This window comes from Podarcis tiliguerta (assembly GCF_965153285.1).
Source record: "Podarcis tiliguerta genome assembly, chromosome: 7".
Lineage (NCBI taxonomy): Eukaryota > Metazoa > Chordata > Lepidosauria > Squamata > Lacertidae > Podarcis > Podarcis tiliguerta.
In genome coordinates, this window is record NC_139540.1 from 53,025,886 (window position 1) to 53,170,064 (window position 144,179).

Genomic DNA, 144,179 nt, shown 5'->3' on the forward strand with positions numbered 1-144,179 from the left:
TTTTGTGGTTGCAGTCAGATGAGGGGGCAATGCAACTGCTTTTTTTTTTTTGTAAAGAAAATACTGTGGGGACTCTCAAGCATGGAATTCAAACATGCCTTTAATATAGTTTAACCCATAACCACATTGAATGCAGTGGGGCTTCCAAGTAAACACACAATATCTATGGGTCCACAGTTTCATAAATGATCAGTATAAGAGAGCTGTGCTGGATCAAGTCACAGGCTTATACAGTGGTACCTCAGGTTACATACACTTCAGGTTACATACACTTCAGGTTACAGACTCCGCTAACCCAGATGTACAGCTTCCGGGTCATGTGGCCAGCATGACTAAGCAACTTCTGGAGAACCAGGGCAGCGCTAGAAACTAAACATGAAGACAATAGTTCCCTCCCACCATTGTTCCCCAACTGCTGGTATTGAGGCTGTGTACGCACGACAGTTTAAAATGGATATGAGGCATCACCTGCGTGCATGTTTTTCACATTTTCCACACAATGTCCTCATTCAACTGGCAGCCCACTCTTTGCCCTCATTTAATTCAGATTTTCCCCAAAATGTGGGCAACAAAGTGAGGGGAAAAAACTTTAAATTGCATGTTAACCACTTGTAGATGTACTGAAGTGCATTGTGTGAGCAGGATTTTCTTACAGAAGTACCAATGTTTTGCTGGGTACATTCTGTACTTCTATTAGCAAGGCAGTCCTCAGTGGGCTGCTGGAATAGACTTACTAGATTGTATCCAACACTAGTCATACTCAAAGCAGACCCACTGAAAGTTCATCATGTCCATTAATAAGGTCCATTTATTTCAATGGGTCTACTCTGTGTAGAGCTTAATTGGATACAACCTGTGGAGTCTATGCAACTGAAGCAACCATTTTATGTTACAAATACTCAACTGACAGCCAATAGCATACACGCAGAATGATAGAGATATGATATAGAATCTCATCTCCTGTGATTTCTTCTCCCTGTCTCCTTTCACACCTAACATCAAACCTCTTGGTCTATCTGAACGGTAAACTTTTCAGGGCTGAGGCCTGCAATAATATTGTCAGTGGCAAGCTTTCTCCTGGATTCAGTTGTATCATCATCAGGAGTTCATCTTCCTAAGTGTCAGGTTTGTTGAATAACCTATTTCAGATTTCCCCAACCTGGTGTACTTCGGATGTTTTAGTTACAACTCCTTCAACCCTAACCATTAGCCATGCCTGGGGCTGTTGGGAGTTGTAGTCCAAAATATCTGGAGAGCATCAAATTGGGGAAGGCTGACCTACAAAAAACAGATTTATACCAGGGAATTAGAGTAAAACTTTGTAACTCCAATGCAATTGTGAATCTGCTCCACTATAGATAATCAACCAGAAATTTAAAGTCATGCCACTTGAACAAACTGACCTTTCTCATTTAGCAATTCTGCACTAGTCTTTGTAAAAAGATATTTCCTGGAAGCTATAATTCATATCCAAATATGCAGGTTATTGGGTAGGGGAAGGCTAATGTAGGCTAATGGCAACATTTGACTTTTTTTCCTTTTTATTAAGCCTCAGAGCTGCTTGAGGACATGTGTTGTCCTTTCTGCCAGATGCACACCTTGTTTTGCCCTATCGATTAAACTTCATCTGATTGAATTTTGGGTTTATAGGACTAATGAGATAGTCAGCCTCCAAGGGGTTTTAAAATAAGAAAGAGGAGCAATAACTTCAGAGTCTACAGGTTTGTTTTAAAAAATGCAAGTCAGTGCATTGCAATAATGGGAAATGTGTGGCTCATTACATGTGGGCATCTCTCCAAGCTATGCCAAATGAAACACATTTGTCTCCATTAATCCTAGAGCTGCAGACCTAACAGTAGCATTATTTCAACACTCTATCTAAAAAAAGAAACATTCCAAAAGCATTGTTGATTTGGGGTATTCACTAACTGCACTCAAGATGATTAACCAATATATAATTACACCCCAATCTTTCCCTCTTGTCATTAGGAATGACATTAAACCTGGGGAGGGGTGTTATTTCCCATAAGTCTTTTTAACAAGGCAACATTTTCATTCCCTAATCCACAACACCTATGTGAAGATCCTCAACATGGCAACAAAGACTATCATCTACCATCTGTAACTAGGAAAGCTTGGGAAATGATTTTGCTGTTACCTTCTCCTATGTTTGGGTACCTCTATTAGAGAGCTGATTGTGCTGATCTTTTTAATATGCCATGATTACAGATCTTATCATGTCCTGGAAAACCTTACAGGTATAATTATAGGGTCTCTCTCTCTCTCTCTCTCTCTCTCTCTCTCTCTCGTTTGTGTGTGTTACACAGGGCTCTTCCAGTGATACTTGCTGCCCTAGCCCCATCTAATTTTTTTATTTCTCCTACGTCTTTGGACAGCCAACTGCCTGATGCAGGACTTGAACAAGCAAAGCATGTCCAGATTCCTTCTTATATCTAAGCTCTTAAAATTACAGTTTCTCTGGACTTGCAGGGTCATGAAATGGTGTACCCGTCCAATCTCCCTTGCTCTGTTGAAGTGTGGTATAATACACATAGACATTTAACTCATTGAATCAGCAGACAGGGTTATCATCTGAAGATGCTACCATGTATTTTTAAGGCATAGAAATGTTCACTGTGGTAACATAAGCTTAGCTTTAATCAAGGGACCAAAATTGTAATTTTGTAATTTTGAGAAAATGTTGATAACTTCAGGTGTAACAACTCCTAAGTTCCTCATGTCTTGAAAGAAGCTTTAGCAACTGAACAGGTCTGAGTACCTACTGTAGATACCATTACAATGTTCAGTACCTTCAGTCTCACACTGCTCAAGGAAATTCTAAAGTAAATCCTATTTCATTCTGAGTAACAGAAAGGCAAATTTGTTTGCACTGAAATGCAGTTTAACAAAGACATTTGCATATATTTATATAAATTCTGCAGACACATCCTACATATTAATTTACAAAGTGGTTTGATTATCTCCTATTACTTGTGAAGCCCAAAATTCAATGACTTCTGTGGAATTCTCATGAATATTCTGTTGGTGGGAAAGAGTCTGTCATGGAATATTGGAAAGCTATGCAGCTGCTGTCAGTGAAAAGGAATCTCAACAAGACTGTGGCAAAAATTCACACAAAAGATGGGAACAAGAGTGACTGTGCTGTTGTAAGGACACTGAAGGTCAAAACAGAAAAGCAAAAGGGGAGCAGAAAAGTGTGGGACTAAAATTTAATGCCCTGCTTTGTCTAAACTTAAATATAATCTAAACAAAAGAGTTAATGGTGACATGTTTCTCATCTCAAAATGACATTTTACAACAGGAGACACACCAGTCCAGGGTGTGTCCAGGGAAAACACAGTTGAAATATTGTCTAGCAAGTATAGTGGTATGCAAAAAAAAAAGATATGTACACTTTTGTGAAACAGACCTGTTCTGCTCTCAAGGTGACAGTGGCCTCTTTCCTCATGCTTAAACATTTTACCCCATAATGCTCCCCTTCCAAACTGTGTAAGGTTCTCCTTGCTGGTGCTTAATCATTCTAACAGAAATAAGTTGACATTAGGAATATACATCGTTAAGTTTTAAGACCAGCAACATTAAAACAAAACAAAACACACAGCTGACCTTTGGCCCATCCAACTAGATCATCCAAGGCAAAATTTTAACATCACAGTTCTATAAGGGAGTCTCTGAACACCCAGTGTCTTTTTAAGATGCACAATTGTTAACATACTAGAGTGCTCTGAATGTTGCCCAAGGGAAGGATGAAACAAAGCTCATCTCATTTAGAGCCATTGAGAATGCTTAATGCCACGTATTAGAGAAGTGGATTCTCAGCACAGTTTCCTTTTTAATAATATGTGTGTGTTGGGGGGGGGTGTCTCATCCTCTTTCCCCCTGCCACTTCAGAGTTGTTGGGGAAGGGGAAAGCACATTAGTCATTATTTGTTATTGCATACAGAAAGGATGAAATATTTATATAATAACTATGTATGAATTATTAATATTGTTTATTTTCTTAATTAAAAAAGGCTCGCCCATCTTGGTGGCTCAGTGAAAGTAAGTGTTGTGGTGCATTGCACAATATATGATGTATGAAGTTTGCAAGTGGTTTTGAACGGGCTGGAGGTTTGCCTTAAAAGCTAAGCATAGAGTCTGGGAGTCTTCTTCTGAATTCAGCATTATCTATGGACGTGTATGACTATCTGTTTCCCGTTTGGGTTGTGGCCCTGTCTGAGGAAAGCAGATCTTGCATCAACTATACACGTTGTTGTTATGTCTACATATGAGTGGAGCAGCATCCATTGCTACAGAATGCACCTGCTAGAATGCTTGTAGGAGGCATTGTTGCTAGTTGCACTGCTTACCTATTCATTTATGAGATCACTTTCAAGTGCTGATTATAACGTTTGAAGTTCTAAGGCTAAGCTATCAGTTGCTTAAAGACCTTCCTGCACTGATACAAACCCATCCTAGTCTTAAGCGTTCCTTTCTGCCTTTCTAATAAGGTTCATCCTTTATGAAACAAGTACCATAGACAGCGCCTTTTTGGTGGTAGCCTCACACTTATGGAATTCTTTCTCTAGAGAGTATGCATGGCCCAATATGCATTGGCCATATGCCTAAATAGATTCTTGTTTCACTCTTCCTTGGGTTAAAGCTGTGTTGTGCTGGTGTGTTAATGTATTTCATTATTTAGTTCTGTTTTAATTTTTTTAACTGCCTTGGGAGGGCTAAATGCTAAAAGGTGAAAGAGAAAGAAAAAGAAAGAGAGAGAGAGAATATTTTTACAGGATTCATCTAGACTTAATTTAGGTTTGGGAATGCAGGAATTCCTCCCATGTCTCCTCTTAAAGTCATTAGCAAAGGCCAATAGAGCTATACTAAAATTTTCCACAGTCTTAGGAATCCATTCCTGTTCATCTGTTTTGGGGCCTTTGCTGAGTTTGAGAGGATATGCTGCCAGAGATGTTCTTAGGTAATTTGAACTGGCTTGACATCTCAACAAAGTAGAGATTCTTATTAAGAGTCATTGTTATTTAGATTATCAATGGCCGAAGCTGCTTTCTTAGTGGAATTAAAACCAGGAACTTTTAACCTAACATGTTTCTAAACTGGGATATGGAACAGCCAGGCTACAACAGCTTATGTAAACACAAATATGGCCAGTTCTTATGTCCTTTTGGTTTCACAAACCATCACCTGTTTTATCTTCCTCTGCATCCTTTAGGAAACTTCTGTCAAGAGTATTTAATGCAACCAGCATTCCAAGAAAGGGAGTGAAATGAAGGTCATTCTGTGTTTTCACAGAACCTAAAGAGCTAATTTTATCATGCAAGATAGCCATGACAATGAGCAATTGCACTCTCAGAAAGAAGTGCAATTCTTTTATTAACATACAAATTGCTTCTTTCCAGCCCCTGGCTCTTTAAAATCTGGGTCTTTTATACATACCTAGCATTGCCATCTATCAACCTAGAGGTGGTGCTTGTCTTTCTAATACAGTGCCTGTGTTGAAACAAGAGAAGCTACAGGACCTTCTGTGCCACTTATCAGTTGTCACCCACTGGTCATCCTTTTGTTATTGTTACTACCCACCTTTCACCAGAAGGTCCCAGAGTGGGTTACAGCAATATAAAATACAGCATTAAAAGTAAAGGTAAAGGGACCCCTGACCATTAGGTCCAGTCATGACTGACTCTGGGGTTGCGGCGTTCATCTCGCTTTATTGACCGAGGGAGCCGGCGTACAGCTTCCAGGTCATGTGGCCAGCATGACTCAGCCGCTTCTGGCAAAACCAGAGCAGCGCACGGAAATGCCATTTACCTTCCCACTGGAGCGGTACCTATTTATCTACTTGTACTTTGACATGCTTTCGAACTGCTAGGTTGGCAGGAGCAGGGACCGAGCAACAGGAGCTCACCCTGTCTCGGGGATTCGAATCGCTGACATTCTGATCAGCAAGTCCTAGGCTCTGTGGTTTAACCCACAGCGCCACTGCGAAACAGTCTAAAGCAAATTACAGTAAATTATTTTAAATCTGCTTCTGAATCTGTGGCCCTGGCTCTTTCTACCCATTTCCTCTACTCCAATGGTTCCCAACTGGTGGTCCCTGGCCCCAGGAAGTTCGTGAAACCATTCACATAGCAAAAATAACCATAGAGATGTCAAAAGTAGGGGGTTTAGCAGTATTTAGCTAATGGGAACCACTGCTCTAGACCCACCACAGACACACTCACCCCCCAATTTTCTGGGGACAGACTCTACAGAAGCAATCATGGTTTCTGATTTGATCCTGGAATGTTTCACTTTTTCTTAGGACGTCCCTATTTTCATTGGAAAAATTTTGGAGGGTATGGAGCTATGTGACCCTGAACCAAGGAGATAAGTAACTATACCACCTTTAGAAGACATTTGAAGGCAGTCCTGTACATGGAAGTTTTTGATGTTTAATGTTTTGTTTCAATTGTTATAAGAATTTTAAGGTCATATATATATAAAATAAATGTTCATAACTGTATATATAAACCACATGTCTGAAATCCCATAGAAAAGTCCTGAACAAATTGACCTCAAATATTTCTCTGCAAGGTCAAAGTGGGAAACCTCCACATTGTCTCTTTCCTCGCAAATCCTGTCTGAACAAATTGACCTCAAATATTTCTCTGCAAGGTCAAAGTGGGAAACCTCCACATTGTCTCTTTCCTCGCAAATCCTGTCTTAAGGGCACATTCAAGATATGAACAGGATGTGAGCCTGCGACCTGTGACCTAGATTCAGGAATTAAGTAGTTATAATAACAAAAGAGTGGCCAAAACACAAATAATGCAATCAGGTAACTTGCCAGAGAGGAGATAAACAACGCACTCAGATTTCTGTTGTAGACCGCCTTTTCTGTGATGTAGGTATGATGAATCTGGGGGGTGGTCTTGGGCTACACCCCTTTCGTGATGTATGTATGATGTTTCTGGGGACAGACTCCAGGGCGGACAATTTAAAATGTCTATATAAAGGCAGGCACTCCTTTGTTTTGGGTCCTCCTCCTCTCTCCTGCGTGTAGGGGAGCACCCTGTTACAACAGTTAATAAAGATCAGGCTTACTAGCTGCTTTGCTTCTCAATATTCTCTGGCTGTTCTCCGTTATTTTCTCCTACCGATAGAAAACTTACAAAAGGACTCTATATAAGAAGAAGAAGAAGAAGAAGAGTTTGGATTTGATATCCCGCCTTTCACTCCCTTTAAGGAGTCTCAAAGCGGCTAACATTCTCCTTTCCCTTCCTCCCCCACAACAAACACTCTGTGAGGTGAGTGGGGCTGAGAGACTGTGACTGGCCCAAGGTCACCCAGCAGCTGCATGTGGAGGAGCGGAGATGCGAACCCGGTTACCCAGATTACGTGACTACCGCTCTTAACCACTACACCACACTGGGCTCTTGGGTACCCCATAAGGGAAAAGGAGCAGTTATTACTATTACATATATAGTAATATATGTTGGAAGCCGCCCAGAGTGGCTGTGGCCACCTGATCAGATGGGTGGCGTATTGTTATTATTATTAATGACTAGGATGTCCCTATTTTCATTGGAGAAATGTTGGAGCGTTTGCCATCACCTGCACCACACGTGGTCTGATCCTCATTACTGCGGGTAGTTGAAGAGAGGACCACATACCCAGGCTTCTCACTTCCATTGCCCTACACGCTTTTACCTCTGGCGCCACTCATCTCTGGAATACTGCCCCCCCCCCCCGGTTGTCTATGAGTGAATGTGGTTCTTCTCCGTCCTTGAATTAAAAGGATCTCAGTGTGCAAGCTGGGCAAGATTCCTTCCAGAAGCTCTGAAAAAAATGTTCATCCACATGTAGGTGGCCTGATTCAGGATGAAGTAAAGGTAGTAGATATGTCCTTTGTTCTCTCTATAAAGAAAGTAGGGTTGTCTGACCATGCATACATAATTTTTTGCATGTTTTTGCCAGGAAATTGTAATTAGGAGCCTCGCTTAAATTTTCCACACGTCATGATCGCATAGGTTTCTGAAGTGCTCTGGCGTCAAGAGGGAAATTGTATATCAAGTACAAATCGTTAAGATCTTGCAAAGTATTATTTTTTAATAATGTTTGGAGGACAGGGGAGCAATAAAAAGATACTTGGGGTTTGTTTTTTTTAAAAAAAGAAGATGTAGTATTTATGAACAATAAGTGCTTCAACTTTCCTGTACTGCTCAAGTAGTGTGTGTGTGGCACAAAAACCAGTTCTTCAGATGAAAAATGAGTCGAGGTTTGGAGTTAGTAATTAGTTCATTTAGTTATTGGGGTCTCTGTTGTAATAGCCAAAAGCAGTGTCAGTATTTAGAGAAAAAAGCTCTTGGCCAAGAGGAAAAAAGGGGCCGAGACACCAAATTATGGCTTAAAGGTTGGATGGCAATGAACTCTACTAGCATTAGCAAGCATTAACATTTCTCAATGGGAAATCTCATTCCATTTCCCGGGACTGATAAGCCTTCTTAAAGCAATGCAAGTATCATTTAATCTCTCAGTAGTCCATTTCGAAAAGCTAAAGGTGCTCCCACAATAAAAAGGGGCTAAACTCCTTCTAAATGCTATGATTTTTACTGATTAAGTAAAATAAAAATAAAATTGGCTTTGGTAGCAGGCTGCCTTTAAAAAAAACCTCTCTTAAATTGCTAGATTTTCCTTGTGTCTTTTAAAATGTTCATTGCATTGGAAGACCGCATTGCTGTGGCTTCTCCTAGCCAGCCTTTATACTTGAGTCCTAGTGCACTACATGGATCCCTCCTATAACCCCTCCCCCCCCCGAGTGGAGGCCACTATTTAAATTTTCCCATAATGCCCCAGTGTGTTCCAGGATGGGCTGCCATTAAAATGCACAGGAATAATACTATTCCAAGGCATTGTGGGAAGATTTAAATGGTTCATTGTTGCCAGCCATCTGTCAAGGTGCACAGGGTGGGGCAATTATCAACGCCAGTGGTCGCCGTCAGGGTCCTGGGTCCTGGCAGATGCCTAAGGATGCCAAGTAATGATGCTAGCATCTCTCCTGCTCTCCGGCCCAGTAGACCTGAAGGAGCATCTCCACCCCCATTGTTCAACCCGGACACTGAGGTCCAGCGCTGAGGGCCTTCTGGCGGTTCCCTCACTGTGAGAAGCCAAGTTACAGGGAACCAGGCAGAGGGCCTTCTTGGTAGTGGTGCCCGCCCTGCGGAACACCCTCCCATCAGATGTCAAAGGAATAAACAACTATCTGTCATCTGAAGGCAGCCCTGTTTAGGGAAGTTTTTAATGACTGATGTTTTAATGTATTTTAATGTAATTTAATGTATTTTTAATATTTTGTTGGAAGCCGCCCAGAGTGGCTGGGGAAACCCAACCAGATGGGTGGGGTATAAATAAATTATTATTATTATTATTATTATTATTATTATTACTACTACTACTACTACTACTACTACTACTACTCTTGCTGGGGGTGGGGGTGGGGAATTCTCAGAACTACGTGCCGTACTGTTATCCCTCCAGCCTGGGCTTCTACATTAACTTTAGTGGAGTGTTATGCTATGCTACCTCTTTATCAGGTCTAATATTCTGCCAGTGTAAGGGTGAGAACCAAGCACAAAACCTGCTCTTCGCTCCATTGCACTCCTGCAACACTCACAACCTCACCCAGATTTTCTCCTGGCATTTGTGGCGCAAAGTCAGTATATCTTTACTGTGCCACTGCGGCGTCATTCTGTTAACAAAGCAGAAGTTATTTGTGTGTTCCTACCCTGCCTAGTGACCATAAACACAGAGACAGGATTATGCTGCAGGTAATCTGATACCATAAATTGATTTTCTGGGTCCCTTCGTGGCCTAGACTGTCAAGAGATACATTTACTCAACAAATACCTTTTAATTCAGTAATGAGCAGTTCTTCCAAGATATACTGTATCTCTTTTAGAACACTTTTTTTTTAGTCCCAAGGGTTGCTGTTCAATCCTGAAATGCAAAGTTTAAAAACATGATACAGAAAGATAAATAAATAAATAAATAAATGAGGAATTGATTTCTTGCTAAGATTTTTACAGTATTGTATTCTGGCAAGTCAGTAAAGAAACTTGATACTTAAAAAAATAAATGAAGTCAGTATAAGCACTGGCCAAATGCATCATTCCTGAGTATTAGTTTAGAATCTGAACTTCTCAAATTATCAAGGTTGTCAGCCATTTAAAGGAAGAAGAAGAAGAGTTTGCATTTGATATCCCGCTTTATCACTACCCGAAGGAGTCTCAAAGTGGCTAACATTCTTCTTTCCCTTCCTCCCCAACAACAAACACTCTGTGAGGTGAGTGGGACTGAGAGACTTCAAAGAAGTGTGACTGGCCCAAGGTCACCCAGCAGCTGCATGTGGAGGAGCAGAGACGCGAACCCAGTTCACCAGATTATGAGTCCACTGCTCTTAACCACTACAACACACTGGCTTATTATGAGTGTAGTAATCTGTGTATGGAGATTGTGCTATTATTATTATTATTATTATTATTATGCCCTGCCCATCTGGCTGGGTTTCCCCAGCCACTCTGGGCAGCTTCCAGCACATATAGAAACATAATAAAAAGTCAAACATTAAAAACTTCCCGATACAGGGCTGCCTTCAGATGTCTTCTAAAAGTTGTGTAGTTCTTTATCTCCTTGACATCTGATGGGAGGGAGTTTCATAGGGAGGGCGCCACTGCCAAGAAGGCCCTCTGCCTGGTTCCCTGTAACTTCACTCCTTGTGGTGAGGGAACCGCCAGAAGGCCCTTGGAGGTGGACCTCAGCAGATGTTTTGACAGCAGGCCTTCCTGTGAGGTAGCAAGTCCAAAGTTCATGGACTCAGATATTAACAGACATAGGCAAGCAAACATTCAAAATACGCAGCAAGGTTCTTTGCACATAATAACATGGTTTTACTGAGAGAGTCAACACCCTCAGTTGAGGAACTAAGATACAAATTACAGTTGAAAGCACAGGATTCCCTTGCAGGAGTTGCAGTTAAAACAGCTGACTTTTCCCACATCCTGTCATTAGTCATAATAGAACAGGGACCACCAACCATTTGGGGCCAGTGGGACCAGTCACAAAATGGCTGTCATGTGCCGTGATACAAAATGGCAGCCACTTCTAAAAGAGCACAAAAAGCTGCAAGCATGCAGCACATCACACCCCTTCCTGAATCAATAGGAAAAGGCATCACCACTGTGTTCACTCATGGAGAAAAGTTGCTTGCACCTCTCATCTGTTCAGAACAGAAGACAAGGTGGATGTCTGATCCGGGCATCCTATGAATGTGGGCACATTTGAGGGCACATGTTCAATGTGGCAGAGCATGATTGTTTGCAGGAAGAGGAAATAGTCTTTCCTGTACAGTGGACAGTTACTGAGGCCTTTCTCAGATACCATAGTAGGTACTGGCAGACACACTTGCCTCCATGGACACCATGTTGGTGATTCCTGATGGTATAGGATAGTTTTTCTCAAAACTTTCTAAATTTGAGCATGGTGTTCAAGCAATAGCAGTCACTAAAAGCTTTGTGAATTTGTACTGCACTGCAATAAATTGATTTGTTTCCTTCTCATCCCCCTCTATCAATAACACTTGTCTGAATTTCCCCGCTCATAGCTTCAGACTCTTCCTGACTTCTCATAAGGAAGAGAAGCATAAGTATCAGGGGTTGCCAGGAGGGCAGGGGAAAGCCCTTCTTCTGGTGGTATGCATCCTGAAAAGATGGAAGAGAAATTTAGTTTCTGAAACAATATGTATACGTGAACCAAAACACAGCTATCCTTCAAAAGTCAAACTTCTTTGACTTTTACAATGCAGTTCTCCTACCCCCAGACATGTGTAAAAATGCATATGTTAGGAGAAAGAGTGCATACAAATTTAAGTATGAGTGAAAGTCACACACACACAAATGTAAAATAGCACGCAAAAATTTCTTAGTTTGTAGGGATTTCACCCTTCTTGTGTGTTGGTTATTTCTGTGCTGTTAAGCATATGAGTTTTTCTCCTCTTTACTGGAAAACACACATACACACACACACAATATTAGGGAAAATACTGATGAATTTTCATGAGGAGCTTTTAAAATGAATTTGCAAACTGATGTGGGAATGTGGGGAACTTAATTTAGGACTGGGAAAAATGAGAAACCCAAATTGACAGTTTTGTCTGGCTACTGATGAGGTTACCTGTAATTTGACAAAATACAGACCTGGGAAACAAGACAGGAAACCCTAGAAATAATCGGAAGCACATTTCTCCCCTTTTCTGCTGGCACATTTGCAGCAAGGAACCCCATATTGATTCTATTACCAGATACGGTACCGGGGAGACTGTGTGAGGGATTTGAGACTTATTAGAGGAAAACTTTAAAGGAAGCCAGTATGGGAGTTGTCAGAGCAGATTATTCAAAGGCATGGAAAGAAGCCAAGGAAAACACAATGAAGAGAAACCAGAGCAGGTTCCTTGAGATTTATTGCTTCAAAAAGTTCAGCACTCTTTTCATATTGGTGTTTAAATGTTGTCGTTGGGCTTTATGGCACAGTAATCACACAGCAGTGAAAATCACTGATATCACAATAAATAGCAGCCTTTGCAAACACGTAATAGCAGAATCCTCCCCCCACCCTTGCCTCTTAATAAAATGTAACACTCTTTGGCAAGAATTTTATGGAGAGAAACACCCCTGTAAAAATCAATGTCTGTTTTATATTAACATTTTGAGCATCGGCACAAGCCAACTCCATTGGTCAGGGGCTGCTTTTAGTTACCCGCTGTGTGTTGAGCTACATTAGTAAAGAAAAAGCATTTTAAATGCATTATAATACTGTGGCGCCAGGTGGCGCCGTTGGTGTCCTTCGTTTGCCAACATGATTTCCCACTATGAGGTTTACAACACGTTTTTCTGAAATGTCCCCCCCCCCCCCATGTATCTAGATCCAGCCTCTGCAGTGAGGGCATCAGTTCCACTGGGGATGGTGTGGAAATCTGCTTTTCAGCATGGGAAATCCATTCAAACAAATGCCTCGCTATGTCCTGGCAACCACAATTTATTGGCCATTTGTTTCTTTGAGGTTGCTATTTAGGGATGACCAGAGGAAGAAGTGTCACTTTTTCTTCTTCAGGAACTTCTTTGTCTCCAATTATTATGGAGTATAGAAAGCAACAACAAGCAGTCTCAAAGAACAAGTTTTTGCCATTTAATCACACAAGCTGTAGATGCAGGGGAAAACAAGGCCAGCTGGAGTAATCAAACTGATGTGTGTTGTACATGCAGGAGGGTAGCTTTTGATTAGAAGGAACATATTGAAGGAAAGAGCAGTCTCCTATTTGCTGGAGGTCTTCAAGCAAAGGATGTTAGAGATGGAGGAGAAATTTGATTTGGTTCACATTATTATTACTATTAGTATGTTTGTTTTTTGTTTGCTTTTTGTTTTTAATAATAATGCCTTTCATCATGAGATCTCAGGGCAGTTCACAGAATAAAATACAGGATAAAAACAAGTAAATAAGTAAAACAAAATAGAAAAACGATAACCTCCCTTATTCCCACAGACGCATTTAAAAGTAGGATATTAATCAGCCAAAGGCTTGGTTGAAGAGGAACTTTTTCACCTGGCACCTAAAATATATATAATGAAGGCGCTGGGTGAACATATACAAATCACACTTTCGGGGGGGGGGAGGAATAATATGGGAAGCAAAACATAGCCATCCTTCAAAATTTACACTTCTCCATATTTTATAATTCCATTCTTTAGCCCAAGTTGCACGTACAAAAATGCATACAAAAGTGCAAAGTGTATATATTTGTGGAAAAATAACATATAACTTTATTGTAGCAGGGGAAAGTGCATACAAAAATGTGTGTATCAGGAGAAATTCACACTACAACGCAGATGAATTTTCACGAGGACTTTTGCAAACTGACATGGACGTTGGCAGATTTGGCCACCCTTAGAGGCTGTGCAGAGCTCTATTGGGGGCTCTCTTGCGCTGGATTTGCTGCTTGGGCCAGCATATTGGACTAGGTGGTTGAGAATAATCCTTCAAAGCAATGATTCTAGAGTTCTACAGTTCTTAACTCAGCACCTCACAGGATCATTGGACAGGAGAAAAGGGCACCACCTGCCTTAGACAGACAAGATGGTGCTCCCCCTCCCCATTTTACATACAGAAGCTGGCCAGAGCTGGCAGCTGAATGTCACTTGAACACTGACAATGGGAAGTAGGCTAGTGGGTGTAGAGCAGGTATCAAAGTCGACAAGTTGGATCCAGTGCAGTAGGAAGGATGCCATTGCATTTTTGCGGGGGGGGGGGGGTGTTTTAATTGCTCTCATTTCTTTTGCAATTCATTGAAGAGTCAGGGTTGAACTCAACATTCAGAAATATAACAGAGAGAGGTGGGCGTGCACAAGGGTGCTGGTGTGCTAAATGGGCATGTTTAGGTACATTCATAGATGAAATACATCAAGAATCTGCACGTTTTTCTCACGGGCAGGTTATTACCTTCACAAATGTGGGGAGGTGAATTAACGTTCATTAATGCCTGGCATTCAGACGTTTTTGATGCTTAGGATTAACAGCACCAGTTTGTCCTTGTAACCCTAATAATGTATTGAAAGAAATCGTCTTGAAATTCTTGTGGCTTCCCACAAAAATAAATTCCATTGCATTTAAATCCCTGCTTAACCATAAAGCTTACTTGGGTGGCCTGAAACTCTCCGTTTACCCCAGCTCAGATGGTTGCTTGTGTGGATAAATGCTGCAAGTGCTATAAAAGTGCTTTCACCACCACAAAATGCTATATAAAAAAAAGATTAACAACATACTTTTCAAAAAAAAAAAATCAATTATTTTCTCATCTTGAGGAAAAACTGTTTTTCAAGGTCAGCAGCTTCTCCTCATTTCATGTGCAGTATTATTTTTAAATTTACTACCTCTTCCAGATCTTCTTTAGAGAAGTTGTTGTGAAAAGCCTTTTAAAAGCTGCTAACAATGAATTTTTGTATTAGCATTCGCTAAGGGTATAATCTACATCCTGCTGAATGGAATGGCTTCATTGTTTTAAAGGTTCTGGGTTTCAGCTAATCGTACCTCAGCGTCAAGAGCACACATCTGTGCAAATAATAATACAATTGACTTCAAATAGGATTAATGTAAATTGCACTGTGTATACACGTCTGCTCAAAACGAGGCCTTATTGAGTTAAATGGGACCTACTCCCAGGTGTAAGCATAGGATCGCGGCCTTCATGTGCCTGGCCAACGAAGGCAGAACCATGGTATGACAGCAGGTCTCCCATGTGTTGATTTGGGGAAAGCAAACCTGCATCAGCATGTGTAGCAGTCCCCAGTTCACATCTCAGCTCTGCAATGAACATAGCATGTGGTCTAAGGTAAGCCACACTCGCAGCCTCCCATTTGCAAATCCAAAGATAAGAATATTGACTTATGGGACTGTTACAGAAGATTATAACTCAAGAATACATTAGAAGTGCTTTGAACACTTGGAAGCGCTATATAAAACTTTATTATTAATCATGACCATCATCACCCTCGCCCTGCATATAGCAATGTTGCTCTAGGCCTTAACAAATGGGGATACACATTTCTTCTCAGGGTCACGTTGTGGATGAGAGATCAATCGAGCAGCACTCTTGGCCATTTGTGAAATTTCTTGATCCACAACCAAGATGAAGTAAACTTTAACCTGGTAGGAGACCTGATTCTTCTGCCATAGCATATACAAATGCTTAGGATGAGTCCTTTAAAAAAAGGGTACTATTTTGGGCTTTTTCGACAGACATATCTGAAAAGCATGTTTAGGATCAGGGTGTTTAGTCACTGCTTAAATCCTAGCATGCTGGATTTGGCCTTTGCAGCACAGACATTTTAAAACAGCTCAAACCAGATGGATATAGGTTAAGTATAAGGACACGTTAAAAGATCCTGACACAGGTATTGCAGATACTTGTCATGAACATATAAAGTTGCCTTCTACAGAGTCAGTTTTATTAAGTATCTGCTAGCTGGCACTCTGTTCATACTGGAGCTGTGCACGTTTTTTACAGTCAAGGGATTCAGCCCAGAAGCTGGAAACAGCCACAGTTCATTGGGTTAAGAGGGAATGAAACGAGTGAGATAAAAACTCAATGGTCTGAACATCAAAATGTGTTGCTATATTTAGGTTGCACTCTTGAATCACTTGGTATGTGATGTGATCTATCAGTTTCGTGGGGCCCCATCTGAGCAAGCGGTTTGAGAAGTCCCAGTAGCACCAAGGCCAGCAGAACAAATCTTGCATTTTCCTGTTTCTTTTTTAAAGGCCTTTCCGAGGATCAAACTACAGAAAGCAGCATTAAACATGCCTTTGCAGTTAACATGCATGTTTTGTTTTGTTTTATGCAAATTGAAGCTGGGGTGGGGGTGTTTGATAATTATCAATATCACAGAAAGCAAGGGGGATAATTTAACCCTTTCTTCCTATTGCTTTTCTAACCAAAAACCCTCCTTTGAAGCTGCTGTTTGCATTTGGGAAGAAATCCCCCTTTAGGGTCAGGAGATGCTATTCCAGGAAACATTTAAAACTGATAGACAAAAAATAAATGTGGGTCAGGCTTAGATGTCATATAAACTCCTAGGATGTGTGTCTCTGTGTGGGCATGGCTGTGCCCATTTTGGCCACACTCATCTCTTTTTGACCCTGATCACCATTGGCATATGACACCCAGGAAGGAATTCAACGTAGCACTATGGCAATTGTTCCATGAGCACAACCATTTCAGCTTGCCAGACAGAACGATCCCCTCTCTTCTCCCCAAGCTCTTTTGGGAATTCTCCCAAACCGTCCACAGCCAATTTGGGAAGCGCAAAAGGTGGCAGCGGGGGGAGGAAAGCCCATTTTGTTAGCAGAAGTCCTTGCACAGGCTTCTGCTTATGGAACTCTTAATTGAATCTGCCCCCCCCCCCCAGGGTCGGCCAAGGGAGAATGAAGCCCTTGGATTGACAAAGGTTACCCAACCCACTTTAGAGATTAACATGCAATTCAGTGGCAACAAAACCGTTTATGACCAATCCCTTGCAAGATTTCTTGGGGCATGTTTGCAGTTAACGCAGTCATAAACAGAGAATATGACATATCTTTTCCAGATGCCTGAGAAAAAAGTAACGAAGACAGCGATTGATCCTAACAGAAATAAACAGCGTTGCAGCCAACTTTGGAGAGTGTATTCAGTCTGGGCTCCTGTTTAAAAATATCATCCCCCTGAGCTTTTCTCCAGGGCAAGGCAGCTAGATAGACAGGCAGGCTAGCACAGTTTGAATGTTGTGTGTTTTGTCTACCTGTCTCACTCTGCAGATTTGTGTGTTGAAGCACTGTGATTTGTTTTTTTTAAGAGTTCAATTACCCAGCTGTGACAAAGTTCATTGCTATCAAAGATCAGTTCAGTTTCAGATGATTATTGTTTTTATAGACAGACAATAGGAACCTGAAAATCAAGATTGCGGTCTGGAACTTTGACATCACTGCAACTTAGACAGTAAAATGGATGGAATCTTGCAACAAGCCCAGGCTGCCTAACCCAGATATATGTACCTGAACGAGCAAAAGGAGAGATTGCTGTTGGCTGGGAAATACCTTTCTCAAATTTCATGTCATCTATAAATCCATTGGGTAAACATAGTTTATTCTTCCTTAGAGATTATTTCAATGTAACATTTAATGTACTCAATAACCTGTGATTGCATCAGTGGGAAAGTCTTATTGGAATAAGAGTCCATACAGGTTTACTTTTCTACAGAAGCCAGCGGAGGTTTCATTGCCCTTGGGAGAGGACACACATATTCTTGATGTAGATTTTTTCTCCTTCTCCTGTTTGTGGGAGAATTTAGTGGTTCGCCTCAGGTGTGAAAATGTCTTGGGCCAGCCCTGGAAAAAGTTGTGTGGGTCAATCTGAACAAACAAAGGCTTCAACAGTTTAGAATGAAAAGCACTCAGCACAATCCAACTGCCAAGCTTAGACTGGTTGTTTCTATTTCTCCAAGTAAATCAAATTTATCAGACACTTCTCACATTTTTTTCTCCCTGGAGTCCTGCCGCTACTTGAGTCTACCATAAACACAGCTCCGGTCAATTGCTGGCTGAAGCCCCAGATGTTCAAGGGCTCATGTGCTATGAGGGTGAAAATGGTCATCTGTCATGGATGCTTTAGCTGAGATTCCTGCATTGCAGGGGGTTGGACTAGATTACCCTTGGGTCCCTTCCAACTCTAAGATTCTATGAAACTCATCTCCTAAGGCCCATATTAAAATCAAGCACACCGTTGCATATTTTTTCCTCTGCAGATGGAAAAACAGCTGGGGTGTGTGGTTTTTGAGTAAGAAAATGGCCAGGGGAGATGGGTTAAGCAACCCCACCCACTTCCATTATTCGTCTGCTCAAACTCAAAGGTTACTGAGACTGATATTGGTTAAAACAAACATTCATCCCATGTCTTGTTTGGGCCTGCGTCTGGGTTCTATGAGGTTCTGGCAGCTATTAAGATGATCTTTACTCACGAATGTGCACAGTGCCAAAGAAGCTAATCAGTTTCAAGAAACAATCCCTCGTCTGGTGGAAAGTGTGACAAGTGCCCTCTCTTCAGCCAAGTCTTCCAGGCAGCTGCCTGGAGTTGCTCTATTATTTTCCACCAGAGTGCTTTCTGAGCCAAGAGCTCTACTATTATGAAGCTCACATTCTCAACAATTGGAACTTGCATAATTCCTTTTTAAAAAATCAGTGAATTCCAGTTTGGTATTGCAGGTACACACCAAAAAAATTAATTTGCTTTGCTAATGAAAAGTTTGTGAGGAATAGTTTAACAGGACTGTGCTCGTAGACTAAACAAATGGCAAAATGGAGTGGGCATAATACACCTAAAGAATTTGTGGTGCAGAGCCATAATCTACACCCATGAGGTGACCCATGAGCTTACAGCTTCAAGGCGCTGAATAAATTTGCCATATGTAGTTACATTTATTAAATCTTCTCAAGAACTGGCGATCTTATGAAAAACAGAAGATTTTATTCCAAAACTCAAGTGTCGTTTTTCTTTTTTGGTATAGTATTTTTAAGCTACAGTCCTAGGCACACTTACTTTTGAGTAAGCCCCATTTGACTCAGAGCGACTGCCATTGACTAAATGTGCTTAGGATGGTGCCGCTGGTGTTCCTTAGGATCAGAATTACCCCTATGCACATAGATTTCATTCTTCTCCCCAAATTCCACAGTTAAATTAGACACAATAGCATTTCCATCTATGCTTCATGTGAGATGTAGCATGCATAAAAACAGCACTCTGTATATCAGGCTTCCTCAACCTCGGCCCTCCAGATGTTTTTGGCCTACAACTCCCATGATCCCTAGCTAGCAGAACCAGTGGTTAGGGATGATGGGAATTGTAGTCTCAAAACATCTGGAGGGCCGAGGTTGAGGAAGCCTCCTGTATATTATAGGGATATGAAAGGATTGGGGCTCTTCCCCAGTAGCCTGCCCAAAAACGTAGTGCTTCTTTCCCTAGAAGGCAGTATCTGTACGTTTATTAATATTGTTATGTTGTGTCAGCAACATATTCCTTCATAGTCCAAGACATCCTCTCTCACCCTCATTTGTGTCACAGATTAATGCCATCAAGATGACAGTGCAATACACAACCAGTGCCTATCCTTGACAATTAAACATGGTGGGACACGGTTCTCAATCCTTCATCTCTACCAGATAACCCACACTGTCATGATGCATGCTTTCATTCATTTTTCTTTAAAACCCTGTGCCCAAACATTTGCTGAACCCCTCTCCGGTCTGCTGGAGGTCTGAGGCAATTCGGGAACAATATAATGATGCAAACTTCCCTTTGATGTTGTTTGGACAGAGGTTCACTGGTGGCAATTCTGTGAAGTTCAGGTGGTTTCTGATGAACTGCTGTCCCAGACAATTCTACCTAAGATGCAGGAGGCTGAAACTCATTTTGATGGTTTAACTCCAAATTAGAGAGGCATTTCTGCAGCCATGACTTCTCCTCTGCTCAAACCTAGGGTTGCCATTCGTCCAGAATTTCCCAGACATATCCTGAATACTGCAGTTGGCAGCAGTGTCAAATGTCCGGGAAAATCTGGGTACATGGTAGCCCAAGCCGGCAGTGCCGTTTTTGTCTATCTTCCATTTTTTAAAAAAGCTCAAAAATGGATTTTATTTTTCCCATAAGGCTCAACAACTTTGTCCAGATTTTCAACCCTACCAAACCTCTTGTTCACCTACTGTAATAAGCAGGACTTAATCCACAGCAGGAGGAATAGAGGTGGGTTTAGAAAGACTGAAAAGAAACAGGTGGAAGAAGCCACAACTGCTGAATGTCCCACCTTTTCAGGGATTTTAAGGTAGACCACCACTCTGGGTTATGACCTGACAAGCCAAGTGCAAGGTACTGTATTTCTTGGCTCTGGTCCCAGTCCTTGCGGAGAGCCAATTCCTTTGGTTCTATCAGTGCTGCAGTTGAAATAGTGAAGTAATGGCCCAGGCTGAACTTGGGATGAGGTACGAGGGGTAGCCAATTTTGTGCTTAATCTAACTACAACTCCCATCATCCTTGTCCATTGGCCATGCTAGCTGAGGCTGATGGGGGTTGTAGTCCAACAGAAGGCACAGGGTAGCTTACCCCTGCCTTGTGATCCCAACCTTTGTAGCCTTAATTCTGTTCTATTGTAATCAATGGGCAAAACAGTTTTATTGTAACCACTAACATTGTTAGTCTATTTTGACTTAAATAGCGATGGGTGGCAGGCAGTGAGAAAACTATCCTTCGTTCCAATATCTATTCCCTTTCTTGCTAACAAAGATCTTAGTCTACACAATCTCTATTGAATAAAACATTAATCAGGTGACCACTCCACCCCAGCTCTTTATTTTCAAACTTGAATTAATCTTACAAGCTGTTCTCCCCCCCCCCCATCTCCAAAGCACATGTGAAATTTAAATGTTGTTCCACCCTTGGGTCAGACATTAGTTTGGATGGGTGCTGCTGCTTTTTGGATAAACAATATAATGCAAAATAACAGCAGGGGTTCAGGAATGAAGCAAAAACAGAGTCCAATAAAAATGATTTTTGCATTTCAAAGAGTATTAATAATAAACACGCTACCTCTTCAAATCACAGTTTTGAAAAGCACAGTCAGAAGTCATTAAGTGGAAATTAATTCTATTGAATGGAAGAAGAAAAAAACGTAAAGTCCTTCTTCCCTGAATAATAATCATTGGTGAATTAGATGAGGGTAGCTACTGGATTTCTGAAGTTCCTTTTGACTAGCTCGAAGCAAATGGTATAACTCAGAAAGAGAATGTGAAGAATGGCTCTGATGATGGCCAATGTCTTTGGTGCTGGCTTCTGCACAATGCTGCACTGCCTTCTGTAACTGCAGCTGTAGGGGAAAGGAGACAGCAGATCCCATGAAGTTGAGAGAAAACCAGGGACGGAATATTTTTTCACAGATGACCTGTGGAAAGGGAGAGAGAGAAGCAGTAATTCACACACAAGATCTTTTAGTCCCATCCAACTTTAAGGCTCAGATCTTCACGCAAAATATATTTTGCTGATGTGACTAGACTATTGTTAAGTCATATAATTTATCTAAGTTCAGTAATAAGTTCTAATGTTTATGGCTCTTTGGAAGCAGGAAACCTGCACTCTCTGGTTGATTAAACCAAATGCAAACTATAGTGCACTCTGTCATCTTACTTGCAAAAGGAGTGTATATGCTCTCTCCTGGCATTTAAGGAATGCATGAAGACACAAGGTGTGTTGTGGACACACACACACACACACACACCATCCCTGCCTCCCGTGTTCCCATCCCCATCACCCTCTGATCTTTCCACACTGAGTGGGAAGGTCTCATGAGGAATATTCATTTCCTATTATTTCCTATGACCTATGATTGAGTGCCAACAAGAATAAAAGAAGACAGACAAAGGCTGTCCATCCCTAGTGGCAACAAAGGCTTCTAATTCATTCAGAATGATAGGTAGAAGAGCCCATTTGCTTCCACTCCAAAAAAGCATCCATAGCTGGAGTCACCAGTTCACACACAAGTCCATACATCACTTGATCTCACAGATGACAGCTGGGCTACATGGTACACCTACAAGGGGAATGCCACCCTAAGCAGCACTGGCATAATTGTTTAGAATCCTCTTCACTCCTGATCGTTCCCCTATTACTTTGCAAAGGAACACCAGGAAGCCCTCTACCATCTGCACAAACAATGTGGACATCTGGAGCCTCTGAATGTACAGTTGATATGTGCAAAGGCTTCCATGCAATCCAGAACCGCAGGCATGCTGGGTTCTAGGTAGCAATTATGCCTTCACACATGTAGGGTATGAAGGGTCCATCCCTACCATGTAGTGTTGTTCATGTGGGTGCCACTGCTCAGTGTGGGCCCCCTTCTGCGTAGAGCAACGCGGGACCTATGATGTAGGGCTGGGCGATGTATTGATGCATCGCCCAAAACCGCTTTGAAGTCCACCTCGTGATCATGGTTTCATAATATTTTACATGGCCACATATTGTGAATCACAATGTGGGTGCTTTGTAAAATATTGTGATGTGGGGGAAATCGTGAACCTGGTCATTGCTTCTCTCATGATTCCTGCTGCCCCTGTTGCTTTGTACTACAAAATACCAGTTCTAACAATATGTTAAAGGTAAGTAAAAATGTATCAGTTTTAGACCCCTAAGTAGTAGCATTATTCTGTTCACCTCTACATAGTTACAGTGGTACCTTGGAACTTGAACGGGTTGGCTCCCGAACAAATCAGTTCCTGAACGCCACAAACCTGGAAGTGTTTCGGTTTGCAAACATTTTTTGGAAGCCGAATGTCCGACACAGCTTCCGCTTGAGTGCAGGAAGCTCCCGCAGCCAATCGGAAGCCACGCCTTGGTTTTCGAATGGTTTCAGGGGTTAAACAGACTCCTGGAATGGATTAAGGTTGAGAACCAAGGTACTATTGTATGACCTTATTTCCAACATCGTGATATATTGTTATATCGTGATGCTTAGCAGACAATATATCACAATGCTGAAAACCAGATATTGCCCAGCTTTACTATGACGAGTGAAAGGGACTTAGAAGGACTTGACAAGTGATGCAATGCCATTACAATGTGAGATTTCCTACCCTCCGTGCAACACCTTTGGCTACTGTTGGAAGTTAGCTATCCTGACAAAGCAGTGACGCTGCATCAATGTGGTATCACTTGATGTTACGGCAGTAAACAAAATTTGCCATGGGGGTGCCATTTTTGGCAGCAACCCTGTACCAGCTATGGAACGCTGCCACTTTAGATGTCACTCATCTTCACTGAAACACACTCTGCTTGAGGTGATGATGCAGCAAGATGCGAAACTCTGCCTGCGTTGATTACATCTGTGAAAGCTTGTTCATCCATGGAAGCTACTGCTTGGAGCTGCAGTCATCGAGTGGTGTGCATGCATGTGTGAATAAGTCCTTAAGTGACAGTCGCTTGCAGCATCATTTATTTTAAACTTGCACTTTCATGGGTATTTTAAAGTCAAGACATGCATCCAGTAAGGGAGACAAATAAGCCCGTAGCCACTCACTTGGAGGTTGTTATTGGCTCTCTCTGCTCCACATTTTCTGCTCCTCAGGTCACACTTTGAAAAGCAATCAAAAAAATTACAGTCTTCATCGCCTGTGCAGTTCTGCTCAAGGATGTCTCTCATTTTCGGTTCAAAGAAAGCCATGTCTACGTCAATAGCCACCACCTGCAAACCAGAAAAATGCATTCAAGGGTGACAACAGTCCGTGCAAATTGCCACTTTTCTGCTCTCGTTGTTCCTGAGCCCTAAAGACTGCTGATTCAAGCATTCCGAGATGAATGCAAGAGAAAATTAGACATTACAAGTGGAAGAGCTTTCGCTGATTAGCTCTGCAACACCAAGGCTTGAAACAGAATTGCATGAGTAACAGACAACTTTGGCGTGAAAGGAGGGGAAGTTCTTCTCGGAGATCCCTGAGAAAATGGCAGCCTTGGAATAAGGTAGGTCAATTCTCCTTCACAAGGGGAGTGGTTTCTGTGATGACATAAATTCTGTTCCATTTGCTCTAGCAAGCTGACCCTTCCCATAGCCTAGTGGTAGTGCACATCCTTTGCATACAGAAGGTCTCAGGTTCAGTCTCTGATATTCCTATTTAAAAGGATCAGAAAGACCTCTCCCTAAGGCCTGGAGTCCTGCTGTCAGTCAGAGGAGACAAAATAAGAGGCTTAGCTCAATGGGCTAAGTATAATGACCTTGTATAAAAGAACTTCCTATGTTCAGGTGACCAAATGGCCCACCCATTGTGTGCAGTTAGATAATTTTAGATGCTGGACTTAGTGGACGTACAGCTACCCCCCTTGAGACAATAATACAGTATTTGCTTCCAATTGTGGTGATTTCTCTCTTTCTCTTCCCCTCTGGCTCCTACTCTTCCATGCTTTACATCTGCTACATTCCTAACACATTAGAGCAAAAACATTAAAATAAAGCTTGGCAATCCTGAAAAAATAAAAATAAAGTCAACATCTAACCAAGTGCAGAGTTTCATGTTATAAATTCATTCATTTACTGTGGCTGCAGCTATTGTTTGTTTGCCTGGGGTGTTTGTCTGTGAATCTATTTCCACTGTCCCCATGACAACTATGGGTGGGTTTTTAACTTTCTTTTTCTGGTGCATCTATAGCACAGACCTCATCCTTTTGGTCTTCTGGAGTCACCATGTCACCAGGTAAACTTAGTGTTTTGGTCATTTTCAACTTATCAAGATACAATATTTTCATTCCTTCTATGAAAAAATGAAATCGCTTCACGAACTGCTCCATTACATCTGTTTTTCAAGTATTTAACCTATTTCTGAGATGCTACATTCTCCATTGTCAGTAGCATCAACTGCTGAGGATTCCCCACGTCCGGATACTCTCCATCGCTGTGGGGCAACAACAAGAAAACCATTAGAAATCCAAATAAGTAAGCTATTTCCACCCTCTAGATCAGCAAAGGTTTGTGCAGAGATTTTATGTATAGTCCACCTTTCCTCCAAGGAGCTCAAAGCAGAATACCCTCTGACCCCATTTTTTTATTACCAACCTTGTGAGGGAGATTAGGAAGGAGAAACTGTGAGTGGCCCAGAAATATGCAGTGAGAGCTTCATGGCTGAGTGGGAACCTGAATTTAACATCCCCTAGAAAGCACATACCCACATCAATGCTGCTCTTCTGAACTGGGATAATTGTAAAGCAGGGATATAGGAGAACTCTGGTCCTCCAGATGCGCTTGGACTTGGAACTCCCATCAGTCCCAGCCAGCTTGGCCAATGGTCAGGGATGATGGGAGCTGTAGACTAACAACATCTAGAGGGCCAAGGGTTCCTCACCTGTTTTAATGCTTTAGAAATGTAGACAACTGCATCTTGCTGAGGTGGGGCTACTGCTGAACTGTGAGAGCCTCATCAACCCAAGTCTTTTGACAATGTGTGTGTGAGTGTGTGCTTGCAAACAATAGAAGGAATAAGGGCTCTGCTTTGGAGAGACTATGCCAGGTATCAAGGGCAGGGATAGCCATCCTTCACAAAATTGATATTAACATTTTGTTCTGCACACACCTTTCTTAGTTTTAAAGGGGGAGAAAAAGATTAAAATTTGCCCAGAATACACCACAAACTGCAAATAGATTGAGAAGCTGGGAAGCCTTTAATTCAGCTGGTTGGAGGGATAGTGGTGATGTTTGCTATGACTTTGTTCTGAGGGTTTCAGGGGCATACCTGGCACTCAGCCAGCACAGCAAGGTTTGCCGCAAAATCCTGTTGCCCCTCAGCCAGCAGATTTCCAGTATAGGATTACACCCTTAAAGCAAAAGGAGTTGATAATAGTGCTTCTAATGATATTTGCCTGCCAACTTCATGTTCATTCTGTGGATAATGGGAACTGTGAATTCTAGTCTCCAAGCTGTCAGTACAACACTTTCCACAGTGGACACTCTTTGCACTTGAAAAACAACATTTAAAGTAATGGGGAGTGAGAGAAGGAAAGGCAGCTTTCAAACCCACAGTTGTCTGAGTGACGGGGTGAAAGTACTGAACTTGAAATGGCCCTCTCATTTTCTGAGCAGACCTCAGCTCGAAGCGTTTTTGGAAGACTTATTGGAAAGCTTTAGAAGACTGACACACCCCGGGGCCTTTCGCAAGTTCGTGCAGGCAATATCAGAAACATATCTAGTTTGTAGCATTCTGCAGCTTGCTCTAACTTCATCGAGCTCCTAATTTTTAAAGTGGGTCCACTGATAAAAAAAAAAATCCAGCTACTGGGTTTTGTTTGGCGGATTGTTATTAGGCACATAACTGGGCCAGAACTTCTTAATGTGCGTGGCCTGCCTTTTATTTTCTGTATGTGAAGTAGCCTGGCTGAAATTCAGCTTTATACAGGCTGCCGAAGAAAAGAGATAGAATATACCAGCCATTCCATTAGTTTACACACAGAAGACTCATGCTGGCAGACTAGCCAAGCATGGGGCCGCCTCGGGGCCAATTTGTGTGCCAAAAAGCAGTCAACAAAAGACACACACAACAAAGATGCAACAAGGAAGTCATCAGTAGTTTGGTATTAGTCCCAAGAGGCATATCCAGAAATCAAGAGTGATCTCTACATGTTTGCCCTCCAACTGCAAATCCTGATGTATATTAGATTAATGCAAATGGCGAGGCATTGGCACTTGCTGGAATAAGTTATACGTTTTTCATGAGACTGGTTGCTTTCCCACACTATTCTTCAGGACTTTTTTGGCAGCGCTATCAAGCCTAACTTGACCACCACTCATTTCCCTATGAATAAGCTTGAGATGTGATGGCACCAAGGCTGACATTTGCCCTATGACTCAGGGACAGACTCAGACACAGACCTACAAAGCAATGAATCACAGTCTGGGTCCAATCAATAGGACTAAACCAGCAATGCAACTAGCACAGCATGGAGCAGGAGGCAGTCATTGGCTACCACCACTATCTGGCAGCCAGCGAATTAACAGTTCTGACTTGAAGAGGTACATGACAGGGTGGGCAGGCAGGGGGCAGGACTGTCAGCACCATGTAGGCATGGCGTTGGTGAATAGCTAGCAGTTCCCTATGGGTGAAGGATGCTGTTGTAATCTGATCAGGTAGAAGACATCCTCAAACGAATGAAGTGGTGCTATATAGTGACAGTGCTGAATCTGATTTAACATATGGTAAGCAGAGCTTTTAAAAAAACAAAATCTCTTTCACTTAATAATTCACACTTTTTTGCTGCTTCCCACCCATTCCCTAGCTTCTAATTACGCACCTGAACAAACACAAAAATAAACTGGAGAGTAAAAACACACATATGCCTTTAAATCACTACACGCTTAACCTTTGCACAGCACGTTCTAGTGCAAAGTTCTGTGTGCATACTTAATAAATACTGGCTCTGCTGGCAGCCGTGTTAATGAACATATTCTACTTTCACTCTAAAGGAGGAAATTAATTTGCTCTAAGTTAAACTGAGAGTATGATTTGAAGAGCCTTCTATAGAAGGCTCCATCTTCACAAAAAATATCAGCTGAGGCCCACTATTGAATTGGATTTCTATTCACCAAAGGCTCACAATGGATCAAATCAATAACAAAATTTCTCAAAGCATCCTCTGTCCACGACCTCTATGTTGTATGTCAGCTATAAGCCAGCAGACTTCTAGAAGATGCTCAAGGCAAGTACTTGACTCTCCAAGTTATGGAAATTCTAGCCATTTTGTAGCTAAAACAGCACCAGCTAGATGGAGATATCAGCTTGGGAACCTGGAAATTAGCAGAAGTACACATACACACACAAATCTTCAGGGGGGAAAACACTAAAGAACAGGGAGGGAAACAAATCAAGTGTGCTCAGTGACCATAGGACACTAAGTCTCTGTTGGGAAAAATAGGGTGGGGGAAGAGAATATCCCAGGAAAGGCTAGAACAGGAGTACTTCACACTGCAACATTTTGTTGCAAGTCCCACTTGTTCTATATGTTATTTGATTTTTGGTACATAGCTCATATGGTCAAAAAACATCTTGTTGTGTTGTTCAGAACATATTGTTGCAAGAGAGGCAGTTTTTCAAGTGCAGGACCCACTTGCAGAAGGCAAGTGATTTCCGACAACAAGATAGGTGATAGATTCATCAAGTCAGTCATTGGCTCACATCCACACCATTCATTTAAAGTACATGGTTTCCCTTCAAGAATCCTGGGCACTGTAGTTTATTCCTCCCAGAGCTGCAATTCCCAGCACCCTTAAACTACAATTCCTATAATATTTTTTTTGTGGGGGGGGGGACCCATATGCTTTAAATGAATGGTATGAATGTTTCCGAGCAGACAAATTTCCAAGGCCAGTCAACATTTGGGAACACTTGTGTGACACAGGGCTCTGCATATGGGATATCAGTGGAGAAGACCTCCTTTGGTTATGAGTTGCATGCTACATGTGCCCAAACCACAGTTATGACATTGAGGTCCTCACTTACCGTCAGATCACTTCGGATGGCGAAGTTTTCCGGCTTGATGTCACAGAGATGAAGCCGGTGAGAAAAGTCATTGTCAAAATGTTTTACCATATCCAGGAAGCTGATGGCAATTTCAGTGATGGCCTTAGCCTTGCTTTGAATTCCAGAAAAGGAAACGCCAACCGCATCTTCCACAGAAAAGAGAGTTTTCTGCCAGGTATGCCCAGCGGTCAGGTACTCCACAGCATAGAAGTGGCCACAGGAGCCAATGACCCTTAGGACATGTTTACTGAAGTCTTGCAGCACACTGAAGTAAATATATTCTTCTTGTTGGAGTAGGGACCACATGCTAGCCAGCTGCGCTTTCCAGTGTGGGCCCCTCCCCTTCGTCCACAAAGGCACCACAGTGTTATTAGGAAGTTCTAGACCCAGAACATTCTTGATCTCCAAAGCGACCATCAGGAGGAGCTCTGCCTCTGGAATACCCTGCGGTTCCATTTCCTCCAGAAAGCCAAGGTGGTGGTAGCTAGAGAAGATTTCATTTTTGGATTTCAGGATCACTGGGCGACCTCTCCAGTCAGCTTGGATGACCTTCTTACCTCTGTCGTAATAAAGGCAGCGCTTGTATATCAACTTCTGTGCCACACACAAGTCTTCGCAAAGGTCTCCTGTCAAGGCTCCTTTTCTATAGTCAAGGCACTGGAGAGATGTGGAAAGAAAGAATCAATTGACAGCAGAAAGCCACCATTTCCAGTCACATCAAGAGTAGAGGAAGAGGACAAATCCCTGCAGGAGCTTTACATACTCAAGTTCTCCATGACACAGACAAAAGTAAAACACAGCAAAGGTGTCAGGAAAGTTTGAGGGAGATGTTTGCCCATGTTTGCTATTCCATCTTTCCTGCAGACCTGACAGGTCATAAACTCCCAGGAAACTCTTGCTAGCTGTTGTTTCGAGGGTAGCAAGCTCATAAACAGACAGCCCACAAAGGTCAGTCAATTGTATCTCATGTTGTTTAAGCTCTGTACTTTTGCTCTAAGGGTTCCCTCTAGATGGCCTATTTATTGAGCTTTCATCCTGATATGCTTACACAAAGTCTGTGTATTGGTTAATTTATATCCAAATTTCATTGAGCATTCATTCCGATTATTCTATGGGCTGACATCTGCCCATTAGCCATTCATTCAACCCAATTTTTTCCAATGCATTTCCCTGTCACTTTCCTACATGCAGAAAGTCCATTTCTAAAGTTCTAGTATGCACTTGAATCCCTCCCACAAAATACTGTCAGGAGACACCCTAAGTTCAGGTTCCTTTGGATGCTATGCCAAGGGTGAGTTTGGTCTGTACTTTTGGAAACATTTTTTCCTTTTCTCTGCCACATGTGTAAAGACACATAAAAATGTGCCTCGTTGGTTTGGGCCTGTCGCCTTTGCTGTACACCCACATGGTGGTTGAGGGTTCAGATAATCATAGAGAGCAATATGAAGCCTATTGCTTCAAAACACAGACACATCCACTTTTTTTTGCCACACATAAAACTGGCTGCCGGAAAGCCTAAAATTTTACACAATGATTAAAAGCAGTGATAAAGATAAACAGCTGTAAGGCATTATGATACGGGTTTTCTTACGGCGGTGGAGAAACTTGCTATGAAAACATTTTGTGGGACCAACTGAAATGCATGGGGAGTTGTGACCACACAGAATTCAGGGCTACAATCTGCCTCTGTTCATCCTAAAATTGTTATCTGCCAAGCTGAAAATATGCAGGGTCTTGTAAAATGAAACAAAAACCACATGCATGTTGTACAACAAAGCTGGGCAGTCTCTTAATCAAGACCTGCTGGTAAGTCACTTGGTGTCCACTGACAAAAGGTATGATGGGACATATTTGTGTGGTTTGCAAATCCTGCAGTTCATAACCAAAGAGACAAAAAAGAAATCAGGACACTATAGTTATGTGGTCATCTCAAATGCACCAAAATAAATAAATAAACAGGATTTCCCCTGCCAGTCCCTTCCTCCAGCCATAATTGTTTCCATCCCTCTGTTTCTAGGAGTGTAAGCAATCTGCATAACTGTGTCCATTCAGACCTTCCAGAAGTGCAGCTGCAAAGTCTATTCCAGGCAACTCTCTGGAGGACAAGATGACCGACGTGGGCTAGGGTGGAAGATGAAGAAAATCAGACAGCCAGTTAGTGGCTTGATACCAACTTCTGTGTTAATTTCCCCTCCACACACCCCATTCTTCAGGCCAGGAATTTCCCACAATAGATTTTCACATGAGAGAAATGTTGGACCCCAGAAAATGCAAGCCCCGCGAGGCTCGCTCATATTTCTCCAGCCAGTTCATCCCATTCCCAGGTCTCTGCCAGCTTACATTCTATTGGCTATGGACTCGGCATGCGAGGGATGGAGAGAGCAAAATCTGGAGCAGTTCCAAATGGCACAGATTACGTACAGAATATAAGGGTAGAATCCAGCACAGGGTTCACGAAACATTCTGCCGGTGCAAGGATTTCTGCTTGTGCAATGGAATGCTCTCCCCCTGTGCAACCCCTAAATCCATTCTAGGGGTTCCCCCAACGCTCTGGAGCAGAGGGTGCAGGGTACTTGCAGGGAAAGGGGGGCGGAATCCCATTGTGCAAGCGGAAATCCTTGTGCTGAAGGGATACAGGAGCTGAATACTGCCCCATGTTTTTATATTTATCAGATGCCAAGTTGCCTTGGCTCATCTCCAACAATGGTGATGGTCTGCCAGCTTTTATGCCTCACCACACACAACACATAGAAATGCTACCTTCACACAAAAGCCTCCCAGATACAAGTTTGGAAGCAAACCCTGCATGCTCCTATGAGAGAGCCAATAAATAGTTCCAAGAGTGCTATGGAGGAACTGCTATCAGTTATCTTTAAACCGGTGTTTCCTAACTGGGGGCCATATGGTCCCCTGCCCGCCTGCCCCTGATATTCCAAGGGAGCCACAGGTGAAAATCGCATAAATGGGGGGGGGGCATGGCATGAGACTAGGAGGTCACAGAGGAAAGTTAGAAGTGAAGAAAACAGAAAAGTGACTGAGAAAAGAAAACAGAGAAGTTGAGTGCACAGAGCAACGAACATGCTTCTCAGTGGTGCAGTGCCATGCGCCCTCTGTGGCAACGTCGCATCTGCTTCCTTCTCTCTCCCACTTCCACACCCTACCATTGCACACACTAAGCTTCCCGCATCTTGTGTGACTGCAGCAGTGTTAGTTATGAGGGTGTGCTGTTTCTTCACGCAAGCACTACTGCAAAAGGAGGTACATAGCTGCATGCAAGAGTTACTAAGCCTCATGCGGAACCGCCTTAACAAAATGGACAGAGGTGATCTTCAGTTATCCCTCACACAATAGAACCGGATATAAAAAAGCTTGCTTCTGGTCAACAAGCACAAAGGTCCCATTGGTCAAGAAATACTTAAAAGAATATTTTTTAAATGTAATTGTATTTTGTATAAATTATAAAAATTATAAAGAAAATGTTCTATTTAGAAACAAAATATTTAAGTAGCTACCTTTCTACCGGTAGGGCAGGGGATGGGCCACAAGAAGGAAATGAGGTCGGAAGGGAGCGACAGTGAGAAACACTGCTTTATACCATTTCCTGAGTCCTTCTGGGAGCCACGAATAGTAGAGTAGAACTTGTCACATGCTCTGCCAAGTTTCTCCCCTGGGTGAAATATTCTTCCTGATAAGCAGATCAGTCAGCTATATCTTGAAGAGAACACCACCACCACTGGCGGCAATGCCCCACGTTTTCTAAATTTGGGATCAGCTTTGCTACCATCGTCGCAAAATAGCAAGTAAATGGCTACAATGTGATTAGGCTGAAGGGTGGGCAATAAAACCACCATCATAGCAAGTTCCAAAGAGCAAGAATGTGGATTAGATGACCCGTGGGGTCCCTTCCTACAATTCTAAAAGGGGGAGGAAGGCTGAATATAATGTTGCTTTGCACTAACACAAAGCACTTCCACAAAGCCCTGATGTCCACCAATTCCACCACACCTCCTACTGTAGCCCTGCATCCCATGCTGTTTTGTGGAGGGTTCTTCAGCTGTCAGGGCTGAATTGGCAACAAAATGAGTGTCCAACTTTGGAAGTGCATTCGAACAGCACAAAGTCCTCATGGGATACAACCCAAAGCAGCTTGTCTTGAATGCCTGGCATGCTGGTTTTATCAAACACCTGTGAGCTCAAGTATTATTTTCATTCTTCATCTCCACCTCTCCCCCATCCCCACTACCAACAATCATTTGAAATGTTATATCCATCCATCATAGCTAGGGCATATCAAATCACTATGCTTCCCAGCCTTTTTCAGAGAGAATTTTGCATACTTTGCTCATCTCCAGAGCCAAGTTCTCCTAAGGTCACGAAAGCCTGTAGCTCAACCAAATGGATGTGAGTACCGCAGCACACACCATTGTAAAAGCTACGTTACTTATGCCTGCAAAGACTTCTGTGTGCAGAGACTCAAAAAACTGCATTTAAATAGTAGCACTGATTTTGCCTGAAGCCATTCACTAATGCAAGCAGTACGACATGACAGATGGAAGTAAATTCGAGAATATCCGTTTTATAGCCAATCGCTAAAGCAATCCATTTCCCTTTTATATATTTGTAAGAGCTGGTGCTCCCTTGGCATCTCCCCCTGTGGTGTTGCTGGACTACAACTCCCATCATCCCTAACCATTGGCCATGCTGGCTGCGGCTGATGGGAGTTAGAGTCCAACATCTGGAGGGCCACAGGTTCCCCACCCCTACTTGTGAAAGAGGGAGCTTCCAGGGAGCTTGCTTATTCACACGAATTTTCCCTCCCTTTCTAGTGTAATCATCTGGTCACTTTTCTAACTGCAAAACCTATAATAAAAGTGACGGGAAACTGCACTGCAAAGGGTAGGATAACTCTCACTAGCTGTGTGGCCTCCGTGCAAACATATCAGGATGAATCTCAGTAAACATCTAGTGTCAGTCATATAACCGCCACATAAGTTTGATGTGGACATATCAGCATAAATGCTCAATAAACAACCGATCCAAAAGCTTCCCAGCGATCGCAAAGAGTCAGGAGTAAACAACAAAGCTCCCTTAAAGAAATCATGCAACCACTCTGAGGACTAGACTGTAAACACACAAGGTTAGTTTCCCGTGGATTAATTGGGAACCAATTAAACTGGTCTGTTAGAATGTAAGACAAATTAGTTCAGGGATAGGGACTCTGTGGCCTTCCAGATGTGGTTGGACTCCATCAGCTCCAGCCAGCACAGCAAATGATCAGGGATGAGAGGGAATTTACTCCAACGACAACTAGAGAGCTACAGGCACCCCCCAACCCCACCAAATTAGTTTATTTGGAGTTAATAGAACTGAACTAGCTTAAATCCTAGTGCAGCACTCTGGCTTATCTGGTTTGTGGATGAGGCTACAAATAACTTTTCTGCTTCTGGAATCCAGGTTAGGACACAGGCCAAAGGGAATAATGCAGATGTGATTCCCAAAGCTATGTCAGATACCTCCAAATTGTTTTGGAGCTCTAGCAGAGCTCCGGAGGAAATGGAAAATATTCTGTATCTCAGAGGTATCCAGCACTGCAGCTGCCTGCCACGGAGAAGGGATAGAAAGAATTCATCCTCTTGCTCTTTCCAAGAAGTTGGCAAGGCTGCAGAAGCACATAATTTGTCTTCGTTTATTATACACAACACAGGAAAATTTATAGTCATCAATAGCTTGCTACCGTAATAGATTATTTAATTTCCATTAGGCTTCCTTTCCCATTTGACAAAAGCCCTTTGCAAATAAAGGAATTTGGCCTGTTATTTAACCCTCTATGCTCATCTTGTAAAGCTGAGAGACAATCCATTACACAATATTTTGGTCCGAAAATGTTTGTAAGTCACAGCTCAAACACAACATTTCACCTAGACACACAGGTGCTCTGGTTTAATCTGGGTGTAAACTGGGCAGAGAGGGCATTTTATAGGCTGCAGCAGATTTCCAGCAAGAAATTATTTTGCCCCTTGTGCTGTTTATTATATTATATGCTTAGGAAGAATGCACTATGCAGCTGAAAGCAAGGAAAACGTTGGAGTAACTTTCCTACTTTCTAGATATGTGTTGTCGCACAGACAAAACAGAGCAAACCTTCCTCCAGCTATCTTAAAATAATAAATCCTCTTATTTTATCAGGGGAAGTTAATGGATATGGACTGCAGATGTTTGAGCTGAGCAGCCTCACGCCCACCTACACAGTTGCCTTGAAAACTCACTAGAAAATACAAATTGCCTTTCCCCCCCCCCCGTCTGCTTTTACTGCGTTTTATCAGCTAGACCTGGCAGCTGAATGCTCTGTCTTCTTTAATTGACAGTAACTGCTGCCTCAAAGGTGTAAGATGCAGTCACAGTGGCAAATGCTTTGCAAGCAGCAGACGATTCCCTTAATCAGCAGCCTGGCTTGTTTCCCTCAGCCCCCCCCCCCCCAAGCACAGGCAAAACTCCATCAGCATGGGCTGCTCGTCTCCTGGTGCTTTTCATGCCAATACTTTCACAAATCTCCAATTCATGACATCAAGGATTTATTGGCTCCCATTAGTCTTTACTCAAAAGCATGATCCTTTATCATCTACAGGCCACCAAGCTAGAATTGGCTATATAATCTATTAACTATGGTATGGCACAGTGGAGGTAAGGGAATGGCATGGCACCTTGTGGCAAAACATGGTGACAGCATCTTACTGACGTACATGTTTTCCCCGATTTTTTAAAATTAAGCAGTGAATGTGGAACAATTGCCGCCAAGAATACTATGCTACTGGCACTACAAAATTATGAAAACGTAACACAGCCAAACCAAAGGATTGTATCCAACTAAGCAGACCCACTGGGTGGAATTAAACATCACACTATGGGAGGGTTTCCCAAACTTGGGTCTCCAGCTGTTTTTGGTCTACAATTCCAAAAAAAAAAAACACCACTGGTCCTGCTAGCTAAGGATGATGGGAGTTGTAGTCCAAAAACAGCTGGAGAATCAAGTTTGGGAAACTAAGACAACTGTTTCATTGGCACATGCATTTCTGTATGCCAGATGGAGCAATCTCCCTTTCCTGCTCTGTGTCCTGTTCTGGAGGTTGTCCCGACTCTCCCAAAGAGATTTTGGGGAGGGTAACGTGGGTAAAGGCTGCATAGGGAAGGAGGAGTCCTGCTGCCCTAGTGGGACTTGGGCTGGCTTATGGGAGCACAAAACTTCAATTGAATGCAGCTCACTAAAATTAATGAACTTAAGTTACTCGTGTCCATTAATCTCAAGGGGTCTGATCTAAACAGGGCTAAAGGTAAGGTAAAGGTATCCCTGCCCGTACGGGCCAGTCTTGACAGACTCTAGGGTTGCGCGCCCATCTCTCTTAAGAGGCCGGGGGCCAGCGCTGTCCGCAGACACTTCTGGGTCATGTGGCCAGCGTGACATCGCTGCTCTGGCGTGCCAGAGCCGCACACAGAAACGCCGTTTACCTTCCCGCTAGTAAGCGGTCCCTATTTATCTACTTGCACCCAAGGGTGCTTTCAAACTGCTAGGTTGGCAGGCGCTGGGACCGAGCAACGGGAGCGCACCCCGCCACGGGGATTCGAACCGCCGACCTTGCGATCGGCAAGTCCTAGGCATTGAGGCTTTTACCCACAGTGCCACCCGCGTCCCAAACAGGGCTAACACTGGATATAACCCAAAGTATTTTTATATCCCATTTATTTGAATGGGATTTATAAGTGCTTAACTCTGGGCCAAGCTACACATCATGTTGATTGTGTCGATGCAATTAACACCATCCTATTAATTGCTTCATTATAGTTCCTCTTGCCTAACATGGCCTAACACAGCCCATCTTGCCATCCTCAGACAGTTTGAAGCATCCAGAACCAAATTCCAGGCTTCCTTCAAGGGCAGCCCCAAGTAGAGTGAATTGCAGCAATCTATCTGAAGGGGGGGAATGACTAACAAAGCGATCCTATACATATCTAGAAGCAAGTCCTCTTGAGTGCAACTGGACTTACTACAAATGGAATAATGCAACTGAACCGTAAGATATGAATGTCTGAGGTTAGGTCTGATTTTTCCAAGAACAGGTACAATTGGAGGCTCAGATACCATTGGCAGAAAGCACTCCTGAACTCGGCTGTCTCATGCACATCCATAAGCAAGGATTTTGTTGCATTAGCTTTATTGGAAAGGTGGGGATTATCCCCACTTTTCTCCAACATTTGGTACATAGTTGATGTACCAAATGGTTGGCTGCACAGAAAGTTCATGTGTCTCAGTCTCTACCAAAATTAATAGCTCCTTTGAAAACTGAGTGTGCCATTTTAATCGTGAGAGACACCTTTAATGCAGACCACCTTGATAAAGGAACAGATTTTAGATAATGCTCTAGTAATGTTTGCCCTTGTATCGTTTCGTGTCTCACCACTTCCGGATTGCATTTATACATTCAATTCTTGGTACTTGACACATGATGGATAGGTTTATAAAAAGCACTTCTGAATATCAATTATCGGTAGAACACTGCAGTTTGAAGCACACCTACTTCAGAGAAAGTCACATTGAACTAAGTTTGGCTTACTTCTTAGTAGAAATGCATGGGATTGCACTGTTAGCATTACAACATTTAACAAAATTAATAAAGTTTATTTAGATGTATAGGTGTATCTATAGGATTTTTGTTTTTGTTTCACATTCACGTTATGCCTGCTAATTGCATATAATCCAGGAGTTCTGTTTTTCTGACAGCATGTGGAGATGTCCTCCTTCCCCATCACTGAGTTGTAGCAATCAGCTCCTAACATCTGGAACCAAGGTACTCTCAAGCAAAAATCATGAAAAACTCCAGGCACCTCTCATTTTACAAATTAAGCACTTGTATCCACAGTAAGTATCCACAGCTCAAAATTCTTGCAAAAATACTAAGCTTTCCACCCACATTTTTTTTTTTTAGTTATTAATCCCCCTCAAGGTCTTTTATCCATCCACATTCCTGTTTCACTCTTACTCTTCTGTTAAATCAATGCCTACAGCTTATCCCATGGTCACTTATTCAGAAGTGAAGTCCTACTAAGTTCAATTGGCCTTGAGCTCCATCTTTTCCCTGAGCAATAGAGAAGTGGCATGATGTAGTGGATAGAATGTTGGACTATAAACATATGAAGCTGCCTTATACCAGATTGAATCACTGCTCCACTTAGTTCTGTATTGTCTACTTGGAACTGCTCTCTATGGTTTCAGGGTTCATTCTTAGTCTCACCTGGAGACTGAACCTTGGACCTTCTGGATACAAAGCAGTTGCTCTGCCACTGAGCTTCACCCCTTCCCCGAGAGGCAGGCAGGTTCATATTTCTATTAAACTAGGATGTTTAAGCATGAGACTGTCTAATCTGCCTTGCTGGGTTAATGCAAAGATAAAAAAGAGAGCAGAGAACCACACAAGCCATCTTGGAAGACAGGAAATAAATGCCGCAAAGCAATCTATAAGGCACATGAGTCAAGACGTCCAGAAAATGTCATGGGGGAATGTTTAATTCTGACATCTTTGATCCAACCTGGCCTTTTGCTGCTGCTGCCCACCAGGACTCAACCTCCTTCCCATGATGTCTACTAGCTCGCCTGGCTCTAAAATAGGATTCACCCAGAGATGGGATCTGTCCACACTGGTGCATCTACAGGCTCAGCCACCCCTATTTTGTCTGAGATTTCCTCTGCTTGCCCCATGACTTTGAGGCACAGATCCGAGAGGGCCATTTCACGTCCTGCCGCTTTCTCTCGGAAAACCTGCCACTCAGCGTTGAATTGGAACAAACTGGTTCTGTGCTGGTTGACGTTTGTTCCAAATCTCAGAACAAAAAAGAAGTGTGGCCGAGCCTTATGTCGTTTTTGGCAGTGGAGTCAATGAAGATTGGTCTGCCCTCACCTGCCTGCCTTCTTAGTTAGCAACCAGTCCAGGGAGTGGTCCTGCCTGTCAGTTTCCTCTCCCTCCTGAGTCCCAGTAGAATTCAGCAGGGAGAAGGATAGGGGCAAACGGAGAACTGCCTCTGCCACTATGCCTATGGTGGGATTCCTTGCCTTCCTCTCCACCACGCTCACCAGTCTGCCGGCTTCCCGGCCTCGGATCAGATAGTAAGGCATTACTGCCGGTAGGGCGGGTGCTGTCATGAGGCCAACGAGGCAGCGCCCAGCAGTGGCGTAGCGTGGGGGGTGCAGGGGGGGCCGGCCGCACCGGGCGCAACATCTGGGGGTTAGGGTTAGGGGGCGCAAATCCACAGGTTAGGGGGCGCAAATTACTTGCCTTGCCCCGGGTGCTGACAACCCACGCTACGCCACTGCATGGAAATCGTATGGAGGAATGGAGTGGGAATATCGATTCATGCTGCCACCTCCCCTTCTAGAATCTAGTCTTTTAAGTTGTTCCCCAAAACAGAAAGAAGACCCAGCTTCCATAAATACCTGGCTTTTAGAATTGCACACACACTTGCTTGGGATAGTGTCCCATTGAACAGGATGGGACTTTCAAGTCAACATGCCCCAGGATGGGGCAGCACATTGAAGTTACCAGGTAGGTACTTGTTTGCTTTCTGTGCTATGCAATTCTACAGTGGCGTAGCGTGGGGGGTGCAGGGGGGGCCAGCCGCACCGGGCGCAACATCTGGGGGGTAGGGTTAGGGGGCGCAAATCCACGGGTTAGGGGGCGCAAATTACTTGCCTTGCCCCGGGTGCTGACAACCCATGCTACGCCACTGGCGCCCAGGGCGCACACTTTAGAGGGGCACAGTTTTATACAGTTTGGTTTCTGTTCTATCCAAGGGTGCCAACTTGAATAAAATGTTGGGGAGGGGAGCAGGTAGGTCCTGCACAATTGGGCAATTGTAGTTAGCTCCCCCCCCCCCCCGCGGGTGTGCTTTATCTGTGCAAGTAGTTGGGCTCGCCTAGGGCGCAAAACAGCCTGGCCCCGACTACGGGTCTCTCCTGCTCGGTCTGAAGGGGGCTCCCCTGGACTTCGCCCTCGGGCCACCCTTCCCTTCTCCCCTCCGCAGCCGCCCCCGGCCACCTACCAGCCTGGCCAGGATCCTGTGGCTCTGCTCGTCGGTGCAGCGCCCGGAGAGGAGGACGCCGCCGTGCGCTAAGAAGAAGAAGACGCCCCCTGCCGCCCCGCACGCCGCCCAGAAGAGGCAGAAGGCGGCGGAGCAGCGCCTGCCCAGCCTGGCTCTCAGCAGGCGCTTCAAGGCGGGCATGCCTTGCACACTCCGTCCGCCCGCCCGCCCGTCCGGGCTGCTGCTGCTGCAGGGAATTCCCTCCTTAGCCCGTGCAGCAGACAGGAGAGTCCCGGCGATCCATCAGCGACGCCGGCGCGCCCCGGGCTGCCTTCGAGGGAGGCGCGGACGCCTCCCCGCTTCCTGCGAAGTCTCCAGCGCGACCTGAGCGCCCGCCCGGCTTGCAAGGCGCAGCCAAGAGCCAAGTGCACGGGCGGAGCGCGGCGCGCATCTGACCTCCGGGGAAGCCGCGCTCCTCGCCTGCTTCCCAGCGCGCCGCCTCGCAGTCGCCCGCGGCCACCAGTCGTCGTCGGCGCAGCAGCAGCAGCAGCGCTGCCTTTCGAGGGGAAGCCACGTAGGTCCGCCTCCCTTTTGTCTGCCGCGTCCCTCGGACGGGAGCTGCGCGGCTCCCCTCCTCGCCCGCCCGGCAAACTTTCGCCGACGCGGAGGAAGCCCGCGAGGAGGGAGAGGCAGACAGAGCGCGCTTCCTCCCGCAGCGCTGCTCCTTTCAAAATCGAGATGGTTGATGGACACTTTGAAAGAGGCGACTCCGGAATGCTCTCCTTTTCGAAGGTGCACATGCAAGTCGGTCCTATTCAGTTATTCCTTGGGGACTCTGACGCCCCGATATGCTTTCCGTTATAAGCTATATTTTAGTAGTACAGTATATACTAATTTACTTACGTGTCCAAATGAGATGGGCGTCGTAAATTAAATGAAAAGCCATATTACAAAGACAAGAATACAAAGGAGCCAATCCTTCAGACCCCCCCCCCCAATAAAAGATTTGAGGGGACTTGGACCCCCCCCCCTCCGAAATGGATGAGCATTGCTATTTAAAGGTGTGCTTGTGCGGAATCACGTGATCGATTATGCAGGGCGGTGCATACCTCCCCCCCATATTTAATTCAAGTTGGCACCCCTGCAAGGCTATAACTCTACCTTCCTCTTGTCCTTCTATGGCCCTCCTTCACTTTTATCTCCTTCCTTGACTTGATGGCCCTTGTTGTCCCTCCCAGCTCTACAATTCCATGACTCCTTCCTTCCTGCCACTCTCCCTTCTCCTCCATGATCTGATCTTAATTAATTTCCTATCTTAACACCTCCAAACCATAGATGGTTGCAAGCTTGTCAGTATAATTTGTCCTTTATGGGGAAGAAATGCTGGCATTGCTGTACTGTATCTTGTTCAAACAAGCCAAAGGGCATATTAGGCTGTCTTCACAAATGAGAGGTTTCAAGAAGGTTATCAAAGTGTGCGGGGGGGGGGGGGGGGAGAGAGTTGCCGAAAGAATTTCAAATTCATTGTACATCCTATAGAGCCAATGTAAGTTTTCCACTTGAATTATAGGCTTGGGAAATGAAATGGGCAACAACAGCCTTGGAATTACAGAAGCATAAACTGATAATCCCAGAATATTGCGATTGGTTGCATACATGGCAACCACGCTGGCTCACTAATATCAATATCACTTATTCTACAGATATTCTCTGGCCACAGTATCCAGGATACTACTGCCGGCATGCTGCTGTTACTAGTGCAACATCCAATCTGAATGCAAAGGAGGTAACACGTCAAATAGGTCACATAGACAGCTCCTGGTCAACAAAATTCCATTAATTGTAGCACAGCCTTACATACAGTTACTCAGAAGTATGTCCTCCTATATTCAACGAGGATTACTCTCATGTAACTGTGGGTAAAATTCAGAGATTTACACTCTTCCCTCCCTCCCCAGAGCTTGGAGTAGCTTATATAGTAACAGCCTACAGAATCACACTTCCTTAGTATCAGTAGATCACAGTGCCTTCCAGCCATGCTCTGGACTTCCATCTTTATGGAGTTATTTAGGTGTCAATCCCCATTCCAGTGCCAGCAAGCACTATCTAGCTATGGCTGAGTTCATGCCATACATGTATGTACACAGCGCTCCTGGTTGTCTGAAGATTCTCCTGCATCTTACCTGAATACTATTCTAGCTCAGGGACCTTTTCTATTTTAAATAGCACCTTATTCCGTTTTGCACTGAAGATAAGCAAGATCAGATTTCTCCAGTCTGGGGCCCTCCAGGTGTTTGGGACTACAACTCACATCAGTCTCAGCCAGGCTGTGCAAGCGTTTCTAACTAAAACATGCAGAAAGGCAGCAGAGAATAAACCCAATGAGACATATGTGGCATCACATTTAGACACCCACTAAACAGAAGAGCTCTTCCGCCATTAAAAAGATGGGCGTCTGTGAATGCAGACAAATCTTGCTTTGTTCCTTGCAGGGACATTGCAGTTCCTTTGCTACAGGGATGGAACTACTAGAACCAAAGCATTGCGACCTCCCTGAAACATCCCTTACAAAAGGATGCAAGAGCTGGATTTCATATAGGCATTTAAAAGGCCTGAGATGGTGGAGGGCAGCAAGAAGATTAAACATGCTACCCATGAGACGCATAAGATCTAAAGCTTTCTTGAGGCTGGCAGGAGGAATGGAAGTTAGAGGCGAAAACAAAAGCTCTACTATTCTCTCACAAGAAGCCCTAGAGGCTGAAACATTATCACAAACCACTTCACTCTCACCCCCCTACCTTCAGTCTAGAGGTCTTTTATGAACCTCTTCACACTCTTTCGTTCATTGTTCCCATCTGCAGCCTGCATACTTACTTGACACCTTCAATCCAGCCACCTTGATAATAATATATTAAAGTCCATACTAAATCCAAAAATTTGCATAGGCAAAATTGGTGAGCCGCTAAGGTTTGAGAGCTATAAAACAGAAGTTTTACTAGGAGTTTAAGAGATTGGGATTTCATTCATTGATTTGTTAAAATAATAGGTCTATTGCCTGTAGCTTTTTTAAAAAAATCATTATTAAACAGCCCGTTGGCTGACTTGGTTTCACTGCCACCTCAGATGTTGTAGCCATAAAGTCGTTAGGTTAAAAGAATTGTACTTTTTTCAATTGGAAAGTGTTACGTAAACATTTAAAATAAGGAAATATAGATTAATAATCAACCAAAAAGCCACACCAGACTTCATAGCTGAATCCTCAATCCTGATCAGATGATTCAAGCAAATGAGTTATATCACCCTGTACAGAGCATGTGGTAGTCAAGGCGGCAGACTACCCTTAAGACACTGTCGGATTACAATTCCCATTGTTCCTGACCACCAGCCATGCTGCCTGAGGCTGATGGAAGGTGTAGTCCAAAACATCTGAAAGGCACCACATTGACAATTCTTACTATTGAGGAAGACAATGGAAAACAACTGTATTTGGTAAGGTGGAGGATCTTCTACATATTAAATAGTATGCCGGTGCTACAGCTAGGCGGGGAGCTAACCAGGTTTTTTGCCCCAATGAAGCCATTGAGACTCCCAGCCTGTGTGTGTATGCAAGTGTGCATGTGCTAAACTGGATCTTTGACCCTGCTGAAATAAAGCCTTGCTTCGCCCCAACACATTGCTTACAGGCAGGAATGGACAGGTAGTCTATCAGGGTCTGCTTGTAGATCTCTGGCTGATTTGCAGTAGATCACCAAGCTTTCCTCACTTCCAACAAGAGCAGCAGCAACAAGCTTTCACATTTCCACCTTCTTAATTAGGCGCTGAGATTAGGAAAACAAATGGCTGTGGGAACGAAAATGGATTTTTTTCTGTGTTCTGGTACTGAATACAAACTGGGATCTATTTGTTCTAGTCACATGAACATCACAGATTTTGTTATTTATAACACCTATGTATTTTATGCATTCTTACATTTTCACCCAACTGCTTCTCCAATGAACTCCAGAAAGCAGATCTGTGTGCCTCCCCACCCCCATGCTATGAGGAAGGCTGAGATGGGAGAGACATTCAGCAAGACTTTAAGTAATAATCTGAAGGCAGGTCTCCCTGTTCCTAGACCAACTTATTTAGCACTACACCACACTGACTTTAATGCTGTCCTGGGGTTTTCTTGTGCGTTATGTGCTTATTTATTTAGCGAGATTAAAATGTGATTGCAATTAAATAAAATAACCCCAAGTCTAAACAAACAGCACAACAGAATTGATGGCATCAGCTGATGTGCAATTAAGCGGGTAACCAAAGGAAACGAGTGTGGTCACAGCTCCTTGCACATGAATTGGGCTCCAAGCTACCAGACAATATGGTTGAGCCTGAAATAAAGGTTGACTGATGGAATGAAGGTCAGGAGTGAGATTTCTCCACAGACCACTGCTTGGAAACCCATTCTGGTGTGAGTCCATAATACCCAGCCAGAACATAACACAGTAGTCTATGAAGGTGCTGTCAAACAAGTAAAGGAAAGCATTCTGTATATCAATGGTTGGGAAGGGGGGTGGGCTGGGAATAGTTCTACCCCTGCTGACTACAAAAAAACCCCACTTCACAACCCACGCTGCCCATGCTCATCCTGCAATCACACCCTTTGCAGTGTTGAGGCTAGGCTGAGCTGAGCAACATTGTCTGTTTTGGTTTCACATATGACCAGCTTCATAATATCCAAAAGCTCACACTTTTGGAGCTTATTTATTCAGGCTGCTAAACTGAATCCATAAGACACATTGACCCAACGTAGCTTAGACATACTTTGGCTCACTGTCTTGAGTAACCCCAAGGCCTATGCTCAAATGGAATTCTTTGTGCCAGTCATCTGCACACCACAGACTGCTATTTACAGAATTAATGAGAGCTGAGGCCGTAATATCCAGGGGCTCTTTTACATCTTGTCAGCCTTTGTTAGTTGTATATAAACAAACCAGGGGCTTAAGGTAGTTGAGAGGATGGGTGCTAATATAAACATACACTGAGGCTCATTCCATTTCTTGAGCCAGAATTCTTCAATATTACTGTTTGGCTCTCTATTTTGCCCTTTCTTCCACAGTGACAGATGTTGCGTTTTGAACTGAGTGCACATTACAAAATGGGCTGCATTAGCACAAAACCTAAAACGCAGAAAGCTCTCTGGCAAAGCAGATGACCTGGCAAAGCAAGATTGTCCCCTCTGCCATCCTGATAGCAGGACTCATATCTAGGGGTACTTAGCAAAACCTCATCCTGTGTGTCACCATACAAAAGGAAGAACTGCAGGGAAATCTGACAGATCTACATGAGTAATGTGATCCCCTAACACAGTGGTTTTCAAGCACCCTGGGGTGCCTTGAATGAGAGTCATGTGCATTGAGGGCAACACTGCATTGAGGGCAACACTGGCCTCTGTCCCTCTTTCCTTCCTTCCCTCCCTCTTCTGATACCCTCTTGCTTCTCTGCCTCTCAAAGGCTTACACCAGGCATAGGCAAACCTGCCCTCCAGATGTTTTGGGACTACAACTCCCACCATCCCTAGCTAACAGGACCAGTGGTCAGGGTTGATGGGAATTGTAGTCTCAAAACATCTGGAGGGCCGAGTTTGCCTATGCCTGGGCTTACGTGGCTGTTTGTCGCATCAGCCCTGGCTACAAGGGCCCTAGGTCCTCTTGGACTGCCAAGGGGGTGCTGGTTGCCAGGAGCTGAGGTGGCAAGCAGGTGGGTGAGGGAGTCCTGCCGGCCAGTCCAGCAGGCCTTGCTGCTGGGAATGGATGAACAAGTGGGAGGCCAAGCAGGAAGGCAGCACACTGGCCTTTCATGTGCTTGCTGAGTGCAACGTCTGCCTGGGAGCTGAGTGCCTGGTGCTGAAGGGGAGCCGTTCCACCATGTAGGCCCAGCGGTGTCTGCTGCTGCCTCCCAAGGTAAGGTGCTGGCCTCACATTCACCTTTGACTAGTTTCTATCAGGCTGCTAAGACTGGGGGCCTCCTCTTCCCAGGCCCCTGTGGGGTGGCCTGAGGAGGCACCTCTCTTTGGGGCAGGGGGTGCAGCTCAGTGACCAGGGGTGGTGGTGGCGGCAGCTGCCCTAGAGACTCCCAGGGAGAGTGGGGAGGAGGCTGAGGGAACACTCCACAAGTGAGGGTGTTCAAAAAGGGGTGAGGGGTGGCCGCCTCTGCAGACAAGGGGCGACATAACTGGGCTTCTGAGGCTCAGAGCATGTTGCCCCACAGAGCAGCCACAGAAAGAATGTTGTTGATCAAGGGAGCTGTGGACTCAAAAAGGTTGAAAACCTCTGGTATAAGCATTCCCAATTTCATTAAATTAAATCGCTATGGTTAACAACAGCTGTCTCTTCAAGGGAAGAATAATGAAACAGGATGAACTCATGCAGCAAGGGACATTCTAGCTCCCTATGAGTGAATATACCAGCCCATTGCTCCCCATATTTTAAGTCTCATCAGTCATAAAGCAGTAAAGCGGCCCTTTGAAAATGAGGTATTTCTCTTATTTGCATTCATAACCAATGGATCTCTTGTTTATATAGAAATGACATGAAACTTATTTCCTCTCCTAAAAAAGCCCGCCTACTGGGAGGCAGTTTTTAAAAATACATTTAGCACATAAATATTTCTTTCTGATATCTGGCAGCCAAGCTGAAACACCACAAGAGTTGGCAGATGTCTGAGCGTTATCAGTTGGGCAGTGAAATCTTTTTTGATGAGCCAACCATGTATCTTGCTCATTAATGCCACTAATAAGCACTAAAGCTGTTGTGAGTTGTTAGAGAAGCTGTACTGCATCCTAATGTAGAGAGAGAGTTTCATTGAGTGGGCAACGGGAGAGATGCAAGTAAAAAATCTGAGAGAGATGCCATTTTTCATCTGACGCTTGAACAAGAAGCAGGAGGGGCCACGCTTTTAGGAACTGCAAAGATGTCTTGTTCTGTATTTTGCCCAGATGTTCCATGTGTATAATGCATTAAGAACAAGATTGTTTCATGTTGACAGTTGTTTTTAATGCTTACATTAAAGCCAGGCACATCCCTCTCAATTGCTGGGTTCAGACAACTAATGGGTGTTCTGATAGATGCCTGAATAAATATCCAAAAGCCACAGTAAATTGTGCAATCATCAAAGTACATACCTGGATGGCTTCGGAGTAGGTTGCAAACTTGTACAGTTATGACGTGCTAGGAAAAATATGATCTAGAAGTGGCAAACCAGTTGACGAGTAAGAGCAGAGCATTATGCATAAGCCGAAACAGAACTATACAAAGGAGTAAGGCGGTATTCAGGAGGGTGTTGAATGCTGATCAGGGAATGCTGAATGCCACTATCACTCTGGGCAACAGAGTAGCCTTCCAACAATTTAAGCTTTCACAATGTCTGTCCTCACAGGCCCCTTTCATGCTTTTTTATATCTGGAATACAGTATTAGACCCAATGCAGTGTGCTGCTTTCACTACAACACACTATTACCATCAGCATGCCAGGTAATATTCTACAAGTTTGCAGTTTTAAAAATATTATTGTTGCTCAGAGCTGGGGATGCTTCTAGGCATGTGTTTATTGCAGCATCCTTAATTGATTTTCTTACATTTATATCCCATCTTTCTTCAGTCATGGAATTCAGCCAAGAGCTACATGTAGGTCTCCCATCCACTAAGCACACCCAGACCTGCTTATCCTCAGGAAGGTAGTATTCTCATGTGTTTTCAGCTCATACCCTAGGACTACACACTTTCAAAATTAACAAGTATGATTATAAGTTATTCTTGCACTAACAATACAACTCTAGTTGCATTTACTCAGATATGAGATTCACTGAGTTGAATAGCACTTATTTCCAGGTAAGTGGAAATAGAATGCAGCCTTAGGGTGCAATCCCATGCATGTTTACTCAGAATTACGAGACACTGTTCTCAGTGGGCTTACTCAGTTAAGCATACACTTGGGAGCGAGCTCCAAGGAAGCCAATGAGACTTACTTCTGTACAGGCATTGCAAATCTAACACTGTGTGTGACACAATTTCTCTCATATTGCCAACATTGCCTGTTTCGCATGGGATTGAGTTCTTATGGGCCCACCTGCTTAGCCCTCAATTTTTCAGAAAAAGTGAGCAAGGCAGTGATTTCTGCTTTTTTGTTTAAGGATCCCAAGATTTAACTATGTTGAGAAAAGGTAGACCTGTGGAATGAGACCAATTTATAAGCAAGGCCCTGCTACTGATGCAACAGAGTTTGGTTTGATAGTGATACTGAAAAGTTCAGCATCTCATTACAAAATACACATATCCAAACATTCTGATAGCTTACGAAGCCTGGAATTTACTGCAAGTAAATATATGCATTTCTTTTGGTTGAAGATGAAAAACCAGTTATTTTTAGTTACCGGTAGTTTTCACTGCTGGCACAAGAGGCCACCTTGTGGACTGTTCATGCTAGCGCACACCACAGGGTTTTGGGGGTTGTTTTTTTCAAAGGCAAAATGTACAGTATGCAGAAAACCTGCTGAGTTATTTCAGCTGAGATTTTTGGGTGCTGCTTTTTGAATATGAGCCCTGATTTCTTCTGTTTAAAATATGACTACATATTATGGAGCTGTCTTAAGAACCAGGGTACTTAATTTACATTCACTGTGTTAATTTGCTGCATGCTTTTTTCTCTTATATGTTAATATTTGCTGACTCCCTCAGAAGGTGTCGGGTTTTCCTTTCTTGGAGATTTTTAAGCAGAGGTTGGATGGCCTTCTGTCAGAGATGCTTCAGTTGACATTCCTGCATTGCAGGAGGTTGGGCTAGAGGACCTTCAGGTTCCCTTCCAACTCTACAATTCTGCAAGTCTATATTTTGCCAAAGTTGCCTTCTTACTTTTACAGCTTCCTTGATTTGCTCCTTTACTATACTTGTAACCCAGAAATTGTTTGCTGGAAGATATCATCCTTTTGCGTCTCCCTTTCAGCTAACCCCATATCTTCTAGAAACATCCTCTTGTGAAATTATAATTTTCATGCAAGCGGACTGGAGGGGTCATCCTTGCACCTGGCCTTCGGTTTGGCACAATACACACACACATTATCAAAAACGAACCCCATCGGTCCTTCACCAACCGACTAAGCAAACTCGCCCTTCCCTTGCGAATAAATTATTGTTTCCACCGGCTGCGCATCTCGGTGGTACTTATATCTAAATTTTGAGCAATCTGTTCCACAATCCGCGTGTGCCGCGGGCGAGGCTTCCCTTTCTGAGTCCCTCCCATGCCTGAGACCCGCTGCGCCAGCCCCTTGACGCAGCTCTAGCAACAGGTCGGCATATTCCCCGGCTCCTAACCGGAAGGCTCACGACTCCCAAGACCTTACGGCCGGGAAGCACCGACGCGAGTCCTTTAAAGGCTGGGCCAGCGGGCTTCTGGGGCTCCTCGCCGCCCGCTTCGCTTCCCTTCTGGCCTTCTCTCCTTCCTGCTTCGCGGCCAATGATTCCGAACCGAGCCGCGCGGACGGGCGCTGATTGGCCTTCGCGCGGTTCCAAAGGGGCGGGCCCCCGAGAGGATTTTAAGATCCGAGCTCTCTGCCTTTTGCTCGCTCTTCCATCGCTGCTGGACGGCAACTGCGGAAGGTACACGTGGGAACGCGGCGCAGGGTGAGTAGCGGCTCCGTCCCGGCACAGCTGATTCAAGGGGGAGAGGGAGAAGAGAGGGGAAGGGGGCTGCAGATCCGGGGTGCCGAGTTGGCAAACTTTGCCGGGATCCGCTTCCCTTCCCCGCCGCCGCCTCCCGCTTCTCATCGTGGGCAGATGGCGAGGAGGAGCCGCAGGGGATTTGCGCCTGTCGCCTCATCCCTTGGTCCCCTCCCATCCCCGGCGGGCCTCCCTCCGCTCCCCCCGCCACCCTCCAGCGATGGCTGCGGCGCTGATCCTGTCCAGGGGCTGCAGGGCACTTCTCCGCCCCGGCTGCCGCGCGAGGAGGTGGAGACCCGCCCCGATTCGCAGGGTGAGTGGGCTCCATCCAGGCGGTGCTGCCTCCAGCAGGGCGGTGTTGCGGCTGCGGGACGGGACGTTCCTCTTTGGGGAGCGGAATGGGCCTAATTCGGCCTTGGTGGGTCTCCGCCCTGCTTCCTTGGGAGCTGCGTGTCAAAGGGCGAAGGGTGGGGCCTTTGCTTTCTCAGGGGCTTGAAGGTGTCCTGCAAATGAGGTTGCACGATGTGCTCAGGGCCGGCCCACCCATGAGGTGAGGCGAGGTGACTGCCTCAGGTGGCAGGATTCACAGGGTAGCAGTAGCTGCTGTATATCTTTATCCGCCCCTCCTCCCATGTACCTAACTTCGATACTCCTTCCCAGGCAGGGAGGTGAGGGGTCCTCATGTGGTGGTTGACCTCAGGTGACAAAATGTATTGGGCCAGCCTTGGTTACATTGGCCCTCAAAGGATCTCATCCCCACTGCTGCCTCCTGCTGCTGTGTCTCTTTAAGGCAAATGGCATGTGGGGCCTCCAAACTGCAGGTTTCTGTGGGTTGTGCCACTGAGGAAGGAGAACAAGTGCCTCTTGAAAGTGACAGGCCAGTGCAGGATGCGCCCTAAAGTGGAATGAACCTGCGCAACAAACTGAGCAAGGCAGGCTTCTTAAAATTGTAAGCATCTCAGCTGAACTGTGGGAGAAAGATAAAAGTAGCTTTGTTGAATGCAGGAGCACATATCTCTTGTCATTGCTGACAACTGTGGTCTGTTTTAGGAATGGGCCTTCCATAGCCTCTGCATTTCCACGCTGTAGCAATGGCACTGTGGCAACTTCTTGTACCCTTTCCTTCTTTCTGCCAGTTTCAGTTCCAGTTCCCTTTCGCTTCTTCCTTGTGCAGTGTATCTTCACTGACTGTTTTGCACGCATGCACACAACAGCTTTATAGCACGATGCGGTACTATTTGGATTACTGGATTTTTGTGTGACAAGACTGACCTCTGTTCTGGGACTGAAAACAATTTTTTGGGCTGAGTATGTGCTCAAAGGCACATTCCTTCCTTAATTCTAAGAATGCTGCCCCCTCCAACTTTGCACCTTACTGAAATTGGCAAAACTGAGGCATCTGTGACAAAAAAGAATCCCACAAACTAGAAGACTCTATTTGAACTAAAGAACCTAGTTCAGTGTGTCCTCATGCCCACAAGCCATAAAAACTGTTTTAAATTAATGTTAGTCCAGACTGTAGGCGTGAGTGATATGGCCAAAGATTTGTAAATACTTCTGTGCTAAATGTCTTTAAAAATATTTAAAGGTAGTTATCAAGCAACAATCAATTAAAAACACCTAAAAAGAAAAATAACCAGAGAGTTAAAAAAATTAGTTTTGCTGAGCTGTCACACCCTCAGTAAAAAAATAAAAATAAATCACATCAACATCTGCCTTATATTGAATTAGACCAATGGTTCATCTATTGTCTGTACTGACTGACAGTTGCTCTCCAGAGTTTCAGACAGCATATTGAACCTGATACTGTACCACTTACCTCCCTGCTTGTACAAAAGCTTCTGCAAAAAGTACTTCTTTGGAAAGCCCATTCCAAATCCAGATATCAGAGCAGGAAGCCCCTGGAAGAAGGGCCTAGAAATCTGCCACATTGGGTAGTACATTCAGATATTGCAGCTGAGAGTGGAGTGGAATTGCTTCGCCCAGGGAAAGTGATTTGACAGCCTCCCCATGGTGGTGTACTTTGACTCAAATCTGGATGAAGCCCGCTAAAGTAGACAGCATGAATATTTGATTCTATATTTACTGCTAAATGACACTCTACCTACAGCACTGCTGTAAAACTGCTGGCTGCAGAAATTGTTCTTGAAATTGTTCTATTAGGACTTGGTGTATGTGGGTGGGAATACTAAGGAATGAAGTAAACAGTAACTCCCATTGTTAAATTGACACTCCAGAGTGGATCAGTTGTGTGATAACAGAAGACCAATTGAAACATTAACCTCTGCGAAAACCTGTTTGCCAAGCATGAAAATTCTTCCAAGGCCGGCACAAACCAAATTTAAAAGTTCAGGTGCTCAGCCACTTTCTTTTGGTGCTGATTAGTTTTGGCATGTTCCTAAAGATGGCACAAAAATGTGCACGGCCACTTTCCTTTGCTTATATTGCAAAATGTTGATTGTGAATGACAGGGCTGGGTGATATATTGTCCAAAACTTGTCTGAAGTCCATATCATCATATCAGTTTCATAATTTTTGGCCTGGCAATATATCATGAATCGTGTGTGTGCACGCCCTATGCAAAAATCACAATGTGGGAAAAACCATGAATCCAGCCAGTGCTTCTCCTAATTCCTGCAGTCCCTGTTAACTCTGCTGGCTCACCTCTCCCCCTGGCTCCTGCAGAACGAGCTAGTTGAGTGCTCATGAACACACCTTGATTTTTAAACTTGCTGTTGAGCCTCTGCTACGAGATCACTCTTGTATGTAAATGGTTCTCTCAGCAGTCCCTGCCGATGATTTGCTCACCACAAGTACTGTGCAGTCTGTCAAGCAAAGTGGAACAAGATATACACAGCTCATCTTAAATTGATGCTTGTCACAAGAGTGACCTCCCCTGAAACTGCAGAGTTTTAAGTAGAGAGCTGACACTGCTTTTCTTAGTGTGCTTACTTCCATCATGTGATCTGCAGAATGATTCATGGTGAGCTGCCTCCTTTATCAAGTCCTCATGACTTCCCTGAAACTGCAGTGAGGCAGTTTAGAGGCAGACATTCATGTGTAAAGTATAAAGGCACCCTCTTGTCAGCTAATACTGCAAACTTTTGGAAAGCTCTGGAGTCTAAATATCCTTTCTCCCCTTTCTTCTTTTTTCAATTTGCCTTTTAGATTTTTCAGCCGCACTATTCAGATCAGAAAATGTCATCTGTCCTTGAGCCCCTCTTTGAGTATGTTGATAAACACCAGGACCTGTATGTTGAGGTAAGTGGCCTCTTCTGTGGACATTTTAAATCCAGTCTTGGCTTCCTCAGGCTGCAGAGCCTATACCTTACATCTTGATTTTGCTGCCACCATTAGGAGCATCACTTAGGGGACATCCTGCTGGCAGAGGAGAAAACTTTTGCTGCTGTGCTACAAACAGTGCAGTGAATCCACTGGGGACAAGTTGGGAGATCCTCTAGAAATGGGGGTTGGGGGAGGAATCCATTAAAACCATCACCTACCCCATTCTCCTTCTGCTGGATCAAAAGTTGTCCCTGGACTGAAAGATGCTTTTTATTCACAGAAGGCTTAAGTTTGGATTCAAACCTGTATGCATATGTTGAGCTGCAAAATTCCTTCTCTAAATAACAGGCTTGTGAAGCAAGTGTTGCAGAGCAGTTGCTGGCTAGTCTTAGATGACAGCCGAAAAGTTGATTTGGCTGTCCTAAAAACCACATGCTGAGTGGGAGGACTGTATCCTTGGTGGCTTGGGAAGTTTTCATTTGCAGAGCCACCCATCTCTAAATGCTTCCTGTTCCATAATTTTCTTAAACCACAAAGCTGGTGCAGACATACTATTCCAGTCTCAGTTAAGAAACCCAAGAGTATCGCATGCTTCTCTCACTCTGTCTCCGCACCTACCACACCTTAACAATGGTTAAGGTTTCCATCAGCGCATTGATAGTACTAGCCAAGGAATAAAGAACATTAAGCCTGCATTAGCCATAAGACTCATGGGCCACAATGAAACCTCTATAGTTGCTGTTTCCTTTGCGGAGAACACCACATACAGATGAGGTTGGAGGTTGGAGGACAATATAATTCATAACTTATTTCCATGAAGATTTTCAAAATTCTTTACTACTTAGATTGAGGAGAGTGTACATGTTCTGCATCTGGACAGTATTGGTTCAGACTGCAAGAGTGTGTGTGTGTTTGTGTTTGTGTGTGTGCTTTTGTGTGGAGGAGCATTCATTCATATGATTCTTTAGCAGCAATCTGAACTGGTATAGCTTAGACACAGGTTTGCTGCCTCATTTAGAGGCCCTTGGATGGTTTGTGAAATGAATGGAAGACTGGGAAATGGTAACAGCGTTTTGCAGTTGTGTCCACACACGCACATATATTGTGAGTAGCACTATCACTTGGCTGGAGGAACTGAAACTAGTTATGCCTTGGGTGTAGCCTCTGAGCACAATTTAAGTGCTGACTAGCAAGTTGTTTGTTGACAGAAGCTCCAACAGCCCTTGTAAACGGCCACTTTCATGGGGCCATTTGTCACCATGACAGTCAACCATACTGAATAGAAATAGCCTGTGTGTAGTCATAGGAAACATGGGAAGCTGCCTTTATATCGACTCAGGCCTTGGGTCTATCTGGCTAACTGATATTGTCTACACTAACTTGCAGTAGCTCACCAAGATTTCAAACAGGGGTCTTTCCCACTTCTATTTGGAGACACTGAGGACTGAACTTATGATCCTTAGTGTGCAAATCAGGTGGTCTGCTACAGTGCTGTGGCTCTGAAGTGGGCTTTACTTGCTCCCGCATTGTGCTTTGAACTAGGCAAATGCAAAGAGGGGTGCTGGAGTGTGCCCATAACCAAATGTGATAGATTTCAACTTTAAAATCAGAAGGTGTACTAAATGGTAAAAAGCTTGGGAGCCACTGGGTAAGAACAGAGTGAAAACACTATTTAACACATGACATTGTTCAAAAAAACCTGGCTTTTTCCACTCTGGGTTGCACTCCACCTCCCTAGATTGGCTGGGTGGGGGTGTCTCTGGTTATCTCCAGTAATGGGGCAACGGGGCATGTGTGTGTGCTTGCACGCGCACACACACACACGGTTGGAAAATGGAGAGGAGCATTAGTGTTTCGTCTTCCAAAACACCCACCTTTGCAGCTTGCCTCCTCTAAAATCCTAGCCAAGCAAAATAAAAGCCTCAGATGTTTTATTATCTTTCTCATCTCCGGTCCTGCTTCTTTCCTGAACTACTTACCTATAGCGGCTGGCCCAATGGGTGGCTATCCAGAGTGTGTCAGCATGGCCGGAAAAGAGGGGAGAAATCAAACGAATGATGGAAGTTGCTGCCAAGGACATTGAGCGGCTGGGTGGCACAACGGAGTTGAAGGATATCGGAAAACAGAAGGTAGGTAGATTTAGCCAAGGTAGTGCTTTCAATTGGATACAGCACCCTGGGTTAGGGGTGTTTCCTATGTCCTGTTATTGCCTGTGGACAATTGCTGTACTTGTCTGGTCCTGGGGGGAGAGGGGGCGGCTTAGAAGCAAATAGCAGCACCCAGCTGCCGGAACTGTGCTACATGTGCTAAGTTTACTGCCTGCAGATCTCCATTTGTGCACTTGCTTCACATCTTATAAAGATTGCTGCTTTCGCCGTCGTCTTTCTAAGACCTTGGGAACCAGCATGGCTTGGCTGTTGATGGGGGACAAATTTCTGTACGATCTGGAGCGAGTCTTGGGGGTTGCTGCTTGAACCATGAGCCTTGCTTGCTCTTCAAAGCCTTGTCTTCAAAGCAAGCTGTATCATGCTCAGCCTGTTCTATTTATTTATGTGGGTGATTTTGTTTTTACCTTCAAGGGCAGGCTTGGTCTTTGTTTTCTGGTAGCTCTGCCTTTGTCTCAGGCTGTGTATCAGTGGTTGAAAACCATTGCCATGTAATAAGAATAACTCTAGTTTTGCATTAGAGCCACTTGGATAAGTAACATTTTTTCAATCCAGTGGCTGTTTTGAGAGGACCACATCAAGGGAGGGAAGAGTTATCTTCCCTGCCTGCTGCAACCCTGATAATGATCACACATCCCTTCTGATGCTATCTCCACTTTTTAAATACCCGTGTTAAATGCAAAGATGTGTTAGAGCCACAAGCTAGATGTGATATTTAAGTCTCCAAACTTAGTTTTGCCAACAGCAGCCTGTTCTTTTTCTGCTTAGGAAAACTTGCAGCTCTCCATTCTGTCACTTGTCTCTACAGCAAAAGGAGTTTGCTGTAGACCGGATGTAGGGAACCTTTAACTCTGCAGATGTTGCTGAATGTCCCATCATCCCCAGCCATTGGCCATGCTTGCCAGGGACTGATAGTTTAGCAACAGCATACAAATTTAATAAATAATAACATATCAAATATCATCTGATGGGTGAAAGGTTCCCCACTCCTGCTGTAGAATGTCATCATGACATTCAATGTCATGTGAATCAAGTCAAACAAGCACTAGCAGGAAACTTGGAAAAGGAAAACCACCATATTTCATGACTCATCTGGTTTTAATATGTAGAAATTAGATTCTGCTCTCTGTGTAACTCCCAGATGAGCTATGATTAACTATGTTATAGGAACTTGTTTAATGTATTGAATGGTACCTTTTGAATTTGCATTCTTTCCCCCCTGCTTGCACAATGTAGCAGTGCGTTCCTTGCAGAAACTTAAAATTATTAATAAATATTTCCTGCAAACTTAAACAGTGTACTCAATAGTATTCATTTCAGAGTTGCGCATATTTTCTGATTGCGGACCACCACATGCGTTGCATTTTCCGCTGCATTATAGAAGAGAAGGCACTTCTTAAAACCCTAATGTACCTTGTTTTTCAAAAGCGTAATGCAATGTTATCACATGAAAATGCATTGGCTGGGTGTTTTTACATTGCATACTTGCATCCTTGGTATCTTAAGAAAGTATGGCAGCTGCCACAGGAGTTTAGGCAGCCAAGGGGAGCAGCAGCAGCAGCGGGAAATGCAGGGAAGGGGAAACAGGTCAGGGCTGCTAAGGAACAGCAGATCATATGTGGCCCACAGTACCTTAAAGAAGGGATGGGGAGCCTGTGGTCCTCTGAATTCTGTTGAACTACAACTCCCATCAGCCCCAGGCAGTGTGGGCATGGATGGTGGGGTTTATAGTCCAGCTGCATCTTCATGACCACATGTTCCTCCCTCCCTCTTTGGAAACCTGCAATAATAATACAGAAATGTGCTTTTGAGAACATTGGCTTATACATCTTGCAATGGAATTCATGGTACCTCAAATGATAATAAGAATAAAGGCCCTTAGATGCATTTTGCCATTTACAGTTTGCATCTCTAATTCTAGCTGCCTGACGGTTCAGAGATTCCTCTGCCTCCAATCATTCTGGGCACACTTGGCTCAGATCCTCGCAAGAAGACAGTTTGCATCTACGGACACCTGGATGTACAACCTGCAGCACTAGACGATGGCTGGGACAGCGAACCTTTCACCTTGGTGGAAAGAGACGGTAAGGCATGCAAACACCTGGCTTGCCTCTCTATGAATTTTTACCTGCAAAGATAAAATGCCTGTCAAGCTAGACATTACTCTAAAAAAAGAGTAGCAGGAATTCCAACCACAGTTAAATGCAGATAATGGTGAAAAATACAATAATGGTGCAATGGACCTGCTCTCCACCCACCCACCCATCCAAAGAAAAACCCCAGTAAAGACTGAGAATGCTCAGTAGCCAGGAAATATTCAATTTTGTTCGTTATAGTAATAAGTAGGCTTGTGATTGTTGATTTAAAGGCTAATGACTAAGCAAATTCCAGCCTTCACAAACTGACACTATGGTAACAATAGCTTCCTTGCAGCTCTCCATCCAAGTGACCATTTCCTTGTACGGGACACTTCCCTGGTGGTACAAATGTGTCACTTGGTCTGGCCCAATTCTTATTTTGGGGTTCCCTTGTTGATTTGTGGCAGCTGTTGCCATTGCGCAGAGATAACATTTTGCCCCAGAGAATGATGATGCAGCTTGAAGTGGAGCATTTCCCAATGATGAAAATGCATGATTTGGACTATTACTATTCACATTTTTTGGTGTAGGGTCAAATAAACTTAGGTTGTTCACACAGCTCTTTATTGAATAAGGAACTGGGAATCTGAAACTTCAGAATCATAAAAAAAATGTATAAGACTATGATAACTAAGGACTCCAGATATTTTCCAACTACTGAGGGTTTAGATCTTGCCCTCAGTAGTACCAATTTGCTACTAATTTTGGTCCTGGCTCATGTACTAGAAATAATTTCCTGCTCCAATCTGCTTTTGTTTTGCTGGAGATGTTTATTATTATTATTCATAATAATAAATAATTTTATTACTTTATAATGGTATGCTGTTTTGGAAGGAACTGCATGGCCTGTGAATGGTTTTAATTAAGAGTATTGTCACTCCTTCTGCCTAGGAAAGCTGTATGGCCGAGGGTCGACAGATGATAAAGGCCCAGTGCTTGCCTGGCTGAATGCCCTGGAGGCTTATCAACAAACTAAACAGGTATGGTTTGAATCCTCTTTCAGCTTGCTTCTGCTAGTAAAAGATTAAATTTTTGACCTTCACTGTTTTAAACTACTGCAGTTATCAGTAAAGATAACGATTAAATCTGCTGGATACAGAATTAGTCCAAGAGCCATGGTTTGTTATCTGCTGAATGGCAAGTTTTTTGACTCTCTGGAAGTATTTGCTTGGCTCCCCCCCCCCCCCCAGCTTGTTCTGCTCTCCAAGGCTGCAACAAGGCAACACTAGGCAGGCTATGTTTTAGGTTTGCTCCTTTTACCCCGTTCTTAGTCATCATCGTTGTCATTACCTATCTAGTTCTGAAAATTTCCTAGGCACTATACAAAGATGAAAAAATGAGAGTGACCCTTCTTCTCAGGTTTACAAGTATTGGAAGGGAAGATGGAAATCAAACAGGTATGAATACCCAAGACTTTTAGTTGCATCATGGCTGAGTGGACTGGCCATGGAGGAAGAGCCAAACAACAATTGGTCTCAGTGAAGATGGTGGAAGGGGTTGTGCTGCCTCTCCCCCCTGCTTAGCTGCAGCCAGGTGGAATGACTGCAATTGCCACATAGCACTAGATTGCTGAAGTTCAGCACCAGGAGCTGCTCTGGTCCCAAGCCTGAGCTCCTGCTCAATGTTCTGTTCTATAGAATTGTAGGGTTGGAAGGGTCCCCGAGGGCTAGCTAGTCCAACCCACCGTAATGGAGCAATCTTTTGCCCAATGTGGGGCTCAAACCCACAACCCTGAGATTAAGAGTCTCGTGCTCTACCAACTGAGCTTTTGCCAACCTGCTGCCCTCCCGATGGGTTTGGAGCGCTATTGCCATCAGCCCCAGCCACCAAGTTGGTGAATGCTATTGTACTGGATAAGTGAGAAGAGCGAGTTAGGGTTGGCAGTGGGGAGTGACTCCCACAGCACATGTCCCCTGAAATACACAAGCACTGCCCATTCTGTTAGTTGTTTAAGGCTGGAGGAAGGTGAGGCTGTTCTAGTCCTGAGTAATTTGCCACTAGGGGCATTTGCTATTCATAACAGAAGAGCGGTAATTTACGGGCTGATTTGCTCAAGGACTGGTACAGACATTATGTCCTCTAATCCAGGGGTGGGGAAACCTGTTTCAGCCAGAGGAATGCATAACCTTCTGGGGGCTCCATGCTGCCATGTGGAGCAGAGATAAAAGTGAGTGAAGCAACCGATTTTATCTTTATACAATGGCCTAATTTCTACACCCCCCACCCCTCTGTATCCTCCATCAGGCAAGCAAGCAGCATTATCAGAATTCAAGGACACATTCTAGGCAGGCAAAAACTCTCAAGGCCAGTGAGGAGTGTGGCTAGGGAAGAGATATGGCCTAAAGCAGGGATCGACAAACCACGGACCCTGGGCTAGATCAGGCCCACCTGGGTCCTAAATCCGGCCCATGCCATGAAGCCAGAACCCACCATGAAGCCAAGACTCCCAGCGATGGCAATGGGAGGAAGAAGCCGAGCAGTGGCAGCTCTACCAATCAAATACCGCACCTGGTTTACCTCAGTGCTGCACAGGGACGTCTCTGCCAATCAAACGCTGCACTTGGTTTACCTCAGAGGCGTTTGATTGGCAGAGACGTCCCCACGCAGCGCTGAGGTAAACCAGGTGAGGTTTGATTGGCAGAGCTGCCACTGCTCGGCCTCTTCCTCCTGCCGCCGCCCTGGTGCTCCTGTGGGCCAGTGACCGGAGCGGACGAGCTCACTCTGCCTACCCCCGCTTCACAAGAAGCAGTGGTGGTGGCAGCAGCAGCCCCTGGGAAGGTAAGTGCAGTGCCTTCTTTCTCTAGACGCGGAGGAAGCCTGTGTCGGTCACCCCCGCCAGCCCTTACGCGAATGAGGCAGGCAGCAAACCGAGAAGGCGGCTAGGGCTGGGGGTTAGGCAGGGAGGAGGACTACTTGCCCCCCTCGCAGTGTGCATAGGAATTCGTTGTTTTAGAGTCTGGCCCTCCACAAGGTCTGAGGGACAGTGGACTGGCCCCCTGCGGAAAACGTTTGCTGACCCCTGGCCTAAAGTGTATCCAGAGGACCAGATAGAGAGGCACAGAGGGCTGCATCTGGCAAAGGTTCCCCACTCCTATCCTAATCCACAGGTTTGGAACCACCCAAATCAGTCAAGGGCCGCTTTGATGTGGGCTAATATAAGACGGCCACATCAGTACATCAAGCAACAAAAAATGTTGCAAACAAAACTTTTGTCTTGATGGAAATAGTAATGTTCACCCCAATCTGGATCAGAACCATAGCAGAGGGGCTAAAGGGTTCAAGTCCTCCTTATCACCCATCCTGTACCAAACCTGCCATCTACTCTGAATAAGTTCACAGAGTTTCCAAGGTGTGGTGTCTGGCCCTTACATGATTTGCAGTTCTCATTTCCAGTTGTTAAACAATAGCAACAACCTCCACCCCACACATCCCAAATTATGCTGCTACAAGTTTGGAGGGAAGGGAAACCAGGAATGGAGTTTTGTGTGAAGGGACTGTAAGCTTAATTCTGGTACTGAAAACAGATTCCTGGACTCTGATGTACTTGTGGATGACCTATCCTATCTGCCTTTCTTTCTGAGCCACTATTTTGCACTTTGTTCCAGCTGCTGGATCTTGGGGTACTAGGAAAAAATAAATGGAAGTACCTCAAGTTTGTGAAATGCTCTTCCCCAGGAGGCTTGCCTGGTGAAAAGTTTTCTCTTCAACCAGGTGTTTGACTGATTAAAACCTGCTGCAAGCATAAATTGTGAAAAACACTGTGCACACCCTTTTCAGCTCATTCTGTTCCATTTTCTCTACACAGGAAATTCCGGTTAATGTCAAGTTCTGCCTAGAAGGTATGGAGGAGTCTGGCTCTGAAGGCCTTGATGATTTGATTTTTGCACAGAAAGATGCCTTCTTCAAAGGTGTAGACTATGTTTGCATCTCTGACAACTACTGGCTGGGCAAGAAGAAGCCCTGTATCACCTATGGCCTGAGGGGCATCTGCTATTACTTCATAGAGGTAAAGATTAAAAGAACAAATATTCCTATTAAAGAAGACAAGTATACTTTATGAGTTGTATTCAACTTAGTTTTACTCAGAACAGACCAGTTGAAATTCCAGGACCTAACTTAATTATGCTCATTAATTTCAACAGATCTACTCGTGAGAAAAACATACTTGGACTAAGATACTAATTTTAATTGTTGAAGAGTCGACATCTGTGTGGTTGACTTGTTTGAACAGAAGTATGCAGAACACCAAATCTTGGTAGTTTTAGAAAATGCGATAGCACTTGGCTTATGAATATTATTTATATACAATTATAAGTGTGCATCTGTAACACAGTAATACAGTGGTGCCCCGCAAGACGAATGCCTTGCAAGACGGAAAACCCGCTAGACGAAAGGGTTTTCCGTTTTGGAGGTGCTTCGCAAAACGAATTTGCTATGGGCTTGCTTCGCAAGACGAAAATGTCTTGCGATTCCTGGGGTTTTTTTCCCCTCCCCCCCCCTTTTTCCCAAGCTCCTAACCCGCTTAACAGCTGTTAGCTAAGCCGCTTGACAGCTGATGGCTAAGCCGCCTAACAGCTGATCTAAGCCGCTTATCAGCTGATCTAAGCCGCTAATAGCCTTTTAGCAGCTAATCCGCTAATCCCTTAAGCCTTTAATAGCCGCTAATGGGCTTGCTTCGCAAGACGAAAAAAACCGCAAGACGAAGAGACTGGCGGAACGGATTCTTTTCGTCTTGCGAGGCACCACTGTAATGGCATTCTAGTGTCTATCAAACATTATACGTGGAATTCAATGTCACACTTTGACAAACATAGCATCTGTACAAGCATTTCAGCTTGTCAGATGGAATGATCCTCTGTCTCCTCCCCCATGTACTGTTCTTGGGGTTCTCCTGATGCTCCCCCCCCCTCACCCCGCCACTTTCCATGGGAAGAGGGGGGGGAAGCCCGAGTGAACTTTTTGGATGCAATTAACAGTCATTATTCAAAGGCTGTTGTACAGGCTGAACAAACCAGGTAGACCCTTGCAAAAGCTACTTGTTGGGCAAAAACGTGGACCTGGTAACCATCACTGTAGGTCCAACTTTGAAAGGCATGCCAGCCACCTACCATTAATGTGCCTCAAGAGCAGATAAACTGGATAAAAGGACAAATGTATTTCTATTTGTTCTAAATTTGTTTTCTGTTGCATGCAAAAAGAGAAATGAAAAAGAAAATCCTTGAGCAGAAATGTGGCTTATTCCTGTCACCACAAAAGTGCTTTTAGCGGCTTGGTTCCTTGGGACGATTCTTTAAGCTTTGCATAAATATAGAACCAACAGTGAAATATTTTAGTCGATTTCAATTTTAAGCATAAGCAGAATACTGAAAATGAGTAGGTTTTTTTAAAAAAGATTATCTGAAACAAAAGTTCCAAACAGCCTAACTCTTACCTGGACCCAATGGTATAATAAGCTGGTGGCTACCAGGTAATTCTGAAAGATGGAAATAATGACGTGCATGTGATTGTTAATGGATTGTGTTTGAGGTTTGTTTATTTCTGACATACAGGTGGAATGCAGTGACAAAGACCTTCACTCTGGAGTTTATGGTGGCTCAGTGCATGAGGCTATGACGGACCTCATTGCTTTGATGGGTAAGTAGCTCATACCTCCTAGTTCGGCTCTTAGAAAGGGGAATCTTCTAGCAACTGCAGAAGAAATAGCAATGTGCTTGCAGTTCAAAGGCCTTCTCACTGGAGGTAAAATAAAAGCAACACCCCCACCCCTGCCAAGTTAGGGTTTATGATAATAGCAAGGTTAACAATTGATGGACTAGCCAGAGTGTTAATGAGGGCAAAGATCCGTTTGTGGGGCAAAGGTATACGTAAATAATCTGAGTGTAAATGTTATCTACAAGGCACAATCACAAGTTTCTTCTCACCTTTTTGAATACTGCTTTAGTTTATGCTGAAGCATGCAGTTGAGTGTGGACTCTGGTTGCTACTCAAATCTTGCACAAGGCAGACAGCATTTAATAAGAAATCTGGTTTGTATGTGTTAAAATGGTTAGGTGGGTGGACAGATAACCTAATTTATATTGTAAACCACCCTGTGATCTTTAGGTGAAGGGCGGTATAGAAGTAATAGTAGTAGTTGTTGTTGTTATGGCTTGACAAGACTTTTCCCCCTCCTGTAGGTTCCTGCCAATAAGTTGTGGCCCTTCTCTCTGTGCCCCCACCCCCAATCTGACATCTGAAGGGCAGCCATGAGACAGCCCAATTTGTTGTTCAATTGAGCTCCAGGCTAAGACTTTTTCTGTTCTCTCAAGTCTCATAAGATCGTGTGACATGGTAAATGGAATGGAAAGATAAATAAATAAATGGAAGTTGCTGATACATTCTCTCTCCCCCTCCTGCCCTCCCTGAGTGGTAAGAGTGTTGGACTGGAAGCAACTTTGGGGCAGCAGATCAGATGTGAGCCGGCTCATTTTACAGCACAATCTCATACTGCTGAGATGACCACATTCCCTGTCTAGAGTTCTTAATCCAAGTGGGTTGAGTGATTCAGTTGGATTGAATAGGCAAGCATTTTGCTTCCGTACCAAAGGATGTGTTGGCTCATAGTGAATCTTTGCTGCCTCTGGCTGTATGCGAAAATAGTTGTGAACTGCTTCTGTTTGAAACCATCCTTCAACTGCACCGCTGCAGCTTGTGATTGTTGCTGGTGCATCAAACAATGGTTGTGGTATGCAGTCACATGAACAGTTCAGTTCCTTGGCGCCTATCCACTCATCCATCACTTTGGCCACATGAACTGGTCTCTCATCTTTACTTGAAGGAAGGCCTGGGAATAATGATTTGGCTGACGGTTGTTGCAAATTTTCCTTGGTTCAATAAATAGAGTTTGCTGCTTTTGCAGTGGATGAACAAGGGCAATCTCTGAAATCAGTCTTCACTCAGGAGATCTTATGCAAGTAGGGAGGGCCTTTGGACATCACCAGCAGTAATAAAATCTAAACTCCTAGAAATTAATTACTAGAAATAGGTGGCTGGCTAACATCACTCAAGACATCTGTAAGAATTGACTGTCCATAAGTCATGAGCAAGCAGCTATAGCAGAAGACTTGGGGCTTGTTTTCTGTTTGTGTTTCTGACTTTTGCACTGGGAAAGATGAATCCACATTGCAGTTATCATATTTATGCTCTAATTCAAGCTTAAAGGTGAATTAGAACTTTTAAAAATTCCTTAAAATAAAGGGAAATATTTGAGGCCTTTCATTGTTTTATGCAAAACGAATGACTGCTTCAATCTCTGAATTTATCAGCCAAGTGAGTCAGCAGAAATGTCCTAAAAATCGGAGGTGGGAGCACAGCGGAGTGCTCAGATGACTATCGCCACGGTGTTCAGTCTGGGCTTGACCAAAACAACCACTCTGTGAATTGGCTGTAAGGAAGATAGCTTAGCTGGCGGTGCTGAAAGCCAACGAAAATATCAGCACTGAAGACTTCTCAGTTTATTTATTTGATTTAAAGTTGCTGAGGATGTTAAAACCACTTGGAAAACAGGATGCTGGCTGTGCTCCCTCTGTCACAGGGATTGAGGAATTTGTGGCTCTCTGGAAGGTGTTGGGACTTCAGCTTCCGTCAGCCTGAGCCATCATGGCCGACAGTCAGAGATGATGGGATTTGTAGTCCATCAATATCTGGATGGATCATGTTTCCCATCTTAGTCCTATCAGCCCTCGGTGATCAGGTGCCTATAGTTCTTTCCATGTACTCTCTAGGCTGCTATTCAATTTATAGCTATGTGACATGGAAGCAAGAGGTTTATGAATATCCGCAAGCAATATTTGAAGATTTTCTCTGGCTGCCTTTGGTATTTTATGTCTTCTTTGTTGCAGGCTGCTTGGTAGATAAGAAAGGGAAGATTCTCATCCCTGGCATAAATGATGCAGTGGCTCCCCTCACTGACGAAGAGTGTAAACTTTATGACCAAATTGACTTTGATATGGAGGAATATGCAAAAGATGTAGGAGCCACACGACTGCTGCATGCAACAAAGGTGTGATGGGTCTCTTCATCTTTGGGATCCAGTTCCTCTAGCAATGAAGAATCAGTGTTGTTACATATTTTTCCCCATAACACTTCCCTGCCCTAGCAATATAAGATTTTAGGGATGGCCTGAAGACAACCATCCATGCTATAGTGACCTCCTAACTGGACTACTACTGCAACCTTTTCTGTGGTGCCTTCTCCCCATCTGTCAACTCACTCCCTCTGGGAGGAATTTGTCCCCTTCATTGAAGGTCTTTAAAATTGTGGTGGGGAAACTTTTTGGCCTGGGGGGCCAGATCACCATCTGTGCCCACTCCCTCAGGCCAACTCTACAATTCTATAGTTCTATATATGCCATTTAGTGGACAGTAGTTGCCATGTAAAAAATAGAAGGTACATAATGACTATCATTTTAGATTAGCATAGAAAGGTGGAAGAGTGTGTAAGCTTCCAAACGCAATGGTTTACACATTCTTCTTCTATTCAGTAATCTTCTTCTATTGGCCCAGTAAGTTGATAGTTTTTTTCGACTTAATTCTGGCTCTAGACTGAATACTCACAACTGTTTCCAGAATCCTATCATCTCTCTTCTTCAATTCCCTTTCTAGAAAGATATATTAATGCACAGGTGGCGATACCCATCCTTGTCTCTGCATGGAATAGAAGGCGCTTTCTCTGGATCGGGAGCTAAAACTGTGATTCCGCGGAAAGTGATTGGCAAATTTTCAATCAGACTGGTGCCAGACATGACTCCAGAAGTTGTGACTGAGCAGGTATGTTTGTTTGTTTGTTTGTTTGTGTGTGTGTGTGTGTGTGTGTGTGTGTGGTAATCCAGGTCTAGGGCCAGCCTGAGATGAATCTCACTATGGGTGGTACTCATCCAGGTTTAACTCAAGAGTAGACCCATTGAAATTAATGCACATAGTCAGTTAGGCCCATAAATTTCTGTAGGACTACTCTTGAGTAAAATTAGTCGTCTTAAATAGAAGACGATGGGATGGAAAGCAGAAAGAACAGGATGAAATTCAAAGACTATTTAGCTAAATATGTTAAGATAACTTAATTGGAAAAGTTTGCAAATATCAGATAGGCTTAGGATTTAAATATGTAATGTTAGAGAATAACATGTTTAAAGTTAAAATGAAAAGAAAGAAAGATGTTAAGTGATTAAGTTAATTTTATGAGAAAATTGGTTTTGGAAAACTGTTACAATGATATACACTGAAATTCAGCCAGGGGGATTTGAGGAAGTCACTTAACCATGTTACTATGATTGGATTAAGTACAATTAAGATGTATGTATGTTTGCTTGTTTGAAAATTTTGGAAAACCAATAAAAAAAAATTGGGGAAAAAAGGAAAGCAGAAAGAACAGGTTGCATCCAGTGACGTTCTACTTTGAGTCGACCCCTTGAAATGAATGGATGACAGCTAGTCGTGCCCACTTATTTCAAGGGGTCTTCTCTGAATATAATTAACATTTGATGCATCTCTGCTGTGGGGAGGGGGAGGGAAGCAGAAACATGTACCTCTGTATAGGAGAAAAAGTAAACATGGGTCCCCTGAGTTTAGTGTCCCTCCTCGCTTTATACTCAATTTTATATTTGTCCATCTTCTCCAGGACTGTCTGTTCTGACTGGCAGTAATGGACCTTAGATGGACACAGTGTATTGTCTTCATGCTAAAAAGGCCTTCATTTTCACAGAGCTCCAGTATTTATAAGCTGCAGCTCTCAAACATCTTGGTGGTAATGGTGTTGAAATTAATTGTGCTGTTTATTCCTTGATATGGAAAATACTAATTATGCACATTAGACAAACAGTTATTAATTGGAGCACTATTCTAGCAGCAAGAGCAGCTGTTAAATTTATAATTGGACAGATGCAGAGGTCCTTTTCTGTGACAGGGAAAGACACTCCCTCATGGGTTAAGTGGTTTTTGTAGGTTTGGAGTTTTTTATTTAAAAAAATCTTCCTTCACATCCATCAGCCCCATCCACAAATTTATTCAGGTGAATCACTTGTTTTCTGTGTAGCTAGGCATATTGTGGATTTTATGCTAGGATAGTGTGAGACAGATGCATAATTGGGATATAAAATATTTGTTCCTACGCAATTCCTGTTTTGTCCCTGCTCTGAAAGTGGGTGAACTGCATAAAGGTGATGCTTAGCATTTCAGATGTAGTTTCAAAACTTGCTTTCCTGACTGCAGGTGAATTCATGCATAAAGAACTGAGCACCAATGGAATTGCTCCACTCTTCTTAGAAGTCTTAAGGTTTATTCTTTTTTATTAAAGGTCAAAGATTACTTGTCCAAAAAGTTTGCTGAACTGCACAGCCCCAACAAATTCAAAGTGTACTTGGGCCATGGTGGAAAGCCTTGGGTTTCAGATTTCAACCATCCCCACTACATGGCTGGAAGAAGAGCTATGAAAACAGGTGAGATATTGAAATCTTAATCAAAATGGCCCCAGTAAGAAAGAGACCTATCCCATTGGAATGTAGCAGAGAGATTAAAATGGGTTTCTTGTGTTATGAAAAGCAACCTTTTATCAGTTTTGTAATGCCCTGCTTAGCTGTAATGCTGTTGTGATTAATTATTGCTTTGTCCCAGGGGCAAGCATTATTCTCTTGGTGCTTGTACACATTCATAGAAAAGTACTTGAGGGATATTAATCAGAAGAGAGAGAATTTGACTGACAGGTGATTTCTTAAGCTGGGATCCCATCATTCATGCTAGCTTGCAAGTGATGCAACCTGCAGTCCAACAACATCTGGATGGCATTTTGTTGACTACCCGTTTGTTAAGTTTTCACTTAAAGATGAAAAATTGTCAGTGTTGTGCACTGTGTTTTCTCTCCCCTGCTAGTCTTTGGCGTAGAGCCAGATTTGACCAGAGAAGGAGGAAGCATTCCTGTCACCCTGACCTTCCAAGAAGCAACAGGCAAGAATGTAATGCTGCTTCCCGTTGGCTCTGCAGACGATGGAGCCCATTCTCAGAATGAGAAACTCAACAGGTAAGGCATATTGTGCATAAGAGAGGCAGCTACTTATGTTTCTATAGGTGCACCTGTCTAGACCTAAGAGAGGTAACTCAGGACAGTAAGTACCTGTGGTCCTCTAGGTTGACACAAATACATACTGTATTTCTGTGCCCTGCATTTTTTGCAGTGGTGTTGGTGAATTTTCATTGCATCCATTAATCCTAGATTTCTTCTTCCTAGGTACAACTATATTCAAGGTGTCAAGCTCTTGGGTGCATACCTTCATGAAGTTTCCCAGCTGAAGGACTGAATCTATATTTCCTTCAACCTAAGTTGCTTTGGGACCTGAAAGTTACTTCCTTGCAACTTTTAAAAAAGTGCACTATTTTCGTCTCCTCTTCTCCTGCCAGACTAATTCACACTGAGATGCCTGGTGAAATATTTTTGACTCCATATCGAGCACTTTATAGCGGCAGATCAACAAACGACAAAAATAGTGTGCTCAGTTTTAAGTACAACCACAGGACTATAAGGCCCTAACCTACTTATGTACTGTTTCAAACGGAAGATAAAGGGTGGGGGAGAAAGGAAGTCTATTATTTTTCCGTAATCTGATGTGTCAAAGTAGCAGCAAATGACCAGTAATGCTTCACCCAACTCTCTCACTTCTACATCCTCCTATAATCATTATTTTCTCTTTAAATTTATCACATTAAATTTTACCAAACCAGAATTTGAGGGCAGCTCCCAGTTTTTTTTTTACAAGGCAAAACCCCTTGTGTTTTCTGTTTTGAAAACTTTTCATGATGACTTTATTTCTTTTTCTAATGATCTGGCGGGGGGCAGGGACTTCAGTGGGTGGCAAATGAGCAAATGGTTGTCCATCCCCTCCCCACTGTGATACTCCTGGCTGTGAGGCTGTGTCTCGTCAGACACTGGTGCCTGTTAGGAATCTCTGCAGTCCTTGAAGACATCATATATTCTGAGCTATTAATAACAACGAACTGGTAGTTTTTCTAAAGCATTATTTGTACTCCATGTGGAAAGCTGCTAAATAAAAAAATAGCTCTGGCGCTACTAATTCTGTGGTAGCCTTGTTAAAAGGGAGAAAGCTTTAGGTGATCAGTGCATCAGAAAGGCAAGACTGCACATATCTTCATGGGTGTGTGCATATATTTGTGATGAGAGAGGAGTTTCGTGTGAATGTCATAAGCCATGGTTTATCATGATTGGAACAGGCTACAATGAACTTTTTGACCATGCACTCCTTCCTTTTCCAACATGGATCTGAGGCAGAGATTAGCTGCTTTTTCTTTTCGATGAACTGCAGCTTAGTATTATGCCAAAACAATAAACTGTAGTTAACTTTAACAGTAATCTGTGGAAACATGCTAGCTTCACGGCCCATGGTTTAAAGCTGGCTTGTTTCAGCTGTTTGAAGGTAATGTGGGATACAGCCCACTGGTGTAGTAGGTAAGGAAGCAAAAATAAGTATGTTCTTACATAAAAAGATCCTTTTGTCAAAATGCTAAGTGAATATTTGTTTCTTGAAGACTGTGGAAGGTAAGAGAACAAGGCGAATTTTATTACTCTGCTTCCTAAATGCAACAAAACTAAAGAATCCCTTTAAATAATATACTAGCTCTAAAGTCACTAATCCCCAGATCAGGAACTTGATTTGCCCCACTTCCAAACAAATTCTTCTGCACCCTCCAAGACCCTACCTATTGTTGGCAGCAGTGGCAAAAAGAAAGGAAGATGATGTGGATATAGCCCTGACCTGGGCAGAGCTCAGGGGATGCGAATGGACCTTTCCTTGCACAGATCAGCTGAATGTGTGTGTGTGTGTGTGTGATGGCTGCACACATTTTTGGCCACACATTCAGGTGACATGCATTCCCTGCAGCCATAAAGGCCCCAAAGTTGATCCAAACGTGTGGGTTAATCATATGCATTGATACTGTTGGATCTGGGCTATTGATGCATATGCCCGAGTCATCTGAACATCCAACAACTTCAAGAACTGTTTAGTGGTTTCCACCCGCGGAGGGACGCGGATGGCGCTGTGGTTGAAAGCCTCAGCGCCTAGGGCTTGCCGATCGAAAGGTCGGCGGTTCGAATCCCCGCGGCGGGGTGCGCTCCCGTTGTTTGGTCCCAGCGCCTGCCAACCTAGCAGTTCGAAAGCACTCCCGGGTGCAAGTAGATAAATAGGGACCGCTTACTAGCGGGAAGGTAAAACGGCGTTTCCGTGTGCGGCTCTGGCGAGCCAGAGCAGCGATGTCACGCTGGCCACGTGACCCGGAAGTGTCTCCAGACAGCGCTGGCCCCCGGCCTCTTTGAGTGAGATGGGCGCACAACCCTAGAGTCTGTCAAGACTGGCCCGTACGGGCAGGGGTACCTTTACCTTTACCCACTTAACTATTGAACAAGGCACTTAAGTATTTTAACTATTATACGTATACGAGCACATGCTGGGGGCATCTCAGGTATGTGTTGGATGAATATTTGACTCTGGGAGTGTTTATATGTTACTCTGGCTGAGAGCATATAAGGGCCCTTTAGTATAAGAGTAGATGTGCAAAAAAATTAGCCTTGCTTATTTGTGACTTGTCATCCCAGCTCTTCAGTCATAAGTCTCCCAGCGTGGCTTACAGTTTATTAACGAAAATCAGAAATAATTGAACAGCAGCTGCGTAATTTCACAGTAAGACACAGAATTTCAGCGATCAACGGAGATAAAAACCATGAAAAAGCCTGAGTGGCTTAACAAGGGTTTCACTTTGTGCTAGAAAGGCATCAAGGTCTGTCTCATGCAAGTGTTCCTAGTGGGAAGAGCATTCCACATTTGTGGTACCACAAAATAGAAGGCATGTTCTTGGCCATTACCCACCTCACTTCAGGGAGGGAAGGGGGTCCCCCCAAAGCCCTCCACTGAACATCTTGGGCCAACTCATGTGGAGAAAGACAGCCCTCCAGGCATCCGATTTCTAAGCTGTATAGGGATTTAAAGATGAGAAGCAATATCTTGAGTTGTATACTGGTAGGTGCTGCAGTTGTTTAAGACAAGCAAGAGGTATTCCGTTCAAGCAGCCCTAAGGCTGAATTCGTAATCATACCATATTTTGGGCCGCCTGCGAGAGCTGACCTGTGCACAAGCAGCCAAGAATGTTACCGGAGCATATCCATAATTGAATTAGCTCTACTTCGGCAGGGTTGTATTTTAGCTGGTGCTCTAACCAAAGTTAGTGTAATATGTCTCAAGCTGCTGAACTGACTGGTTGCCAAAGGCACTGTTGAAGTGAATCTGACGTGCTCTCCAAATGTTGCTGGACTACAAATCCCATCATCCTTGACCTCTGGCCATGTTTGCTGGCTTTGATGGAAGCTGGAGTATAACAACATAGGGGAAGCCACAAGTTCCCCTATTCAAGCTTCATATTCAGGAACTGCATGTGCAAAGTGCAGTAGCAGTGTGTGAATGGGCAGAGTGGCATGGATAAGTCAATGGGGAGTCTCTGGACCCCTAGATCTTGGACCCCAACCCCTCATCCTTGGTGCCTACTCACACAATCCCCAGGGCTTTCTTTCCATCTCAGGTGGACACCATTGTCGTAAGAGAACAAAGGAGGCATTTACAGTGTGTTCCAGCACCTCTTTTTCTAGAAAAATAGCGCTGACAATCCCTACTTTGGCAAATGGCAGTGTTGTCATCAGAGAGCACTCCTACCCCTGTTGTACCTTGCCGGCTGCTACTGGCAAGGTGCAATGTCCATGTGGCTTCAATTATGGCTTCTAAATACATGGCACACATTGGGGCACCAAGCTTCTGCGGGTCTTATCTACTCTAAAGTAAATCTAGTTCAGTTCAATATGACTTACTCCAAAGTAAGCGTGTTTGCAATTGCGGCCTAACCAAGGCTGTCCTTTTATGGGGGATGTATGAGTGGAAATGTTTGCTGCCTATCAAGAAAAAATGCTGTATCTGCTCCACAGTTACTTTCAATCTATGAGCTGAATACATTCGATTAAAATGTAATGAATTTGTGATTTAATGCTTATGGTTTTTTGTTCGTTTTTTAAAAAAAAGTGGTGGTGGTTTTTCAGCAGAGGCCAGGGATTCTTTAGTTGTGATTCCTGCCTTGCAGGGGGTTGGCCCAGATGACTCTTGGGATCGTGTCCAGCTCCACAGTTTTGTGACAGGAATTGTTGACTAAAACACTTGCTCATTAATAAAATTATTCTAAACCATTTGTCAACCAACATATAAAATGTACCGTATATTGAGAGAGATTAATGAGAGAGATTCTCAGCAGCTAGCCTGATTGTGCTATTATGTATTACCATGTTGACCTGTGAACCTTGGAATACTAAGGTGAGTTTGCTTCAGTATTGGTTTCAGTGATCTTTCTGCTGTGAATTTTTGTTGCAAAAGCTGCTTAAAGTGTTTGTCAGAGGCATATGATGCTGGTGCATTAGGGCTGTCTATTTGATCTGTTGTTGTTTTTCCTGGAGACCGCTCTTCATTCCCATAATCTTCTATCCTCAAAGACTGAAACGTAAGAACAATGGGAAATTGTTTCTTATAATTGTTAACGTTGCTTTATATCAATTTTTGAATGCACTTCAAGTGTCCATGTCCCAATAAGGCTTCCGTATCAAAATTATGGCCAAGTCAAAGAAAACACTCAACTTTGGGGAGGCTAAATGGGTCCTCACCCCTCTTGCAGGTGTATTTACACAGAACAAACAAGAGATGGCCTTAAAAACAGACAGGGGTTGGAGAACAGGAACGAGAGACGCAATGTTTTAGGAACATTTATTTTGAAGCTTGAACATAGAATGTTGGCCCCTTTCCTTATAAAACAAGGGAGTGTGTCCAGTTGCCTTTGTTGACATGTCCTTTGTCCTGCTCCCACATGGAGCTAAGAATGTTTTTTTAAAAATCAACAAATAAAAAGACCGGGTGGGATTGGTTTTATAAGAAAGCTAGCAGAAACCTGAAAGAAGATCTGCAGTCAGGACAGGAGATTGAAATAGTATTGCTTTGCTGAACCGCGGCTTCTTTGCTGTCAGAGCTCCTCATCATGGTATGTCGTCTTTAAGCTCCATACCTGGGGTTTGGATATAGAACAGAGATGGGAAATCTGTGGCCCTGCAGATGTTACTGTATTCCTTCTTCCATCAGCCTCAGCCAGCATGGCCACAGATCAAGGGTGATGGGAGTTGTAGTCTGACAACATCCAGAAGGTCACAGTTTCCTCATTACTAGTGTAGACCATCTGGGTGCAAAATTTAAAATATTCACCTTGTACGCTATCAAAGGAGTCCATCCTCTCTGTCTCTATGTCTCTCTCTCTCTTCCGCATGTATCATCCTGAATGTATTTTTGTGAAAGTGTACCAGAACTAGATTAGTAATTAGTTGAAGTGTAATAATAGTTGAGCCTCACTTTCTTGGGCAACTTCCTATCGAGTTTGAAGGAAAGTGCTGTGTAAGTATTTATATATTTATATTATTGCTTATAGCAGTACCTTTTCATGGGCCACATGGCTCTGTGAATGCTGATGTTAACTGAAAGCAAAGTATTAATCACTCTTAAGTGAACAGGGTGATTATTTTGCTCAGCAAAATACTCAGCATATTTTGATTTGTACAACTTTTTGGTGTTACTTGAGTAATTAAAATACGAAGGGAGGGGCACACATCTGATCCAGCTCTTGTTATATACAGCAAGCAATGGCCTCAGGCAGAGAAGTGTGTCCCCGCGTGCACCAAACATGACATAGGGTCAAGACAATGAGGTCTGGATAAGCATTGTGATGCAGATGTGCAACATTCATGTGTGAGTGCCTCTTACGTGGGGGTCTCTCACTGGGCTGGGGTAATTTAAGGTGCCTACCCCCCTGTCAATATTTTGCAGGAGAGATTCACGTGCATACTGGGGCTTTAGAGTGGTGTATTTAAACAGGGTTAAGTGATCTGTTGCCCTAGTGCAACAAATCCACTTCTTTTCTTTTTGAAGAATGGCGTTTGTGGTTTGGAAAGTGACTGAGAAATGCACTGAAAATATGGGATGAACAAATGATTAATGAAAAGACTTGAAGACTTATTGCTACTACTGAATCTTTACTGGGTTCTCAATGTTTTTCCAGTGCTGGGTTTTAATCAGTGTTCACACATTATCCAAAACACTGTGTGGACTTTGGGCTTTCAAATATCAGTGGTGCCCTGTGTGACACGAGAATTTGGTGCCCACCTTCCATTTTTCCATTGGTGCAGCACCTTCTTGGCTCTGTCCCCAATACGGGTGAATCTGTCACACTCCTCCAATACAGATGTGTCCGGCTTCTCTTGATGTTTCTTGTGCCTGAGTCATTGGATACCTACTGCCATCTAGAGCAGGAGTTCCCCATATGTGGCCTGCGGACCAAAAGCTTTGGCGACGTCACCTATGGAATTGTGAAGACCACATGAAATATTCTTATTTGATCACATTAAATATTCTTATGTTGTCTTTTATTGTATTATCATTTAAATTCCAATTTTTCCCCCCACGGGAGGTGAGGGCAGCATGGGAATCGCTGTTAGGGTAAACAATACTGAGCTGGGTGACCCAGATAGTCTGAGGCTTCTTCCTGTGTTGGGCAAAAACAGAAAACAAAGAATATAGAGAAGCTAAGAAAATGCTGCTCCTTCCAAGGCTTAACAATGTAATCCATTTTCAGGTTAGTCAGGGTGAAGGTGACTACCTCAGGCACTCCAAAACCTACATCTTTGAGCAGTGTGGGGTAGATACTGTATGCACTTGACCAGGGCCGGATTTAGGTTTGATGAGGCCCTAAGCGACTGAAGGTAACGGGGCCCTTTATATGTCCAGCTGTCCTTTGTCAACAACAAATTGTCTCTTTGTTGTGTTGAATATACGATATATGGTAATTTATGGACCTAATAGGTATCTAAAGCCATTTGCACATGTTGCCATGCAACCAGGCCATGCACAATGTAGGCACCCTATATATAGAAATGAGCAAACCAATATTTTAGGGAGCAGGCTAGCAGGTGGGGCCCATTACTTATGCAGTAGGAGCCTACGCAACACAAAACACTATTGCTATATGTAGGTTTTACTTTATTTGTTTTTTATCTTATATTTTGGAAATGTAGATTAAAAAAAAATATTTCAGTTTTTTGGGGGGCCCTAAGCTATAGCTAGTGGGATGCGGGTGGCGCTGTGGGTAAAACCTCAGCGCCTAGGACTTGCCGATTGCATGGTCGGCGGTTCGAATCCCCGTGGCGGGGTGCGCTCCCGTTGCTTGGTCCCAGCGCCTGCCAACTTAGCAGTTCGAAAGCACCCCTAAGTGCAAGTAGATAAATAGGGACCGCTTACCAGCGGGAAGATAAACGGCGTTCCGTGTGCTGCGCTGGCTCGCCAGATGCAGCTTGTCATGCTGGCCACGTGACCCGGAAGTGTCTTCGGACAGCGCTGGCTCCCAGCCTCTAGAGTGAGATGAGCGCACAACCCTAGAGTCTGGCAAGACTGGCCCGTAGGGGCAGGGGTACCTTTACCTTTAAGCTATAGCTTGTTTAGCTTATATGTAAATCTGGCACTGCACTTGATACATGTGTGTGTCTCTCCCAGCCCCGCAGTTGTTGCTGCTCCTCAGTCGGCCAAATTTCTTGGGCGGGCTCTGATACTTCCTCGGAAACCTATGCAGTTCAGTGGAGTTTGCTCCCACTGGGAAGCGGATAAAGGCTCGCAGCCCGTTTCTCAGCCGAAGGCAGCCGCCTTTCCCAAGGCCGTCCCCGCCCGAGGGCTCCCTGGGCTCCGCCTGCCCACGGACCTGTTCATAAGGCTCCCTGCCCAGCCGGACGCCCGCAATGACAGCGGCGCATCTCCGTCAGTCCCGAGCAAGCCCTGTGCTTGCGCAGCCTCCTTTCCCCAACGCGAGGCGGCGGGAGCCAATCGCAAGCGGGGAACAGCCAGCTGCGCCAGGCTTCGGTTTGTGATTGGAGGATCGGTTTCTATTTAAGGCTCCCGCCTCAGTAAGTGCCGCATTCTCTCTCCGGGCAAGTTCAGTCAGGGGCGTCGAGCTGCTTCTCTCTGTTTTTTTCTCGCGCAGCAACTTCGTAAATGGTATTGAGGGGGTCTAAAGCGGCTGCTGCCCACCGTCCAGGTCAGGGCTACCACGTGCTGTGCTCTTTTGCAGTCGGGAGCGTCTTTGGGACTCGCATTTTTGTGCAGCCCACGAAGTCCAAAAGCAGCTGCTCAGAGGGCTTGCTCAAGGCGCTCACCCTTTCGCTCCACACAAGGGGCGAGGGCAACCCAGCCAGATGGCGGTGTATAAATAATAAAATACTTATAAGTATGCTGCTGCTGCTTGACAAGGGAAGAGACTCCCACGACAGGTGATGGATTCTCCTTCCCTGGGTGTTTTTAAGCAGAGGTTGGATGGCCATCTGTCGTGGCTGCTCGCTTTGAGATTACTGCATTTCAGGCGGCTGGGCTAGATGACCCTTGGTGTCCCTTCCAACTGACAAAATGGATTTAAATAAGGGCGAATGTAAGGCTCTGCACTTAAGCAGGAAGAACCAGCTACACAAATATAAGGTGGGGGACACTTGTCTTGCCAGTAGTACATGTGAAAAGCATCTAGGGGTCTTAGTAGACCACAAGTTGAACATGAGCCAAACAGGACTCTATTCTCAGGAGAATAATGTAAAAAGAAAAAAAAGCAGACACTCTAAGATAGTGATCTTACGATTTGAAGTCAAGGGCTTTTTTTCTCTAGAGATCAATGGGAGCGTCTTTATCCTTGCACTGTGTCCTCATCCAGGAATCAATAGGCTGATAACTGTATAAGCATAATGAATCTGCTCCACTCCTTGCTCTGTGTTTGTGCAGGGACTTGCTGTGTCAGAAAAAAAAGTTAATCCATTTTAACTTATCAGGACACCCCTATCTGGGTACTGACCAGACCCAGGTTTGTGCTGTTTTAGCAAACTTGCTGTGTGATGTACCTTTGGACTCTGTGTGGAACATGATTATACCTCCTTCCTCCCAGAACTTAATTCTCAACTCTGGGAGACACAGATTAGAAAGACTACAAATGTGTTTTCTCAGCACCCTTGTACTATGAATTCTAGTACACTTGATAATTGAAGCTGTACGTTTTTATTTTGTATTGCCGAGAAGCATACTGCTGGAGTAAGAATATGCAAGGCTTTTAGAGTTATAGAATGTTTTGACTTTTCCCTATAATTTAATCATCTGCCAAAGCTATTTATTGTCTGATACATGAAATATGATCCTTGAAAGAAATTAAAACATTAGAAGCACTGTTTGAATTGGGTCACCACCACCCCCTTTCTTTTGAAAGTGAAATATGACTTATGAGTATATGTCCTTGAGTAGATGTTTTTACATGCTTTCACCTTTTGCTGAAAATCCATGCTGAAAGACTCACGCACATAAACTTTACTAGGGTGGTAATGGTAGAAATATTGCTAAATTGCCTTCATTTTTACTGTGTCTGTTGAAACAGCAGGTGCGGATAACCTTCTTTGGCCCGAGGGCTGCATTGTCTGCTTGTAACTCCTTCAGGGACTGCATGTGGCAAAAAATCAGTCATGGGTACTAAACGCTCTTGCAAATGCACAGGGAAAACCATTACCCATCACTACCTCAGGGCGAAACCCAGCCCATGAACCAACAATTTGCCCTCTGTGTTAAAAGCAATCCAGATATTCCTCCTCTTCTTGTCTTTTCCATTCTGTAACAGTAGCATGTGGATGGCAGGCCATACAGTCAACAGTGCATTCAGTCTATTGTGCTGCATGTGCTTGAGGGTGCTCTTTAACACACTGAACCTTGTCTCTCACCACCTGCAGGTCTTCTATATCTTCCTCGTCATGCTGCTCTCTGGTGTGGGCAGCTCCTCTGTTTTAAATTCCACATCGTTGGAGGACCAGCTTTTCCAGTACATTGACGACCATCAAGAAGAATTTGTTAAGGTAGAAGCAGCGCCAAATGTGAACTCTGCTAGCAAAAAATGTGCCATTCAACCCCACTGTTCCTTACTTGGAAGCAATTCCTTTTGTATAATAAGGTTTACTGCCAGTCGAGTTTGCATAGGATAACAGCGCCAGCTTGAACCACAGAGCAGAGAGTAACCTCCTCTGCCTCTTTTTTCCCAATTGCTCAGCTAGGCAGTTACTTCGTTACCAAGGTGCTTGGTGTTTATAAGCAAGGTATGACAAAAATGTTGTTTTTCCTCTTTCCTTTGGCAACACCAAATGATACCAACAGGCAAGGCATAGGTACTCAATTGTACTTTGTTGCACAACATAACAGTTTATAAATAACCCTGTTTATAAATAACCCTTCTAGGGGCAAACTAGATGTGGTATTTTTGCAACATTTCCCCATTCAAGTATGAAGAAAGAATCACAGAGTTAGAAAGGATCCAGAGGGTCATCTAGTCCAACCCCCTGCAACACAGGCATCTTTTCCCCAGTGCGGGGCTTGAACTCACAACCATGAGAATAAGTCTCATGCTCTTCTGACTGACCTATCCTAAATGAAGTGGGGTTCTATTTTTATTTTTTTAATAACAAAAGGCACATTCATAGGCACATTCACCCCTAGGCTTTACATGCCCACACACTGACATCACAGATACTTTTCTCTTAGTACCCAAGGCAGGGAAGAGAATTTTACAGAGCCACATCTATATTTTTTTGTAAACACAGGCTCCCCCACCCCATCTTTTAGACCAGAACGTAGCAGAGATGTAACTAAACAGACAAAGCTGTCCCCATCACTATTAGTTTGGCCCTGAGAATTAAGTTAACTGCACTTGCATTACCTGTTGTGTTCATGGGTGTTCCTGAAATCAGACTATCTAACAATACAGAATCAATGCAATTGCATAATCCAAACAAAATTTCAGGATGGAGAAAATGGTGTGGGTGGACATCTTTATTGCTGCTCTGATTCTTCCATGCTTCCTCTTTAAAAAGGAAGATTTTATAGTGACGGGTCCCTTAGATGTAATTAGAAGGAAATAGGATTTACCAAGATGGATTACCGCACCTTTAACAGTGGTCCCACCCAGAGGCCATTTCTATCTAATTACTGAATTCTTAAATAGGAAGGAAAAAATGACCGCACAGGCAGTTGTTCATTTAAAGCTTTATATGACACTTCATAACACCATGCACGATCACTGTTTTTTTATTTCAGACTCTTAGGAAATGGGTAGCTGTGGAGAGTGATTCCATACAACCAGCGCAAAGATCAAAAGTGATAGAAATGGTAGAAATAGCTAAACGTCGTCTCCAGGAGTTAGGAGCAAATGTGACGTTGGTCAATATGTCCGTCGACCAGGTAACAAGGGGTTTGAGGTGGGAATATATCAGTTTTCCGCTTATTCCTCCTCAGCTGCAGCTCCTCGTGCAGTACACATCATGGTGGGGTGGGGGGTTGACCTTCAAGTTGCGATAGTGCAAAGGCAAGGCTGGTTCAGAAGACACATTCCATGAGCAAGAAGGATTCTGCTCATGATTATTTGGTTCCAAGCCTTTGTTTCAAAACATAATGCCTTCCTGTTTTCCTAAGGTTTTGAATTTAATGGAGCAATGTCTCACTATACCCCTGCAGGTACTTGATGGCAGAAATATTTCATTACCTCCTGTCATTCTGGCAGAGCTTGGAGAAGATCCACTAAAGCCCACTGTGTGTTTTTATGGACATGTGGATGTGATGCCTGCTAAAAAGTCGGATGGGTGGGAAACAGATCCCTACGTATTGACTGAAATTGGTGGTATGTACACCACCATTGCTTTTGACACGGTTATTTTAATGTTGTATGCATTTCACACACCCACACACCCCTTCCCCAACTTCGTTTCATAATTCAGCTTCTGCTTAATGGTGTTATCTGAATTGCCGGAAGAGATCTTTTGATGAAGGGCGGTATATAAATTTCATTAATAAAATCAGATGTTGTGGGTTAATGGTCTCATGAAAACCCAACAAGTTTACGCTCCCCCCCCCCCCCCATTTCTCTCCTAAAAGAGGTCACCATTGATTACCGAAGCCATCTTCGGAGCTAAATCAAAGCTTAAACCCAGAGTAAAATGAATGTGCTTCCTCTTGTGAACCGCTCTGAGACCTACAGGGATTGGGCAGTATACAAATTTAACAACAGCAACAACAACCATACCTGGAGTTGAGCCACCCTTATTCCCTTGAGCATTGTTTGAGGGGTAGTGAGGCTGAAGAGAGTATAGTAAATTCATGACAGAGGCAAGAGTCAGGCCAGGGACTTCCTGATTCATAGCTTAGTCTCTTCGTTGTTGTGTTGTACCCTTTCAGTTCTACCCTTAGCATTATCAGAAGTTTAAAAGTTTAATACGAGCTTTCTTTATCTGGAGGGAACCTTTATGGGCGTGGAGCAACAGATAACAAAGGACCTGTCCTAGCCTGGATACATGCAGTGAGTGCATTCAAAGAACTAAAAAAAGTAAGTCAAATAAAAAGGTATGCTGTTACCAGATTTGCTAATACAGTGGACGCTCGGGATGCGAATGTGATCCGTGTGGGATGCACGTTCGCAACCCCAAGCGGCACATCAGCGCACATGCAGGTTGCGATTTGGCACATGCACAAAGTGCAATTTAGAACTTCTGCGCATGGGTGACTGCCAAAATCTGGAAGTAACCTGTTCTGGTACTTCCGTGTTTCGGCGGTCCGTAACCTGAAAAAATGCAACCTGAAGCGTCTGTAACCCGAGTTATGACTGTATGCCAAAGGCACACATGGCTGTGATCTTTTGAACTTTGCTGGACAGTTTGGACACCACAGACCTTGTTTCAAGTCTGATTACATTCAGACCAACACTGATTAAATTCAGAGAATCTAGCAGTAATCACCTTGTATGAAAATCTGAAGTGGAGACTTGAAGACTAGGAAGGGTGTAAAACGCTAGAGATCAGATTTAAGAGAACTAGAATTGGACAAGAACTGTGAAATCAGAAAGTTAGAAAAAAGTGAGAGTTGAGACATGGATATGATCTGGCCTGCTGTAAGGTAACTGCAGAGAAGCAAAAAGAAGGGGGGAGGATTTTCACTGCAACATGGCAGTACACTCTCACAGCCAGGGTAGAGTTGGTGTTCCAAGAGTCACAATTTTCTTGGGTTGTTGGGAGAAAACAGGGTCAGGGTCTCCTCCTAAATGGAGACCACCACCAGCAGTCTCTCCCCTCAAGCCTCCCCTAATCCACCAGGACCCTCAAGAGCCTCCCTTCATTTTTAAGTATCTCCTTATGTTACTTTGGGTTCTGCTGAGCTTTCTTATTCTAGTAAAAGGAAGCAGGAATGAAAACAAAAATCTGCTAGCTAGTGCCTTGTCCTGACTAGCTCCAAAAAGAAATATAATAGACATGATAAAGAAGCAGCCAGGCTTTATGGGATTTTTGAAACAGAGCCGCATTGTGCAGCGTTTAGGATGCATTCTGAAAAGCTGAACAAGGCATCTTAGGTCTCATGCCACACTTCCGGTTCTTCCATGATTTCTAGGCATGGGTCCGAGAGCTTTTTCTATTGTCCTGCTGCTTTCCCCAGGAAATCCTGCTGCTTATTTCTGAATCAGAACAAACGCCAATCCGCAGAAAGCCTGACTGACGTTTGTTCTGATTCAGCAGTAAACAGCAGGCCCGAAAGTCATTACATAACAAAAGGGTGAAGGTGAAGAACAATCATAGGAGATCATGAATCACTTCAGTTAAATTTCCCACTACAGATGTAAGGCAAACACCCTCATGCATCTTAGCCAATCAAATTTGTATTTTTATAAGGTGACCCTGTCTCTTCTGAAAAGGACAGGCTTAGATTTCTCAAGAAATGCAAAAGAGGACATTTGTCTTAATCAAGGCAGGATATTCTTGTGGGACAGAATCCAGTTACTCACAAGGGATGATTAATGGCCGCTCTTGATTTGGGTAGAGAAATGAATCAGCAGCCGAATGCATATTGTTCCAAACTGGGTGCATATGTGTCAAGGAACAGCCATCAGCACCCCGGCCACTGCATCCTGCACTCGTTGTTATGATCGCCTGCATAGAACATATTACAGTAGTTGAGCCCAGAGGTAACTGGACAAAAAAATAGAATTGACTTTTTACTGAGAGTGCATTTTCCTTCCTTTGTTTTTAGGACTTGCCAGTAAACCTCAAGTTTCTTATTGAAGGCATGGAAGAAGCAATCTCCATTGGACTAAAAGAACTGGTTGAAAGCGAGAAAGATCAGTTTTTCTCCAATGTTGACTATATTGTGATTTCAGATAATACTTGGCTCAGCACGGAAAAGCCAGCTCTTACGTATGGGACTCGGGGAAATGCCGGCTTCTCTGTGGAGGTAAAAGGGTAATAATGGAGTCACATGTCCTGGCCCACCTCAGCTAAAGAAGGCACTCGCCTGATAGTTAAGTCTTTATCGACAGAAGAAGCACTTTCAGCAACTTCCGCAGTGCTCTGGATGCACACACTTCAGGCCACTAGGCAGCTCTCCCTGATATCTGTGCCCAGTGGAGCAGTTGCAGCAACAGTGAGAACCTGCCCCTCTGCTGGCTTGTATACCCTCCCCCTGATGGGTTGTGCACCTGCAACCAGAGACTTCTCTTTCATGGAAGATGCCGCTTCTCTTCTTGCTTCAAGCCCCTCCTGCTTCGAGGATACAGTGGGGTGGTGGAAGGTGTGGAGTCTACTGAACCATCTATCACCAGAACAACCTCCTCTTCTTCCACCACTTACTGCCTGTCTTTCTCCTTCTTGGACTTGCCTGACTTCTTCCTTCTTCTCCTTTCCTTCCTCTTGCCTTGCGGGCAGTGCCAAACCCTATATATCACTGGCCCCCTCTCCTGGGCCATTCCCCTGATCCCCGGTCCCCTGCCTCTGCCTCACACTCTTTGGAGTCCTGCCAGTCTCTGACATCATATGTGTCTAAAACATTATTTTTCTGGCTTTGATGTTAGGTAGAAAGGATGCAAATTGTGCTACCGATAGAGCACTCCTTCCACCCTTTCTCCCACTTGTACTCCCCCTTTTAATTGATATTCCAGTACACTTAATCATCGCTGCTAAGGTCATAGTCACTGTCTCCTTCGCTTATATCAAACATTTATTTTGCAAAAACAGGAAGTGCCTGGCACTGTCCAGGAATTTGTAGAATAAAAATACACTGCAATTTTAAAATGGATAGTATACTTTGTGAGTTTGGACCAGTCGTGCCACAAACTGGGAGAGGTCATGCAGAAGTCACATTTCAGTCCACCATCTTGATTCAAAATGGTGCCCGGCATCCAAACAGTGATGAAGACCATCACCTCAGGAGCCTTCATGCTGAGAGGTGGCCAAAACTATGTCAAAAACCAAATTAATGCTGAAGTGATGTTTTGGTCCACCATCTTGATCCATAATGGTGTCCAGTATCCAAACAGTGACAAAGTCTGCTCACGCCCTGCATCAAGAACTATTGTGTCAAGTTATCTCAAGAGACAGCCAAACCTATGCCAAGAAACAGTAACCAAAGTCATATTTCAGCCTGTCATCTTGAATCAAAATGGCATCCAAACATTGACAAAGAATGCCACCCTCACCTCGGAAACCCTTGTGCCTAGTTTGGCAATGATATCTTGAGTGGCATCCAAATGTACAACCAGACAGGCAAACTACTTTCCAAAATGTATAACAGATAAATAAATACATGAGTACTAATCATGCTGATGCAACCCAGGATACTTCTGGTGGAGATAGTAGTATTTGCATAATTCTTCCTTCACAGAGATAGCGCTGTGTGTGTGTGTGTAAAACACATTCCACGTTATCTTGGGGTTCATCCATGCTGTCGTTTAATACAGATAGTAAACTTACTGTACCTCCATTAATTCTCCGTCATCTATATGGCATTCTCATTCAAATTAACCCCTTTACACACTTGCCTCTCCCACAATCTCCTTTTGAAAAGGAGAGTCATGCAGGGCAACAGAAACAACTCGCCGTTCATATGTTGTTGATGTAATCCAGAAGGGTTGAATGTTAAAAGGAATCGATGCAAGATTTATGCTATATAAATAAAGAGGATGTAAGCTTCAGGTGCAAACATAAAAGGAATGTCAGTACTACAAGCTTCAATCCTACTCAGAACTATGATGCTAATTCTGAGTAGGATTGGAGCTTGTAGTATTGACATTCCTAATTATGCTAATTAATTCCTATGATGCAAATTAAAACAATGATAATGTGTCGGTCATGATGTTGTCTTCATGTTTAAATTAGGTACAAGGTGGCGAAAGAGATCTTCATTCAGGAGCTCTAGGTGGCATCGTCCAGGAACCCATGTCTGATCTGATAGCCTTGCTTGGTAAAAATTCTGTTCATTTGTCTATATACTCTTTAACAAATGATAAAAATGCTTGGTTTAATTTTCATAGGCAAGTTAGGAATGTAGGATAGTAGAGTGGCAATTAATTGACAAACCCAAGGTTTCTATAGATGAATATTCACAAGTGTACATGTACTGGTTGAGAGCCAGTGTGGTGTAGTGGTTAAGAGCGGTAGTCTCGTAATCTGGGGAACCGGGTTCGCATCTCCGCTCCTCCACATGCAGCTGCTGGGTGACCTTGGGCCAGTCACAGTCTCTCAGCCCCACTCACCTCACAGAGTGTTTGTTGTGGGGGAGGAAGGAAAAGGAGAATGTTAGCCGCTTTGAGACTCCTTAAAGGGAGTGAAAGTCGGGATATCAAATCCAAACTCTTCTTCTTCTACAAAAGACTGAGGACTCTCTGAGAACAGGTGGAGAAGTAGGGGCAGATTATAGTAGCCAGGACTGAGGGTATTGCCAAATGTTCATTCCTTTGGTATTCTCAAGTAACATAGTGGTAAACTGAGAATTATTTTATAAGGCACTAACTGTGGTGTTAAAAACACTGAAGTGGAACCCTAATTGGACATGAAATTACATGCTGATTTTTCAGAGTACTCATTGCATTTGCTGCGACAATTTCTTTGAACATTATGTTGCAGAGTTGTTTGAAACTGAATCACACCTGAAGGTTAAGTTGCTTTTGCTAAAGCTGGCTTGTAATGCAAACATAAAATGACCAGACCATACTGCCTTTAATATTTTATGTAATTTTTCAGTAGTAACAAATAGAGAGATATAAATTTCACCTAAAAATAACAATTGTCCCCACCCCCTAATAACCCCTTGCCCAACACAATGGAAATCCTAAGCACACAACAGCCATTTGCAGAGATGGAAAAGATGACAGACAATCAGAAGAAATCCGTTTCAATTCCAGTTTACCCACACATAAGGCTGGTTATATCTAGGAAGGAAATATACTACTACTACTACTTCTGTTACTAATAATAATAAATATTTTCATTATTACTATTTGGAATTATATCCCAGCCTTCCTCCTCAACCTCAACTTCCTTGGTTGGTTGGTGGTACTGACCCACCGTGTGACTTCTTTCCCCCCCAAAATGGTTCTCTTTTGCTTTCTTCTGTCTACACCCAGACACAGCACAAATAGCACACAAGCCCATAGCATTCTGTCAGTCCTTCTCGTACAGGGTTAAGGGGGCCAAGGAGGGTCACACAGACAGATCTCATATGACTGAGCATGGAACAACAGCAATTGTGTGTTTTGCAAAATGTGTTTGTTCCATAGACAGTCTTGTGGATTCATCAGGCCACATTCTGATTCCTGGAATCTATGATGACGTTGATGATTTTACAGAAGAGGAGAAGAAGCTGTATGAGCCAATAGAATTTGACATAGAGCAATACAAGGTTGACGTTGGTGTGAAGAAATTTCTCTATGATACCAAGGTACAGTACTGTCAATAGAAATTGAAAGCCTGACAGGACATCTAAAATAAAGGAATTGCAGAAAGATGTTGAGAGAAGCCATGACTGGCTAACTCCTATTTTTGTTTCATTATGTTTCTAAGGAGGAAATACTTTCACACTTGTGGCGTTTCCCATCTCTCTCTATTCATGGGATAGAAGGAGCTTTTCATGAAAAAGGGATCAAAACAGTTATACCATCAAGAGTCATAGGAAAGTTTTCAATCCGGCAAGTTCCTCACATGAACCTTTCTACTGTGGAATGTCAGGTAATGTTGGTTAGACACACTTGATTATGATTCAGCTTATTTGCATAACAGGTCCAGGCACTGTTTCAGCTCTTACATTTAAAGTAAAAAAAGGCATGTGATGATGTATTGTTATCCCACCAGTGAAGGTCAGAGACCCCGATTCCTTGACTTTCTCATTTTACAAATTAAGCACTGGAAGAGATAACACGGTCTGCTTAGTATTAACAGTTCACCTATGTAGAAGCCTATGTCCAAAGATTTGCTTGCGTAGGCTGAAATTCACTTCCCTCTCCCTTTTGCTTTGGGCTCATGTCTCTTTAGGATTGACAGGTCACAATGATGCATTTGATGCTGACAGTGAGAAAGCCACAACTAACTGAATTCCACTGTCAATGTGAACTTTCCAAACTGTGTGTTGTGACACGTTAGTGTGTTGGCATGTTGCACAAACACTCCCCATGCTCCTCCCAAGGGTTGGAAAGGGGTTAGTTTAACCTCCGGTTTGCTAGTAAAACTGAATTACTGTGTTGCAAAATGATGCATGTCTAAAAAGTGTGTCACCAACATGAAAAGTGTGGAAAGCTCTGGTCTAGAGAGAGCAACCTCTCAATCACCACAGCCCAGCTTCACTCCTTCTCCATAAATCTACTTCTGTGTAGAAGGTGGAAGCTGGCCCTTATGTTGTCCCACACTGCCTCTTTCCCTGCATGAAGTTTGAGTCCCAGCCCAGGCAAACTGATAACTATCCCTTCCCACACAGAAGTTGGACTGCAAACTATTTAGTTCCCTGAGCAACCAACTACTCCATCCTGCCATACCAGTTCAATCAATTAGTGGCAGAGGGTTCACTGCTAACAAACACCATGGAATATAGATAATATAAAGACACCACAAACATTTTTATTGAAAACATTTTCTTTTTAGGTGAAAGAGTATTTAGAAAAGGAATTCTCTAAACGAAACAGCCCAAACAAACTGAGAGTGTGTGCCGAGGAGGGTGCATCGCCATGGATTACTAATACCAGTGATCCTCAGTATAAAGCAGCTGCAAAGGCAATCAAAAGAGGTTTGAAATGTTTTTTGAAATATATATATATTTGTTTAGAACATTATTTGACTTACACATGCTCATTTTCTGTCTCTCTAAAGATGTGAAATATGTGTAAAGAATAAAGCTTGAACACTACAAATAAATTAGACTGTATCACATAATCTGAAATTAAGGTGTTCATTTAGCTTTGTCAACAAAAAGCAGGAAAGTTAGCTTTTCAAGTGCCAAATATTCCATTTTTTGTTAGCAGAAGCATGTTCTCCTATAGAGCCTCCTGAAAACCTAATTTGCATCCCCTGGTGAAATTATTTTGTTTCAGACAAAAAAAAGTTTGTGTGTGTGTGTGAGAGAGAGAGAGAGAGAGAGAGAACAGAAAAATTACTTGACTTTTATCATTCTAGGTTTTTTCTGCCTCCCATTCCTTCATGGAATTTTTAAACAATTCCCTTATCTTCCCTATATATGTAGTCTCCCTTCATTTTATTTTTTTTTAAAAAAAAAATATTCCCCTCTTATTAATGATTTTAGAGAAAATCAACCTATTTGGCCAAATCTATTCTGGTTTTCCAGTGTGTTTTTAATAATACTTATAGCTTCAAAAATGTTTGTGTGTATTATTATTAATCACATTTTCCTCCTGTCCTTCCTTTAAAAAAGCTCAAAGTGGCATAAGTGTGAGGTAGCTTAGGCTGAGAAATAGCTTAATGCCATGGTAGACAACATCACAGCTTTGCATGCCCACTATGACAACTGTGCTTCCCTTACCAAAAAAACAAAACAAACCCAGAGATCCAACATGCAAACCTGTGTGCTGCATTAGACCACTTTTGAAGGCATTCCAGAGGCAACTTTTCATGCCCTTCTCCTCAACCAAATAAGCTAGCTCTGCCACCACCATAACATACACATAAGGCTGAAATGGGGGGGGGGGGAGCTTGTCAGTGTAATCAGCTCCAACTTGAAGAACAGGTACAGTTTGGGGGCTTGTGCCATGGCAGATATAGCAGTCTGCTTATGGCTACCTGCTGTGTTGATTTTTTTAACCACTACCACAACAGTAGAATTTCTTTAAACCAAAACCAAAACCAAGAGCACATTCTTCCCACTACCACTTCCATATGTTTCAGTTTTTAAAAAGGATCCAGATATGATTCGGGATGGATCAACAATTCCAATTGCTCAGATGCTTCAGGATATAACAAAGAAAAGTGTGATGATGTTTCCGATTGGAGCAGCAGATGATGGGGAGCACTCTCAGAAAGAGAAGATAAGCAGGTAAACAAGGTAGACTAATTCCATATAAGGCCCTCTTTATAGAGGGAAGTAAGGTATTTCCACATTACCTAAACATTAATACATGCATAGAGCAGAGTTCCTAATTACTAGGAAAGCGGAATATTTGTACTTCTCTGCTTCAAAACAGGAGGGGTTTTTTTATCTCCATATGTTTAAAATATTTCCAAAGCATACCAGAGTTTATAACTTGGCACATACAAAGTCCACAACACCCTTGTTGTTAGAAAAGGTCTAGAAATGGAATATGTCTACATCTGTCCCTCAAAAGGCAATGAGGAAGAGAAAAAATAGTGTCCTCACAACCCTCCCTGCACGCACACACAAATACAAGCCTGCATGTTTCTCTGTGGGAATGCATGTATATAAATAATGGCAAGACACGGATTCCACACTTTCCCTATCATTTCATGTAGTAGTCATTGAACAACCATTTGGTTTCATACTTTGGTTTACAATTCAGATAGTTCTTTGTTTCTGAAACATGCATGTATACAGGGTTCTATGTACCATCAGATTATATATATATGTAAAATGTCCCTACGAGTTGAAGAAATGAATTTTGGGCATTTCACACAATATAGCAACCTTAATATTTAGCTTGTTTGACAGTTGCTTTTCTCTTCTTTCCCAATCAGAAAAAATTACATTAATGGAACAAAAGTGTTTTCCTCCTTTTTACTGGAGATCTCAAAGCTCCATAAGGAATTACGGAGAGGCTCCAAGTGACAACTGCAACTTCATGGCAGATCAAGTGCAATTTGACTACTGGATTTGCAGTTCTGTTATCTATGGTTATGATTCCAGAAAAACGTCAAAGGGCTCTTCCATAAGTTCAGTTCCAGGACTGACAGACACTTGTCCTACCCCGCAACTACCTCCCGCCACCTCCATTATGAATGCATTTTGTCCTTTAAATCTGTGTTCCAATCATTCCTATATCTCTTAACGCACTTCAGAGCACAAATATACCCTCATCTTAATACAGGTGGGCTGTTCACTGCTGTATGTTAATGATTGTTATTAATGTCTTATAAATCATTGTCAACTGCTTTGTGAGATGATTGTTCTGACAAGTGGTGTCCTATATAAATCTTATAATAAAATAAAGTAGGTCTGCTTCTATTACTACTACTACTACTACTATTATTTATTAAATTTCTATTGCAGTTTACAACATAAAAACAAAATACACACCTTAATAACGAACAATAACAGTAACCCCTCCTCACACAGCTCAGAAGGCCATAATTAGCCAAAGGCCAGGGAGAAGAGGTATGTTTTTGCTTGGCTCCTAAAGATATTTAATGAAGGTGCCAAGCGAGCTTCTCTGGGGAGAACATTCAAATGTGGGGAGCTACCACTGAAAAGGCACATTCTTGTGTTGCTGCCCTCTGGACCTCTCATGGAGAAGGCACACAACAAGGGTATTTCGTGCCAGTTTCCCCTGTCACTCAGTTTCTGGGTCCACAACACAGCAGAATATATGTCATCTTCCTTTTCAGCTTTTGTGAGCTGGCACCATGGGAAGACTAAACCATGGTACATGCAGTGCTGAGGATCTGATGCTAGTGTCATCCTTAGAATTTTAGTAGTACAGTTATTACATTTTACATTGTCTGCTTATTTACTGATAATGCACTGGGATATTTGAGACTGGGTTTTGGTTCTAGAAAACAGGAAGCTATTCAGGAGTGTCGGAGTGCATACAAAAAACCAAGAGCACACCCAGGGCTTTTTTTCAGCCAGAACTCACAGGAACTCAGTTCTGGCACCTGCCTAGTGGGCACCATTGCCATTATAAGAGAACAAGGGAAGCGTTCATGGTGAGTTCCGGTATCTCTTTTTCTAGAAAAATAGCACTGAGCACATCTATTCTGGAAAACATACACACTACCTTGTTTCACCCACAGATACTGTCTTCTTTTCAGCATCAAACTCAAGGGGAACAGAACCTGCTGATTTGAAGCAGTTGTACAAAGTGGTGATTGGCAAACATCTCTGATATCATGACACACCCTCTCTTCAGAGTAGTTTTCAGCTTAAAACAAATATAATTGTGTGTTGAATGGTTCTATGAATAACATTTGAACTAAACATAAAGTGGCTAGTCTACCTAAACATGATCAGCGGGTCCAAACTGATAAGGAAAACTGTTTGCTGCCTGGTGTTTGATACATTTTTCATTTGAAGAGCAAAGACAGAAGGAAGATGGACTTACTGTACATTTGCAGTGACAAAATCAACATGTTTGGCTCAGTGCCATAAATTGCATGGAATCAGTGGCTATCTGGGCTGATATAATGCTGTAATAGTAGCACTAAGTAATTGTACAAATTACTGTCAGTTTAATTATAGAAAATCTAAGATATTGATGTATTTTTTTAAGAGTCCGAGAATGAAGACAGAGAAGAAAAAGTTTTTTTTTTACAAATGGCAGAAATTTATTGATGATACTAAAACATATTTAGAACCAGATAGGATTTATGGGTTCACAATATATTAATATTTCGGGGAAGATATATAATGCAAAATGGATATAGACATGTTTAATTAAGAAAAGACTAGTGAAATTGTAAACAAAGTGATAAAGTCTTCTAACAGACCAAGAGAAATAGATTACAGGAGCCTTCTGTTAATATTTGAGTTATTAGTATTATAATTACGTAATACAACTTATTGTTCAAGTTGTGCATTTTGTTAAAATTAATAATATCTTTGTGATACAATGGAATTGTGATATGATGGCATTACTGTAGTTTCTTAATACACAATATGAAGTTTTGCATTAATATTAAATAATGCACATGCAAATATTGGATAGCCGAGAGATTGAAATTTGTCCCAGATTAACCATTTACTTGAGTGCGAATTAGCTGAGCTCAAGCATTATCAATATTTGTTCATCCCAAATAGACAAAGGTTCAAGGACCTATTGATATGTTTTGTGCATACCAGGCCAGTATGACAGACAGAGGGAAATCAGAAGAGGAAAATAATAGTGCCTCCTTCATGTTTATTTCTGAGATGCTTGTATAATGTACCTTGCAATTTACAACAATTAATAAGCTAAATGACTGAATCTCAGTTGTCAAACACTGATCATTGCCACTGAAAGTATGCTAGGTTCATCTTAAAAGTTTTTCTGTAAATTTAAACAGGATTTTGAAATGCAGCAAAGCAACAGCAACAGCAACAATAATAATAACATGTGAATTTTCTTCACCAGACAGGAGGAGAAACTAAAAAGTGAAGGGACCAGATGAACCACACAAATCTACATCTGGGCTATGGCCCCAGAAAAGGCCCCCTAACTCAGTAAATTAGTAACAACAAAATGCAGTAAATAAAATCTACAATGTGCACTGTCTTTGTATATTTTGTCCCATCCACAAGCCAAAGTCTTAATGTTTGCCTAATGTTCCACAAAAGCCCTGATTTGTTCATTACAGCAGATGTATCTCTTTCCAAGTCTTTAATCTCTTTGAACAGCAATCTTTAGTTCTCTTCTCTTTTGGTGACAGCCATTTTACTCCGAGTTTTGTGCATATGTTTTTGTCAATAGGTAATTTAAGGCTGTTAAAAGACCTCTCAATGCATCTGTCTTTACTGGTGCAATCCTCTGTGAAGCATTAATTGCTTGCAGCGTTTCATCAGAATCAACTGCTCTGATGCTAATTACACTGGAAAACCACTAAAGCTGAAAACAAAAACAATTATAGCACATTAATATGTGAGAACTTGCTTGTGGCTATTTCTGATGAGCATAGTGGGGGGAAAGAAATATTTTCCCAGCATATTCATAATGGCAAGATGATGATCATTATTATATCAGGGCTGCAAGCACTCATCAACATTGCAATTACATTTCAAATTCCATTAGAAAAGCGAACTTTCTGCAGAATCACATTTCATGCTTGTCTTGTGCTTGGTCACACAGGTCTTCTCTCATAACCTTTCCCACAATCTGAGCACCGTTGGAAAGTGTGGTTGGGCACATACGGGCTATTATTTTGTGACATGATTAGTGATGCCCATCATGACTCCCGCCCACCAATATGCTTGCTGTGAACCAAACCAGCAAATCTATATCCCCATCAGCTGTGGGCTGGCTGGTGCACGTTTGACACTGAGAAGTCATTGCAGAAGAGTTGTGAAATGGGTACAGTCCGCTTGTGGTACATTTGATGTGTATCCTTGCAGAACAGTCCTGAGTAATCGGATCTGCCCTGGCCTACTGCACCTTCCAAGAACCTGCAAGCATCTGCCTTGCATTTTCCCTCTCACAGCATCCCACACCCACTTCCCAATGGAGAAACCTACCAAGGGCCTCTCAAACCTTCAGTGAAGGAGACGCAGATAATTGATAAAAATGGGACATGGCTCTCTGAGAACTAACCTTTCTCCTCGCAGATTTCAGTAACAAATCAGAATGGGAATAATTTGGGCAGTAGGTTGTGGGCAGTCAAATGGCCAGTAATTTTGTGACTGCTTTATTAACTGGGTCTATTTAGGTGGCCATGTGTCCTACTTTGCAGATGACAGTTCTCTAGTTGAAGGGCCCAAATCCAGCTGGAAGATAGAGATCCCTTGGAAGGAAGAGCAGCAGCCTTGAAGTTGCCCATTAGCAGTTCACTCCTCAAGAGAAGACTGAGCAGGCACCCAGGTTAGTCTTCATAGCTATGATGAGATTTAAATAATAGCAATGCTATTTAAATAATGCTCATTATTGCTAAATTTGCAGCTCTGCATATGAATCAACACATGTGTCCATGCCAGCTATTCAAGCATATACCTAATTTCAGATACGGTGGAAGTTGAACTTGTAGTGCAGTGCACATCCAACTGAGTACATACTTAAGGCTTTATTTGTGGGTTTGACTACAGGGGAATTGGTACTATTTAAAAGATATTATGATTTCCCTGTGATCTGGTGTTAGCACTGGAAATCTTTTGGTGCTTGTCCTTGTAGGGCTCACTGCTGATACCTTCCCTGGTCCCCATTTAAAAATTAAAATGCAATAAATTCCAGTGCTTCAGTCTGGATCATTTTAATTTCCAACAAAATACCCTCAACTTAGCACTGTTTTGAGACATTGCAAGAAATTAAAATAGTGACAAGTGGGTAATGGCACCAGCATCCACTTCTCCCAGGGACATTTCAAACCTGGAATTGCAATGTCTGGTCCTGTGAGTTTGTTGCTCAAAAAAACACCTTTTACTCTTTTTTCAATTTTTACAGTTAAAGTAAAAATAATGAGAACAAAACTAAAAGCTGGAAGGCGCTTTGAAGGGGCAGTGAGGGAGCAAAGTTGGGGAAAGGTTTTTCTTATTGAATCTTTGTTTATGCCTAATCCAGCAAATACTTCTCTTCTGGGCATATTGGACTCCTCATCACTTCTTCCAGAAGCAACTTGGACCCACAACTGTGCGACACTGAAACATTGGATGGCCATGCCCTAGTGGCACTGTGCTGGACAGCTCTCATTCTCCGCACTGTATTAACTTTTACAATCCTTAAATTTCTCTGATGCCCACACTATACTTAATTATTTTTCAACACTGTGGGCGTTGATGGATCGGCTTGTGTTTACTGCACAGTAACTGTAACTTCCTGGAAAAAACATATCAACCAGACAGTTAACAAATTAGCAAACTGTTTGCTCAGGCTAAATAAACAGTGGGAACTGAGATAAAATTGGTGGTGCGGAATGACTTGTAAAGCAAAAGCTTACTGGATTTTGAAATAAGAGGACGTCTCACAGCCTCTGCTTACTGACTCTATTGGCAAAGAAGACAAGAAGAATAAATTCTGCCACTACTTGTCTCTACTGCTATGGTGAAGTATTGCCTGTTTCTCTTACTACAGTATTGGCAAATGCTAAGTATGGATGAGAAGAATCCATCAGTCTACTTTTGGACTGATGGAACATATGCAGAAGAGATATATCATAATCCTTAAAAAACACTGTGTGTGTATGTGTGTGTGTGTGTGTATGCCCCTCCCCACAAAAGGCACTGTACGTATATAGTGAACTGTATAGAAAACTAAATTGCATAAAGCACTGTCCTTGGAACATCTCACCGCTCAGGCAAGTGGCAAATATTGTAAGCAGTCAGGAAACGGAACTATTGTAATGGAAGGGTTTGCCAGCGGTTTGTTTTTCAAAGCAAAGATTAATCTAGACTAAGACAACAGTGATAGAATAACAAACAGCAAACTCTAGTCTCACCCCCTGCCCCCTGGATAAAGTGGAATCTTCTGTAACCAAACAGTCCAGGGCAAACTGTATGGAATTTTGGTTCTGAGAATTGCAGGCTACTAATAATAGTAATTATTCTTTCAGATACCCCTTGTATTTCTTCTTGCTTTCACAACTATCACCAGTGAAGCATCACTTGCCCCTTCAGATCAAATATTTCAGTACATTGATGCACATCAACATGAATATGTACAGGTACAAGCGGGTGTACTATTTTGGGACAAGCTGGAAAACTAGAGTGAAGGAATGTTACCTGGAATATGGATTCCATTCCCCTCATAATTTCCTCTTTTCACAGAGACTCAGAGAATGGGTGGCCATTGAAAGTGACTCCAGTAACCTTCTGAAGAGGCAAAATCTGATTGAAATGATACATTTAGCAGAAGAGAGGATAAAATATTTAGGAGGAACTGTTGAGTTGGCGGAACTGGGTGTACAAGAGGTAATCTATTGTGTTTCAGCATGAAATCTATCTTCATATATAATGAGGATCACCTTAAGGCAGGCATAGGCAAACTCCAGATGTTTTGGGACTACAACTCCCATCATCCCTGACCACTGGTCCTGTTAGCTCAGGATGATGGGAGTTGTAGTCCCAAAAACATCTGGAGGGCCAAGTTTGCTTATGCTTGCCTTAAGGCTACTGCTTAATGGCTCTAAAGAGTCTTCGTTAATCTGCCTAAAACATTCCAGTCTTTCATGCTATGTGTTTTGGTCACCACTCTCCTCCTCCTCCTCCTCCAATATTTGCTGAAGTATAGAAGATAAAAAGAAAGTCTCTGTCCACTGGATCACAATTGAAAAATATGATCTAAAGGAAAGATAGAATTGCCAGTAACATAAGTTACATAGGAAGCAGCTATATATGTTATGTACTGAAGTTCTCACCCTGGGCCAGCAGGGGGATACTGTAGATAGTTATGCAAATAAGGGATCAAAAGTGACGTTCAGTGATTGGATAGTTTTAGAAAGTTGTAACAATTATGTGTACTGGAGCTCTATATAAGCAGGCTCACTGAGCCCTTCAGCTCAGTTCTGTTCTGGCCTCTGAATAAAGAAGGGCTGTTTGAAGAATCACTGTGTCGTCTGATATGTTCACCCACAACTTAACAATATATATAGATGGACTATAACGTGGTCAGGAGGTGAGGGGATTGGGTAAAAGAGGCAAGTGATAGCTTCTAGCACTTGTATAGGATTGCACTGTTAATGCATCGCTTCTGCTTTAGCTGCATAATGGAAGTACACCTCGTTTGCCACCAGTCATTCTGGCAGAATTTAAAAAGGACCCTAAAAAACATACAGTTTGTTTTTATGGACATCTGGATGTGCAGCCAGCCAGATTAGAGGATGGATGGGCATCAGAGCCATACAATTTGACAGAAAAAGATGGTGAGCATTTATTATTATTCAATGGCAGCAATACAGTGACAGAATGTCACTGAAAACCAGTTCTTGGGTGGCAATAGTGGGAGAAGATATTGCTTCAGGCTCTGCTTGTGAATGTCCAGCAGGCATCTGATTGGCCCCTGTGGAAACAGGATGGTGAACCAAATGGACATTTTATGTGGTACAACTGGACTCTTATGTCACTTCTGAACTTGTAAAACACTGTACAATTGAATAACTGGATTCTATCAGCTTCTCTTTATTTCACTTTTATTTTGAAGGTAGTCTGTATGGACGTGGAACCTCGGACGACAAAGGGCAAATTCTGGCTGTACTGAATGCAGTAGAAGCACTTCAACAATATGTATATGAATTTTTTGTTTTTTTTAACAAGTCTTTCTTATTTCATGAAATCTGCCATCAAAACAAAACAAACACATTGTTTACTACATTTTAAACCACTCTCTGACAGGAACTTCCTGTGAATGTAAAGTTTCTCCTTGAAGCCATGGAAGAAGTAGGATCCCCTGGACTATTGAAACTGGTTGAAGAGAGAAACAGTACGTTTTTTTCAGATGTCGATTACATTGTGATCACTGATTCCTCATGGATCAGCAACAAACCAAGTATTACATATGGAACAAGGGGAAACAGCTACTTCTTAATTGAGGTATTTGGGGCTCTTTAATATTGTTACAACTAGTAGAATGAGTGTGGTATAATGGTTGGACTATGCCCCAGGAGACTAGGGTTCTAATCCAACGCAGCCATGAAGCCCAGCTTAATTTACCTCACAGGGTTGTTAGAATAAAATAGAGGTGAGGAGAACAATGGTCCACCTTGAGCTACTTGGAGGAAAGTTGGGATATAATAATAATGCTAATTTTACAGACACATCTTCTCATTCATTTTATTATCATTTGCCTGTAAAGTTTTTAACGAATAAGCTGCTAAGCGAGGATTACAATTTTTAATTGATGCATGTCTGAGAGGGATGAGCCCACAAACGTGAAGCTTGTGCCTGTTCATTTTCCTGATGCAAAATCTTGGTATGGCATGGCATGCTAATACACCCTCTGATTCCTTTATCTACTTTTTTCTAGGTTGAATGTGCTAAAAAAGACTTGCATTCAGGGACCTTTGGAGGTATAGTTCCTGAAGCAACCAGTGACTTAATATATCTGTTGAGTAAGTAGAGTTTCTACTAGTGAACAACTAGCTCACACCTTCTAGGCTGCTTCAAAGCTTGACTACTGAGATTTCAGCATTGGTAACCTCAAGACTGGATTACCACAATGCGCTCTGTGTGGGGCTTCCCTTGGGCACCTTCACAGCTGCAGCTAGTGCAAAATGCAGGGCTTAATTGTTGACTGAGGAACCCTCTCAGTGTCAGATAACACCTCTGCTGAAGAAACTGCGGTGGCTGCCAGTATGTGCAGTTCAGGGTCTTGCTTTTAGCCTTAAAGCCCTAAACAACTTGGGACCAGGGTATACGCCTTGCGTATATCCCTGCCGGGCAACTGTGCTCCTCAGATGGGGCACTGCTGAGAGTACCATAAGCCCCAGAGGTGTGTTTAGCCTATGCTAGAAACTGAACTTTTAGTGCTGGAACTCTAGCTCTCTAGAATAAATTACCAGCCAAAACTAGACAGGTGCCTAGTGTGATGATGTTTGAAGGCATTTTTCTTTATGAAGCCTTTCCTTGAGGTGCCACCCAGTCATATATGGAAGATCAACTTTATATTTAATGAAATTGTTTCATTGCTAACATCATCACCATTTTACCCCACCCCAGCACTCTGGGCAGCTTCTAAGACATATAAAAACATAATAAAACATTACACATTAAATAGCTTCCTGATAAAGGGCTGCCTGTCTTTAGATGTCTTCAAAAGGTTACATAGTTACTCATCTCCTTGACATCTGATGGGAGGGCTAAACGAAAGCTAAACGATGAGTACTGGTCTGGACAAGATGCTAAACCAAGCATGTCAAAAAGTTATATAGTTACTAATCTCCTTGACATCTGATGGGAGGGCATTCCACAGTCAGGAGAAAGCTAAATAATGAGTACTGGTCTGGACAACATGCTAAGCCAAGCCATAGCTTAGCTTAGCACAAGACAGCAACCAAATGATCAGGGAAGAGCAATGTGGTCACAGTCTCCTGTCTGGAGTTTTCATGCTTGCAAGTCCATGGTTTTGCTTAGCTTGATGTGCAAATCAGTTAGGACCATCCCATCTGAAATATACTCAGAGTCAAGTGTGGATTTCATGCTCTTTATTCAGCTCATAGTAGTGAGGAAAGCCAGTTCCCCCGAAATGTCTGCTTTATATACATTATTTACACAATGGGCCCCACGAGATTGGCTAATTCCGGGATTCTCCTGTAGGCCAACCAGGTTGCAGATTCACTTCCACCTGGAGTTGGATTGGGTGGCTCCTGCAGACCAATCAGACTGCTGCATTCTAGATCCTATTGTTCTGGGACCAATCAGACTGCTGCATTCTGAATCCTATTGTTCTAGGACCAATCAGACTGCTGCATTTTGATTTGTATTCAACTCAGTACATAACACCATCTATGAGGCAGAAGAATCCAAGGGGCGCCTCCTTGGGCACCCCCCCTCCCAAAGCGAGAAGTAGCTACAGCGGCTTCAGGCTTCCAGTGAGATCTCACAGTGGCCTCCACGTGATTTCACTGTGCTCTCACAAGATCTTGCTGGAAGCTTCAGCTGGTAACCCTAGTAAGCAAGACTTTGGTGAGGGCAGCAAGCTGCTCCTGAAATAAGACTATTACGTCTATATTACAGGGAGGTAGCCATGTTGGTCTGCCGTAGTCAAAACAAACAAATTCCTTCCAGTAGCACCTTAGAGACCAACTAAGTTTGCTATTGGTATGAGCTTTCGTGTGCATGCACACTTGTGCTCACACAAAAGCTCATACCAATAGCAAACTTAGTTGGTCTCTAAGGTGTTGCTGGAAGGAATTTTTATTTTATTTTATTACGTCTATAGACATTCTAATGAACATTCATAGGTTGGGGTCAGAGCTTGCCACATGTATGCTATTATTCCCACTACCTCCTCCCATTTATCTTATTCTTATTTAGCCATCATCTTACTCTGGGGATCTGGTTTTATAGCTTTATCTATATATTAGATAACCTGTTGTGCATGTTCTATGATGCCGAAGAAGCATAGCTCTTCATAGAGATTCTTAGAGAACAGCAAAGCTTAGCATTTTCTGTAAGTTTATCATGTAACATGTTTTGTTTAAAAATAAATAGAAATTAGGAGAAATATTCAATAAACTTTAAAAAAAATTAAAAGACTATTTTGAGGCTTGCCTTCTGTATTCCCTAGTTTTAAAGTAAGCAATTTTAATTGATGTTTGGTATTACATTCTGTCCATTAAAAAAACAAAAGTAACTGCAAGTTCTGTTATTTCTGTAGTTCCTCTTCAGAACTTGTACATTTGTTTTCAGGTACCCTTGTCGATTCTTCTGGTCATATACTGATACCTGGGATTTATGATGCAGTTGCTCCTCTTACGGAAAAAGAAAAGAAACTCTATGAAAAAATTGAATGGGATTTCAAGAAGCTGAAGGACACATTTGGCATAAGAAACTTCACATATAGCACTAAAGTATATGCCATATTGATTTTGTATTGAATTCTAAGCTGGGCTTTTGAAAGCTGGTTTCACAATTTTCAGTTAGGATGGGGCAAATTGTGGGAATTCCTTTATAGTTGATGTAGAAGCATGGTCAAATCTGTGTCTGCTCTACCATTAGGCAGTCTGGGATGGCTACTACAGGCAGCTGATTTTGGGTGTAATGAAAGGGCAGCATATCCCTTTTTGCAGAAATATGCTTGTAAAATATGTATACAAGTCACTAGACCATTTTCTTAGCCTGTATTAATGAATTCCACCTTGTGTGGAATTGTCAGTCTGATTGGGGGTTCTAGAGTAACCCCAAGTCTAGTATCATGAGATAGAAAAATGTCAGTCAACCACTCTCTCCATGATTAGTCTGAATTAGTTCTGCCATCAGGAATATTAGGATTTTTGGTCCAAAGTCTAGCACCCCACTCAGTAGAATGAGTGCGGGTGGGGGGGATGACAAACATACCAGGTAGCTTACCACATTTTGAAAAAAGTGACACAACACACATTACCATTTATAGGAAGGAGGGGTGCCATAAGACCACGTATTCCAGGCTCAAAAAATAATTCAGTTTTCAGAATCTAGTTTTCATGTTTTATTAGTTTGCAGGTCACTTTGGATCACATTTCATGAAAAAGCAACTAAAAATGCAAATGATAATAATGATATAAATAACCCATTTGTCTCTGTAAAATAATAGGAATGGTGAGCAAACTGCAACTTATTGTTTAAGACTTTATATATTGCTTTAAAAGTTGCTTTTTTTGTTTAGGAAGAATTATTAATGCGGAAGTCGCGCTATCCATCTTTGTCCATCCATGGAATTGAAGGAGCTTTCTCTGCACCTGGAACTAAGACTGTAATCCCTGCAAGAGTAATTGGGAAATTTTCAATACGCCTGGTTCCCCATATGGATCGCTCTGTAGTAAAAAAACAGGTAGAGTTCTGGGTTGTGTGTCTTTAAAATCTCTCTATTCTCTTGTGGTAAACAGTGCTAATCATTTGCTTTCTTCAGTTGATGAGATGTTTCTAGCAACCTAGCCTAAAATAGGCCTACTCAGAAGTAGGTCCCCACTGTATTCAATAGGGCTTATTCCCAGGTAGGTATATACAAGATTGTTGCCATGCAATGGAATACAATGCATGTTCACTCATAAATAATCTCTACTGAGTTCTATAGGACTTCTTATCAAATAGGTGTGTAAAGGATTGTAGCCTAAGACTGCAACTCAAGTATGCTTACTTCACATGAATTAAACTGAGGCTTACTTCTGGATAACATGCAAGGCATTGCTAGTGAATTAACTCAAAATGAAGTTGATAATATATTTAAGGTACTAGCTTGAATCACAGAGAATGGGAATTTGAATAATGACCAGCACATTGCAGTACCAAAAGATAATCATCAGCACATTGATCAGCCTTTATTCAAAGCTCAAAGTGTGCTAGACCATGAATACTGCAGGTCATTAAACCACAATGCATCTTCATAAGCAGATAATTAATATATTATTGTGTTATTATGACAGATTTAATTTTCACCAGGAGCAAACTAGAATAAACTTTCACTATTATTCTCTTGAGGTAATGGATCATTTGAACAAGAAATTTGCTGAACGGAACAGCCCTAATCATATTGAAATAACCAATGTGCAAGCATCAAAGCCGTGGCTTTCTGATACAGATGAACCTCTGTATTTGGCTGGAAGAAAGGCAATAGAGAAAGGTCTGGTCACTTCACTGCAACAAATTACAAAACTTTGGGGCTATTGTGATTATTATGAAGCACGCAGCATATTGAAAAGCAGTGTAGAAAACTTAATAGCAATGGCTGCATCATTACAAAAAATCCAAAGTAATCTACACATGCATCTAATAATAAAGCTGCAATGTTATATGAACGTGTATGTAATTCACACAGTATTCTGAAGGAGAATTTTGGCCTTGGAAGAGGCTCGTTTTGTGAAAACATATTTTAAAGAACAGTCATGGGACGTATTAAGACAGAACTGTTTTGCTGCAGAAGATTTAAAACAGTTGTTTTTCTGGATTTTGTCAGTTACAGACAGGATCACAACTTTAAGTTTAGAAGTAGTTAACTTTTAACTCAAGATTGCAACAAAGACAAATGTGTCTGTTCTGGGACTTAGTTGGATAAAATGTTAAGTAACCAGTCTATGAAAATTAAGTTTTCTTTTATTCCTATTTCTTAGTATTCCACACTGAGGCTGACTTGACCCGAATAGGTGGAACAATTCCAATTGTTTCACATTTCCAAGACGTAACTGGAAAGAGTATAATGCTTCTAGGAATAGGAGGACCAGATGATGCCCCTCATGGTCAAAATGAAAAGATCAACAGGTAATCTGTAGGCCTTTAAAACACAGTAGTACCTCTGGTTAAATATGCTTCAGGTTACAGACTCCGCTAACCCACAAATAGTACCTCGGGTTAAGAACTTTGCTTCAGGATGAGAACAGAAATCGTGCGGCGGTGGCGCAGCAGCAGCGGGAGGCCCCATTAGCTAAAGTGGTGCTTCAGGTTAAGAACAGTTTCAGGTTAAGAACGTACCTCCGGAACGAATTAAGTACGTAACCAGAGGTACCACTGCAATGAAGTCTTTTACTAGTGGGGAAAATGCTACGGTAAGTGAATTTTAAGAATAAACTCTGGAGAGAAGACAACTTTGGGACTTCTTTTTTGTGTGCAACATAAACCACCTAGAAGCTTCTTGAAGATGGAAAAACTAAACATACAGCATTTGAAATACTGATGCAAATGAAGTAGAAAAAGCGTGAATAATAAAACCAGATGTAGTATTGGCCATAATTATGATGCTTACCCATTAACATAGATATACATTTTTGCCAAGTTGTAATTTAGACTCTCATATTCCATCTGCGCTATATCTGCTTTTGCATGCCCACTATTAATCTTGTTTTCTTTTTAAATGTAGGTACAACTTCATTGAGGGAACCAAACTATATGCAGCCTTCCTTCAAGAACTTGCTTCTACCTAGAGAAGATGGGATGATAATAAAAACCCTCTAAAGCACAGCTGCATACTTCCTTTTTAAAAATGTTCTTAAAGGAACACATATACACAAATATATTTAGTAATTTAAACGTGATAAAATCAATAAATACTTGTGTGGAAAAAAGAGAAGATCCCCCCTGCAATAAAATATTTTATTTTATTTTTACATTTGGAGGTCCCATTCCTCCTTTCTTTATGTGCCTGTACAGAACTTTCTTGCTTCCTTAAGAACTCTGGACTCTCAGGAAGGAAAAGGAATAAATACTGCCACCTGGGTTTTCTAAATTTAAGATGACCCTCTTACTATGCTTTTTGTAAAAGATGTGCTACCCACAAATGACACATCACATTCCTAAATGCTTTTAAGTCTGTTTAAAGGTATGGTTGCACCCTGTGTGACTGAACTACTGTATTCATGTGCACTATACACCCTCTGCTGGCTGCACACTTCTTTGCAGCATCTTTTTCTTAAATGTGGTAACTGCATACATGGGGATCTCAAGTGCTTACCCATGTAGGCACAGACAGGATCAAGAGCTGCTTAGCTTCAGCAAAATGATGGCTTCATGTACCTTCAGACCATATCCTGAGTCCGTACTCTTTCTATGAGGGTGGCAGGTGCAATTTTGAAACCTTGGGCACATTGTCAGATTCCCAGGCAACAGACAATTGCATATTAGTGGCATATGGAGGCAGTGGCTACCATTGAAAATTTGCAGGCTTACTAGTGAGTATTTTTTATTTATTCAACTGAAGTATTTTTATTTTCCTTTACAGTCAAAAAAATACAGTAAGTTTCATAATTCACAGTGTAGTCCTACTAAAATGAGAGTGTTAAAGTTTGAAAAACAGCAAGGTGGCAATCAAACAAGTCACACAACATATTTAGTCTAACAAAATTCACTGTAATTTCTAAAAGTCACCATGTGAACCCTTCTGGACATGAAGCAAGTAATAAGTATAACCTAAGTATGTTTTTAAGCTTACATGCCTGCTTGGGGTTTATAATAAATCAATTACCACTATATATTAGTATCTTTTGGGAGGGGGATTTTCAATCAATTTCCCAAAACTGGAAGTTTTTCCCCACCCGGCCATTGTAAGTCCTTCATACAATTTATTTTTTGTTAGTTAAGTCAATCTCTACCTCTTCACCAGTTAAACAAAGAACACTACCTTTTGTGTGTAGATATTTTAAACTTTTGAGTTGCTTCATGCCTAAACAATTCTGACGTGTTTACACACGGAACATAAACAAACATGGCATCTGGATATTGCTCCTTCGTTAATTTTGTTCAACTAGCAACTAAAGACTGCTTGGTAATGCAGGGCTTGAGCCCACTGCCTACAGGGTTCGTTTCAGGATAATATTGCGCGTGTGCAGTGAAACACCGGGGCCTCAGCTGAATCCCAGAGCCTGTTTTCGCTGTCAAGGTTCTCTCGGGGAGTCATAGAGGACAGGAGTGCCTCGGGGCATGTGCAGAGTGCACGTTTCGCCTCAAGGGTGCCAGCCACAACCCAGCCCCTTCACTTTTGGCTACACGGAACGCGCAACAGAGGAAAGCGAGAGTCACCGCTAGGGCGCCTCTGAACGCGCCTGAAGGGGCGGCGCGCGGGGCCACAGAGGTACAGTTAAGGCCCTCGCTTCTTCAAAGGGAGTCACGCGCCGCCCGCGGAGCAACTGCCGCCGCTGCATTCCATACATTTCCTGTCTTCCCTCCCCTCCGTACGACGTTACGCATCACGTTCCGACAGTGACGCACTTCGGCGAATCTACGGCACGCCACTTGTGACCAAGATCATCACAAGCGGAGGAGGACGGCGTCCCCATCCGGTGAGTAAAAACCAACGGTCAGAGGTCCCCTCGCTTCTGAGGGAGGCTTCTGCTTAAGGCTGTTGTAGGCGTTTATCCTTGGGGGCGCCCGGTCGTTCCTGGCTTTCTCCAGGCCTTCTCGCTTTCCCTAGGGCTTTTTGGGCCTCTGTGCCGCCGTCGTTTTTTCTCCCCCTTCCTCCTCTCGATAAGTGGGAGGGAGGGCAGGAAGCTCGTTTTGGGCCAATCAGTAACCGTCGGCGGGTCTGATGCTTGAGGAGGGAATTCCTGAGTGGTTGGGCATGGAGGGCGGGAAGACGGTTTCATATAGCGATTGGCTAACGCCTCAAGGCTTCTCATCCACTTTTTTTTAAAGAAAGGAAGGGGGAGGAAAAAAAGTTTGTCCAGAGTGCGCATGCGGAAGCTATTCGTGGTCTGTGACTTCTTCGTGTTAGCACTACGCATGTTCGTCGCGCGGCACCTTTTCAGGAGCGAGGGGGACTGGACGTTGCGCACGCGCCTTTTCGACCGTGGCTTTAAAACCGTTCTTTTCAGGGGGCTGTGATTGCGCTTGCGCGAGGGCTTGTATGTTTGCGGGTGAGCGATAAGGGACGCCTGAGCTCTTCTTCCTGGGCCGAAGGAGGAGCGCACGCGCACTGCTGTCGCTCGCCAGCAAAAAAATCCAAAATCTGGGGCAAAAAAATATATATTTTAAGGGCCGTACAAAACGACACAAGCTTCCGAGTTCATCCCAACTCTTCATCAGGCTGGCAGTTCTTATGTAAAAAAAGAAAAGAAAACTGGGGAGGAGGAGAGCGTGCTGGACACCTGAACATGTTGGAAGATTCAGGGCAGATAAAAGATAAAAATGATTCACATTTCCTGGCATTGTGGAGTTGGAAGTTACCCAAAGGATCATTTGCAATGCATACTTAAACTAGAAATGGCTACCACAACAGGTAGCGATGTCCAACGACTTGGAACAGCTTTAAACAAATTACAGTGGTACCTTGGTTCTTGAACGGCTTAGTTGTCGAACAAATCAGCTCCCGAACGTCACAAAGTGTTCTGGTTTGTGAATGTTTTTCAGAAGCTGAACATATGACGCGGCTTCCACTTGAGTGCAGGAAGCTCCTGCAGCCAATTGGAAGCTGCACCTTGGTTTTCGAACAGTTTGGGGAGTCGAATGAACTCCCAGAACGGATTAAGTTCATGAACCAAGGTACCACTGTACACAAATTCATGGAGGAGATTGCTAACCATTAAAGGTAGATGGTTGGCTACATTGAGAACGGGATACTGGACCTGATTGGCCTTCGTTCTGATACGGAGCGGCTCTTAGATATGGGGGGGGAGTTGGCATGATTTAGAAACCACAAGGTTGGCATTTAGTCACCGTCAAGATGGGAATGTAGGAAGAGAGCGCAAACTTGTATTGGGCTCTGCTTGGAGCTTTCAAAGATTTTAGCTTGTACCCGAGGGCTGCTGGGATAAAGCAGTAAATAATGGCTGTATGAAGGCGTGCCGTAACCCAGACTTCACATGACATTACAGTTTCAATCTAGCCCATGAAAACATAAGCTGCAATAAATGGGTTATTTTTAAAGATTTAACAAGTGTCTTCGTTGTTTCTGGTTCTACATGCTAACTAATCCAGGGATGGGGAACCTTTTTCAAGTTGAGGTCCACATTCGGGGTACATACGCTTCAGGTTACAGATTCCACTAACCCAGAAATAGTACCTTGGGTTAAGAACTTTGCTTCAGGATGAGAACAGAAATCGTGCTCCAGCGGCGCGGCAGCAGTGGGAAGCCCCATTAGCTAAAGTGGTGCTTCAGGGTAAGAACAGTTTCAGGTTAAGTACGGACCTCTGGAACGAATTAAGGTACCACTGTATAGACAGCCTTCTGAGAACCACATACCAGTGGTAGATTGGGTCAGAGGCAAAAGTAAGCGAAGCCACAAATGTAACATTATCCTCCGTACAGTAGGCTAGCTTGTACCCACACCACTGTATTCCATCAAGGTAAGCAAGAACAACTAATTTATCAGAGTTCAAGAACATATTACAGCCAGATAAAATCACTTGGTGCGTGAAGCAGGAGTGTGTTATGGGGAGAGTTCCAAGGGCCAAACAGATAGCCTTTGAGGGCCAAATTTTCCCCTGGGCCTGAGATTCCTTGCCTCTGTGTAGCTCCTTGGGATTGTATGCCAGTAGAACTCTGAAGAGACAGCATGCGGAGCACATGCAAGAAATAAATGCAAGAATCAGATCCTGCTTTTATAAATTTTGGAAGATGTGCCTCCGCTCATAGCTGTTATGTCTGCTCATGGTGAACACATGCTTCAGCAAGGGAAGCCACCAGGTTGTTAAGTGTCTGTATGGAGAAATGCTTGCTTCCAAAGAACCACATACGTTCACACTGGAGGCCGAAGTTGCACTATTCTAGAAGTGAAGATGCCTTTTTTTGGTGATCTCTGGAAATCATGGTTACTGTAATGACTCAAGTTGGAAGAAATTTCACAAGAGTTGGGTTGGCAGGTAGAACTGAAATTGCATTCAATCTCCATTTCTTTTCTGAGGCTCCAGAATTTTGACAGTGAACTTTCTTTGCGACTACAGTGGTACCTCGGGTTACAGACTCCACTAACCCAGAAATAGTGCTTCAGGTTAAGAACTTTGCTTCAGGATGAGATCAGAAATCGTGCTCTGGCGGCGCGGTGGCAGCAGGAGGCCCCATTAGCTAAAGTGGTGCTTCAAGTTAAGAACAGTTTCAGGTTAAGAACGGAACTCCGCAACGAATTAAGTAACCCGAGGTACCACTGAACTAGTTTGCTCTCAACTAGGTATTAAAACCAGGATTAGATCCTAGTTTAAATCTGTGATTTGGGAACAAATTATAATTAGCAGAAACTGTTTACAGCTGTTTGGTTGTCATGGTCAGTCACAATTATATCTCACTAGGGCAGGGGAACCACAAGAACCCTCAAGATGCTCTTGATCACACAAACTATGGTTTAGCAACCATATATGTGTGACCTTTGAACGAGGCCTTTATATTGGTTTTATATACACTGCTAAATTTGATCTGTTCCTGTATGGGCAGATCTGTTTCCAGAACAAGTGTTTCCAGAATTCGTGAATTTTTAAATTTGAAATTTCTATGTGATAAGATCAGTTTGAAAAATACTTCAGGGGGTTAAATGCTTGCCAGGGTGTAGAACTTGCTTCTTGTTTGGGGATTCTGTCTATGGACATTCACATTAGCCCCTACCCCCAATATTGAAAGAATGTGTGATGGGGCCATGTGGAGTTGCCCCGCTACTGACAACGTGCACCACACACACCATTGCCGTGTGGTGAAAATGCTGCCATGCTGTCCCAAGTGTTCAGCTGGCATGGGAAACAGCTCTGAATGTGTAATGTTGCATACTCATAGAGCTCTTCCAGGACAAAGTGCCGCCTTTCAGAAATTTCCCCCAAACATCAATTCCACCTTTGAAATTCCAGTAATATCTGGGAGAATCCGGACATATGGCAGTCCTAGTAAATATGGTATATAGGTACCCACAGATATTTCCCATACCAGCTGAATGTGGGAAGGCCTCTTGTGTTCCTTCCCTTTTGTGTTCCCTCCCTCCCACCAAACTAAACCATGGTTTAAAGGCTTAGCATTATGAAATCAAGGGTTGCTCTTGGCCCATGGCTCACGCTTTGTTTGGCGGAAATTACCCTTGATCTTAGGGGACGTGGGTGGCGCTGTGGGTAAAAGCCTCAGTGCCTAGGACTTGCTGATCGAAAGGTCAGTGGTTCGAATCCCCATGGCGGGGTGCGCTCCCGTTGCTCGGTCCCAGTGCCTGCCAACCTAGCAGTTCGAAAGCACCCCCGGGTGCAAGTAGATAAATAGGGACCGCTTACTGGCGGGAAGGTAAACGGCGTTTCCGTGTGCTGCGCTGGCTCACCAGATGCAGCTTTGTCACGCTGGCCACGTGACCCGGAAGTGTCTCCGGACAGCGCTGGCCCCTGGCCTCTTAAGTGAGATGGGTGCACAACCCTAGAGTCGGACACGACTGGCCCGTACGGGCAGGGGTACCTTTACCTTATCCTTGATCTTAGCACTAAGTCAGGCTGCAGTGTGGCGGAAGAGTGAAGTGCCCACACTTTCAGTAGCTTACAGTGAGTAAGCTGCACATTCACATTTAGACCATAGTTTGTTATTGACTGAGGTTTAAAGTGACATGACAACTAGGCCTTTATTGTTAATTTAAGAATAAGCCGCTGCAAAACAACAGTGGCATTAACACCATCAAGACAAAAAGCAACCAGCAGTTCATCTGATATACCAGGAAGTATCCTTATATTTTGTTTTGTTTTTAATAGGGATAACCTTGCATTGACACCCCCTTCTGTTCTTTCCATATTTTTAACTTTAAATTATTTCAAGTTGGAGGCTTGTAGATGATAAGCTAATGAAGAACTGCTTGGTTTTCTCGATGCTACGGTTTATTTTTCAACTTGCTTTATGTGATTATATTTTCTGTGTTTGTTGCTTTGATGTTTTGCTATTCAGTTTCTTTGTTTTATATGTTGTAGTGTATTTGCTTACTTTGTGGCCATTGTTTTTATCTTATGTTACAGCCTGCTTGGAAGGCCTTTGGAGGAAAATTAGCCTTTTTAAAAAATAAATAAATACCAGAGCTACCATTCCCCGTTGTTGGCTGACACTTATGGGGAAAGGGGGCCTGGGTTCTTGAATATACAGCAATTGGAAGGGCTGAGAAGCATCTTCCACTGCTTGCCTCATCTGAAATCTCCTCTCCCTGCTATTATTTCCTTTTAAATTAGGGCACTTCTTTCCCTACTTATTAGTCTTGCTATACAAAATAAAAAGGAGGAGAGGCTGGCTTTGGTACTTTTGATTCAACAAGGGGAATGATAGACTGAGGAGCAGGAGGAAGTAAGTACATATGGGTTGACCATTGCACTGTATGCTTGGCAGGATTGAATGTCTCTAGCCTTCTTTGCTGCTTTAGTCATGTTCAAAGAAGGATGTGGTGGATGCTGTCGGGGGTAACATATACATGGGCTCTGACACCAACATCCACCCATTCAAGTGCACTATTTGCAAATGGCAATATCTGAAAGCATGGAAACCAGGGATGGGTGGAGCAGGTGTCCTGACAAGGCTCCCTCCATGTGTTCATTTGTGCCTGCATGAATGATTGACTCAGGGTATCATTGGTAGAAGGTGTGGATAAGGATGTGCTTTTACTGTGTGAATGGAATGAGGGATGGGATACGAAGTGTTTGGATGCAATACTGAGCATTAGAAACAGCAGGGTTAGGTCGTTCCCAGCCTAATAAAGTTCATTGTTCATTAATAGTTCCACATTCATATTTTAATCGAATCAAATAAGTAGCCTTCAGTTATGATGAATATTCTAGAGGGGGCACATCATATTTTTATTTGAAGCTCGCTTCTTGAACTTGCCTTATATGCACACACTCAACCCCTGCAGTTAGAAATGCCACTGAAAGGATCCAAATAGAAGGAGACAGTTTGGTAACAAACCTCCCAGGGTTCATGAATTTTATTATCATATGCATGAAATTTTTGAATACTTGACAACTTTTTTCTTTCAAAAGGGTGAATATTATAGGATCAGCATTAGTTGCTTGTCCTTGTGCCGTAGCATTCTGAAATCTAGATAAAAAGCAAAGCACACAGTGGTTTGGAATATTTATTGTTCTAAGCCAAGCTGTTTTGTATGTAAAGTTGGGAGGTGTGGTTCTCTGAGGCAGAAGTATGGCAGGCACTGGGTTGCTGCTGATAATGGCAGCCCCAAGCCTAATTTTCTCCTCTTTACCTATAAAGCTTAATAGAAGTCCCCATGAGGCTTAATGTGTTCCCAATGAGCACTTTGCTTTCTCACATCCTTGCTTGCCACTGGCAGGAGTGTGGGAACTCAAGAGCATAGGGATGCAGTGGTACCAGTTTCCATCCAACATGTTTCCATTACAGTCATACCTTGGGTTATAGATGCTTCAGGTTGTGTTTTTTTGGGTTGCGGACCGCCGAAACCCGTAAGTACCGGAACAGGTTACTTCCGGGTTTCAGCGGTCACGCATGCGCATAAGCGCTAAATCGCTCTTTGCTCATGCACAGAAGTGCCGAATCGCAACCCGCGTGTGCGCAGATGCAGGTTGTGAACACTGCAAGTTGTGAACGTGCATCCCACACAGATCACGTTTGCAACCCGAGCACCCACTATATAGGAAGGGTTTTGTCCATTTTGTTGCTGCTTACACGCCGTATCACGAATCATAATTCGTTTCGGGTTTTTCAGTAATGTTATTAATTACATAATATTTGCAGCTTTAGGGTGTGTGTGTGTCTGTGTGTGTGTGTTGAATACAGTGCCAACAATTGCCTTTTGTGTTTGCATAAAGCAAATCTGGTCCTGACACCGAGCAAATATACTACCAGTGGCAATATCTGTACCAGTTTCAGTTTCCATCGGAATTCCTGTACATCCCTCTCTGAGCATGACGACGATGCATCATATGATTAGTTTTCAGTAGATGTGAAGAGGGAAGGGAGGTCTATACATAGGGGTTCTGTTTTTGATGACAGCCTCATGCCTGTTGTTTAGTTCTTCACTATTTTGGGGAGGGGCAGTATGCATTAATGGGAAGTTCCAAGCAGTTGGAACATTGGTTTCTTTGGTCGGGGACTGCAGTTGGTGTGTACTGGCTGTGTCTGGTTGAATGCGTGCAGGAGAACTTGGAAAGCACTTTGGCTTGGGACTGATCTCGCATAATTTGATTTGCTGTACATCTGCTAGTACTTTTCTGCTTGCTTCTGTGCCCCAGGGATCAGTTTTCCTGGAGAAAAACCCATTATCGCAGTGGTCATTTCACAGTTTTAAATATTTCTTTTTTACAGTAATATTGTCACGTTTTACATGAGCACCATCTAGCATTTCTTTGGTGTACAGATTTCATATTGAACTGATGGGTACATTGGGACTGCATAAATTAAACACATTGTGATGGTGTTTAGGATATAGTAGACTTATTTTTAATTCAGTTTTAACATTTTTCTCAAAAGACTATTTTCCTGATCAGATTAGATCTATATTGTGTGGAAGGGGGATACACAAGTGTTACCAAGCTGAGGAGGGAAGGCAGGGATATCTCTGACAACTCCCCCCCCCCCATAAATGTTGTTTTATAAAACAAGATATTCAGGGTGTTGTAATTTGTCTAAGCCATCAGAATTGCCAAACGTGGGTAATTACATAATTTCACACTTTCCAGTAAAGTCAGACCCTGATTAAGCGGTTGACAGCCTGTGAGAGTGCATTCATTGACAGCTGATGTCTGTATTCCCTAAATTTGTAGTGATTGCAATCTGAGTGAAGAAGACATTGAGATTCAAGCCATTTACTCTGAATGAGACTCCTCTTTGACGAATGGGGAAAGTTCTGGGTTGTTTTTTCCAGACATGAAAATTTCAAATGCATAAATACTTTGCTGCTACTGTATCTTGCTTTCTGCTGATGCCAGGTCTTCTCAGTGTCTTCGGCTCTTGCTGTCTTTCATTGCACCTGCTGTTCGTCATATTTATTTCATTCTTCTTTCCTGCGCTTTCTTCCCTCCATCTCCCTTTTACCCCCTTTAAACAGAACAATATGGTAATAGAAACCCTAATAGGAAGAAGGCACTGTTTAACTCGGCTGGAGTGCTACTAATCCAATTGCCAAACGCAACTACAGCACAGCATGCCTCTTAATTTCAAGTAAAATGGAAACTTCACTTTCTAAATTTACGGCACTGTACCACTTGTGTGAGTGAGCAGTACTATTCCATGATTCCCATTTATAGTGAATTACAGAATGGGTATGGGTTTGATAATTATTTTGTCTATTAAACATTTATATGTCACTCTTTGAGCAAAATGAGGTTTCCAAAGTACGTTAAATTAAAACACTTAAAAGCAACCAATAAAAGAATGCAATGAAAGGAGAGCAATCTCTTTTCAGTCCTAGGTGAACACCTTTTTTAATTTCCCCAGGTCTTTTTAGTTTTGGTTTTAGTGCTGTTTACAGCTAGTAGATTGTTCTTCTTTCGTTAAATTCTTTTACTGGCTGATTTTAATTGTTCTAATGGTAGCACATTTTGAGAACCACATTTTGATGTGTATCATGTTTACCTGGGACTGAAATGATAACAACCCCTAGTTTCAGTGACAGTACCTCATCCAACAACACATGATTAAGTGGGGCTCTGGATGCAAATACTGTAAAGTGGCATCCAAATCACTATTAGACTTTGTATTCCCAGGACGTCCAAGATCAAGAAGACCCCTAACCATTTGGAAGAAGGTTCTTTGAACAGGTCTCCAAGGATGGTGGGAGAAAATGCTGCTGGTTTTCTGCCTCAGAGTTGGCTGGATAGACTTTTGCCTGTTTTGCATGGGATTCTCTTTGAGTTTTAAAGCCGCTTGGCTCTAGCTGTTGTTTTTGCAGCCCAGTTCCTTGGTGTAACAAGGAGCCAGACAGACTGTGCCTCTTAGAAAATGACACTTAGGAATGATAATGTCGAAGGCTTGTGACATATCTGTATCCCAACATATAGTCAAGGTTTCAACAGGAGTGCAACCATGCCAACATAACTTCTCCTATGGCTTTGAAGGATCATTGATCTCTAAAGGTGGACCATTCCAATATGTTGCCCATCCTGCTGCAGAAAGAAGCTATAACAGCAAGTGAAAACCTCAGAAAAAGAAATGTGATCATGACAATCTCCCATGTCCTAATTGCTGTCCTCCTATCCCTACCAAAACACCAGCTATATCTTGTGGATCGGTTGCATATATTGGGACAGCTCCTTGGTTGTCATGGAGACCATGAAGTCTTGAGCTCATCAAAAAAGTCATTCCCTGTGCCTAATAACTTATTGCCACTTGATAACTTTTATTCCTGTTTATATTTCATGAGAGCCTTCTTTAAAATCATCATCATCATCATCATCATCATCATCATCATCATATCAGGCTCACCTGGTGAATACCGTGCCTGGGAGGAGTGATCAGGTCAAATAGAAAAACTTCCACATGATAATCTATTCACTAGGTAAAATTCTGTTACTCCCAAATATATTTCACAGGCCTTGCAGTATCTCAGATCTTGCAAACTCATGCAATAGCAAAGTCTGACTTGTTGAGTTCTGTTTATCTCTGTTTCGAGCTTATCTTTTGACAGGACAGTATCATACAGATTGTTTCTGTATCCAGAAAGTCATGAACACCCCCTTTTTCTTTTAGCAATCTTGGTTTTAAAACTTCTCTAACATTTGCATTGATCATTTCACTTCAGTTGCCCAGTTATAAACATACAGTCTTTCTGCATTTAGCACTGCCATTTAAAATGTAATAGTGGGCTCTGCATTTTTACTCTACCATACCTGATAAAATCACCTGAGGATGCCCTACAGAGATATTATCTGCCCCATACATAAAAGGACAAAAATATATTTCCATATTGCTTCAAGGAGAAATAGTGGGCCTCCTGGGAAGGGTGGCAGATCTGCCTGCTGCCGCCTTTGCACCCTCTTCCTTCTCCTCTTCCTCCCCCCCCCCCCGACCTTCCAATGCTGATAATCACTTTCTCCTTTCATTCTGAGATTGAACTTCACTATTTCCCTTCATTTTCAAGCTTATCTTACACCCTGCTTTCATTCTTCACTCCCTTTAATTCTGATGCTGATCTTCACTCCTTCTCCCCTCTCATCTCAACTGGCAGGAATGTGTGTGCAATTTTCTGGTTTGCTTCAGGTACCAAAATGCCTTGATCCGGTCTTGTTGTTGTTGTTTAGTCATTTAGTCGTGTCCGACTCTTCGTGACCCCATGGACCAGAGCACGCCAGGCACTCCTGTCTTCCACTGCCTCCCGCAGTTTGGTCAGACTCATGTTTGTAGCTTCGAGAACACTGTCCAACCATCTCGTCCTCTGTCGTCCCCTTCTCCTTGTGCCCTCCATCTTTCCCAACATCAGGGTCTTTTCCAGGGAGTCTTCTCTTCTCATGAGGTGGCCAAAGTATTGGAGCCTCAGCTTCAGGATCTGTCCTTCCAGTGAGCACTCAGGGCTGATTTCCTTCAGAATGGAGAGGTTTGATCTTCTTGCAGTCCATGGGACTCTCAAGAGTCTCCTCCAGCACCATAATTCAAAAGCATCAATTCTTCGGCGATCTTCGGCGATCCGATCTTACATGGACTATTACAGAAGTCTCTGTGCTTCTGTCAGAGAAATAATCTACAAAGGGAACAATATACTCCCAAACCAAGCCAGTTTGCAGGGTTGACCCTCTGTTAAGTTGTTCTGTCTTAAGGAGCAACCACTTAGTGCTGGCCCATGCATTCTTATAGCACCAATTTGCTGGCCTCTTTGGAATCTTAGAATCACTAGTGGTCCTTTTGCAGATACATCATCTGGGTTTCTTTTGCCTTTTAAAGTTGATATGCAATGGCTGAGTTTGTGGTGGTGATCTTATATTTTATCTTGTTCAAAAATTGATGAGAATTTCCAAATTCAGCACATGCTAGCAAAACTTTTTGAGTTTCAGTGTCTCTGTAAGACAGTAGTGTGACAGTCACAGGTACAGAAAGCTAGGTTGTTGTTGTTGTTTAGTCGTTCAGTCGTGTCCGACTCTTCGTGACCCCATGGACCAGAGCACGCCAGGCACTTCTGTCTTCCACTGCCACCCGCAGTTTGGTCATAGGTACCTATTCAGTATATGGCTCTAAGCTGTACACAATGGGGGGGGAGGGGAATGAATTTTGTTACCTATTTAAAAGGTACCTTTTGGAGACTCTAATTAACTTTGGACAATGTTGTTGCCAGAGTGGCTCTATCTATCTGTCTTTCTGTAATATACCCATATGATTTGCTGTCAGAGAGCATGGCTACCCCCGCTTGAGTGTGCTAGAGGGCTGCAGTTTGTCCTTTAACCTTACCTTCATGATGATGAATAAAAGGGCACACAGTAGCAGTATACAAAATTGACATTTTTTTATTTCTAACTTCACTTGTCGTCTTTCTTGTAATTTGATACGTTTGCACTGCTGTGTTTAATGATCCCTTTCCTGGCTATGATGAATTGAAATAGCTCATACCAAACTGACCTATTATTCTCCATTAGTTCTTCCTTACTGGTAAGTTAGATACACCCTGGCTTCTCTCAGTAGATGTTGCCTTCTGGATAATGGAGGTGTCCTGGGTGCAATTTAGCATGCATCTGTGGTTTTGTATCAAAATAACTGTGCAGCAACTCGATGTGGCACTGTTTGAAGTAGAATTCGCCCCCTTTTAAAAACCCTCTAAGTATATTTGTAACTTTCACTGCACTGTTCTTTGGAGCTTCTGGCATCTGTCTGTCTCGAGAGGGGGCGAAGTCAAACCACTGAAGGACCACAGTGCCTGCTGTGGATGCAGAGGCCTCGTAACTGCTGCCTCCTGTGTTGTTTTTGTGGCGCTAGCAGCACCAAAGTAACCTCTCCAGGGTGCAAGCCTGGGCAGTGTGTATGGAGGTCCTGAGCTGCCCAGATGACAAGACCCCCTTCTTGGCCTTGCTGATGTGGTTCCAGAGGAACGCAGAGCAATACATTTGGCACCAGCTTGGCTGCAGGAGTTGCTGGAAGGAGGCGTACAAGACGCCATCCAACCGTCTTAGGACTCCACTCCGGATTTGTGTAAGGTTTACTCCTTAGCCTTTCCTTCTTCCAAATGCCGTGGGATATCCTAGTGCCTGGTTGTTGAGAAACCTAAACACTGAATGAATTTAAGTAGCTAAGGACCTTTTTCGGGGGTGAAATGGGGTGGAGGAAGGGAAGGATACAGATAAACAAATTCCAAGTGGATACCTTGATCTTCCCTAATGGAAACCTTTGTGTTCTCATTTATGTACACATCTGGTTTATTGAACCCTCTTTGGTCTTTGAGAGACTGTGTTGAAATTCAGATTGAGAACACTCCAGCACCCAAGATTGATTTCTCTTTAGTTGCCTAGAGAAGTAGAGAGTTCCCAGTGTGGTGGACCTTGGAAAACCTATTGTTCCACCATGATGGCAGTCCGCTTGTGCCAGCACAACATTACTGTAGTAACATAGTTGGAATCCTGCACACACTGAGCAGGAAAGTTGAGAAGAAGCTTCAAAATACAGGGACTATGGCAACTATGCAAATTGCTACCAATGTCTATCGAAATGCTGCTAATTCACACCAACCCTGTAGCGGCATACTACTCACGTTAGACATTTATTTATTTTATTTTATTTTATTTTATTTTATTTTATTTTATTACTTACTACATTTAAATCCTACCGTTTTCACTCAACAGTGGGAATGCCATGGCATCATCCTACCCTATCACAGACACAGTGCCCTCAGGCAGCAAAAGCACAGCAGTATCTTTTTCAGGAATCCCTGCATTCAGAGGCTGAAATCCCCTAATACCACTCCAACACACAGACCCTCAAATGGCCAGCAGTGTGAGATCTAGTTTCTTACTCTGGTTCAGAAACTTCAGATATGAACAATTATTTATTACTTGGTGCACTGTGTACTCTGTCGCTCTATTAGACGTATTTATACTGTACTATTAAGAACTGAGAGCATTGTATGGATGCTGATTATTGTCCTAAATTCCCAATCTTAAATAGATCAGCACAGAAAAAAGTCATACTGAGTTCAGAACATGCTTTTCCGTAAGCACGCTTAGCATTTCAACCATAGCTTTTCTGTTTAGTAGCTTTTTCCTTCAGACTTTGTCCAGTAGTTATTTTTCCCATGACAAGATTGATAATTAAAAAAAGAAAAAAGAAAAAGGGAAAGTTATAGGACAAGTGTACCAACACTCGGTATGGAGTGGGAATTTTACAACTGAGTTATAAATCCCAGAAGCAGTATGGTTTATAACAGGAAAGTTAAAGGGAAAAATGGAGAGAGTGAAATAATACGTATGTAACCTTTCCCCCTCTCTTTAGTGAGTAGACCATTTAAACTAAATTAAGTAAAGGATGTAAATTCTGTTGTTTCAGTTTTTAATATTTCATGACTGATTTTATAGATAAAAATTACATTTAACAATAAATATGAAGAAGAATTAATATGGCCTGTTCTGGTTTGATATGGAACAGCAAATCCCATTTCTCCTCAGCTGTAAAGAAAATTCATTATTATGTCTTGGATTGTAAGAGATGGCTTCATTGTGATTAGTTACATTGATAATAAAACAACCTTTTTGAAAATGGCACAATATACATGGGTTCTCATGTGTCTGTGTTTAATGACACTGAATTTGTGCATTTGCTACACTTTTCACATATCTGTTGCCTCCTTCTTGTATCCGAGCCCATTTTAAGTCATGCAAGTTACTTTAAAAAAAGAATAAGAAATGGCAATCTTATATCAAGCAACTAAGGTATATATAGTTTTAGGAGAGGGCTTAATACTGCGGGCTTATCTTGAATGGCTCAAGGGCAGATGCAGTGCTGGTTTGGGACAAAGGATGGTTTGCAAATTGGGAATCAGCTTTGGGAACATGTGCTTCACCACCATCCCTCTCTAGCATGAATTCCTCCTTCCTTGCCTTGTCGAACCGCATGCAGAAATATGAGATCTGGACATATCTGGCTGCAGAGCTATTTCAGTCTTCCAAGCCTTGGCATGAGCGCTGGGGAAAAGGGAGAGAAACAGATACTCAACCATATTATATTATTTCGGCAAATGTGGAGTGATGTAACCACGCTAACTGCATTTGTGTCTGGCACAAATGTGCAGCTTCTTAGCCAGAGCCCCTCCCTAGCGTTTATAAGTTGAGACTCAGCCCAGGAGCTCCTCAGAGCTCTCACCTGTAGAGCAAAACGTGCTCCTTCGGGTCTCCCGTGTTTTCTGAGAAATTTCAGGCAAGACCTGACCCTTGGCTGCTTCTGAAGAACTGGGCAGTGAAAGGCTAGATTGCAAATGCAAGAATGGGAATTACACCTAAACTGTGGTCATCATCATTTCCTTGGGGAGATAAAAGTGAAAACCATTTTGACGTGGAACTTGCAAACATAAATGCTTTGAGCACAGAAGTCTGCATTACTTAAGCATGTACAACAGATTGTTTTTGAATTGAATGTAAACATTAAATATGTTTCACAACACATTGTGGGAGCAGAGCTTGCGTTTTTAAGGTAGCGTTTAAGTCAAAACCATTTCTCTTGCGATGTAGCAGTATTTTAGTCTTTGTCCCCTTGTGTAAAGTGGCCACAAGGTGTCATCAGAATGCTTTTCTTATGCTGACTTCTTATTTCATGCGGCTTCCCCCTCCTTTTTTTCTTCAAACTTTTACAGCTACGCTAATAGTAAATCTAATGTGAAATACTACCCTTTTTTTTCTTGAGGATATTGTGGCATTAAGCTTCCACTGAAATAACTTAAAAGATTATGGCCTAATAGCTCAGTGCCTTAGGTACCTCTGCACCGAAGCAGTTCATTGCACAGGAGATAAACTTCCTAGCACTTGCGTGAGCGGACAACTTCAGCCATGCTTGAACCCAACCACAGCCTTAGCTGCTGGAGCTGTCATCTCTCCTAAACCAAAAGTGCCCAGTATCTTTTCAAGGATGCCCTTGTGCTACGCAAGGGAAGTTAAGCTGCTCAGCTTGGTTAGTGCCAGGTTTGAGGGAGCCCCAGGCAAGCATTTCCCCCACTGGGAAATGGAGATAGCAGTGGCGGCAGCAGTTCCTTTGCCCATTGCTTTGCTCTCGTCCGCCTGCAGCCTGGCCTGCAGGAATGGGTGGATGCACTTGCAGCCCATTGTGTGGTACCCAGCACATGGCTTTAGCCACCTATGCTAGGCTGATTATCCCAGAACATCACTGAGCTGGTACATAGTACTGCATCAGGGCAAAACAGCAGCAATTTTTGCTCAGCGCTTCTCTTCAGCACACCCAGTCCCACCACCAAAAAAAGTTTTTTTATATATGTCAGCTCCGGTAGACCAACCAGAGCAACCTGGCTTTTGCCCCATCGTGCAAGGTAGCACAGAAGTCTGGAAAGGCTGTACTAGCTCCCTTGTGTGCTGGCCTACACTGATTATGGTGGCATATCTAACAGAAGAGGAATAATGATTACAGACATAGTACAGCATTGGTTCGGGGAATAACACTCCAATGCGGTTCACAGAGCACCCTTAGATCAAGTGCCCCCACAGCTCTTTTTGCAGCTAAAAGGATGTGCAGAGTTTTCTAAACTGAAGCCAGTGCTTAAAAGGGGAGGTCGGCAGTAGGAGACAGCAAGATGTGTGACTTGAAAACCACCAAGTAATTTATCTGAAAACAGATAAAAATGCAGGCAGCTGTGTTAGTCCATTAGAAATAACTGAAAGGGCAACAATAAGTGTAATACCTTTAGGACTTTTTAAAAATAAAAGTAGGAAGCAACTCTTTTTCGGATAGATCACTACTTGTTTACTACCTCTAAGTTCCTTAGCTGGCCATACATTTTACTGGTAGTTTAAGTATTTTAATAGTGCTGTTCTTTCCATATATCTTTATGTACTAGCACGGTTGACTTCAATTTAGTTTTTGTTGTCTGCTCTGGAGAATTAGCCTTCCAGGAGGCAAATCCTAGAACTGGAAGAAGATAATGATCTTCTCGCATCTGTTTATGTGTTTGGTCTGAAGAGAAACAATGTGTGCCCCAATCACTGCAGAATCCTACTCAGTTGATTCTGTATCAAGTGCTCTGTCAAAAACTAATCTAGTTTGTGAATATAAGAAGTACCTCAAGTTGTTGGTTTCCCCCCAAGCCTGACAGCAGAATTAAAGGAAAACATGGCAACCCCTTTGTCTTGCATGACATTGTCCCTGGGAAAATGGTGGTGGTTTGGCAAACTGCTGCTTGGGCTGCCAGAAGTGGAGAACCCTGATTTTTTAATCAACTTGTGATAGAAGAATTATTGGTTCTTCCTGGCATTTGTGCTGTGCATGTAGGTCAGGGTTTGGAATGGGTTAAATGGCTGTGTACCTCCTGTTGCTGTATATTAGTGGTATGGTGCCTTCCAGGGGTTATTGGACTACACCTCCCATGATCCCTGGCCATACTGGCTGTGGATGGTGAGAGCTGGAGTCCAACCATATATGGAAAATATCATATTGGCTATCTTCTGCATGTCAACTTGTGAATTTCCTGCATGCCTAATCAGGAAGCACTGGGAACAATGTTGTGATTGGTGGTTGGGAGACGAATTTCTTAGGAACTCTGTGATGCTATTTTGTCAATTCTTTGTTCCTACTGCCATTAATTGTGTATTTTCCTCCTAGGAGTGGAGGGATCCCAGCTACTTATGCCATTATAATCTCCATGGTAGTGACAGCCATGTTAACTGGACTATTAGGATTTTCCTGTTAAATCTAGTTTTGTCATTTTGAGGCAGTTATATTTTCTTCATTTTGAGGACAGTTAGTTTCTTAATTGTGAAACTTCTAATTTCAGGAAAGGATACTTTCTCCCCTCCTTCCCCGTTGCCCTTTTAACTGAATGCCATGCTATCTTGGAGTACTGTGTCAGGGCTGTCAAAAACAAAGGTCACACTTTTTAGACTTGAATTCCCAGAATGGGCACATTATTTACGCCACAGCTGTGAAACGACTCGCTTTGGAGTAGTTCCATTTAAAGCCTACAGTCCTATTGAAATCAGCAAGCACTGGAACTAAGCAACAGCTACATGTTTCAGAATAATGGATCTCAAGGCTGCAGTCTTGTTAAAAGTATTACGTTTTTCAAAGAGAGTCAAAATTTGCCTCTCTCATTGATGAGCATCCTGTGCTAATAGGAGAGACTTGTATGTACATACCGATAGACTTTCTGTTCCATAGTGGCTGTGCAACTGTCCTCTTAAGAACCAGATAATCCTTCCTTAGATGTTTAGACATTATTGGTATGGCCATGTTTTGCTTTGAGAATGTTACCAAAATAATTAGCTAACAATGTCCCTATAGCCTTTTAAAACAATAAGTTGTATTCAACAAGTTATTAGTTGCATTAGAATAAATTTCTACGTGTTTTTATGTACATAGGAAACTAATAACCATCCATTCTTTTTCTCCCTTTCTCTCTTTTTTTTAGATAGCCATACAGCAGATGAGCTAAATCGTTTTATTTAGAATTGTACTCTACACAATCTTCATTAAGAATGGATGTTGAAAAAAATCAGAAGAACGATGAAGGTGATGAGAATGTACAAAATGAATTAGTAGAAGAAGCTGCTAGAAACGTGTTAGCTGAAAAAGCTCACAGCGACTCTTTCTCTACCTCAAAAATAGACACATTTTCAGCTGAAGGACAGAAAAACCCAGGGGAAAAACATGAAGAGTGCGCCACAGCCAAACGACCATTATCCAAATCAGCAGTTGAAGACTGTATGGCAACAAACATAGTTGAAAATGAACCTGTCTCAAAAAGATTAAAGCTTACTGTTGTACAACATGCTGAAGAGAATGAAGGCAAACTATCGAATGCCACAACGTGTGAAGGTAGTGTTGATGGGACAAGTAATACAACAGATGAAACTATAAAAGACGAAGCTATAAGTGCCTGTCAAAGTAGTGATGCTTTATGCGTGCAGCATGATTTCAAGTCTGAGGAGAATAGTACACAGGAAATACATGTGGAAAATGAGCATACCCAAGTTGACCAAACACCCCTTCCAGAATGCACATCTTCTTTTCAAAACGATGAAGCCAGTGTTAGCTGTGCAACCAGCAGTGTTGAAAACATTTCTAAGTGCAAACCTCATGAGGAGACTTTGTCTACTTACCCAGATTTAGAAAAGCATATTCAAGAAAGCCACCTTCAGCATTCCGAACAACAGGTGAACCTACATTGTACTGATAAATCGGAATGCACTCCATCTTTACAAACACATAGCAAGCCAACCGCTGGGCAGTTTAGATTGTATTTTTGCAATCTCTGTGGTTTTCAGTCTTTTGAGAAAGATCTTCTACAAGCTCATTTCCTTGGCAAGACGCACCTCCGCCGGCAAAATCTTGCTGCCCGGGGAGGATTTGTCAAGATACTAACGAAAAAGCCATTTCATAAAAAACAGCAGTACCTAGTCAAGGAAAAGAATGTGCAAGCAAAATCTGCACTTAATAAACCAAAAATAAGGAATGCAGGTTCAAATCCACTAAAAACTTCAAGCAATAAGCTGAAGAAGTTTAAAACATGCCACCAACTTTTTGTTGAAATGGTGTCATCAAAAAATATTTCTGCAGAAACCACAGAGAACACTACCAATGAAGAAGTGCTTTTCTCCAGTGTGGGTGGAAATGGTGATGCCCATTCTGAAAAGCTAGAAGTGTCAGGGCCCTCCAAATGTAATCCAGATGTATCAGAACCTGCTGAAGGTAGTCAAGAGACAATTAGCAGTTCAAACACCACAGGAATACTTGATAGATTTCCCCATAACAGAAATATCTTCTCCCGAAGAATAACTTTCAAGCAAAGTGGTTCTTTCAGATTAAACCAGCAAATTAAAAAACGCTATAATCTTTTGGGAATAGGTAAGAGAAACAGGCCTGACTCCACCTTAAAGCACAACATCAGGACAGACTTCAGTCAAGGCGATACATCGCAGGTGCACCTAAAAGTTTTAGAAACTGAAGAGGATTTGTGCAAAGCTGACACAGGAACACTATCACTTGATCCAGATGGAGCCAATGCGTCCTCTTCTATCACCTTGGAACTTGATAATTCTCCAAAGAAAGCTGTTGAGGCCCAGAAGGGTCTACATCCTTGTACTCATTGTGGATGTACTTTGCCAAACACAGGTTTGGAATTGGATGTTGACAGAGATAAAGCAGAAGAGCTGAAATTTCAGTGTCAGACATGTGGCTATTCTTGTGGAACCAAGGAAGACTTTCAACTGCACCACCAAAAAAACAACCATTGCACGGGTGATTCCAAGATAAATTGCCCTCAGTGTTCGTTTTTTGCCCTGAATGAGGTAAGCTTTGGGGAGCACATGCGTGATGAGCATGGCATGTCCCACTGCTGTGTTACCTGCCATTTGTATTTTCTAAATGAAGAAGAAGTAGCAGTTCATAACACAACTGAACAACATAGAAGTTTATCAGCTCAAGGAAATACGGTTCGCCCACTTAGCAATGCGACTCAGGAAACAGCATCTTGCATTTTAGTGGAGACAAGTGTTCTTCCAAAGGTTGCAGAAGAAATGCCCAAGCCCTTGGTGATACATCCTGCTAATGAGCTCAAGGAGTCTGTCCTGAGCAGAACTCAGTTTCAGTGTAAAAAATGTTTTTATAAAACAAGGTCTTCCTCAGTTCTTACCAGGCACATAAAACTTCGGCATGCTCAGGAATATCATTTCCTTTGCAAAGCATGCAACCTCTACTCATTAAGCAAAGAAGGAATGGAAAAACACATCAAGAGAAGTAAACACCTTGAAAATGCCAGAAAAAATAATATTGGCTTACGCTTTGAGGAATGTATTGAAAGGGTATGTGTAGGTGGAAGTGATGGTAAAAAAGCAACAGAGCCTTCTGCTTATGGCAGTTTAAAGACTGTATCGGAAAATGAAAACGTGCCGTTACCCTTCTGTACATTGGAGAATGTATCGATAAACAAGGAACTGTTTCCATCGGGTGAAATGCTGAAATGCAGTGAGCTGGTTCTAGGTAGCGGGCAAAAGAGAGGAAGGCCGAAAGGCACCATTTCTCGGACATGCCCTCATTGTGGCTTATTGGCTTCCAGTGTTACAAACCTGACGGTTCACATTCGACGAAAGCATAGCCACCAGTACAGCTATTTATGTAAAGTATGCAATTACTATACTGTAACGAAAGGTGATATGGAACGTCATTGTGCTACAAAGAAGCATAAAGGCCGTTTGGAAGCCAATGGGAAGCAAAACATAGAGATTATAGTGTGCCCAGAGGGAGGTAATGTTGAAGCCAGTAGCAAGAAGATAAATAGTCCAGGAGGCATGAATGAACTTGTTGACCATGGCAGTTCACCCTTGGACAATGGTGCTTTGGAAAGCCAGGGAAATGATCAGGGCAATGCTATACAAGTACAAGGTGAAAATGTGCCTCAGCTTTCTGAACTGGGTAGAGACCAGAACCCTTCAGAAATAAAGCAGCATATAATTGCAGAACTAGGTAACGTTAGCCAAGCTAGGGACTCGTTGGCTCAAACAAGATCGTTAAACACAAATGATAACAAGTGTGCTCATTGCAGCTTTGTTGCACATTCATTTTCTTCTCTGGAAGTACATATCAAACGCAAGCACACTAAAGAATTTGAATACTATTGCATGGCCTGCGACTATTACGCGGTTACTCGCCGAGAGATGATTAGGCATGCAGCAACAGAGAAGCATAAAATAAAAAGGCAATCTTATGTATGCAACACCTCTGGAGAAGAGACAGATGTGGCCGATACTGGCAGGGAGCAGCAACCCACAGATGAAATTCAGATCATCCTGGATGGAACAAAATACCAAAACACCGTTGAGGAGAGATGTCTGGATGTGCAGGTCACTCAGAAAGTGAAGAAAGCCCTTAATTATTTGGTTTCGGAAGATGGTGCCCCTTCAGATGTTCCCAAAGAAGGTTATGTTGCCGATACTGTAGATGTTGAGACAAATGATGGAGTTGACCAAGGCAGGGAAGAGGGAGCCAATGAAGAAGATGTTCCAAAAGCTGTAGTTGAGGTTCATGAGGTGTTCACACCTAAAGAAACAGTTCATTGTGTCCTGCAGGAAAATGTGGAAGATCAAAGAACAGTCACGTCAAATTTTAATTTTACCATAGAAACTGGAAGTAAAAACTTAGCTGTTAGCAAAGATTCTCCAGATATGAATTTGATCTCAAATAAGATGGAGGAAGACTCTGAAGGAGAACTTCAGAGTATTGCAGTAGCTGCTGAAGAAGTGAAAAATGAAGAAATTCAGTTGCCCATCATTTCAGAAACATGTTGCACACTAGAGCAACAAACTATTGATGAAAATATTGAAGGAACTATGAAAACTATACATAATTTACAGGAACAGAAAATGACCCAGCAGAGTTCTTCTATAGAGGAAGAAGGAACTCTGACAGCTGAACAACATGAGGTCGAAGTATCATTAAACAATATTTGGGGTTCAGAGGTCTCAATAGTTGAAAGCGTTCAAGAAAGTAATGAGGCATCGGATGCTTTTGCCGGTGCTGAGGGCAGAGTGAAGGAGGAGATAGCAGTGCAAAATTGTGGCCAGTTTGATTCCTCTATAGTAAAATTAAAAAGCCATGAAGATGGTTGTGAGCCAATTGATCACATTGCTGATGGACAGAACCTGAGTGGGCTGAGAGCTTTGAAAGTGGATGTCCCACAAAGTGGTGGAAAGAAGAAGAAAGCAGAAGGGCAGCCGCTTGGGGAATCAACACGCATTCGCTGCGATGACTGTGGCTTTTTAGCAGACGGCTTGAGCGGCCTGAATGTTCACATAGCTATGAAACATCCTTCAAAAGAGAAACATTTCCATTGTTTACTGTGTGGAAAGTCGTTTTATACCGAAAGTAACCTGCACCAGCATTTAGCTAGTGCGGGCCACATGAGAAATGAACAAGCAAGTGTCGAAGAACTGCCGGAAGGGGGCGCCACCTTTAAATGTGTTAAGTGCACAGAGCCTTTTGATTCGGAGCAAAATTTATTTCTTCATATTAAAGAACAACATGAAGAGCTGCTCCGGGAAGTCAACAAATACATTGTTGAAGATACGGAGCAAATCAACCGAGAGAGAGAAGAAAATAAAGGCAATATTTGCAAATACTGCGGGAAGATGTGCAGAAGTAGCAATTCCATGGCCTTTCTGGCTCACATACGAACCCATACAGGTATGTATCAACAAATGGTGCAGGTAGTGCTTTGCAAATGGAAGTTGAGTTAAGGCCTTGCTACTTCTTGCTGCCGTTATTTTTTAAATCATGAATTACTCCAGAGTTTCAAATTTATATTAATCCCATGTACACTGCTTGATTTCAGGAGTACTCTTTAGTAGCCAAGGAGCACGAATTTAAACACAATTTCTTGAAAGTTCTTGAGTGTGATCTTCTCTTTGTCACTACATTTCTTACAGATTATATCCCCTAGACTCATTATAATTCATTAATCAGATCCCAGCTTATTATCTGAATATGATTTGGAGAACATTTACCTTTCAAATAACTGTTTGCCTAATCTAGAGTTGCTTGCAAACTTGTTTTTTAAAAAAATAAAAATGGCCTCCATCTATACCTTCCCCCTCCTTCATTTCTCTAGACAGTTCTGATTAGTGTTGTGACAGTCAAACCATAAGGGAAAGCACTACCTAAGTGCTACTGATATGTTGTGGTGTGGAGAATGAGCCATCTGATCTGGCAGTACTGCAGGGGTAGGGAACCTCGGACCCAGGGACCCAGTGTGTTTTGGCTACAGTCTTGCTAACACACACTTGTTGAATTTATGATTAAAATTAGTGATGGGAAATTCACTCCTACAGGATGGGAGGTGATGACCCTTTATGGCTCTTCCTTTGCCCAAAGCAGCAACCAGTTGACAACTTGCTGGCAATGCTAGCCTAATGCTTAAAATAGTTTACTTTACCTGGTTTGGATTCAGAAACCACCATTCACATTTAATGGTTGAATGGCGGGTATTTGTTGCTGCATTGCTGTGTAGAGAATGTTGATTTTTGAAAAGAAGCATGTAAGGTTATCATGGGATTGCAGTTTGGCCATCATTTTAGAAGGCAGTAGTAGAGGCAACACAACACCTGTGAAATTTGGGCCTGGTGATTTAGACTCTGTGCTGTGCCACATGTTCCATTCTCTTTTTATGTTTTATATTAAGTGGAAAAATTTAAAACAACACTTTTGTCGAAAATGCATAAGCTGCAGTTCTAAATTTATGTAAAAATTCACTGCTATGTTTCTATAAACCTGCCATACATTCTTTATTTTAAATAGACAGCTTTTCTAAATCACTGAGCTCTGCTTAGACAAGTGGTGTCTCTCTGGGTTGAATTTATGAGTGGATTTGAATAATAAATTCACATTTCAATGAACATATTTTCATTAAAACTGTAAGGTTTATTTTACTGTACTTTTAAATAATGGCTTATTATAGAAGCTATAGTTTAAATTCATGCAGTGGTTGAAACTTAGTGCTCAGTTACTAGAAAGAAAATGAAAAGGTAAGAGATGCAAAATATTATAAAAGAATATTAATATTCTTTGGTGTAATCCTGAAATAGTTTTTGTTTCCATAGAAGAAAGCAAAGCTGAGGCTGAGCTATGTACTTAAGATTCAGTTGCAGAAAGCTGGCATCTTCAGGTGTCTTCTTGTAACTAAAGTATTAATTCTTGCAAACCATCAGTATCATCAGCTTAGGAATCCCAGCCTTCTTTTAGCAAGCCAATTCTATACTTGTGTGGATCGTTTCAGGAAATGTTTTTTTTTAAAAAAAATTGAATTTGGTGATGAGTTTTTCAATGGCACAGACTGTTCACATGGTCAGAACAGTTTTTATAAGCCCTTTATATGCCCTCTTAAGGCAGATAAAATGGAATAAAACTACAGGGAAGATGCTAATGGAGCTCTCTTTAGAATTCTTTATGCAACTGTCTGGTCAAGACATGTTGCTTATAATTGATGTGTCCATTACTTGAATTCTCTTGTAATTATAGTCAATAAGTCTTGTAAATGTGTTAAAGCTCACTAAAAGCATACAAATTCAAGAACAGAGTAAGGCTAATAATTTAAAATAATCAATGTAGGCATTTCAGCACTTAATTTCCCTTGTGTGTTGATAGCTGATCATTCTTAATCCATTAAGATTTATTTAGTCGTTTACAATGCAAAATAGGTTTGCACTGGTCACTTGTGCCATTTGAAAATGTCCACCAGGTTAAGTGCAGAATGTAGTCCATTAGTCTTCCTTGACTATATGTATTAATTGCATTTAAAATCAAGTTAATGTGGATGTGAAAGTGAGGTAACTATCAATATATGACAAAGCAACCCTACTTACATAAGTTACATCATTGATTGTAACATTTAGTAAAAGTTAGCACACTTTTTAACATCTTGTGCATGTCTTATCAATGAGTGTATTTTTATTCTCCTTTGCATTAGATGTGAATGTGCCGCAAAGGAACCTTTTTTTGGGTGACAACACATATCTACCATTTCATTTTGCAAATAATTTTTGGGGAGGAAGAGTTACGGAAGAGGTTTTAATCTATTCTCTTTCTCACTGCACCTTTAAAATGAATTGCTTTTCTGATAACTTTGCTTATGCACATAAAATAGTAATGCTGGTATTTTTATTAATAGTTAACTGGAAGAGGTTTTTCCTCCTCCAATTCCTGGTTTCTTCCCCTTCTTCATATTTTCTGATTTACTGAATGTTTTATGCAATGTTTCTTCCCATCTTCGGCACAATAAAAGCAGTTCTATAAAGAAATAAATGGGTTTTGGACGCCAAGATTGAGAGGCCAAGGAAGAGCACCACAATGTATGCTCCTGCAGGCGGAGGGGAAGGAGCTAACCAACAGCAGAAGCAGATGCTGGGTTCATCTGCATTTAGTATAACAGCTTCACAGTGCAATCCAATATGTCTACGTATAAGTATGACCCATTGAATTCAGTGGGCCATACTTTCAGGCAGGTGATTATGGGTTTGCAGCTTTGCGAAGCCACCATCCTACATATGTCTTCTCAGAGGTGAAGCCCATTGAGTTCAATGGGGCACACCTAGGTAAGCATGTGTAGGATTGCTTCTTTACATGCCATTATTTGAAGTGTTTCTCTCTCAAAATCTCCCCTCCCCCTCGCCAATAACTAGTGATTCCAAATAGTGGGAAATAAAGAGAGTTTCCTTTCCCTGATTCCAAAGCTTCTCACGTAGCAAAGGGGGAGGTTATACAATGTAGTGGATAACAAGCAAGTCCATCACACTTTGACAAGTGAAAATGAGGAAGTGTCAAGAAAAACAACAGAAAGGTTAGAGGTAGAGGACTTTTCAACTTCCAATTTAGATGGGGCTTGCATGCCTAATTAGCAGCCTGAATTCTGAAAATATATATTCACCTATCTCTGTGCTTTCCTTGCTTATGATTTCAGTGGGAGTCACAAATGTTAGGGTTAATCATGTGCTTGGCAGAGATACTAATGTGCTCAAGACTCAGTGTTCCAATATTCATGTGCTTAAATGCTTAAACCACTGTGTGTGTTTTTTGGTGGGTTTTTTGGCATTCTGGTAGTTGTACAGGACTATTGGAGACCTGAGAAATCTCTTGTTATGAAGATCTCTTCTGAATGATCACCAAACGAATTTCAAAATATTAATGCAATATTACTGTTATTTTGTAATTTCCCAGAACATTTCAGTTTTACCATACAGTGGGGATGTGTTGAGGGGGAAGAAAGACGTTGCAGGGAAACTGGTAGCAAACATTGATTTAATAATCTGTGACACTGAATTGTAAGTGGCATTCAGAGTTAATGCTTATTTAAAAATCTAAGCAGGGTTTCGATGGAGACTTAACTAGTGCGGTATACTTAAACACACTAAGAAACATTGAGAAATGAGGGACGAAAATGCTTACGTGGGCCATACCTACCTTTTATACTCTCTGTACTCCAGGCTACATAGAACAGCCATTCAGCTGAGACTTCAACTGTTCTTAAAACATTCCCTTAATCCCTTTATTTAGGGATCCTTCTTGCATTAATTTCAGTGGTGTGGGAGCAGCTTCAACATGGTGAGATTTCCCTTGCCTATGAAAACATCTGTACTTACAAACACATGGGTGAAGCCGGTCTTGTGGATCTTTTCCCACCAGTTGTTGCCCAGATAGGACAGTATCAGCTGGCTGATGGAAGTTTCAGTCCAGCAACATCTGAAGGATCATAGCTGCCCTACCCTGGCTGTACAGAGACAACTGTCTGACAACGATCAAAGCAGAAAGGGATCTTGCTATGGGGAAATTGTTTCCATGTTGCTGACATGATGCAAAAAGGGATCCTTAATCTCTGGGTTGGCTAATCTATCTCTGCTGCTCAGTGGTGCTAGGACAGTGGTTCTGAGATGAGAGCTGTATGAAGTAATTTGTCTTCATCAAGATCTGGACTTCACTCTTCCATTTCCATCTCCCTTTTCATAAGCTTTAAGTAGCACCATTGATTCTGAAGATAATTTACAGCTAAAGACCTTTGCAGAATTATGATCGAATAGCAACAAAATGTAGTCTTCCTGGACTACAAAATTATGACAGCAGATGAAATTATTATTAAATATTGTTATTATTCAGTTTGTAGCCCCATTTATATGCTATAAGCAACTGCACTTTGGGTGAAGCCAACAAGGTTTTGGATTGTGAATATGTGCCCTAAATGGGAATCGTCTCTTTTAAAATAAGGGCCACATCAGATATTGAAACTTTGTTCATTCTGTGGGAAAAAGTGAGAGGTCTTAAAGCTATACAGTGGTACCTCGGGTTACAGACTCCACTAACCCAGATAATACCTCGGGTTAATAACTTTGCTTCAGGATGAGAAGAGAAATTGTGCCGCGGTGGCGCGGCAGCAGCAGGAGGCCCCATTAGCTAAAGTGGTGCTTCAGGTTAAGAACAGTTTCAGGTTAAGAACGGACCTCCGGAACGAATTAAGTATGTAACCAGAGGTACCACTGTAGATAGTAAATGGCATAGTAGTCATGGAAAAGTCAAAACTGGGGAGATGTGTGCTTCACTGTGTTTACTTCGGTTGTTTGTGCGTTTAGTTTTTCAGTTGCTCAAACTTTTAAAAGGAAAGATAGAACTGAAGCCATTTTGTAATAACTCTTCTCAAAGGTGGGCTATAAAATAAGTGTGATCCTTTAACGAAAATGTTATGTTTGTAATTCAGCTGGGATTTGAGTTTTAGCAGTTATTAGCTGGAAATTCCATTAAGAGAAATGGTAACTCCCAATTTGTAGAACTTACTTACCATCCATTTATTTGCTAATCGGTTATTTGCTGGTCTAATGTGATGCCTGTTTACAGTGTAAATAAAACAAAAGTGTAAGGGAAAGGAAGAACTTGGGAAGAAGGAAGCATAGAACATTTTGGCTGCCATGGATTTGGCAAGGCTTTGTGGAGAAAGTTGATTTTGCTCAGGGACTTGAGATGGAGTTTTAGTCTGGATGTCATGAAAATGGGAGCAGGGAAGGAGTAAATGAGCACACCGTAGATGAGCTTGCACAAATGAACAGACAAACTTGAGGCAATGAATGAGGGAAGGCGGCCAAAAGGAGGGTGTTGTGAAAATGATAGTGATGCAGTGAGGATGCAGGAGAAGAAGGGTCATTATCGATCTGATTTTTTAAAAAACCAACAACCCAACTCTTCAGCCAAAAAAGACTCACAGAGTGGTTTACAGATTGATGAAAACAAGACAGTCCTTACCCCTGCAGCTTGCAGTATAAAAAGACATGACCCTAAAGAAAAATGGATTGAGATGGAGGGGGAAATAAGCAAACTCAGGTACCAGTTCTTAGTCACCAGTTGTTCTAAGAAGCAGCTGGGATGGAAACACTGAGGAGAAGAGGAGCTGAAAGGTACCAGTCTCTCCACTGCACAGATGGGAATGTACCTGTATCCCTTCTCTCTCCTTCTCTTCTGTTGCCCTGAGGCAACAGCTAATGGAGGGAGGAGCCTGGCTTCTCAAGAACTGGTGGCGGCTCAGGATCACTTATTTTCTGCTAAAAACTGAAATACAGTGGTGCCTCGCAAGACGAAATTAATTCGTTTTGCGAGTCTCTTCGTCTAGCGTTTTTTTCGTCTTGTGAAGCAACCCTATTAGCGGATCAGCGCTATTAGCGGTTTAGCGGCTATTAGCGGCTATTAGCGGCTATTAAAGGCTTAAGGGATTAGCGGATTAGCTGCTAAAAGGCTATTAGCGGTTTAGCGGCTTAGAAAAAGGGGGTGGGGAGCGAAAAAAATCTCAAGACTCGCAAGACATTTTTGTCTTGCGAAGCAAGCCCATAGGGAAATTCGTCCTGCTAAGCGCATCAAAAAACAGAAAACCCTTTCGTCTAGCGGGTTTTCCGTCTTGCGAGGCATTCGTCTTGCAGGGTACCACTGTAAAAGGCAACATTTTAGTGGAAGGACTTTGAACTAATTTAAGAGGTAGGAAGGATATTGGTGTGGTACACTGGAAAGATGAAATTGCACTAATTGCCAAGGCATAGTTGGGAGTTTTAGCCATAGATAATAGACAGGGTAAGGAATGGAAGACATACAGTGGCAAAGCTGTATGGCAGGGATGGGCAAGCTTCAGCTCTCTGAGATCAACTTACATGTTTCTACTAGAAGGCTATGGACCAGGACCAGGTTCAAAATAGCAGCTCAGGATAGCTGGCATATACCAAGAACTGAGGGCATTATTAGCCCAGGACAAAAAGTCAGCTTCTGGGGACGTAGCCAACTAACTTGTCCAGTCATGGATGCATTGCTCAGCACTGCTTTGGATACAACCAGCTATTTTTCTAGAAAAAGAGCTGTCAGAACCTACCACCAACACCTTCCTTGTTCTCTTATAATGGCACTGGTGGCCACCTGAGAGGTGCCAGAACTGGAAAAAAAGCTCTGGGTAGAACTCCTGGTTTTTCCCAAGTGTTCTTCGTTTCACCAGCCTAATTTAGGGCATGGGGTGGGGTAGGGGGAGTCTTTTAGTCATTGCTGTGTTTAGATTGTTGGATGTCAAACTGATGATTTGTTGCAAATCATCAGAGATCAGCCTTCCCACCCCACCCCTGGTCTATGTGACAATTTACACTCTTAAAATGGCCTTGTTTGACATTTTCTTGTGAGTAGTTGGCCCTGTGCCACAAACCCATGCTGGAACTCCTCTCTGTTTCCGAAGCATTTTTTCATGGTCGGCAATTGGGGTTGTGGAATTGATTGTTAAAACCATTGCCAATATTTATTTATGTATTGAATTTCTATCCCATCTTTCCTCTGGTGTACATGGTTCCCCCCCCCCTTCCCATCTCTCCATTTTGTCCTCACAAAAACCTTGTGAGGTAGGTTAGGCTGAGAGATAGTGACTGGCCCAAGTCACCCAGTGAGATTCATGGTTGAGTAGGGACTTGAACCCAGGTCTCCTAAGTAATAATATGACACTAGCCACTAAACTACACTGGCTTGGTCCTCCTAGTTGCTAAAAAATGCATGAGACTTAACTATTAACAACCTATAATTCAACATCTTTCAAATTACGGAATGATAATCATAATCCAACATGTTGCTGTTGATGCTACAATCTTTGTTGATAATGAAAAATTAATGTAACATTGCAAGGAATGATTCTCACACTGTCAAAATTGGCCCCAAACTTGTAAGTGTTTCAGGGCATAAAGGTTGAATGGGCCTAATAGTATTGCGGGAATTTTGACACTTAAAGAAGAACAGTGTGTGGTCAGAGCCCATGGAGCACCAGTGATAACAGAATTGGCACAAATTTAACATGTTTCCGTTGGGAAAAGAATCCAAATGAAAGTGGGGCTGAAGCTGCAGGATATTTTAGCTTTTTGAAATAAAATGGACATATAAATACGAATAGACTGCTTTACCATAGCCAGTCGTAGTCTTGGCATTATATATTGCCTAATCAGTCTTTAAACTGGTGAGTTAGATCGTCAACTTCAACACTTTGTATTTAATGTGGAGGTAGACTGACTTTACTCAAATTTATTTTATTTTCATAGGTCCCTTTATAGAATGCAGTGTTGATACGGAATGCCGCTAAATTAATGGTTAATTCAGTTTTATCAGGATAATTTAAATAAACTGGAATTTTCCAGTTTGATTGATAGAATGTGATCGCTGTTAGCTGCAGACTCAACCTGCTTTTGACATTTAAACATATAAAGCTGACTAGATATAACCATTCAGGTGCTAAATATATTTTACATCTACTTCTAACAGTAGAAATGGAAGTATTAAGAGATCTGGCTTCATTGTCATTGAACTGTGAAATATTCAACCTTGTCTGCCCGTGCTTAGTACTGTTGACTTTTTTATTTCTGTTGGAAGATTAAAATTAAATGCTTCATTTTTCGTCAGCTTTTGGGAATTAAATTGAAATTTAAGACTCTGAATTTTTTTTTTAACCAAGATCCTCAATTTAAACAAAGTCTTCTTTGCAGATATTCTGTGTTCAAGGGCACAGCAGAAAGGTTCATTGATCAAGTATGATGTACTGTAACATTTTTCTTATCCGAGCTCTTTTATGTATATTTATTAAAGATCCCATATTTCATATTATGCTTAACTACATTGGAGGAAGTTCTTCACAAAACATATCCCAAATATAATATGAAGTATCTGCAAGCATATTGCACTTACTTTTAACTGCAATTCTGGGATTTATGGATATAGAGAGATCTGCTGGTCTTATAAAAGTTGGAAAGGGTCATGACATACTTTAAAATGATATGTTGCCTCTTAATATCCCAGTACTGACACCTGCCAGGTTTAATGACTGCATTTTTGTGATAATATAATTGCCTCAATCTGATCAGAAAGTCAACTTCAGTTGCAGTGTGCTGTTTTACTTTTTTTTTTTCTTGGCCTGATTGTGTTGCAAAAGAACAAGCGAGTTCTGCTTTCTTGTGGGGTGGGGGTGGGGAAATCCTATAATTCTTTGGTCTGTTCTAGGCAGTTAAAGTTTGTTCTTGAAATAAATAATAGCCAAAATGTCAATACTTCTAGTTTTCAGAATAATCATAAATTCCTGACCATAAAACAGTCATAAAGGTGTAATATTTTATTCACTGTATATTCATACACCGCATGTCATTGCAACAGAAAGGCAATGAATCATTCTTTCGGTATTGTCAAAAAGGAAGGGAAAAAAGCGTATGAGCAAGATAGGCCTAAAATATCGGTACCCAAGGTTTAAATTTACTCATCAGAGAGTGTAGCATAGTCAAAATAGGTAATCTGCTCAAATATATTTCTCTTACAAATTGAACATTTTTTAAAAGGTACACAAGTTCTTACCAAATGAAACTGGTTGGCTTTTGTGGAAATTGTGCATGAGCAATCTTTCACTTAGCACCCTCTACATGAAGCACATCCACCCACAGGAAATTCCGTAGCTCGGGGGTAAAGTATCTGCCTTGGATGCAGAAAGTCCTCGGTTCAATCCCTGGTGTCTCCAAGTAGGACTGGGAGAGACCTGTGTCTGAAATCCGGGAGAGCTGCTGCCAGTGATTGTAAACCAGCGTTTCCCAAACTTGGGTCTCCAGCTCTTTTTGGACTACAACTCCCATCATCCCTAGCGAGCAAGACCAGTGGTCAGGGATGATGGGAATTAGAGTCTGGAGACTCAAGTTTGGGAAATGCTGTTGTAAACAATGCAGAGCTAGATGGACCAGACTCGGTGTAGGCAGCTTTCTGTGTTGCTCAGATCATGACCATGCCTGGAAACAACAAGCGCATCTGAGAAAAACTCCAGATACACTGGGAAAGCAGGAATGGCTCTCACTCTTTTTGAAGTAATGGTCTTTAGCAACCCTTTACATTTTAAGAGTTAATAGCTTTGAGAAGCACTGTTTGACCATGGGATACAACATTCATGCAAAGTATGGAAGTTCCCAAACTCTCAGGTCACATAACCATTTTTAAAAGTTAACTTGAAATACTTCTTTATAGTATTTCAGAGATGGGGAACCTGTGACCCTCAAGATGTTATTGGACTTCAGCTCCCATCATCTCCACCTAACATGACTAATGTTTAAGAATGATGGGAATTGTAGTCCGGCAATGTCTGAAGGGCCACAGGTTCCTCATCTCTGCTGTATCCAGTGGTTTACCTTCTGTTTCAGGCTCCTTGATACAGCAGAGACTTCCCCTTGAAGAATGGGAAGGAAAACCTTTTTTCCCCAATTCATCCTCCCCCATGCAGTCCCTTGCAACACTTTCCGCATTGTTCCACAGTGTCTGACCGACCTCTGAAGCTGTTTTGTGGGGCCACAGCGGTGCAGGGGGAATAAATAGAAATCACCCCTTTTTCTACAGATGGATGCCTCCATTAAACCCAGGAGTGTTCCATCAGCAGAAGGACACCATGGGATACAAGCCATGGTAAATAATGTTGCGAAAGCTTCTGTAGATGGTGAAACTCGAGGTTAACATGATCTGCAGCAGTCCTAGCCATTTCTAGGATGTAATGGATTATGATTTCGCTTTTGCAAGACCACTTTGAGTACAAGTGGAGGAGAAAGATCGCCTTGTCATGATACTTCCACCTTAGCAAATGGCCGTAAGACTTGGCACAGTTCATCAGAAACCACTTCAGTATGAGTTCCATTGAAATGAACTAGAACAGGCCTCTGCTGGGTTGCAACCTGAGTTCCAACCGCATTATAATGGGTGAAAACTATGGGAAAAGTTTTGTGGCCTCATTTTAAAGTTCCCCAAGTGTCTCATCTTCTAATTATCGATACCGTTTCTATAATAAGTGAGTGCTCATTAATGAAAACCCATTCTTGCTTAACTTTTGTGTTTGAACTTCGGGGAAGTATCTTTAATGAGAAAGATGTGGCACGTACCCTAACGGTATCCCTGGAGTTATAAATGTATGCAATAGAAAAATTTCTTTTCAGGGCTAGGCAAGATTCTGAAACAGGTTAAATATTGGATATTAATTTCCACACCCACCCACTTAAAATAAAAAAATTAAAAAAATTAAAAGGCTATTTTCTTCACAAACTGTGATTTCTTTATCCAAGGGTAATATAATATTCTAATTCAACTCCTATCTTTATGCTAAATTTTACTTAGGATCAAAGCCGTTCAAATGCAAGATTTGCCACTTTGCAACAGCTCAACTCGGAGATGCCAGAAACCATGTCAAGAGGCACCTTGGGATGAGGGAATACAAGTGTCATGTCTGTGGGTGAGTAAATTGAAACCGTTCCTCCCTTGGTTAACCAGAGAGGAGTGTAGGCTATGCATTGTTTCAGCATTCAAAATGGGGATGTGAGCAAGAGGGGCTAAAATTATGCATGCATATCCTCCTTCCCATTGTTATGGTAAATTCCTTAAATACAGTTATGACATTCTTTTCCTACTTCTAATCCAGTACTGCAGATGAGCAATTTTATGGGCTACAAGGTCAATTTGAACCTGTAATCTGTAAATTGACTAAATTATAGGATGTTCATTCACATTGCCAGGGAGAACTGTAAATTCCTTTTTAAAGGCATGAAAAATAATATAGACTTCAATTTAGTATGTGTTTTGTGTATATGTGCACATACATGCATTTGTGCTATATATTGTTCTAGTTTGAGCTCAGTTAACAGATTATGGGCTCCCGTAGAGTTTTTGCACTGCAGGAGACACAGGAAAAGAAAACTTCCAAAGAATTGTGTATATTGCTGCACATGAGAGAAGTGTGTGTGTGTGTATGTATATAAAACCAGAGACATCTTGCGTATGTTGTATTGCCTCAGAAAAACCTCTTCCCTTTCCCTCTTGTAATGGCTATTCCGTCCAAAGGACCATTCGTAATGTTTAATTGTCCTTCAAATGTGTTGCATTTAATAGGGAGGCTCAGAGACTCTTTAATGCAAAACTAATTAATTTAGCAGAAATGTTTAAAAGGTTTTAAAATGCCATGGCATATATGGTACATCATAGGACATTCAGAGGTGGGTTTTAGTACCGCGCTTCTATTAAAAGTGTATTTTAATGTTATTATGCTAAAAGAATTAGCTAATATATGCTTCATATAAAAGCGCTTTCCTCAAAACAAGTTAAGTTGCTGCAAAAGCCTGATGACTAGTACGTAGAATGGCAGAGGTTCAGATGGATCACACAGTGCACACCAGTACAGAGAGGTGGGTGGGTAGGAATATTTTTCAGCCAGGTTTTAATCCCGTCAACTCTTGCAATTAAACACGCCTTACGAACAAAGTGAGTGAAATGCTCAAAAACAAATTAGAATGCAACTCACCGATTCACGTGCCTGCTATACAAATAAGTGCTGTTAGATCGGTAAGGGTGGTTTTATTTCCTGATGGGAGGAGTGGATCGCGAGCTAATGGCTGAATTGCTTTAAAACTCAGTGGAAGCAATTATGAAAGTTATCCACTGTAAAATAACGGAGGAGGATCTTCCAGGCCTTTGGCTTTGAATGCCACCAGGGTACGCTACATTTTGGCAGCCGCCTGTCTTATAAATTACAACAATTCTGTGCGAAAGACGCTCTTGACTTACCAATAGCTTTGGTCTGAAAATGAATAAATATGGATTCTGAGAAAAAGAACTTGAATTTGGCTCTGAGTAGCCAACTATACATTGTCTGTGGGTTAGTGGTGGTGGTTTGGCATTGACATACATTTTTTAGTGACTGATGCAGCCCTTGCAGTTAGTATCTTCATACATATTTGTGAGTGGGAAGGGGGGAGAGAAGTTGCTGGTTATGTTTGGTCATTTGAAAAAACAGGACACTTAAATCTGTCGTTTGTCAAAGTTCCTTTGAATGCCACAACCAGAGATTTCATCTCATTGTTCTTGGGTCATGTTACATAATTAACTTGTGATACTGTCAAGTTACTTGTTCATGTGGCAGCTAATGGAAAGAGAAATGCACAAAAGTCTTCCTCATATAGGCCTTTTGTTCTGAACAGCTAAAATAATAAATTTTAATCTGATACAAATCAAAACTATTGGTACATAACCATGGCTGAATTGGTAAAGAAATGTCATCTGCCAAATTGTAATGAATTCAGAGGAGAATTCGAAGCAGGAAGGATGGTCAGTGCACTTTGAACTGTCAGCCAAATAATTAATATGCCAACCTTTTAGTGTGTGTGTAGCATAATACACTCTGCTATATTTCTGCCATGTTCACCAAAAAGATAGGGTATTTTGTAGATTAAAAATAAAGTGGCAACATAAAATTGCTGGGATTGGCTATCAGGTTAGAGCATTGGTACATTAACACCACTGACAATGTCAATTCATTATCATTGATGGCTAAATAATCTTCGAAATGCTCAGTGGACCTATTAGTTCCTGAATATAAGCAGCTAGTGCTGCATTTCTTCATTAGCTTTAATTGCTATAAATTTACCTTTTTAAAAAATCATGTTTTAAAAGGTGAAGTGATCTTTCAGGAACATTAACTTGGTAATTTTGTCACAAACAGAAGGTCCTGTACTATGTTTTCTTTTCTGCAGTAGTTAAAAATTCTACCCCGTGACTTTTAGATTCCAAACAACAAGCTTTCTATTAGGTGGAATGTTAACTTGTTTCCCCAATTGCTCCACAACCTGTTTGGGGTTTCATTTTTTTAAACAAGGTGAAATGTCAGTTCAAGGCTGTGGATAATTGTGGATGTAAGATATCCCTTGATTGCCTTGAATTTTGTTATGAATTGGAAAGTGAAAACCCTTTGTAAAGTAATGCCAATCTAAATGCTAAAAATGAACAGAAGATTTTATGTACTGTATCTTGTGTAGCACAGTCGACACAAAGGGGTGTGGGTGGAAAGACAGCAGTGTTTTTGCATGTTGCTTTTATTGTTTCAAATCGAAGTTTAATTTTTTCCAGCTGCACAGTAGAAATACTCTGCCATAGAAATTGGAAGCTACTAATCTTTCAGCATTTGAAATAAACCGTCTGCTACTCATTTCCTTATCGGCAGATGTGTGGTGATTGTTTTCCTTTGCATTATGTTCATGAATGGGAAATGCATCCCTTATTTGAGAAGGGATCTGTTTTCAGTGAGTATCCAACTGCTACCTATTTAAATTTAATTTTCAGAAGTCTGGCTATGAAGTTGTTCATGACACGAAAATTAAAAAATCTCACTGGTTTCCCAGCATTTACTTGTGTGTGTGAGGTTTTTTTTTTTGTTTGTTTTTTAAAAAAGCTTGCATAGTGGAATATACTGAAAAGGCTTATCATGCACTTTTGAGATTTTATGCCTCAGGTACATGAAAAATGAATTGTTCAGCACTTCAGATTTTAAACAGAATTTATGAGCAACTTATCATTTAAAAATACATCTACTTTCCCCTTGCCTTTGCTTTTGGATATAGAGCTTTAAAAACACACACCTTACGTTGGAGTTATTTACCTTCCTTTCTGTTTTTCTTAAGTTTCTATGTATAAATAAAATGACTGCAGCAGAAATCAGTAGAAGGATTTTACGTCTCCAGAAATGTTAATCATTTGAAGTCAACCTGTCTGTCCTTTTTCTGCATTCTTTCAATTACTTTAAAATGTATCTATTAAAATGTGACCACAGATCAAATTTCAAATCAGTATTTGCAGTACACAGTTTCCCCTTCTTTAAAAAAGGGGTGTATTTAGTTTACTTTTTTGTTTTGTTTTCTTCTCCCACACATCATTTAGAGAAGTATTTTGAAACTTCATTTGAAGTTTGACCATGGCAATATTGCCAGTGCCTTGATCAATATGTGTTCGGTAGTTGTTATTTCAAAGAGGCATGAAAAGAAGTGTGAAGTAAATTGAAGGGGTATGTCATATGTTAGTATTTTTTAAAATCAATGATATGTTTCATGGATTCAAAAGCTTCTTGTTGACAGTCTACAAATATTTGAAACTGAAACATTGAAATTGAAACATTGAAATTGAAACATATTGCTCCTTTTCTATGGTTTGCTACCAGGGATTTATTTTGTCACATAAAAAAAATTATGTGTATATTGGGTTTTTAAAAATTAGTTCCAGATTATACTAACAGAGATACTTATTTCAGCACAGCAATAACTTGCGCTTCCAAAGTGCTTCTGCTTAGTCTTCCCCTTAGAGAACAAAGAAGATTCATTCTTAAATGTATCATTACGAAGAGACGGAAATGTACTTTTGGTTTTTACATGCGTCTTAGTGTTGCTGCAAGTGAACTGTTTGTTCTGCGGCCAGATAAATCTTTAAATAGAAAGTTGAAACTTCAGTAAAACTATTTCTATGTGAGATTACCTATTTTTTGTGCATTAGAAGGGGATCTCTGTGTAGATGATTATAATGTCACTTTCTGACCTTTGCAGCTTGAATAATTGTAAATCATTGCTTCATAACGTGTCAGAGAATGTCTGTACTAGGCAATTAAATGGCAGAATATAATAGACCAAATTATTGCCTGTCATGTTTTCAACAACACAGTTAGTATTTGAGTTACACTTAATCATTACGTGCATTAGCAACTTCATTGGAATCCCGCTTCAGGCTGAGCATGAAATACATTACATTATTTAAACCTCTAATGGTAGAAGTCATTTATTTGTGTTGAAGTGTACAACATGCAGAGTTTCATAAAGCAAGGAACACTTGAGAGCTTAATTTATCCAAATCAAAGTCTAAAGGCAGATAAACACAAGTGGCAAAAATTAGTAATTTTTATAGGCTGGAAATATTTAAAAATACATGGTTGTGAGTAATTGTAGGCAGCAGGAATAAATTAAAATCACTATTTTTAGTTGTCTCTGAAAACTAAAGCTGTTGTGTGCTTAAATCATCACATACACCATGGTATTGCATTTTTTGACTGAACAATTAATTACAGCCATCATAACCACAGCTGTATCCAAATAAAACAATGCTTGCTTCTGCTGCTCAAATCAACAGAATTATCCGAACTGGAGAGGAAGCAACCCAAGATCCAGCGATGCTTCAACCTGTGGGTGTGTGGTGACAAAGGAAAATACTGTATCAATAATGATATATTTCAGTGTCAAATCACACTTTGATTTTAAAAATCTTTTAGAAATGCTCGAAAAACTATGTGTACAAAGATAGCATGTGAGCTGTAGACTGATTTTATTCCTTCTATACTCAGAGGAGATTTAAAGCATGGGTTAGACTTGCCACATTTCAGTTGCATTCCTACCCTTCCGTTACATGTCACAATATGTTTTGCCCTTGCATACTTTTTTCCATGGGGTTGTTTCTTGCTGCAGTTTCTAGTCACTTAGCTTTATAGCCCACCGTATCCTCGAGGGCTCAGGGCAGCTGGTCATAAACTTTATTAAAAGCTAGTTTTTAGTAGCACAATTCAGCTGGAATACAGATAGATAAAAATACAATAGCTCAAATATTGCAATGAAATTTTAATAACTGGTGAGGTTTTCGTCAACAAGAGGTTTTCCAAATGTTTTCTGGCGATCTGTTGATAGTGCTGCTGGATGTTGGACAAGGACATGTTGGTACTTGAGAGTTTTCTGAGGGCTGGGCTTAAATTAATCAGTGTTTTGCTTTAACATGTAAGGGGAGGGGGGCTAAAAGGTGTCAGAAAGGTCTTGCTATCGAATAGCTAGCAGTATGCTTCACTAGTTAGTGTCCAGTATGGCAAATGAAGCAGAAAAGTCAAGGCCAACTTCCAGTTGTAATGCTGTATGAAAAACGTATTTTTATCCACCTGTACTTCAGTTGAGTTATGGCAGTGCTTTTGTTGGACTTGCTGAAGTGAAAAGATATGAAAAGTACATACTTAGCTGAATATATGTTTGTATTTGAGTTAGGGACACTACCAGTGATTTATACCTATACCTCTACTATATATAACCTAATGCAATGCACTTTCAAACTGCAATTATAAAGATACATGCAGCTATGTGATTGTGATATATTTGCCACGTAGAACAAGTACTGCTGCTTCTAGAGGTGTTTCATTTTTTTATTATTTTTTCTGTGAATGGTTCTGGAAAAACAGGATACATTATTGGATCGCAGAAGCATTTGCTGCAGGACATGTCCTGTGTTTAATAAAACTGAAATGATTGCGAATGTTGCATCCCACTTGGTTGCCATTCCTCTCTAGAATTTATTATACTTAAGTGTGGTTATGTCCAATAGGATAGGATTTCTCATAGAGAAAAATGTATTGTCTATTCAACAGAATGAAATGCTGAGATGCATGTCTGAGTTGGTAACGATTCAGAGGCCTTTTTGCAGACTTGGCTGAATCTGGACTCCATTTTACATTGCAGTTCTTGTCTAGACATATATATATATATATATATATATATATATAAAATACCAGATTTGATGACGAGACAGGGTTCTTGACAGGACTCTTGGCTAAAGAGTGTAAGACATTCTAGATAATATTTTCCTTAAGGATCCTATTTAGAAGTTTATTTTCAAGGATCTAGATCTTAAATTTGTCATAATTGCCCCAAACAAAGGAGGCTAGAGACCACCACCAGTTGGCCTATCTTCTTTTAATAGATCTTCAAATTAGTTAAACTTCATTCCGGATGGTGGTCTAAACCACTGAGCCTAGGTTCAAAATCCTGTGACGGGGTGAGCGCCTGTTGCTCGGTCCCAGCTCCTGCCAGCTTAGCAGTTCGAAA

The 144,179-nt window shown here is 42.3% G+C and overlaps 5 protein-coding genes and 1 long non-coding RNA gene across 9 annotated transcripts in view; 5 read left to right on the forward strand and 1 right to left on the reverse strand.

Moving 5' to 3' along the window:
• The first annotated feature begins 13,723 nt into the window (after positions 1–13,723).
• On the forward strand, positions 13,724–17,722 carry LOC310681857. Of its 2 annotated transcripts, none has more exons than XR_014513655.1 (2): positions 13,724–15,754; positions 17,191–17,722. It is a non-coding gene; the product is annotated as an uncharacterized lncRNA (long non-coding RNA). The 2 variants fall into 2 exon arrangements; XR_014513656.1 differs by having other exon boundaries at positions 13,724–15,437.
• Positions 17,723–19,083: 1,361 nt separating this feature from the next.
• Positions 19,084–40,063, reverse strand: DIPK1C (divergent protein kinase domain 1C). The gene is made up of 4 exons (XM_083449830.1): positions 39,758–40,063; positions 28,652–29,329; positions 23,695–23,859; positions 19,084–21,567 (listed from the first exon to the last, which is right to left on the reverse strand). Exons 1-4 carry the CDS (start codon positions 39,935–39,937, stop codon positions 21,325–21,327), a joined length of 1,266 nt encoding a protein of 421 aa, XP_083305956.1. The 5' UTR covers positions 39,938–40,063; the 3' UTR covers positions 19,084–21,324.
• Positions 40,064–49,098: 9,035 nt separating this feature from the next.
• CNDP2 (carnosine dipeptidase 2) lies at positions 49,099–69,113 on the forward strand. Of its 2 annotated transcripts, none has more exons than XM_083449822.1 (12): positions 49,099–49,392; positions 52,597–52,689; positions 54,699–54,842; positions 56,800–56,962; positions 57,908–57,996; positions 60,822–61,022; positions 62,566–62,650; positions 64,897–65,057; positions 65,659–65,823; positions 67,346–67,487; positions 67,918–68,065; positions 68,273–69,113. In XM_083449822.1, exons 2-12 carry the CDS (start codon positions 52,627–52,629, stop codon positions 68,340–68,342), a joined length of 1,431 nt encoding a protein of 476 aa, XP_083305948.1. In that variant the 5' UTR covers positions 49,099–49,392; positions 52,597–52,626; the 3' UTR covers positions 68,343–69,113. The 2 variants fall into 2 exon arrangements, with proteins under 2 accessions (XP_083305948.1, XP_083305947.1); XM_083449821.1 differs by having other exon boundaries at positions 49,319–49,741.
• A 3,862-nt stretch (positions 69,114–72,975) lies between these two features.
• Positions 72,976–89,666, forward strand: LOC310681851 (beta-Ala-His dipeptidase-like). 2 transcript variants are annotated; one of them, XM_083449823.1, is made up of 12 exons: positions 72,976–73,119; positions 77,921–78,043; positions 79,275–79,418; positions 79,692–79,854; positions 80,468–80,556; positions 82,248–82,448; positions 84,368–84,452; positions 85,768–85,928; positions 86,051–86,215; positions 87,122–87,263; positions 88,376–88,523; positions 89,180–89,666. In XM_083449823.1, exons 1-12 carry the CDS (start codon positions 73,117–73,119, stop codon positions 89,268–89,270), a joined length of 1,515 nt encoding a protein of 504 aa, XP_083305949.1. In that variant the 5' UTR covers positions 72,976–73,116; the 3' UTR covers positions 89,271–89,666. The 2 variants fall into 2 exon arrangements, with proteins under 2 accessions (XP_083305949.1, XP_083305950.1); XM_083449824.1 differs by lacking the exon at positions 72,976–73,119 and adding an exon at positions 74,373–75,244 and having other exon boundaries at positions 75,612–78,043.
• Positions 89,667–94,231: 4,565 nt separating this feature from the next.
• LOC310681853 (beta-Ala-His dipeptidase-like) lies at positions 94,232–103,066 on the forward strand. The gene is made up of 12 exons (XM_083449829.1): positions 94,232–94,380; positions 94,889–94,999; positions 95,103–95,246; positions 96,034–96,196; positions 96,475–96,557; positions 96,666–96,863; positions 97,297–97,381; positions 99,681–99,841; positions 100,636–100,800; positions 101,448–101,589; positions 102,077–102,224; positions 102,820–103,066. Exons 1-12 carry the CDS (start codon positions 94,378–94,380, stop codon positions 102,881–102,883), a joined length of 1,467 nt encoding a protein of 488 aa, XP_083305955.1. The 5' UTR covers positions 94,232–94,377; the 3' UTR covers positions 102,884–103,066.
• A 123-nt stretch (positions 103,067–103,189) lies between these two features.
• The window catches only part of ZNF407 (zinc finger protein 407), a 331,438-nt gene continuing 290,448 nt past the window's right edge, over positions 103,190–144,179 (forward strand). The window contains exons 1-3 of the mRNA XM_083449815.1: positions 103,190–104,734; positions 121,889–126,657; positions 137,635–137,749. Of these exons, the coding sequence (XP_083305941.1) occupies positions 121,956–126,657; positions 137,635–137,749 (4,817 nt within the window). The 5' untranslated portion in view covers positions 103,190–104,734; positions 121,889–121,955. The remainder of the gene's footprint in view (positions 104,735–121,888; positions 126,658–137,634; positions 137,750–144,179) is intronic.

Excerpts from the sequence above, each read along its gene's own strand:
- LOC310681851 (XM_083449824.1), top strand. The coding sequence starts at position 77,816 with ATGTGGATGGCAGGCCATACAGTCAACAGTGCATTCAGTCTATTGTGC. Across the intron at positions 80,557-82,247 it reads CATTCAAAGAACTAAAAAAA|GACTTGCCAGTAAACCTCAA; the intron begins GTAAGTCAAATA and ends CTTTGTTTTTAG. Across the intron at positions 84,453-85,767 it reads TGATCTGATAGCCTTGCTTG|ACAGTCTTGTGGATTCATCA; the intron begins GTAAAAATTCTG and ends TTTGTTCCATAG.
- LOC310681853 (XM_083449829.1), top strand. Across the intron at positions 96,864-97,296 it reads ACAGCTACTTCTTAATTGAG|GTTGAATGTGCTAAAAAAGA; the intron begins GTATTTGGGGCT and ends ACTTTTTTCTAG. Across the intron at positions 97,382-99,680 it reads TGACTTAATATATCTGTTGA|GTACCCTTGTCGATTCTTCT; the intron begins GTAAGTAGAGTT and ends ATTTGTTTTCAG.
- CNDP2 (XM_083449821.1), top strand. The coding sequence starts at position 49,649 with ATGGCTGCGGCGCTGATCCTGTCCAGGGGCTGCAGGGCACTTCTCCGC. Across the intron at positions 61,023-62,565 it reads TCTGCTATTACTTCATAGAG|GTGGAATGCAGTGACAAAGA; the intron begins GTAAAGATTAAA and ends TCTGACATACAG. Across the intron at positions 65,058-65,658 it reads GACTGCTGCATGCAACAAAG|AAAGATATATTAATGCACAG; the intron begins GTGTGATGGGTC and ends TTCCCTTTCTAG.
- DIPK1C (XM_083449830.1), bottom strand. The coding sequence starts at position 39,937 with ATGCCCGCCTTGAAGCGCCTGCTGAGAGCCAGGCTGGGCAGGCGCTGC. Across the intron at positions 29,330-39,757 it reads ACAGGATCCTGGCCAGGCTG|TGCCTTGACTATAGAAAAGG; the intron begins GTAGGTGGCCGG and ends ACATCTCTCCAG. Across the intron at positions 23,860-28,651 it reads CCATCCGAAGTGATCTGACG|GTGGTGGCTATTGACGTAGA; the intron begins GTAAGTGAGGAC and ends TCTGGTTTGCAG.